This window comes from Engystomops pustulosus, chromosome 6 (genome assembly GCF_040894005.1).
Source record: "Engystomops pustulosus chromosome 6, aEngPut4.maternal, whole genome shotgun sequence".
Lineage (NCBI taxonomy): Eukaryota > Metazoa > Chordata > Amphibia > Anura > Leptodactylidae > Engystomops > Engystomops pustulosus.
The window spans coordinates 18791930-18936108 of NC_092416.1; the positions used below are offsets into that span (position 1 = coordinate 18791930).

The following is a 144179-nucleotide window of genomic DNA, read 5'->3' on the forward strand; positions in this document are numbered from 1 at the left end:
TTAAATTCCTGAAAACGGCCAGTGCCAATTAGCGTTGCGCTTTAAATCTTTTGAACTGCGGCGCACACGCGTCCTAGAAGTCAGGAACGCATGCGCACGGCCGATGAAGACGGAGCAGGAGCCGGGACATATAACAAGCGCGGGGCATGGGGCAACGTTAATTTTTTTAAATGGGAACCACCCGCTTTTATTTCAGATTCAGATTCTCCAGGAAAAAATACATTTTGATTAAGATTCAAGTCATTTTCTTTGACAGATGGCGCTTAGTGGCCGCAAATCAAATTGGGTAAAAAATTGTTAAACAATGGGGATTTCTAAAGAAATACAAAAACCAAAAAAATGTGAGAGATATTTTTTTTAAATCTCTCCCATGATAGATTTTGGATCTGATGTTTATTAAAAAATCCTCCTTCAATGTTTTTGCACACAAAAAAGTGGGGGTTTTTGATTCCCCCCTTCCCCTGCCCCACCCCCAGGAGAAGGAGTATATATTTTTTGTTCTTCTATCGGATGTGTATTTCTCAAGATATTCCACCGTCCCAACATTTTTGTTATAACCAGTATAAGCCCTTCCCAACGCGCGCCGTACTAGTACGGCACCCGCCGGGTCCCGGTGCATGGAGAGGACTCATGGACCGAGCCCTCTCCATAGCCGGGAAGTCTTTGTTGCATATTGCACCGATCACAGGTGTTTTCAAAAGATGGCGGCGCATGGGCGCGGATCGTCGCTACCCGATGACGTCACAGGGAGCGGCTATCCATTGCCATTACAGCTTCAGGTCTCACGAAGGCCTGAAGCAGTCTTGTTTTAACCCATTCATTACAACGTGCTATCAGCACATTGTAATGAATGAAGAGTAAAATCCCCATATACTACCATATTACAGTATGGCAGGTTATGATAGGATCAATCAGACAACCTAAGGTTAAAGTACCCTAGGGAGTCTGAAAAATAGTAAAAGTAAAAAAAAAAAGTAAAAAAATAAAATTATAATTAAAAAACCTAAAAATTCAAATCAACCCCCTTTCCCTAGAACTGATATAAATATTAATAAACAGTAAAAATTATAAACACATTAGGTATCGCCGCATCCGAAAATGCCTGATCTATCAAAATACAATAACGTTTTTTCACTGTGTTTAAGCCCGTAGCAGAAAATAGCGCCCAAAGTCGAAAATGGCACTTTTTTGACATTTTGAAAAAATTAATAAAAAGTGATCAAAAGGCCTTACAGTCCTAAAAATTATAGCAATTAAAACGCCATCTAAAGTCGCAAAAAATTACACCACTAACAACTCCGTATACCAAAGTTTGAAAAAGTTATTGGCGCCAGAAGATGGCAAAATCCCCCCCACAAACTTTGTAGGTTTACATTTTTGTGCAATTAATTTGTTACGCGGAAAATAAGCCATCACACAGCTCTTTATGTGGAAAAATAAAAAAGTTATAGATTTTTGAAGGTGGTGAGTGAAAAATGCAAGTGAAAAAATTAAAAAGGCCAAGTCGTTAAGGGGTTAAAGATGGTATAAAGTAGGTGGATTGTTCATCTGCCTTTCTATTCTACGTTGTCACTTACCTTTCACCCTGACAGAATCCTCTGTTTAGTCCCAGGGGTTGGGCTTTGGTTTGGATGCATTTCAAAAAACAACATGTGACTGGTCTGTTCTGCAGACTCCTCAGCTCTCAGCCCACATCTTTGTGCTCCTATACAGCTCCTCCCTCACCCACTGGTCTCACCTCACCAAGCTGAGAGGAGAAGAAGGGAGGAACTGTACACAAACACAAAGGTGGGGGTTGAGAGCTGAGGAGTTTGCAGCACAGACAAGTCACATGTTGTTTTTCGAAATGCATACAAACCTAAGCCCAAGATGATTCTGTCAGGGTGCAAGGTAAGTTATAAAACACAATTATATTGTAATGCAAATGCTTAGAGAAAGCAGAAAGACATATTTGCAATTCAGCTGTTACACGTTTTTTGGGTCCCTGGTGACAGCTTCCCTTTAAGTTTTCATTGACACCAGAGACCACTAAATGTATCAATTTGTACCATATTTACAACTCCCTTGACACCGTAGTAACAGTATTGTGACACAATGGTTATGGCAATTAGCAGCAAGGGGCAAAAATACTGTAAATATGTAAATACTAAAAAAAACTAAAACAGTGAAAAAAACATTTATTACATCGACGTAGAACTGCAAAAACACAATCAGCAGAGAGTCCTACATTTACTGACATTTCTTTTTGCAATAAAAAAAGAATAAAAATTTGAAGCGGAAAACAATTTGTTTCTCTTTATAGGAGGCTGTTGTTATTCGGAAACCTGTAACTGTGGCAGTAAAAATGAATTCATTGTGAACCAATAGTATAAATTCCAGGAGCTCTTATTTATTATACAAAAACATCTCAATGAAATCTACAATGGTTCTATTATCATCACGTCTTATGTAAGCTGATAGCTAGAATCACCGGGATCGTTCCACACCGATATAATCTCAACATAAGCTCCACTTCCAAACCTCACAAATATATCTCCAAAATTCATTACACTGCATGCCAACAATAGGTGTCTCCAATAGTATGTGCCTGCCAAGAGTACCCCCTAGCTTACATAATTGTGCCACTTACTGTGCCCCTGGAAACCTTGCTGTCTCTAAAAACTACTGGCCCATTAACTGGATTGACTGTTTTATTAATACTGTATATACTCGAGTATAAGCCAACCGAGGCCCCTAATTTACCGCCAAAAACTGGGAAAACCTATTGACTTGGGTATAAGCCCCCTGTAGCGTATAGCCAGCCAACCCCCTGTAGTGTATAGCCAGCCTCCTGTAGTATATAGCCAGCCAACCCCCTGTAGTGTATAGCCAGGCCCCTGTAGTATATATCCAGCGAACCCCCTGTAGTGTATAGCCAGCCAACCCCCTGTAGTGTATAGCCAGCCAGCCCCCTGCAGTATATAGCCAGCCAACCCCTGTAGTGTGTAGCCAGCCAGCTCCCAGTAGTATACAGCCAGCCATCCCCCTGTAGCATATAGCCAGCCAGCCCCCTGTAGTATATAGCAAGCCAGCCCCCTGTAGTATATAGCGAGCCCCATGTAGTATATAGCCAGTCAGGTGATAGAAGCTATCGTGCACCAGCATATGATAGCCCCATGAGGATGACCTTATTCATAGTGACCATGAATAAGGACGACATGAAAGTCAATGTCCGAAACGCGTAGGTCTGTTACATATTTTTAACAGTGAGCACCTATTTATTTGGTATCATCTGGCTTTAATTGGATTAAAATAAATATTGACTTTTAATTCATCCCAAACTAGTGCATGTTCAACTGTTTTTTCTAGCAGTATGAGAGCACCTACTCTCGGGTGCAGGCTCTGGCCTCTTTTATAACCTGTCGTAGAAAAAAAAGAGCAGATAATGACTTTTCCCAAGTTAGCTGGCCACGCCCCCTTTCACACCTCTCCACGCCCCCCTTTCACACCTCTCCACGCCCCCCTTTCACACCTCTCCACGCCCCCCTTTCACACCTCTCCACGCCCCCCTTTCACACCTCTCCACGCCCCCCTTTCACACCTCTCCACGACCCACTGATGTGGAGGTGGCGGAAAGGGGAAAATAATTGCAAGTGCTAACAATTGCGATTCAGGGCTTCTGATAAGTCCTGATTAATACCCCCAATAGCTTTAAGTAAAATGAACCCAAAATACTCAATGAGTTGATTTTTCATATAATGCTTTTTTATTATCATTGTTGTAAACATAATCACATTCTGTATTTTTTAGATGTATAAGCACTCGTTTTCCCAGATAAAAGAACACTGGGGCAGATTTTGTCAAGCCGTCTAAAAGTAAGAATGTTCTTAGTTGCCCTTGGCAACCAGTAACATCTCCCCCTTTAAAATATTCGTAAGCACTGGAAAAATGAAAGCTGAGCTGTAATTGGTTGCCATGGGCAACTAAGAACATTCTTACTTTTAGACAGCATGATAAATGTGTCCCAATGTGTGCATCAAAAATGATTACAAATTGAGAATTTTCTTTGGACCTCTAGGGCTTGGGCCGGATACATTCATCCTTCTGTACACACTTACTTCCAGATAGAATATACCCCTCATTACACACACATTGTGGAGATTTTTTCTTATCACAGATTTCGGGGACAGTAGGATGGTCACATGTTGGTTGGCAGCCGGAGGCACGGGGCTCATAGTGCTTGTTAGGACGGCAGGTTACATTGCATTCTTCAGCTTTGATACATTCTACAGGTCCGAAATGAAGCCCATGCTTAGCTATGAATCCTTCATTACATGCGCAAAAGATCTCATCCAGGATGCAAGTCTTTGTGTCAGAATCCAAATTGTCACAAGCTGATTGACACCATTGTATACTTTCATATGTGCTGTTCGGAGGGCATTGAGGAGCTGATAAAAAGAACACAATTTTTGGTTTAACTTATTATGAATTTATAGACTATTATAAATATAGAAATAGCAAGTGCCCAGTATATAAAGTTACCACGTTAGTAATCTGAGGTCTTTATGTATCATTGCAGTTTCTCCTGCTCCTGCGCTGGTGGGTAAAGAAGTGAGTCAGTTGGTTGCCAGCTGTCATATACAGCCGGAGACTCTACAGTGAAGACTGAAGAGCTTTATTCACAGTTTCTTTCTTCTCCCATAGAGATGGACATTGGAACTATTGGACTTGGACCCCACATGATCTCTGGACCTCTGTTGATGTTTAGAGTTGTTATATCTTATGAGAACCATAACCATAACATGTCCCCCTGTAACCTAGGTTACTATACTGGTCCAAGCTACAATGGAAAACTTGGAAAAAAATGTGTCCCTTTTACAGACTCATGGGGGACAAAGACAAACAGATGACTAAAATATTCTGAGCAGTAGTGCTCTGGAAATTGCTGAACATGGCACTGGGTGATCTCCACCACTCCCATTTACTGTATATGAGAGTGCCAGGAATAGTCAGTCACTGCACTCTGCAATTTCTCATGCTCCCACAGAATTGAATAGTACAGCACGGGTCACAATCTTGTTATCGGTGGGGGTCCCAGCAGGCGGGCTCTCACTGAACAGATTATTGTCCCCTAGGCAGTGGATATCTGTCTATCTATCTCATATCTATCTATCTATCTATCTATCTATCTATCTATCTATCTATCTATCTATCTATCTATCTAATATCTATCTATCTATCTCCTATCTATCTATCTATCTATCTATCTATCTCCTATCTATCTATCTATCTATCTATCTATCTATCTATCTATCTATCTCCTATCTATCTATATCTCATATCTATCTATCTATCTATCTATCTATCTATCTCATATCTATCTATCTATCTATCTATCTATCTATCTATCTATCTCATATCTATCTATCTATATATCCCATATCTATCTATCTATCTATCTATCTATCTATCTATCTATCTATCTCCTATCTATCTATCTATCTATCTATCTATCTATCTATCTATCTATCTATCTATCTCATATCTATCTATCTATCTATCTATCTATCTCATATCTATCTATCTATCTCATACCTATCTATCCAGGGCCGGATTATAGGCGGGGCTCCCGGGGCTCTAGCCCCGGGGCCCCCACCATCTTGCCCCCCCTAGGGGCCCCCACCAGATCGCACCTCCCGTGCCCCCCCTCATGAGCCGAACGCCGCCCTCCGCCTCCGGGCTCCCCGGCGATTCAGCCCCTGCATAAAGTGCCCGCCCACTCATCCTGCTGCATGGGGAGCCGCCCCCCGCCACTCCGCCCCCCCCCCCTCCGGCACAGGTGACAAGCAACCCTGCTCGCTCCCTGCTCTGCTCAATCCCGGGTTAACCCCGCCCCCTGCTCCGCTCACTCACTCCCCGCTCCGCTCAATCCCGGCTTAACGCTCCGCTCGCTCACCACCCCCCGCTCCCTGCTCCGCTCGCTCACCACCCCCCGCTCCGCTCGCTCAGCTCACCACCCCCCGCTCCGCTCGTTTAGCTCACCACCCCCCGCTCCGCTCGCTCACCTCACCACCCCCCGCTCCCCTCGCTCACCACCCCCCGCTCCGCTCGCTCAGCTCACCACCCCCCGCTCCGCTCGCTCAGCTCACCACCCCCCGCTCCCCTCGCTCACCACCCCCCGCTCCCCGCTCAGCTCGCTCACCACCCCCCGCTCCCCTCTCTCACCCCCGCTCCCCGCTCTCACCCCCCCCCCCCCCGCTCAGCTCGCTCACTCCCCGCTCAACACCCCGTCCCCCTCACGAAACATGCACCCGCCAACCCCCCCCCCCCCCTTCCCGGCCGAATAAGCAACCGACCGACTACCCCCCCCCCCTGGCGAACAAGCACTGGCAAAAAACCCCACCCGCCCGAACAAACAGGCACCTGGTCAACCCTAACAGGTAAGTATATACATATGTGTTTTTCTGTGTGTGTATATATGTATATACAGTGTATATACAGTGTATATGTGTAAATACAGTGTATATGTGTATATACAGTGTATATGTGTATATATGTATATACAGTGTATATATTCATCTACTGTGTATATATGTATATACTGTGTATTTATGCATCTACTGTGTATATATGTATATACTGTGTATTTATGCATCTACTGAGTATATATGTATATACTGTATATACATTCATCTACTGTGTAAATGTGTATATATGTATATGCTGTGCATATATGCATCTACTGTGTATATGTGTATATATGCATCTACTGTGTATATATGTATATACTGTGTATATATTCATCTACTGTGTATATATGTATATACTGTGTATTTATGCATCTACTGTGTATATATGTATATACTGTGTATTTATGCATCTACTGTGTATATATGTATATACTGTGTATAGATGTATATACTGTGTATAGATGTATAAACTGTGTATATATGTATATACTGTGTATAGATGCATCTACTGTGTATAGATGCATCTACTGTGTATAGATGCATATACTGTGTATAGATGCATATACTGTGTATAGATGCATATACTGTGTTTATACACGCATATATTTATATAAGCATATATGTGTGTACATTTATATATATGTGAATGATGTGGTTTTTGTATATACTGTGTATATGGAATATATGTATATACTCTATATATATATACATATGTACATATATATATGTTTTGTGCTGTCGCCGCTGTATGTAGCAGTGTTACTGGGGATGAGGCGGCTGTATGTAGCGGTGTTACTGGGGATGAGGCGGCTGTATGTAGCGGTGTTACTGGGGATGAGGCGGCTGTATGTAGCGGTGTTACTGGGGTGAGGCGGCTGTATGTAGCAGTGTTACTGGGGTGAGGCGGCTGTATGTAGCAGTGTTACTGGGGTGAGGCGGCTGTATGTATCAGTGTTACTGGGGTGAGGCGTCTGTATGTAGCAGTGTTACTGGGGTGAGGCGTCTGTATGTAGCAGTGTTACTGGGGTGAGGCGGCTGTATGTAGCTGTGTTACTGGGGTGAGGCGGCTGTATGTAGCTGTGTTACTGGGGTGAGGCGGCTGTATGTAGCAGTGTTACTGGGGTGAGGCGGCTGTATGTAGCAGTGTTACTGGGGTGAGGCGTCTGTATGTAGCAGTGTTACTGGGGTGAGGCGGCTGTATGTAGCAGTGTTACTGGGGTGAGGTGGCTGTATGTAGCAGTGTTACTGGAGAGGCGGCTGTATGTAGCTGTGTTACTGGAGAGGCGGCTGTATGTAGCTGTGTTACTGGGGTGAGGCGGCTGTATGTAGCAGTGTTACTGGGGTGAGGCGGCTGTATGTAGCTGTGTTACTGGGGTGAGGCGGCTGTATGTAGCTGTGTTACTGGGGTGAGGCGGCTGTATGTAGCAGTGTTACTGGGGTGAGGCGGCTGTATGTAGCTGTGTTACTGGGGTGAGGCGGCTGTATGTAGCTGTGTTACTGGGGTGAGGCGTCTGTATGTAGCAGTGTTACTGGGGTGAGGCGGCTGTATGTAGCTGTGTTACTGGGGGTGAGGCGGCTGTATGTAGCTGTGTTACTGGGGGTGAGGCAGCTGTATGTAGCTGTGTTACTGGGGGGTGAGGCCGCTGTATGTAGCTGTGTTATAGGGGATGAGGCGGCTGTATGTAGCTGTGTTACTGGGGTGAGGCGGCTGTATGTAGCTGTGTTACTGGGGGCGAGGCGGCTGTATGTAGCTGTGTTACTGGGGGTGAGGTGGCTGTATGTAGCTGTGTTACTGGGGATGAGGCGGCTGTATGTAGCTGTGTTACTGGGGGTGAGGCGGCTGTATGTAGCTGTGTTACTGGGGGTGAGGCGGCTGTATGTAGCTGTGTTACTGGGGGTGAGGCGGCTGTATGTAGCTGTGTTACTGGGGGTGAGGCGGCTGTATGTAGCTGTGTTACTGGGGGTGAGGTGGCTGTATGTAGCTGTGTTACAGGGGATGAGGCGGCTGTATGTAGCTGTGTTACTGGGGGTGAGGCGGCTGTATGTAGCTGTGTTACTGGGGGTGAGGCGGCTGTATGTAGCTGTGTTACTGGGGGTGAGGCAGCTGTATGTAGCTGTGTTACTGGGGGGTGAGGCCGCTGTATGTAGCTGTGTTATAGGGGATGAGGCGGCTGTATGTAGCTGTGTTACTGGGGTGAGGCGGCTGTATGTAGCTGTGTTACTGGGGGCGAGGCGGCTGTATGTAGCTGTGTTACTAGGGGTGAGGTGGCTGTATGTAGCTGTGTAACTGTGGTGAGGCGTCTGTATGTAGCAGTGTTACTGGGATGAGGCGGCTGTATGTAGCTGTGTTACTGCTGGGATAGTGGAAAGGAAGCAGGAGAAGGTGTGTGTACGCTACACTTAGTGGGGGCCTCCACCAGATTTTGCGCCCAAGGGCCCCCACCAACCTTAATCCGGCCCTGTATCTATCTATCTTCTATCTATCTATCTATCTATCTATCTATCTCCTATCTATCTATCTATCTCATATCTATCTATCTATATATCCCATATCTATCTATCTATCTATCTATCTATCTATCTATCTATCTATCTCCTATCCATCTATCTATCTATCTATCTATCTATCTATCTATCTCATATCTATCTATCTATCTCATATCTATCTATCTATCTCATACCTATCTATCTATCTATCTATCTCCTATCTATCTATCTATCTATCTATCTCATATCTATCTATCTATATATCCCATATCTATCTATCTATCTATCTATCTATCTATCTATCTCCTATCTATCTCCTATCTATCTATCTATCTATCTATCTATCTATCTATCTATCTATCTATCTCATATCTATCTATCTATCTATCTATTGTTAAGGAGGTTGCACTGGATCTATCTCATATCTCCTATCTATCTATCTATCTATCTATCTATCTATCTATCTATCTATCTATCTCATATCTATCTATCTATCTATCTATCTATCTCATATCTATCTATCTATATATCTATCTATCTATCTATCTATCTATCTATCTCCTATCTCATATCTATCTATCTATCTATCTATCTATCTATCTATCTATCTATCTCATATCTATCTATCTATCTATCTATCTATCTATCTATCTATCTATCTATCTATCTATCTATCTTATATCTATCTATCTATCTATCTATCTCCTATCTCATATCTATCTATCTATCTATCTATCTATCTATCTCATATCTATCTATCTATCTATCTATCTCATATCTATCTATCTATCTAGAACAAAGAAAGTCCAAGGCAGCACAACACAACGACCTGGGTGCAGAAATCTGGATATCCGTGGCGCGGACCAAATGATATATACAAGGAAGGCAGCAGCACTCCAGTAGGTAGAATAAATCAGGGTGATCTTTTATTTCAGATGCGACGTTTCGGTGTATCCACCTTTTTCAAGCATCTATCTATCTATCTATCTATCTATTTGGATCTAGTTCTCTACACATTATACTTATCATTATAAATAAAAGTTCTCAAAAAAAAACCGCCTTTACCTGTGATACTGGCACTGTCCGACTGCCACTTCAAGACTAAAGGAGGAAAATAATTTATATTAATAATGCAAGAGAAAAAAAAATATTTTCAAATTAATTGATGAGGAACCTTAGGTAACACTTATTTCAACCTTTATTGTCAGGATTCTACTGGGTCATCTCCACATAGAGAAGACCAACCGGATGTCACCTGTTCAAAATGATCAAATATGAACCAAGACAAGGTCCGGGAAATAGACAACTGGCAGGGCCGGGGCCAGCACTGGGCATAAATGGGCAAGTGTCGGGGCCCAGAGCTGCTGGGAGGGGGGGGGGGCACATAAGGCTGTACATAAGGAATCCATGGGGCTTGGGGGGCTGTATGTAATGAATCCATAAAGGGACTTATATAAAATAACCATAACAAATATAAGAGTTGCACCTTACTGTAAAAAGTTGCAAACACCTTAACTTTTTGTAAAAGAAAGGCAAAACTCCTGGTCCCATCTGACCAGCAGAAAATGAAAAAAGCTGGAGCACAAATCTAACAAAAAGGTACATGGGCCCCAAGAAGGGGTTAAGAAGGTGACTACTATCACCTGTGCAGTTTGTCTTTATTTTTCATCTTTTGACAATTTCTCACATAGGAACAACAAGCATTTCAGACGAAACCCATGGAGCTTCACTATAAGGTGTGTCTTTATTGAGGTTCTACAGGCCGTTCCTGGGTTACATACAGGATAAGTTCTTTAGGTTTGTACTTAAAGGACACCTGTCATCAGGTCTCTGCCACTAGTCCTGTCACCTCTACCTGTATGTAGCTGTGTTACTGGGGTGAGGCGGCTGTATGTAGCAGTGTTACTGGGGTGAGGCGGCTGTATGTAGCAGTGTTACTGGGGTGAGGCGTCTGTATGTAGCAGTGTTACTGGGGTGAGGCGTCTGTATGTAGCAGTGTTACTGGGGTGAGGCGGCTGTATGTAGCAGTGTTACTGGGGTGAGGCGGCTGTATGTAGCAGTGTTACTGGAGAGGCGGCTGTATGTAGCTGTGTTACTGGAGAGGCGGCTGTATGTAGCTGTGTTACTGGGGTGAGGCGGCTGTATGTAGCAGTGTTACTGGGGTGAGGCGGCTGTATGTAGCTGTGTTACTGGGGTGAGGCGGCTGTATGTAGCTGTGTTACTGGGGTGAGGCGGCTGTATGTAGCAGTGTTACTGGGGTGAGGCGGCTGTATGTAGCTGTGTTACTGGGGTGAGGCGGCTGTATGTAGCTGTGTTACTGGGGTGAGGCGTCTGTATGTAGCAGTGTTACTACAGATGAGGCGGCTGTATGTAGCTGTGTTACTGGGGTGAGGCGGCTGTATGTAGCTGTGTTACTGGGGGTGAGGCGGCTGTATGTAGCTGTGTTACTGGGGGTGAGGCAGCTGTATGTAGCTGTGTTACTGGGGGGTGAGGCCGCTGTATGTAGCTGTGTTATAGGGGATGAGGCGGCTGTATGTAGCTGTGTTACTGGGGTGAGGCGGCTGTATGTAGCTGTGTTACTGGGGGCGAGGCGGCTGTATGTAGCTGTGTTACTGGGGGTGAGGTGGCTGTATGTAGCTGTGTAACTGTGGTGAGGCGTCTGTATGTAGCAGTGTTACTGGGATGAGGCGGCTGTATGTAGCTGTGTTACTGGGGATGAGGCGGCTGTATGTAGCTGTGTTACTGGGGGCGAGGCGGCTGTATGTAGCTGTGTTACTGGGGGTGAGGTGGCTGTATGTAGCTGTGTAACTGTGGTGAGGCGTCTGTATGTAGCAGTGTTACTGGGATGAGGCGGCTGTATGTAGCTGTGTTACTGCTGGGATAGTGGAAAGGAAGCAGGAGAAGGTGTGTGTACGCTACCAAGACAAGGTCCGGGAAATAGACAACTGGCAGGGCCGGGGCCAGCACTGGGCATAAATGGGCAAGTGTCGGGGCCCAGAGCTGCTGGGAGGGGGGGGGGGGCACATAAGGCTGTACATAAGGAATCCATGGGGCTTGGGGGGCTGTATGTAATGAATCCATAAAGGGACTTATATAAAATAACCATAACAAATATAAGAGTTGCACCTTACTGTAAAAAGTTGCAAACACCTTAACTTTTTGTAAAAGAAAGGCAAAACTCCTGGTCCCATCTGACCAGCAGAAAATGAAAAAAGCTGGAGCACAAATCTAACAAAAAGGTACATGGGCCCCAAGAAGGGGTTAAGAAGGTGACTACTATCACCTGTGCAGTTTGTCTTTATTTTTCATCTTTTGACAATTTCTCACATAGGAACAACAAGCATTTCAGACGAAACCCATGGAGCTTCACTATAAGGTGTGTCTTTATTGAGGTTCTACAGGCCGTTCCTGGGTTACATACAGGATAAGTTCTTTAGGTTTGTACTTAAAGGACACCTGTCATCAGGTCTCTGCCACTAGTCCTGTCACCTCTACCTGTTGGAGCAGCTCACAAGGATCCATCCCAGCCTTTATCTAGTTATTTCATACATTAATCATTGTAAAATCATCTTTTCTTCATCTTTTTCTTTATTATGTAAATGAGGCTGGTCACATGGTGAGAGGCAGTGATGTCACCCCTGTTACCCCTCCCCTCTCCTCCCCCTGCTCATGTCTGTGTGTAATGTATAGTAAAGCATGGCTAGTGTGTGTGCTGCATCTGCTGACATGCTGCATCCTCCTAATATACATGTGAGAGACACAGACATCAGCTACACATGAATCTGACATGTTCTGCTGTAACATGGCTGCCTGGAGCTGCTGTATCTCTCCTATACACACACACATGCACACACAGGCTGCAGGGGGCGTGGCCACCAGCACCAGGAATCACATCATTATACAGCCTCACATCATTATACAGGCTGTCAGTCAAGCACTGGGGGTGTGGCTGTGCCTCCCACTCATGAATAGAGTGGACAGCTTGAATATGCTGATGCTTCATTGGACATTTCACAGGTCATTTGCATACAGCTTTAGGACCTCATTGCTTAGGTTTACAGGCCTGTAGAGGGACAATGAAGGGATACAGGCAATGCTCTCTAATGGCAGTTTATGAAAATATATTTAGTTTAGGGGGGTTATTTTGCATGACGGGTTCTCTTTAAAGGGCATCTACCACCAGGATGAAAGTCTATATGTAAATGAGCCTAAGGAGCTCCAGATTCCATTAACACCTATAAAACCCGGAGCCTCTCAGGCTCATTTGCATACAGTCCTTCATCCTGATGGAAGATGCCCTTTACGTTGAATTTGTATGCAAGTCAGAACTAGTATAGTCATGTAATGTATAACTCTATATTTCTGTACATGTGACCTTACCTTTAAAAAAAAAAAATCTAGAAAATACATGATTGATAATAATACTTACCGGCAACCAAGAACATTGCTAAGATTTTGACGAAGGCCATGACGGGAGGACTTAGTCTTACACAAGTCACTGATAAAGAAAAGACACATAACAGAGGATAAAACAAATCTACATAATTGTTCAAAAAATAATACAAATCCCATAGGAGACGCTCTCCTGTCTTCTGCGTTACCTGCTGGGATCTCGCTTACTCTGTGAGTACCATCTGTGCTCTGACTACTGGATGTTCTAGACCTGGTGGTGGGACCTTTATAAGAGCCCGGGCTGTAATCTTCTGATATGGTGTAATGTTTGTTGATATGGTAATGAGTGTAATAAACTTTACTCTCGGTACTTACCGGTAAGGAAGTGATGGGTTTGGCTTACTGGTAAGTGATGGGGCATCGTTCTATTTAGGTTGATGAGTGTTTCCCAGCAGCATCGTGTCCTGTAATCAGTCTATTATTATGAAATTATGTAACAAAAAATCAACTGACTCCATTATGGGGCAACATGTAAAGGTGTAGAATATGTTTGCTCCTTGTCCACATGGACTTTGTTGAGCCAGGGCCACCATCAGGACTTTAATAGCCCCATATAGGCATCTTTTGAGGACTTTCTTCCCCTCCCCCCAGCACCATCCCACTGATATATGATATATTACAGACAATACTTACAATGGTTTAATCAAATGTATCTGCTACTTCCTTATTGTACTAATGTGTTCCATCTAGGTTTTTTTCCTTGTGGACTCGTCACAGAATCTCCGGGTGACCTACAGGCCATGAGTTATCCCAGCATAAAATGACCCACAATGTCTTCAGGCGGCTCCCTCTAGTGGCCTCAGTGTCCTTCCATACATCATTACGCCATCACCACCACCACCAAAGGGAAATTCCATGTCTGGATCTGTCTGGATCTGTCTGTCTGTCTGGATCTATTAATGTCCCCCGTGTCCTATCAATGTTGAGCAATTCTTCTGTTATCTGTATGTATGGTAAGTGATGGATCAATCAAGTCTATGACTGACCACTCTTTCTTGACTAGGATTGTTAAGGGTTTATACTGTACATTGTGGTATCAGGTTCTCAAACCCAGGCTTTACTTCAGGTTTTGGTCACCATTTGGGTTTGGATACCTGAACCAAATTTTTGTTCATAGTTCGTCCAAACTCGTCTGCTCGTCACTAGTCCTGTCATTCCCTTATCTGCCGGCCCCAACCAATTGTATTTATCTTGAATTCTGTCTTCCTACTGAACAAACCTACAGCTTATATTTTGGCTAGATCGTGCCTGCAGGCCTGCTGTAAATGGCAGCAGAGAGGCACAATGAAGATGTAGATAGTTCACAGCTCTCTGCATCATCACTGATTTAACCCTTCCCGCCGCAGCCCTTTTTCGTTTTTGCGTTTTCATTTTTCACTCCCCACGTTCAAAAATCTAAAACTTTTTTATTTTTCCATGTACAGAGCTGTGTTATGACTTATTTTCTGGGTAACAAATTACACTCCAAAATGTTGGTATTTAATATTCCATGCCGTGTACTGGGAAGCGGGAAAAAAATTCCAAAAGCAGTGAAATTGGTGAAAAAACGCATTGGTGCCGTATTCTTGTGGGCTTGGAACTTACGGATTTCTCTGTACGCCCCAAATGACACGTCTCCTTTATTCTTTGGGTCGGTACAATGACGGGGATACCAAATTTGTATAGGTTTTATAAAGTTTTCATACATTTACAAAAATTAAAACCTCTTATACCAAAAAAAATACCTAATGTGTTTATGATTTTTACTGTTTATATTTATATCAGTTCTAGGGAAAGGGGGGGTGAGTTGAATTTTCATGTTTTTTTATACTTTTTTTTTTGTATTTTTACTATTTTTCAGACTAAATAGGGTACTTCAACCCTAGGTTGTCTGTACGATCCTATCATATAGTGCCATATTACAGTATGGCAATATATGGGGATTTTCCTCCTCATTCATTACAATGTGCTGATAGCACATTGTAATGAATGGGTTAACACAAAGCAGCCTCGGTCTTCAGAAGACCCGAGGCTGTCATGGCGACGGATCGCCACTCCCCGATGACGTCACGGGGACCCACAATCCTCTGCAAGATCCCGGCACCCATCTTCCTTCTGAAGAAGCCGGCGTCTTCACCGGCGCCGATGGGCAGGTGTTACCGGTCAGCCTTGCAATATGCAGCAAAGACTTACCGCTATGGAGAGGGCTCAGTTTTATTGCTGTTTTAGCTCCTATCACTCAGAAGTTTCCAATAAATTATGGCGTTGGGTCCAGGAGGACTGTGATACAGACACAGACAATTAGAGGAGCCCGGGCTGTAATTGTTGATATGATGTAATGTTCATTTTGCAACACAATTTTTTTTATTTCTCGAATGAGTTTAACAAACAATTATCTCTGTACATACAGGTACGGGGGTGATATGACTGTCTACCGGGAAAGTACTTGGAACCGTAATTAGCATAGACAAGTGATTCCCAGCAGAATCGTATCATGACGGAATCTTATATATATACTATTGTACAATCGTGGGGCAACATATGGAGGTGTATAATGTACCTTCTCCCTGTCATAACCTCCCAAAATGTGTAAAACTTTTTCTCCCGAGTGTAGAAGTACATGTGTATATAAGATGCTGTATGGGTAGACAGTAAAGAAGGATGCTTGCTCCCCCTTATTAGATACAGCACCCCTGACTTTATGTACAACCCCTTATTATATATTATATATAGCCTAATAATAATAAGGCAGTTACTCGTGCCCTGTGCATCTTCCCTGCTCTTCTGCTCGTTATCCCACGCTGCCTAGGTCCTCCATAGCATCAATTGTGTCAGTATCTAAAAGATAGAGGTCCGATTGATTTTTCAATGGCTACACAAATCACCCACGTTATGGTCCCATATTTTGCCGCCTCCTTTAGGGCTCAGACTTCGGCCACCTGAGGTGAGATTCTCACCTCGCCTCATGACAGATATGGCCCTGGCTGGGACTTTAGTGGGGACACAAATTTGGTGACAGTTTGTCTTTATGTTTTATACACCATCTGTTAAAAGTAGCATCCGGGAACCCTCACATCATATGACATCACCTATCACATCACCTCCACACTCATAATAGGAAAGAACCCCCTCCCAACATATATTTGGGGCAACAACCAAACCCCAGGACTATAAAGTAAAGAAAAGCAAAATAATAAAGTTGATACTTAACTGCAACGTCCTGGAATTCTAGTGGCTCTGGGCTTGTAATTACAGTGTAACTAAACCTTTGAAGCTATTTTTTTCATTTCAGAAATGCAGGTGATAATAGTCAACTGTACATAAGCTTCATTAAGGAAATCGGTCATCAATGTCCATCAGGGACATTACTCATAGATCTAGGCACCGTGACTGTGGTATCTTCTTATAGTTGTTATTCATGGACTCCTTCCTTCTAAAATCAACTTCTATAATTATTATGCAAATTATTATGCAAAGGAGCATGATGAGCTCTGGGGTGTTACCTGTGTGCTATAGCTTTACAGGCTCTTACACTGTATAATGTACTGTCTAAGATTGGATAACAAATATAAGATTACCACAGTCCCGGTGCCTGGATCTATGAGTGATGTCCCTGGTTTATCATGATGGATATTGATGGTAGATTTCCTTTAAGGAAAGCAGCTTCTATGTGCCTATTTCTTCAGTAGGGATCAATCTCCCTCTACCTCAGTGTGATAAGCAGGGTAGTGATTGATTCTTTCCAACTCAAAGTTTCAGCTATTTTATGTGCCTTAAAAGCGAAAGTAGCAATGACCACCAAAATACTGCTTGCTTTTTCATAAGGTAATGGCATATGTATATATTAGGGCACATTTACTTACCCGGGCCCTGCCCGATCCCCGATCCGGACTGTCCGACGAGAATGAACTCTGCCGCAATTCAGGGAAGTCACTATATAGGGAGGGGGAGGAGATAAGCTGTGACATCATCTATTGTCAGTAGTGATGTAATGATGGGTCAGTGTTATCTATATAGAGGTCATTGTACAGGGAGAGATAGGAGATAAGCTGTGACATCATCTATTGTCAGTAGTGATGTAATGATGGGTCAGTGTTATCTATATAGAGGTCATTGTACAGGGAGGGGGAGGAGATAAGCTGTGACATCATCTATTGTCAGTAGTGATGTAATGATGGGTCAGTGTTATCTATATAGAGGTCATTGTACAGGGAGGAGGAGGAGATAAGCTGTGACATCATGTATTGTCAGTAGTGATGTAATGATGGGTCAGTGTTATCTATATAGAGGTCATTGTACAGGGAGGGGGAGGGGATAAGCTGTGACATCATCTATTGTCAGTAGTGATGTAATGATGGGTCAGTGTTATCTATATAGAGGTCATTGTACAGGGAGGAGGAGGAGATAAGCTGTGACATCATCTATTGTCAGTAGTGATGTAATGATGGGTCAGTGTTATCTATATAGAGGTCATTGTACAGGGAGGGAGGGGATAAGCTGTGACATCATCTATTGTCAGTAGTGATGTAATGATGGGTCAGTGTTATCTATATAGAGGTCATTGTACAGGGAGGAGGAGGAGATAAGCTGTGACATCATGTATTGTCAGTAGTGATGTAATGATGGGTCAGTGTTATCTATATAGAGGTCATTGTACAGGGAGGGGGAGGGGATAAGCTGTGACATCATCTATTGTCAGTAGTGATGTAATGATGGGTCAGTGTTATCTATATAGAGGTCATTGTACAGGGAGGAGGAGGAGATAAGCTGTGACATCATCTATTGTCAGTAGTGATGTAATGATGGGTCAGTGTTATATATATAGAGGTCATTGTACTGGGAGGGGGAGGAGATAAGCTGTGACATCATCTATTGTCAGTAGTGATGTAATGATGGGTCAGTGTTATCTATATAGAGGTCATTGTACAGGGAGGGGAGGAGATAAGCTGTGACATCATCTATTGTCAGTAGTGATGTAATGATGGGTCAGTGTTATCTATATAGAGGTCATTGTACAGGGAGGGGGAGGACATAAGCTGTGACATCATCTATTGTCAGTAGTGATGTAATGATGGGTCAGTGTTATCTATATAGAGGTCATTGTACAGGGAGGGGAGGAGATAAGCTGTGACATCATCTATTGTCAGTAGTGATGTAATGATGGGTCAGTGTTATCTATATAGAGGTTATTGTACAGGGAGGAGGAGGGGATAAGCTGTGACATCATCAATTGTCAGTAGTGATGTAATGATGGGTCAGTGTTATCTATATAGAGGTCATTGTACAGGGAGGGGGAGGAGATAAGCTGTGACATCATCTATTGTCAGTAGTGATGTAATGATGGGTCAGTGTTATCTATATAGAGGTCATTGTACAGGGAGGGGAGGAGATAAGCTGTGACATCATCTATTGTCAGTAGTGATGTAATGATGGGTCAGTGTTATCTATATAGAGGTCATTGTACAGGGAGGGGGAGGAGATAAGCTGTGACATTATCTATTGTCAGTAGTGAAGTAATGATGGGTCAGTGTTATCTATATAGAGGTTATTGTACAGGGAGGAGGAGGGGATAAGCTGTGACATCATCAATTGTCAGTAGTGATGTAATGATGGGTCAGTGTTATCTATATAGAGGTCATTGTACAGGGAGGGGGAGGAGATAAGCTGTGACATCATCTATTGTCAGTAGTGATGTAATGATGGGTCAGTGTTATCTATATAGAGGTCATTGTACAGGGAGGGGAGGAGATAAGCTGTGACATCATCTATTGTCAGCAGTGATGTAATGATGGGTCAGTGTTATCTATATAGAGGTCATTGTACAGGGAGGAGGAGGAGATAAGCTGTGACATCATCTATTGTCAGTAGTGATGTAATGGTGGGTCAGTGTTATCTATATAGAGGTCATTGTACAGGAAGGGGGAGGAGATAAGCTGTGACATCATCTATTGTCAGTAGTGATGTAGTGATGGGTCAGTGTTATCTACATAGAGGTCATTGTACAGGGAGGGAGGGGATAAGCTGTGACATCATCTATTGTCAGTAGTGATGTAGTGATGGGTCAGTATTATCTATATAGAGGTCATTGTACAGGGAGGAGGAGATAAGCTGTGACATCATCTATTGTCAGTAGTGATGTAATGATGGGTCAGTGTTATCTATATAGAGGTCATTGTACAGGGAGGAGGAGGAGATAAGTTGTGACATCATCTATTGTCAGTAGTGATGTAATGATAGGTCAGTGGTGTAATCTTACTCTCTCATAAATATTTTATTTCTGTCTATCTTTCTATAATTGTATTTTTCCTCTACAATATTTTGATTTATCTTTATTTTAATGTCTATGTGATACAATATACATTACAATAGTAAAGAGACATCCACATCTTCTCTCTGCGTGGTAGGTACTTTCCTGGTCATAGTTACTCTGCGGTTGTAGTCCCTGATACAATGACTTCCTGTGACTACATTGTGGTTAGGAGGTGATAGATCCTGTGTGCAGCGCTGAGCGTCTGGTGACTTATTAGTAATAATGCAGGTAGGTGGCTCTGTCATGTAATGTCCTTTCTAAAGGAAGTTGGGGGATATGAATATAATAACCTGGTGATGTATGTGATATCAGTGTCACATGTTACATGTTATTCCAACCACAAGTAAAAACCCAAGCAGTTCAGTTCAGGCGTTTATTACATATTAATATACATTATCATATACAGACATGGATATAACATTCTGCTGAAGCAGTGGCACCTCCTCAGGAACACATCTACCATATATATATTTTGTTGTAGATCTCTGCTTGCTGTCAGTGAAAGAGAATATGGTTGTTTGTATCCATACAGAGGCAGAAATCCTTTATATTTCTAGCCCTGCTCTTAGCTGAGAAGTATACACAATTTTATCACATATCGTGGTTATGCAGCTCACAGAGCATTGTTTAGACTGGATACAATTGTATCCACTGATTGAGAACACTGTATAGGCAGTCCCCTACTTAAGGACGACCGACTTACAGGACGACCCCTAGTTACAGACGGACCCGTCTGCTCACTGTGACCTCTGGTGAAGTCTTGGTCCCATTACAGCAAACAATATTGAAACTCCGACTGTCACTGGGGCAAAAAAAAATTTGTCTGGATCTACAATATTATTATAAAATATACTGTTCTGATTTACAGACAAATTCAACTTAGGAACAAACCGATGGACCCTATCTTGTATGTAACCCAGGGACTGCCTGTATATAGCTAGTCCTGCTCTTTGGGGATAAATGTTCTAATATTATAAGGCTAGACAATGCTCTGTGAGCGGAACTTTTAGCTCACAGGGGGACATTAATCATAGGGGGTCTCAGGTTCACCTATTTTTGCGCCTGGTTTGTTCTCTTTTTGGCTCCTGATCTATGATGGATCTGGTTCTGCCTTAGTAAATGCACTTTGGAATTGTCGCATGTCCCATTCATTTGCGCCTAAATTAGCGCCTTATTTGGCGCAAATTGTTAGATCTCATTTGTGAGCAATAATGAAAGGAGACTGAGAAAATGTGAACGTTCAGGGCTTCATCTCTGCACCAAAACCTATCATTGTGATGTAACTGCAGGGACTGAAAGTTACAGAGATGGAAAAAAAAAAATTCTTGCTGAAATGAGTCTTTGCCTTTTTTATTATAATGTACAGTAAATGGAGCCTGATAATATTCTCAGATCTGTACAATAAGACAATAATCACTCCCAGAGATGATCCCATAGACAATAATCACTCCCAGAGATGATCCCATAGACAATAATCACTCCCAGAGATGATCCCATAGACAATAATCACTCCCAGAGATGATCCCATAGACAATAATCACTCACAAAGATGATCCCATAGACAATAATCACTCCCAGAGATGATCCCATAGACAATAATCACTCCCAGAGATGATCCCATAGACAATAATCACTCCCAGAGATGATCCCATAGACAATAATCACTCCCAGAGATGATCCCATAGACAATAATCACTCCCAGAGATGATCCCATAGACAATAATCACTCCCAGAGATGATCCTATAGACAATAATCACTCCCAGAGATGATCCCATAGACAATAATCACTCCCAGAGATGATCCCATAGACAATAATCACTCCCAGAGATGATCCCATAGACAATAATCACTCCCAGAGATGATCCCATAGACAATAATCACTCCCAGAGATGATCCCATAGACAATAATCACTCACAGAGATGATCCTATAGACAATAATCACTCCCAGAGATGGTCCCATAGACAATAATCACTCCCAGAGATGATCCCATAGACAATAATCACTCCCAGAGATGATCCCATAGACAATGATGAAGTCGTTACTGGAGAAACTTTACATTATAAAACTGCTCCGAAGTATTTTCCATGTTGCATAGAGGGAATTCTTCATTTGGGAACCTAAAATTTATGTTTTTAGTAATGAAAAGGGAAGTTTTTTGGAAGTGCAGCTGCTCAGAGTAGATGCATTTTCTGTGCCAGTTTTGTGCCTTTTTAGGTGCAAAATAGTGATAGATCCCGTGCAAACATCTGTATAGGACGCACTCACTATGTCAGATAAGGCGCAGGGACTCAGAACCACTAAGTGCCGAACTTTGCTGTGCGCCAGAAAATGGCGAATAAATGCGCCTAATTAACGAGATGCGCCAGATTTTTGCGCTAAAAGACGCTCAAAACAGTCTAACAGACTATGATTAATGTCCCCCACATTGTTTAGTCTAAACTGATACATTGTAGCAGTTTTCAGCTCTTAGAGCAGGGCTAGCTATATTCAGGGGTTTAATGCACCGATAGGCTTCAGACAATGCTTGACATAGAACTTCACACTGATACATTGTAGAAAACGCTTTATCTAGCCTGGATTCCAGGCCTAAGAAGTTCAGATACATCCCCAGAATCACCCTATTTTTCCCTGGTGGGGCCAGGAGGTCATGGAAGCCCTATCTGACCTCCTGGGGCCCCTTCCAACATGGCCTGATGCATGAAGACCGTGAGGTTCTCAAACAGTATCTGTCCTCCAGGAGGCACTCACCTGGTAGGACACTTCCTAGAGAACTGACCCCTCGGAACTGAAGGTAGGACTCCGCAGGGTAAGCTGGGGCTCCAGGAGGAGGGCTACTTCACAGAAATTCTGGCGAGACACCAGGCCACCATTTTGGAAAAGGTTCCGGGAGGTTGGTAACTGCTTCACGACCTTCTAGTTCAGACCGATCCGATTCAGATCAGACCACAAAAAAAATTTTGCTGAATTTGGCAAAACAAGTTTTTGAGAAGTTCGCTCATCTCTACAGATCACCACTGTGGAACTCCAATGGAAGTGAATGGAGCAATGGCCACCAATGACCACAATGGCTCCAGTTACATGGGACACTCAGTGATCCTCGTGATTGTGATCTCTGAATAGCCGGATCCCTACTGAAAACCCTCATTTATACATAAATGTTGTTCTTATACATCAAAACACTTTCCAATATTGATTAATCCTGAAATGTTAGTGAAAGGTCTATTAATGGAATCATCATACGGTCTATCTCACGTACCAACTCTCTGGACTAGGAATCTGTCTTGTTTATGTAGTAGCAGCCTGGTATAGAGAAAGATAGTTTTCAGAATTTTTCTGCATCTCTGCATGTTGCTACGTCAACCACTTACATTCTGTAGCTATTGGATATAGACCTGCGCTAGGACCAGTCATGGCTTTGGGTAAAGACTCAAATCTCAGCACAAATTATGTAAATAACTGTATAAAGTGGTGATGCCGCCTCCAGTCTTACTTTTGAAAATGTTATTTATTAAAAAAGAACATTAAATACATTTATTGACAAAAAAATTATGCGTCCAGATAGAAATTTTGGAAGTTTGGTACCAACTTTGCGGTTCGGGCCCGTTCAATACTATCAGTCACCCATGTAAATGACAGGAAGACACTGCCCCCTCCTGGTATGATGATATGGGGGGGGGGGGGGGTATGATATAGGACATTCATCATCTCTAGTAGTGATAGGAGGACACACTGCCCCCTGCTGGTGTGATGATGTGGGGGCTATGGCATAGGACAGTGAGTCACCCCTAATAGTGCTAGGAGGACACACTGCCCCCTGCTGGTGTGATGATGTGGGGGCTATGGTATAGGATATATACCCCTGGAAGTGATAGGAGGACACACTGCCCCCTGCTGGTGTGATGATGTGGGGGCTATGGTATAGGATATATACCCCTGGAAGTGATAGGAGGACACACTGCCCCCTGCTGGTGTGATGATGTGGGGGCTATGGTATAGGACAGTCACCCCTAGCAGTGATAGGAGGACACACTGCCCCCTGCTGGTGTGATGATGTGGGGGCTATGGCATAGGACAGTAAGCCACACCTAGAAGTGATAGGAGGACACACTGCCCCCTGCTGGTGTGATGATGTGGGGGCTATGGCATAGGACAGTAAGCCACACCTAGAAGTGATAGGAGGACACACTGCCCCCTGCTGGTGTGCTTGTGAGATGATGTTGTGATGTAACGAAGGGGAGAGGATGGGAACATACAAGTATGGAGTGAAAGTACAGCACCCGTAGAAGTGATAGGAGGATACACTGCCTCCTACTGGTATCATGATGTAAGGACCATGTCAAAGGTCAGTACATCACCATGCCATGCCCCCTGCTGGTGTGATGATGTGGGGAGCCATGGCTTAGGACAGTCAACCCCATAAGTGATAGGAGGACACACTGCCCCCTGCTGGTGTGATGATGTGGGGAGCCATGGCTTAGGACAGTCACCCCCATTAGTGATAGGAGGACACACTGCCCCCTGCTGGTGTGATGATGTTTGGAGCCATGGCATAGGACAGTCACCCCTAGTAGTGATAGGAGGACACACTGCCCCCTGCTGGTGTGATGTGGGGTACATTTGGGGTCCACTGCAGGATTATGCTCTCCAGGAATATCCCCTCCAGGTCACTCTTCCCTGGCAGCCGGGTCCCTTCCAGCATTTTTTGGACCAACGGTGACACCACCTTCCCCAATCTGTGAGTGCGCAGTATCTACGGCCCGGCTGTGACATCTATGGGCACATACAATGCAGGATCTTATACAGAACCTGCATCCTTTGTGCCCAACCGTATCTCATCTTACATCCAGACTAGAGGCGACACCAGGGTCCTAGAGCCTCTGCTCTATTACACAGTTTTCCCTCCAAACTTCTCCTTTTACTCTACTATTAAAATCACTTTCATAAATTATTACAGTCACTGATAGGAAATGTCTTTTCATTCCAACAATTCCTTCTTGGTGCAGGATTTTTTTTTTGTGGAGGAGCAACAAGATGCAGATATATTCAAACATTATGATTTGTCCTAGAGATTGAGGAGAATTTAGCATAAGGAGCCACGATCCGGACCCTTCTATTCCGCTTCTTCTTTTTCACCCAAAAAAATACAATAATAATACAAAGCAGAATAAAGAGCGTATTACTCAGAAACAGGGTGTAGAGGAGGGTGGGGTGCGGCCGAGACGCCTCTAGGTCACCTAAATAATAGAGAAGAATTTCTGTAAGACAGAATCCTACATCAAGTTTCTTGGTCAAACTTCCCTAAATTCTCTGAATGTATGGCTGTTGTCACAATTGTCTGCAAAATACTGCAAAACTACAAATGGATGAGATAAAGGACCTTTGATGATGCATCAAAGGTCCCTTTTTACAGAAAAAAAAATCAATATGTATTGATTTTATTTGTGGTTTATTTTCAATTAAACAAATAATAAGAAAGTTGAGACATGTTTACACATTTGTAAAACTGAGACTAAAACAGATGATGGACCTTTGGCTGTGTGACAAAGGTCCTTCGCTCAGGACCTGAAAGCTATTTTTTTTTCTTTTTGGGAGATGGCTATAAGTAAAATGGTGCCTTATTGCCACAATTGTGTGAGTATCACTGTAAAACTGCACTTAGAAGAGGTGAAGGACCTGTGGTCACTCGGAAAAGGGCATTCACTCAGATTCAGGAAGCACATTTTGTTTACTTTTATTCGGGACAAGGCTGAAATATATAAAATAATTTGGTTTTATGGAAATTTAAATAAAATTATGGCACAACTTGAGGCACGACAGAGGGCAAATCACTTTGAAGAGGTGAAGGACCTTTGGTCATGGGACAATAGCTCTTTACTCAGCACCGATACAATTTAATTTGGGAAGTGATTGGAATATAAGGAATAATAAGGCGTTCTGTAGATAAAACTGAGATAGTAGAAGAGGTAAACGGCTTTCAGTTGCATGACTCACTCACACAAATCCAGTATTGCTCTATAAATTATATATTTATGGTGGAAATATTACGCAAACATTACTAATACTTTATGAAAAGAGATTGACGACAAACAGGAACTGGAAGGGTAACCAACATTTAAGGGGCTGAGAGCAGGATAGATAGATGATAGATAGATAGACATACAAATAGATGCCAGTATGTAGATAGATAGATGCCGTGACAAAGTTAGCAGGACATGGAGGCTCCACACCGCGCTCCACCATACTGTTTTGCTTATACTGGAGCCAGTAGAATACAGATATATGGATGGATGGATAGATAGATAGATAGATAGATAGATATACTGTAGATAGATAGAGAGACAGACAGATAGATACATAGATAGATGTCATGACAGAGTTACCAGGACATGGAAGCTCCACACCGCGCTCCACCATACTGTTTTGCTTATACTGGAGCCAGTAGAATACAGATATATGGATGGATGGATGTATAGATAGATAGATAGACTGTAGATAGATCAGTAGGTAGGTAGACTGTAGATAGATAGAGAGACAGACAGATAGATACATAGATAGATGTCATGACAGAGTTAGCAGGATATGGAAGCTCCACACCGCGCTCCACCATACTGTTTTGCTTATACTGGAGCCAGCAGATAACAGATGGATGGTGGATAGATGGATATACTGTAGATAGATCAGTAGATAGATAAATAGATATATGATAGATAGATATATACATATATAGATATCATGACAGAGTTACCAGGACATGGAAGCTCCACACCGCGCTCCACCATACTGCTTTACTTGTACTGGAGCCAGCAGATAACAGACTGATAGATGGATAGATAAATAGAAAGACTGTAGATAGATTAGTAGGTAAATAGACTGTAAATAGATAATAGAGTGACAGACAGATAGATACATAGATAAATGTTATGACAGAGTTACCAGGACATGGAAGCTCCACACCGCGCTCCACCATATTCTTCTGTTTGTACTGGAGCCAGCAGATAACAGATGTAGTGTGTTTGGTTTCACACATCTGACTCCAATTACTGAGGACACTGATGACCCAAGATGTATTATTTGGAGCTGGAATCACACTGGACGTTATATTGTTGTACTCCTGACCCTGGAATTCCCAGGATAGACCCACGTTCTCTGGTGATCGCACTTTAGCTTTACAGATGATGTCACTGTGGTTCAGATATGCATTAAGTTCATCTGTAAATTATTAAAAGTTAGAAATTACTACATGGCTGACCCCAATATATAGATGAGGGGATGTATCATATGCTGACGTAAAACTGGGCTATAGCCTTTGCCCGAACAAAAAGATTCCTTGTTTTATAAGGAACTTTCCCCCAGAGGAGGCCTGAGCAGTAAAGGTTTCAAGATCTAGTTCAGTTCCTGTGGAGGTTGTGCTGTTATATTGAGGATTGATCTTTGACCTCAAATCTGTGCCGGCTGCCCAGACCTGTTGCTTGGATTTCCTCCTGCCCTGACCTTGGCCTTTATCTAGACTGTGCACATCTTTGTCCCATCAAAGGGCACTGACAGCCATGTATTACTCCTTATGTAACAGATAGATAGGAGATAGATATATATATATATGGTAATATACATGCACCTTTGTATACAATAATACATACAGATAACATACACTCCTGAATAATATCATATCAGTCTTACCTGGACAGAGCAGCTCCACACTGCACTCCACCAAATTCTGCTGCTTGTATCGTAGCCTACAGATAGCAGATACCTTCTCTTTAATATGACACATCTGAGCCCAATTACTGAGGATACTGATGACCCAAGATGTATTATGTGGAGCTGGAATCACACTGGACGTTATATTGTTGTATTCCTGACCCTGGAATTCCCAGGATAGATCCACATTCTCTGGGGATCGCACTTTGGCTTTACAGATGACGTCACTGCGGTTCGTAAATGTATCAAATTCATCTGTAAATCATTAAATGTTCTACATTAGAGATGAGCGAACACTAAAATGCTCGGGTACTCGTTATTCGAGACGAACTTTTCCCGATGCTCGAGTGCTCGTCTCGAATAACGAACCCCATTGAAGTCAATGGGAGACTCGAGCATTTTTCAAGGGGACCAAGGCTCTGCACAGGGAAGCTTGGCCAAACACCTGGGAACCTCAGAAAAGGATGGAAACACCACGGAAATGGACAGGAAACAGCAGGGGCAGCATGCATGGATGCCTCTGAGGCTGCCTAATCGCACCATTATGCCAAAATTATGGGCAACAGCATGGCCATGACAGAGTGACAGAATGAAGCTAGATAGCATCTAAAACATCCAATAATTGACCCTGACACTATAGGGGACGGCATGCAGAGGCAGCGGCAGCAGGCTAGAGAGTGGCATGGCGACATACCCTAATTGGACTCAGGCTTCAAACCAATGGGTGTCAGAGAGGAACCAAAGGAGGTGAGCAAGAAGCGCTCAAATAATATCGGTACATGATAAAAGTTTGCCAGTATATTTTGTGGATTACACAGCAGGGTGGCGACAAAGTTAACATGGAAGCCATGAAAACAACCCAAAATTCTGCCTGACACAGCTCGTTTGATAAGGGGACCATGTATGCTTACAGTTCATGCCAGTCGCTGCACTGGCTGCCAGTCTCCTTTCGAATACAGTTTAAAATAATAATAACCCTCATCCATAAAGCTCTGTATAATGCTGCACCCCCCTACCTCTCCTCTCTTATCTCAGTCTATCGCCCAACCCGTGCTCTTAGATCCGCCAGTGATCTTAGATTAACCTCTACCCTAGTGCGGACCTCCCACTCGCGTCTCCAAGACTTCTCTAGAGCTGCACCAATTCTATGGAATGCTCTGCCCCGGACTATCAGACTAATACCTAACCTCCAAAGTTTCAAACGTGCTCTTAAAACCCATTTCTTTAGGCAAGCCTATAACACTCATTAACTGCATGAAGTTTTAACTCTTCTACTAACCCGTCCTGTGTCGTCCTCCCATCTGTTATCCAGCAACCAACAGGCACCAGACTTCTCTGCAGTCCCATTCACCCTGGACCTGGTATATAAGATGACGGCTGAGTGGTTCAAGCGACAGCAATTCCATTTATTATATTTTTTTCTATTCCCTAAGAAGAATGGCTTGACCATTAAATATTCTTTTACCTCGTGTTACCCCATCATCTTCATAAACCGTAAGCTCTGGCGAGCAGGGACCTCACTCCTGTTGTTCCATGCAAATGTTGTGCTCTGTTACATTACATTTGTATTTGTTTCCTATGATTTGTAAAGCGCTACAGAATATGATGACGCTATATAAATAAAGATTATTATTATTATTATTATGGAGGCAGTGAACTAGTAGTAGATTAAAGGTGCTGCAACTATGTTAGTTGGATCTTGGGATGGAGCTGGCGTTCCGCTGCCAGGCGAGCTTTCGCCAATCCAAGCCCCTGTCTCTAGGCTACTCCCCAAACAGCACTTCTAAGAACCTTTTGTATAAGATCAAGTGTAGTAGCGTTCTTATAAGTTTAGGATATGGCGGGTGAGGGGAATGTAAACAGATGCGCAAGAAGCGCTGAAATAATATCCCTAAATGGTAAAAGTTTGCAAGTATATTTTGTGGATTACACAGCAGGGTGGCGACAAAGTTAACAACTTTGATGTGGAATGCCCTGTAATAGCTCTTGGGCGGTGTGCCTTTTATCGCCTAGGCTCAGCAGTTTCAGCACCGCCTGCTGTCGCTTAGCGACGGCACTGCTGCTGTGCCTAGAGCTACCGACTGATGGCGCCATGCCCACGGATGGTAATTCGGAGGAGGAGGAGGTGGAGGAGGGGTGGGAGGAGGTATAGTAGGCCTTTGAGACCTGGACCGAGGTAGGCCCCGCAATTCTCTGCGTCGGCAGTATATGACCAGCCCCAGGGTCAGACTCGGTCCCAGCCTGCACCAAGTTAAGTGTAGTAGCGTTCTTATAAGTTTGGGATATGGCGGGTGAGGGGAATGTAAACAGATGCGCAAGAAGCGCATGATGCGCATGGAGCTGGCGCTCCGCTGCCAGGCGAGCTTTCGCCAATCCAAGCCCCTGTCTCTAGGCTACTCCCCAAACAGCACTTCTAAGAACCTTTTGTATAAGATCAAGTGTAGTAGCGTTCTTATAAGTTTAGGATATGGCGGGTGAGGGGAATGTAAACAGATGCGCAAGAAGCGCTGAAATAATATCCCTAAATGGTAAAAGTTTGCAAGTATATTTTGTGGATAACACAGCAGGGTGGCGACAAAGTTAACAACTTTGATGTGGAATCCATGAAAACAACCCAAATTTCTGCCTGACACACCTCGTTTGATAAGGGGACGATGTATGGAGGCAGCTATATGGACGACTTTTGGAGGTAGCAATGGAGACAACGTGTGGAGGCTGCTATGGAGACAATTTAATTTGGAAAGTGCCTGTATGTGGCAGTCCCAAACATTTTTCAAACCAGAGGAGCAGGTAGGTGGCCCTCCAGTAAAATGGAATAGATTGAGTGCCTGTATGTGGCAGTCCCAAAAATGTTTCAAACCAGAGGAGCAGGTAGGTGGCCCTGCAGTAAAATGGAATAGATTGAGTGCCTGTATGTGGCAGTCCCAAAAATTTTTCAAACCAGAGGAGCAGGTAGGTGGCCCTCCAGTAAAATGGAATAGATTGAGTGCCTGTATGTGGCAGTCCCAAACATTTTTCAAACCAGAGGAGAAGGTAGGTGGCCCTCCAGTAAAATGGAATAGATTGAGTGCCTGTATGTGGCAGTCCCAAAAATGTTTCAAACCAGAGGAGCAGGTAGGTGGCCCTGCAGTAAAATGGAATAGATTGAGTGCCTGTATGTGGCAGTCCCAAACATTTTTCAAACCAGAGGAGCAGGTAGGTGGCCCTCCAGTAAAATGGAATAGATTGAGTGCCTGTATGTGGCAGTCCCAAACATTTTTCAAACCAGAGGAGCAGGTAGGTGGCCCTCCAGTAAAATGGAATAGATTGAGTGCCTGTATGTGGCAGTCCCAAAAATTTTTTAAAACAGAGGACCGGGTAGGTGGCCCTCCAGAAAAATGGAATAGATTGAGTGCCTGTATGTGGCACTCACAAAAATTGTTTCAAACAGAGGACCGGGTAGGTGGCCCTCCAGAAAAATTAAATGCATGAAGTACTATAGCAAGAGCCAGTGGGCCCTGTCAAAAAATAGCCATTTTCCTCTGCTTTACTGTACAAAGAGGAGGAGAAGGAGGAAAATGAGGAGGAGGAGGAGTGGATCAATTATTCAGGTTGAGCTTCCTTCACCTGGTGGAGATTGGAAATTCTGAGAAATCCAGCCTTTATTCATTTTAATAAGCGTCAGCCTGTCAGCGCTGTCAGTCGACAGGCGTGTACGCTTATCGGTGATGATGCCACCAGCTGCACTGAAAACCCGCTCGGACAAGACGCTAGCGGCAGGGCAGGCAAGAACCTCCAAGGCGTACAGCGCCAGTTCGTGCCACATGTCCAGCTTTGAAACCCAGTAGTTGTAGGGAGCTGTGTGATCATTTAGGACGATGGTATGGTCAGCTACGTACTCCCTCACCATCTTTCTGTAAAGATCAGCCCTACTCTGCCGAGACTGGGGACAGGTGACAGTGTCTTGCTGGGGTGACATAAAGCTGGCAAAAGCCTTGTAAAGCGTACCCTTGCCAGTGCTGGACAAGCTGCCTGCTCGCCTACTCTCCCTCGCTACTTGTCCCGCAGAACTACGCACTCTGCCGCTAGCGCTGTCAGAAGGGAAATACTGTTTCAGCTTGTGCACCAGGGCCTGCTGGTATTCATGCATTCTCACACTCCTTTCCTCTGCAGGGATGAGAGTGGGAAGATTTTGCTTGTACCGTGGGTCCAGGAGAGTGAACACCCAGTAATCGGTGCTGGAATAAATTCTTTGAACGCGAGGGTCACGGGATAGGCAGCCTAGCATGAAATCTGCCATATGCGCCAGAGTACCAACGCGTAAGAATTCACTCCCCTCACTGGCCTGACTGTCCATTTCCTCCTCCTCCAACTCCTCCAACTCCTCTTCTTCTGCCCATACACGCTGAACAGTGAAGGACTCAACAATGGTCCCCTCTTGTGTCTCGCCAACATTCTCCTCCTCTTCCTCCTCATCCTCCTCCACCTCCACCTCCTCCGATATGCGCTGAGAAACAGACCTGAGGGTGCTTTGGCTATCAACAAGGGAATATTCTTCCCCTGTCTCTTGTGACGAGCGCAAAGCTTCCGACTTCATGCTGACCAGAGAGTTTTTCAACAGGCCAAGCAGCGGGATGGTGAGGCTGATGATGGCGGCATCGCCACTGACCATCTGTGTTGACTCCTCAAAGTTACTCAGCACCTGACAGATATCAGACATCCACGTCCACTCCTCATTGTAGACTTGAGGAAGCTGACTGACCTGACTACCAGTTCTGGTGGAAGTTGACATCTGGCAGTCTACAATCGCTCTGCGCTGCTGGTAAACTCTGGATAACATGGTCAGTGTTGAATTCCACCTCGTGGGCACGTCGCACAACAGTCGGTGAGCGGGCAGTTGGAGGCGGCGCTGCGCTGCCCTGAGAGTGGCAGCATCTGGGCTGGACTTCCTGAAATGCGCACAGATGCGGCGCACCTTCGTGAGCAAATCAGACAGATTGGGGTATGTCTTGAGGAAACGCTGAACTATCAGATTTAACACATGGGCCAGGCATGGCACATGTGTCAGTCTGCCGAGTTGCAGAGCCACCACCAGGTTACGACCGTTGTCACACACAACCATTCCCGGCTTGAGGTTCAGCGGTGCCAGCCACAGATCAGTCTGCGCCGTGATGCCCTGTAATAGCTCTTGGGCGGTGTGCCTTTTGTCGCCTAGGCTCAGCAGTTTGAGCACCGCCTGCTGTCGCTCAGCGACGGCACTGCTGCTGTGCCTAGAGCTACCGACTGATGGCGCCGTGCCCACGGATGGTAGTTCGGAGGAGGAGGTGGAGGAGGGGTGGGAGGAGGAGGAGGCATAGTAGGGCTGAAACACCTGGACCGAGGTAGGCCCCGCAATCCTCGGCGTCGGCAGTATATGAGCAGCCCCAGGGTCAGACTCGGTCCCAGCCTCCACCAAGTTAACCCAATGTGCCGTCAGCGATATATAGTGGCCCTGCCCGGCAGCACTCGTCCACGTGTCCGTGGTCAGGTGGACCTTGTCAGAAACGGCGTTGGTCAGGGCACGGATGATGTTGTCTGACACGTGCTGGTGCAGGGCTGGGACGGCACATCGGGAAAAGTAGTGGCGGCTGGGGACCGAATACCGAGGGGCGGCCGCCGCCATGAGGTTGCGAAAGGCCTCGGTCTCTACTAGCCTATAGGGCAGCATCTCCAGGCTAAGCAATCTGGAGATGTGCACATTAAGGGCTTGGGCGTGCGGGTGGGTTGCACTATATTTGCGTTTCCGCTCCAGCGTCTGGGGTATGGAGAGCTGAACGCTGGTGGATGCTGTGGAGGATCGTGGAGGCGACGATGGGGTTTTTGTGCCAGGGTCCTGGGCAGGGGGCTGACTAGCAGCTGACACAGGGGAAGGAGCAGTGGTGTGCACGGCCGGAGGTGAACGGGCTTGTTGCCACTGAGTGGGGTGTTTAGCATTCATATGCCTGCGCATACTGGTGGTAGTTAAGCTAGTAGTGGTGGAACCCCTGCTGAGCCTGGTTTGGCAAATGTTGCACACCACAGTCCGTCGGTCATCCGGTGTTTCCTTAAAGAACCTCCAGACTTCTGAAGATCTAGCCCTCGCCGCAAGAGCCCTCGCCACGGGAGCTTCACTAGTTGACACATTTGGCGCTGATGCACCAGCTCTGGCCCTGCCTCTCCGTCTGGCCCCACCACTGCCTCTTCCAACCTGTTCTGGTCGAGGACTCTCCTCCGTCTCAGAAGCACTGTGTTCACCCGGCCTCTCAACCCAGCTTGGGTCTGTCACCTCATCATCCTCCGAGCCCTCAGTCTGCTCCCCCCTCGGACTTCCTGCCCTGACAACAACTTCCCCACTGTCTGACAACCGTGTCTCCTCATCGTCGGACACCTCTTTACACACTTCCACTACGTCAAGAAGGTCATCATCACCCACAGACTGTGACTGGTGGAAAACCTGGGCATCGGAAAATTGCTCAGCAGCAACCGGACAAGTGGTTTGTGACTGTGGGAAGGGTCCAGAAAACAGTTCCTCAGAGTATGCCGGTTCAAATGCCAAATTTTCCTGGGAGGGGGCAGACTGGGGGGGAGGAGGCTGAGGTGCAGGAGCTGGAGGAGTGGCGATTTCGGTGACATGGGTGGACTGCGTGGAAGACTGACTGGTGGTGGACAAATTGCTCGAAGCATTGTCAGCAATCCACGACATCACCTGTTCGCACTGTTCTGGCCTCAACAGTGCTCTACCACGAGTCCCAGTAACTTCAGACATGAACCTAGGGAGTGTAGCTCTGCGGCGTTCCCCTGCTCCCTCATCAGCAGGTGGTGTCTCACCCCGCCCAGGACCACGGCCTCTGACCCCTGCAGTAGTTGGACGCCCACGTCCCCGCCCTCGTCCTCTACCCCTAGCCCTCGGGTTAAACATTTTTAAAATGAGAGTTATAACTTTTTTTTTTTTTAACTTTTTTTGTTTTTTTTTTGTGTTTTTTGTTTTTTTTTGTGTTTGTGTTTTTTGTTTTTTTTTGAGTTTTTAAAACCAAACAATGCTATCCTATTGCTATGGCTATTTTCTAGCCAAGTATCAAAGCACACTACTATGCCAGATGAGATGACACTGAGTTAGTGCCTAATTGAAATCCAACCCCTACTAAATTTTCCCACTTCGGTCTTTGCTATGGATATGTGCGTCACTAAGCGCAGAACACAGCAGTCGCAAGTCTCACTACAAATTGCTCAGAATTGGCTAGTACATGCACTGCAGAAAGTACAGCCACCAGCAGATCAACCAGAAATCAAATATATAGAACGCTACTGTAGGCGTAAGTAAGCTCTTTGTATTCTCCTATGGCTATTTTCTAGCCAAGTATCAAAGCACACTACTATGCCAGATGAGATGACACTGAGTTAGTGCCTAATTGAAATCCAACCCCTACTAAATTTTCCCACTTCGGTCTTTGCTATGGATATGTGTGCCACTAAGAGCTAAACACAACGGTAGCAAGTCCCCCTGCTAATTCCTCACAAAATGGTACTAGATGCAAATTAAAATAAAAAAAGTATAACGTTATTGTAGCCCTAAGAAGGGCTGTTGGGTTCTTGTAGAATCACTCCTGCCTAACAGTAAGCTAATAGAACACCCTAACGCTTTCCCTGACCAGCAGCAGCTCTCTCCCTAGCGGCATCCAGACACAGAATGATCCGAGCAGCGCGGCCAGCGGCTAGTCTATCCCAGGGTCACCTGATCTGGCCAGCCAACCACTGCTATCGACGTGTAAGGGTACCACGTCATGCTGGGTGGAGTGCAGAGTCTCCTGGCTTGTGATTGGCTCTGTTTCTGGCCGCCAAAAAGCAAAACGGCGGGAGCTGCCATTTTCTCGAGCGGGCGAAGTATTCGTCCGAGCAACGAGCAGTTTCGAGTACCCTAATGCTCGACCGAGCATCAAGCTCGGACGAGCATGTTCGCTCATCTCTATTCTACATCAATACAGGACTGACATCTTAGATGAGAAATAATGGGGGGGGGGCATTGGTTATCATTTTTTATGGACAATTTTTTTTGGCGTAGTTATTAAATTTGTCTCTAATTTGCAACGTTTGGCTGCAGACAAAAGTTCGGCACTTAGTGGTTTTGAGTCCCTGCTCCATATCTGACATAGTGAGCGGCTTTTATAAAGATGTTTGCACGGGGTCTATCACCATTTTACGGTTAAAAAGTCACAAAAATGCTCCTACTCCGAGCAGCTGCACTTGAAAAAAATCTCCATTTTCAAAGGTCTTCGCTTTCCAAATATAAAGTTAACTGAATGCAGCATGAAAAATACTTTGGAGCAGTTTTAAAATGTAAAATTTCTCCAGTGACGACTTCATAATTGTCTATGGGATCATCTCTGGGAGTGATTATTGTCTTATTGTACAGATCTGAGAATATTATCAGACTCCATTTCCTGTACATTATAATAAAAAAGGCAAAAGACTCATTTCAGCAAGAATGTGCTCCGGACGTTGTACAAGCTCAGACTTTTTTGTGCAAAAATGAAGCTCGGAATGTTCTGTAACAGTTTGTCTCAATTTTGCTTTCTTATTGGTCACAAATGAGATTTACTTTGTAGGGGAATAATTTGAGACAAATTGCAAAGTGCAAAATTAGGCGCATTAGGTGCATAGCATAAAGTACAGGACAAGAAAAGGGACATAGAAACACGGCAAGATAAATGTCCCCCTATGTTCCTAATTGTTTCACAGTGTAAATAGATAAAGGGGGACATTAATCATAGGGGGGTCTCCGGTTCGCCTATTTTTGCGCCTGGTTTGCCCTTTTTTTTGGCTCCTGATCTATGATGGATCTGGTTCTGCCTTAGTAAATGCACTTTGGAATTGTCTCATGTCCCATTCATTTGCGCCTAAATTTGCGCCAAATTTGTCTCAAATTGTTAGATCTCATTTGTGAGCAATAATGAAAGGAGACTGAGAAAATGTGACAGAACGTTCAGGGCTTCATCTCTGCACCAAGAAACTATCATTGTGATGTAACTGCAGGGACTAAAAGTGACAGAGATGTAAAAAAAAAATTCTTGCTGAAATGAGTCTTTGCCTTTTTTTTTTATAATTTACATGAAATGGAGACTGATAATATTCTCAGATCTGTACAATAAGACAATAATCACTCCCAGAGATGATCCCATAGACAATAATCACTCCCAGAGATGATCCCATAGACAATAATCACTCCCAGAGATGATCCCATAGACAATAATCACTCCCAGAGATGATCCCATAGACAATAATCACTCCCAGAGATGATCCCATAGACAATAATCACTCCCAGAGATGATCCCATAGACAATAATCACTCCCAGAGATGATCCCATAGACAATAATCACTCCCAGAGATGATCCCATAGACAATAATCACTCCCAGAGATGATCCCATAGACAATAATCACTCCCAGAGATGATCCCATAGACAATAATCACTCCCAGAGATGATCCCATAGACAATAATCACTCCCAGAGATGATCCCATAGACAATAATCACTCCCAGAGATGATCCTATAGACAATAATCACTCCCAGAGATGATCCCATAGACAATAATCACTCCCAGAGATGATCCTATAGACAATAATCACTCCCAGAGATGATCCTATAGACAATAATCACTCCCAGAGATGATCCCATAGACAATAATCACTCCCAGAGATGATCCCATAGACCAGTGATGGCAAACCTTTTAGAGACCGAGTGCCCAAACTACAACAAAGACCCGCTTATTTATCGCAAAGTGCCATCACAGAAATGTAATTTGTGATTTATACTTCCTTCTCTGTCACAGTTTTCATTGATACCAGCCCTGAGGACACAAATAAAGCAGAAAATAGTCCCATGTACAGCTGTCACTTTAAAATAGCTCTGTGCACAGCAAGTCCTGGGCTGTCTGTGACTGCAGGAAGATACCTGGAGTCATCTTTGGTGATGGCTGAGTGCCCACAGAAAGGGCTCGGAGTGCCACCTCTGGCACCAGTGCCATAGGTTAGCCATCACTGCCATAGACAATGATCACTCCCAGAGATGATCCCATAGACAATAATCACTCCCAGAGATGATCCCATAGACAATAATCACTCCCAGAGATGATCCCATAGACAATAATCACTCCCAGAGATGATCCCATAGACAATAATCACTCCCAGAGATGATCCCATAGACAATAATCACTCCCAGAGATTATCCCTTAGACAATAATCACTCCCAGAGATGATCCCATAGACAATAATCACTCCCAGAGATGATCCCATAGACAATGATGAAGTCGTTACTGGAGAAATGTTACATTATAAAACTGCTCCGAAGTATTTTCCATGTTGCATAGAGGTGATTCTTCATTTGGGAACCTAAAATGTATGTTTTTATTAGTGATAGACCCCGTGCAAACATCTCTATAGCAGCCGCTCACTATGTCAGATAAGGCGCAGGGACTCAAAACCACTAAGTGCCGAACTTTGCCGTGCGCCAGAAAATGGCACATAAATGCGCCAAATTAACGAGATGCGCCAGATTTTTGCGCTAAAAAACGCTCAAAACAGTCTAACAGACTATGATTGATGTCCCCCAAAAAGATAGATAAGAGATAGATAGATAGATAGATATGAGATAGATAGATAGATAGGAGATAGATAGGAGATAGATAGATAGATAGATAGATAGATAGATAGATAGATAGATAGATAGATATGAGATAGATAGATAGATAGGAGATAGATAGATAGATAGATAGATAGATAGATAGATAGATAGATAGATAGATAGATAGATAGACTTACCATATACAAGTAGATAAGTCCCGGTCCCTGTAGATTTGCTGTTCTCCGTCCCAATCAGCAGGGATGTTTCACACACATAGGTGTCAGTGTATGAATGTTCTACATCATCTATGGTTAGGGACAGATCATTTTGGAATTTTGGGTAGATCAGCCATGACTTGATACTTGTATTCTTCGACCTGGGGTACAGATACTCCTTTGCTTTGTCTTTGGTGGCTGGAATTAACCAGTATGGATTCACTCGAGTCACTTTTACTTCATTTAACTGCAAGATGCAACTCAGATTAACGGAGGAGCCGACCACAGCAGCTACAACGGGGGGCTGGTACAATGTGGCCGCACAATGGCCGAAACCTGAAAAGACAAGATAGGGACATTTGAATATATCATCTTGGCAAGACAGGTAGAGGAGGATAGCTAGAGGATACATGACAAAGGTCATAAGACACAGAAAGATAATCAAAATGAGCTCCTATGCTGGTCAGTAGCGAATTGGATCTCTAAGGAGCCCAAATCAGTAACTTGTATTATGCAACATCCAGGACCCTCAAATCAAAATGAGACTTTAGGAACTCTTTTATACATATATTACCGATATAGGTTAAATCCATATATTGTGATCCTAGGTCATGTGATCAACAGTATGACCATTGGACAAGAGCTAGGTCTCCTCTATGGACAGGAAGTCAGTTTTCTGGCATGGAGGACTTCCTGTGATCCTGAGAATTACATCATCACCCAACAGATCCCATCTGGCAGCTCTAGGACAGGATTTAACTGGGGAGAAGATCCATCAATGGACTCTTTAAAGATAGTTTATCCAAATACCTTCAGGAAAAGGAACAAAGAGTGGAAAGAGAGGAATGGAAAGGAAGGGGGGTCAGAAAGGAAGGAGATAAAAAGAAAGGAAGAGAAGAAAATGGAAAAGGGATAAAGGAAATACAGAAGGAAAGGGATATAATGAAGGGGGGGAAAGGAAGGAGGGATGAAAGGAAGGAGGGAGAGAGAGAGAAAGGAAATACAGAAATTGATATAAGGGAAAAGGGAACAGAAAGGAATTATGTAGGAAGAAAGGAATACCAGATGGAAGTATGGAGAGAGGGAAGAGGAAGAAATAAGGAAGGAAGGGTGCATGGGGATAGAAGGAAGGAAGGAAGAGACAAAGGGAAGAGAAAAGACAAGAAGAGGATAGAGGGAAGGAGGGAAGAGGAAGAAAAGAAGGAAGAAGAGGGTAGATGAAAAAATGGAGCGAAGAGGAAGACTGGAAGAGGAACTAAGGGTTGAAGGAAGGAACATCAGACATGGCAGATACTTACCAAGTTTTAGAAATATGAGAAGGATGGTTGAATAAAGATTCATTCTTCTCCTTGAAGGACTATGGCCTGGAATGAGACAACAATGGAGATGAATTCTGGAACAATATATGTAATTACTAAGGTTAGAACCAGAACACAATTTGCCTGTTCCCCACCACCAGATATGACTTGTAGGGTAATGGAGTCAGTGCCTACAAGAATACTCTTTTGTCCCCAGCCGGAGCGCAAGAATCAACAACCAGACTCCACCAATTTCAGGGATAGGCCCCTCAGCAATCTGAATAATATTTTATCAGTATAATAATTCCAGAGAACCCTAAAAAAACCATAATAATTGCACTAAAGAAGGTGCCAGTATCTCTTTATACCAGGATAGACTATAGCGCCCTCTACTGAGATGGAGCTGCCCGCACACTAGTGATACAGTATATTCAAGCAACTAATGAAACTGATTCAACCTTTTTTATGAGGCACAAAAGGCTGCTAAAAACACCGACCACAAGGCAGATTTATGACAGATCTGATGTGACATGGCAGGGCTGAGACTGTCACAAAGTCCTCATTTAAATAGTGTTGAAAGACATGTTGGGGTTTCCTCCATTGGGCACTTTCATCTCCAGATCCTCAAACAAATTTACAAAACTCAAAAATTACACAAAAAAAACAAAACAGAACAGGATATTGTTGTGGTTACTTCTACAGAGAATAAAAAAGGTGTTTCTGTAGCTTCCTGTAGAGAAGTTTCTAGTTTTATTTCCCCTCACACACGACACTTGTCTTCTGTCTCTCTCATGGTTGTTGTTATTTTTGCTTCTTCATCAGTCCATATCTATTCTTTTAAGTTCTTCCCTAATCCTTCTTCCAGGCATCAAAACTGACCAGGGGTAGATATATTGTCTGTATGTACGCCCAATATGTTTCTAATGTGCATATATCTATGAGTTACAGAGACTTTACTTTATTGATTCATGGAGTCCAGAACCACCATTTATGGTGGCACAAGTTCTGCACTTCTCCATAGCTACTGAATGGGCTGCCTCTATGCCTCTTTATCGCTCTGAGTGCGCCACTCTCCAAAAATGTCTCCTATACTGCACATATCTTGTCCAGTGTGGCTACTGAATGTAAATGACCACTACCCGGAAGGCAGCACCAGTAGGCATCTATCAAATGCACCTAATAGCTTTGTGCCTATCCTAGCACAACCTTACACAGTGAGCATATCTTCACCCTCTCGAAATAATAAGAGCTGCTATGGTATTTGTCAGGGCTTGGGGGTCGATGAACCCCCTGGACCACCGCGGACGATGACGCAAGTTGAGACCTGGGACCGGAATCCAAGTGGCACCTGGTCTTGACTTGTCTACGATGGTAGCCAAGGTCGAAGTACCAACTCACCAGGCAGTCACGGGGTCTGGAACAGGCAGGTAGTCAGGGCAGGAAGCAGAGATGCAAGGTCAGTGTCAGGTCCGGGGTCACAACAGAACAGGAACACAAGGAACGCAGGGAGGAAGCTGGAAGCTGAGACATATAACACAAAGATCTGGCGGGGGTTGATGGGAGCAGGCGGCTTATGTAGAAAACCCGGAAGTGGCCAGCACCAATCAGCGGCGTGCTGGCCCTTTAAAACTGCCAACTGGATGAGGAGGAAGCAAGAGCGTGGAGAGATAAGTGAGGGTCGGGAAGGGTGCCGCCACGGAGAGGGACATGGGTGTGCCTGCGATCTGAGACATGGATCTCAGGGACACCCGTGACAGCATTACACTATTAGCTCTTCCCTTTGCCCTTCTCTCCTGCCACCTCCTACTCCAAACATGTACATAGATATGGGCAATAATCATTACTTTAATTTAGAAATAACTTATACATTAAGGGGAGCTATTGACATATAGATGTGGTGGGGTTTGCTTTCTGAAATATTGACGTTTTCTGTCATACAAGAACTGAAATAACCGCAATTACCACCACGAACAACCAGTAATTCTGATTATTCATAGGTTATAGCGCAATTCTACACCAGGCGCAAGCTGTGCGGCAGGGGGAAGGGTCTTCATCATACGTTGGGGCACAGAGAGGTAATTGTAATATTGTCTCCAGCACACATCTGTCATCTCCTTAGTTCCCTGGAGTTTAAAGTATTACAAGAGTTAATTCTAACATTGACCAGTGGTCTATGTTTAGGGACACTTACATCATAAAGGGATCAATTCTGACATTGTTTGTCGTCTAATAATAATAATAATAATAATAATAATAATTCTTTATTTATATAGCGCACACAGATTACGCAGCGCTGCACAAAGCATGTCAAAACAGTCTCTGTCCCCATGGAGCTCAAAATCTAATCAACCTACCAGTATGATTTGGAGTGTGGGAGGAAACCGGAGGACCTGGAGAAAACCCACGTAAACACTGAGAGAACATACAAACTCTTTGCAGATGTTGACCTTGATGGGACATGAACCCAGGATCCCAGCACTGAGTCGTCTGAGCCACCCAGCGTCATCTAGTGTAGTGATGTAGTTATTGTCAGCATCTCAGTTAAGAAGCGGGAAAGTCTTTGTCAGCCTCTCTGATAGTCCGGGAGCATCAAGTAGTATAAGTTGCCCTAGTAGTCTAGTAATAGGTAGTAATTATTAGTGCAACTGGAGGTTTCATGTGGTCTAGGACTAGAAAATTATAAATATTATCATCTCTGGTGGTTACGATGAAAAAACAGCCATGACATGTGTGAATTAGCTGTCTCACCTGATTACCGTGTATGTATCTGATCACAGCAATCAGATAGATTTTTTTTAGACAAACTGGGATGATGTGCCTTCAGGACTGCTTTTAGACAAAGTGGGGCCCTGGGAAAAACTGAAAGTGGGGCCCCAGAATAAAAACAATTTTATGAGCAGTCACAGTCAGTAAGAGGCTCCTTTAGCCCTGCACTTTGTAGTTACAGACAGTAGTAGGTAAGTATCTGTAATAAGGGACTGTAGGAGAATGTTATAGGAGACAGATGAAAGGGAGATGGATGGTAGAAGATAAACATGAAAGATGATAGATAAATAATTTAGATGATATATAGATGATAGAAGATAAATATGAGACATAGATACAGTAGAAGTGAGATAGAAGATCGAGCTAGAAATATAAATGGTTAAATATATAGAAATGGAAATTATAGGAGATAACTAGACAGATAGATGATAGATATATAGACAGGAGATAGATGATCAGCATCTTCACCAGGCATTCAACCCAGGGGTATTAAAGAGCAATACATCCACAAAAGTCCAGATGCAAGGGGCCCCCATAGGACAGGGGGCCCTGGGCAAATGCCCAGTTTGCCGCAGCCTAATGACAGCCCTGCTTCACACAAAAATCTTCCATTACCAAATATACCTGGAGTCAAAAGTAATAAAATGGATAATTCCAATATCAGGGCATTTCACATGTTTACATAAACTTCTTTATTGATTTAGAAAGATATGGTGGTTATGGGTCTTGGAGGTAGTCAGTGCACCAATCCCTTTGATAATGCACAGTTAGTATTCTCAGCATCCCTGGTGGTCTAGAGCAGGGAAGGGTTAATGTTATTATTCATGGAGCTTTGAGATAGTTAAAGGGGTCAATCAGTAACTTCCACTTTCTAGAGTAGAAAAAGGGAGTAATATAATCACCCCAGGTGGTCACCGTGACCCCATTCTCAGATAACATTTATCCATTTTAGTTTCCTGATATTACTTAATGGGATTTTATTACCGGGTAATTTCTAGGGGCAAAAGTGAGCTTCCAGTCAAAGTTTCAGGTTATCAGCGATAACATCCTGATAGTTTACAAATCTAGACAATATAACAATATATAAAGTGATGGAAATACATATAATACATTTACCTGAAGCTGACATGATGCAGGGGCTGCAAACTCTTCTTCAGTCCGTATGAAAATGAAACCTGAGTGAGTGGGCAGGTTACAGGTTTCCAGCAGTCAAAAGACAACGCAAGACGTCAAGTAAAGTTCCTGTTTAAAAAAAAAACAAAAAACAATTATTAAATCTTTCCAGCCTCTGACCTACACATAATTTTTCTTGTGCATAAAGGTAATAACATGGGTGGAATTCATTAGTCATCTGCACCAGATTTCTGGCTGATATGAGCCAAAGAACCGTCTAATACACATTCAGACATATTTGTGAAGGCTTTTAGACCATTTTTAGGTAGTTTCCCAACTTGTACGACAAAGAGGCATGGCCTCGAGAAAGGGGCTGCAGTCTCTGGGAAAGGGGGCAGGAAATGTGTTGGGTAGATAGTGGGCACCACATTGTGCACAGTTTAGACCACCTACAGCAGATCTAAGAGTAGAACTCAACAGTCCTAAACTGCGACAGAGTCATCATAACAATGACGAATTGTTGGCAAGCTCTACACTGTAGGAGCCAGACACATATTAATGAATACCGCGCACTGTGTCATCTCCAGCTGTCCCAGAGGACAAACTCAGCCGCACTGCATCAATCTCGGCACTGCTGATCCAGAGCCTGGACTCTACTACATTGATTCTAGTTAAAGGCCTTTGTACATGGTATTATAAAAAGGGTTTTTTGAGAATCAATAAACCCCATGGTTGCACTTACCCTTCTCAGGCTCTCAGGTCTAGGATCATTGTGGTGCTGCCCCCTTGTGGACGCCTTCAGCTAGTGGTACCTGATGGACCTCAACAGGTCCAATGGCTGCCAACATCTCCGATCCAGGGAAGGGACAGATACTGAAACTCTGAAGGAGAAGCCGGATGAGAACACTTTACTTTGTTGTGGTTCTTGCACTGGACCCTGTGGGGATTTCCAAGGTTCTTGGAAAATCTCTTTAAATATTTTTATGGTTTAGTAACATGTTACTAATTATAAAAAACCTTTATCCATTTGGAGTCTTGAGTTTAAATCCCCCATAATGACCTTCCTCAAGGCTTCCTATAACATTATAATCAATTATATTTAAAGCCAAACAAATCTGTGCTGATGTTCAAATTTTGGGGAACATTCCGTTGCGTCCGCCGATCTGGAATGTCCGACGAGACTTTGGAGCTGCCGCGATTGAATGTGTCGCTTCCCCGCTCATGTCCACCGGAGTTCCCCATCTTCTTCCCAGTGTATGTGAGTGCTGATCTTGCGACACAATTTGAATTTTAAATTCCGTGGTTAGTCCGAATCAGTTGTGTTGTCCGACGGCCGCGCCCCCCAATTTGTGTCGCATGCAAGCCGGCGCCGATGTGCCACAATCCGATTGCATGCACCAAAAACCCGGGGCAATTCAAGGCAAATCGGAAATATTCGGGAAACTCGACGGAAAAGCATCTGACGGACCCTTAGTAAATGTCCCCCAATCTGTTGTAGTCATGCATGTATACCGGAACATGACATTCTGGTGGGTTTCTATGGTATCATAGGAAAGAAGATTATCATTCGAAACATGAACTTGAAAGGGTTAATTAACATAAACCAATATTGTAATATATCAAAATTTAGAGCAATAATCCAACAATAGTTAATATTAGAATGGGCTAAAAAATATTTCTAGGTTACCAACCTCTCAAATAAGATTCATGAAACCACCAAATTAAGAGAGGACTCGCGAATACCACAATTTTTTTTTTTTTTTATTAATTACATTACAAAGTTCATCAGTAAAAACATGTCCAAAGGGGATTCTAAATATACAACACGGCATCGCTCATCGAGGAACGGTCTAGACTTCGCCCTGCCCAAAAAATCCAAAATATTCATGTCATAGTGATTGCAAATACCAATAACCATTGTCATCATGTGCAACCTATTAAAATATACAAAAGGTGAAATAGGTAAGAAATAGGATGTGTAAGATGCTGTCAGTTGAAATGAAAACATGAAACAGAAATAAAACAATAAAAAAAATATAAAATGGTTTGCAAAAATGTGCTATACAGAAACACATAAATGTTGGTGTGCAGTAAGGTGTAAAAGTGAGGGCAAAGTGCCGGTGCCTAAGCAAAATCAAAAAAAAATCATGGTGAAAATATTGAAAACCACAAAGAATATGTATAATAAATTGACGAGCTGCAATTATGGGGGTTATCTATCATGAGGCGACTCCTTGGGACAATTCTATGTCTATTTTTGGAGATCCGCTGCCCATTAGCTTCATTAAAGTGACTTTGGCCCTTTAATAAATGTAATTATGGTCTATTTTCTGTGTGAATTTTTTTTTTTTCAAAAAGTCCCAAAAAAGTCTCAAATGCATAAAAAGTCTCAGTACATAGACCAGCAGGGACTGGAGTAAGTCTGAGACTTTTTATGAGACTTTTTGCACTGCTTTGCATGGCTTTGCACTAGCTGTAGTTCTATGTTTACACCAGATTAATGAAGAGTTAGAAATAGTCCTGTGAGACATTTTAGCAGTGAAAAAATCACAAAAACCCACAATGTGACTACTTTGTGACTTTTTACACCAAAAATGTCCAGGAAAACCAATGATAAATGCCGTATATACTTGTGTATAAGCCAAGTTGAAAAACCTCACCTCGGCTTATACACGAGTCAATAAGAACTTACATACTTACCTACAGCGTCCCCGATGCCCAGCGCGGCTCCCCAAAGCTTGTTGCGGCTCTTCTTCTGTCTTCATTCCGCTGTTACAGTATGATGTGGACGCTGGTGACGTCATAGTATGCGCCAGCTCGCACATCGCAAGGACGTATCTCTGCCGGCTGTTACAGCGGAAAGAAAACAGAAGAGAAGCCGCAACGAGCATCCAGGACACCTCGATGACTATCCAGGACGCCAGAAGGCTATATACTAAAGGGGGCTGGGTGACTGTATACTAAATGGGGCTGGCTGGCTGTATACTAAAGGGGGGCTGTCTGGCTGTATACTTAAGGGGGCTGGCTCTACTCTAAATGGGGCTGGATGGCTGTATACTAAAGGGGGCTGTCTGGCTGTATACTAAAGGGGGGCTGTCTGGCTGTATACTTAAGGGGGCTGGCTGTATACTAAAGGGGGCTGGCTGGCTGTATACTACATGGGACTGGCTATATAATACAGGGTGCTGGCAGGTTATATAATACAGGGGACTTGCTGGCTATATACTGGGGATTCTGTGACCATTGCATTTCCCACCCTAGGCTTATACCCGAGTCAATAGTTTTTCCCAGTTTTTGGTGGTAAAATTAGGGTCATCGGCTTATACTCGGGCCGGCTTATACACGAGTATATACGTTAACCCCCTATGTGAGTATTTGCACTTGCGTACACAAGCATAAATGAAAAAACATATATATTTAAATATTGCTGATAATAATAATAATAATAATAATAATAAAAGTGAAAACTCACCAAAGCAGCACATAGTTGAGGTAAAAAAGTCACATTTGAAAAAAATCTGCAAATTAAAAGAAAATAACAAATGTTAAAATAATTTGAAATACAAAATAGACTCCCTGTTAGCACAAATATTCCACATACAATAATTGAAAGCCGGAAAACCCAAAAATTTTCATACAAACCCTCTGGTTGGAACATTTGGACTCAAGCTAATGTGTCCTGTGTTTTAAAGCCCCCGCACTTAAGTCCAAATTCACATGACCCATCCCTCTCACCTTAAAAACTGAACAGTTAGATTGATGAAATGGACAAATAATATTTGGATCGGGTCTCTGATTTGGAAATTTCTTCTGCCAAATAGTTGCTGGCGTCATAACGCGACAGATACTGGAGATACAATGGCGTATACATAAGTATTGGGCAAAATTTGCAGTAGGGACAATAAAATAAAACAAATAATAGACTTCAGTCATAAGAGAGGAAATACCAAACCATGTGCCATGGAGGGATTAGGACTTCATTGTATTCACTTGGCTCGTCCTGGATCCGTTATTGCAGTCGCTACCAGACACGTCTGAGATCATGAATGGGAATATACAGAACGACCTTGACTCTTGCCCTGACATCTTTATTCTTGATGTCTTCTCCCAGGTTGTTCTACATAACAGAAGGTGAGAATTATTCATCCAGGACACAAGTGATGTCCATGACCAGAACTTCCTAAACCTTCATGTATGGGACCTTCATGATTATAACCCATCCGGATTTGGCCAGATATAGAGTAAAACCTTTGGAAGTATTTCCCATACAGGACCATAGTATAAGGTGGTGGTGGGGTATAGCATCTCCCCAATACATAGTGTGGGGGGCACTGAAACTTACATACTGATCCATGTACAAGTCTTATAATCTATAGATGACAATGTATACCATGGCCTCTAGACTTATACTAATGGCCCTCACTGCAGGCACTTTACATGGCACCAGACTCTTGTAGGATCTGTGCAGGTCCATTCTTCCACCTTCTGTGCTCAATATACTTTAGAATCAAGTATCTCCATGTTTTCCAGAAAAGATTATAAAAGATCTCCGATGCGGTGCCCTGGGTTCTGGTGCTGTATTTATATACTGCGAACAAGAGAACTTGGTTCTGGTGCTGTATTTGTGCAACTAGATTTATATTAAAGCGATATTCATAGTCTGAGCCCAGGTCTGTATTTCTGTACTTTTTTTCTTGCGCTGTGTTTAAGTATTTAGCTTAGTTCTGGTTGGCTTTGATGCTTCTGGGAAAGCAATATGTATAACAACACAGATGATGCATATAATACCCCATTTTAGGGGTTGTGGATGCTGTTTATGTTTAACTTCTCCTGTCCTGTATATATATGGACAGTGCACAGTACTACTTCTCCTGTCCTGTATATATATGGACAGTGCACAGTACCACTTCTCCTGTCCTGTATATTGTTAAGGAGGTCACACTTGTTTCGGACGCCATCTTGACTACTGTCCGCCATCTTAGATACAGCGGCCATGTTCCCTGACCATTGTCAAGTTAATGTCATGATTCAAACTTCATTTTATGTAACATGTTTGCTGCCTGTCAGCTAATACCCTTTGACATTTAATGAGAAGCCAGTCTGTCCTTGATAATAATATGATTCTGGAGCCACTTATCTTCTTCTTAGTATAAACAATATCTGTGTACAAGGTCTCTGAGAACTGAGCACAATTAATTCACTTTTTTTTTCCTAGAATATGCTGATGTCCAATAGCTTTGCAGTATACTATTCACACCCCTTTGATGACTCTTCTGTCTGATATATATTATGCATTTTGATTATTAAAGGGAGAAGATCCTGACTAAGAGATTGACATGTCTTGGTCTCTATGTTCAATCAAGGGTTAATTAGGACTCACCTTACAAAAGTCAAGAGGGCTGTTGGGGCCCTGCATAAAAATCCCTAACAATATTTGGCGTCCATCTGGGTGGGTTTAGGAGTAAACAACAACAACACCGAGACAGCCTCCGTGAAGAGTCCCCGCCGGCTTGGTGAACAGAACTGACCAGAGAGCTCTCAGGGTAAGATATTAATTTTTCTTGTCTACCTTGATATGTCACTTCTGGTTCACTGGTTGGACGGACCGGGTAAGACTGTCTCTGTGTTATGTATTTGCCACTGTTGTTCACTGTAACCTAAGCTCATAGTTTTTGGCAAAGAACCACTTTGTAAGGTGATGGACAGAGACTGAACAGTGATGGATGGTCAGACAGTCTGTGGTGTTAGCTGAAACTGTGGGACGGGAGGGAGTAGCCCTTAGAGGTCCGCACTGCTAAAGTAGGAGATACTTTGTTGTGATTGTCAGATTATCATAGTGTCTATAGTACTGTTTGACTAGTGTCAATAGGGTTGCCCATAGAGGTAGAGAGCTCAATTTGTGCACGTGCAGCGGAGACCCACTCTGATCAAGTGTGCGTTTAGCTTCATTTTGGAGTCTGAACGACTTTGTGGATGACTGTAAGAACTAGTAGTGACTTGGTAAAGAGTCAGTAAGAGAGTTGACTTGGTAAAGAGTCAAGGAGAGAGTAGTTCAGTAAAGAGAGTTGATTTGGTTAAGAGTCAATAAGGGAGACTTGGTAAAGAGTCCTCTGTGGAAGTCTGGTATCTAGTTTCTTTGGGGTCGGTCACACAAGGTGTCGGATTCGTTGTATCTGTGGGGGACAGGTTTGGCAGTGTTGCAGTTGTAGACATTTGTGATGGGAAGTAAGCAAAGTAAAGTAAGCCAAGGGTGCGGACCTAGAAAAGCTACTCAGATTGTGTCCCACATGGAGGGGAAAGATGATGTAAGTAGACAAAAGGTTGTTGAGTTAAGTAGGACTGATGGAAAAGTGTAAGTTGACATGATCGGACATAAGGGCTGGTAGTTTTGTGTTTGAAGTGAGAAGTAGTATTGAAGGATTTGGGATGTGTCAGATGATCTGATGATTGTACAAGTGAGAAAACTTGATCAGATTAGGAAACAGACACTTATAGCCTCTGACTTTGACGGACGGACTAGGACAGAGTGACTGGGATTCTTCTGCGTGCCCAATGAAGAAAGAGACAGGCAATAAGGGACATTTCAAAGTTTTTGATGTGGAAAGAATTTGAGAAAAAGAGATTTAATTATATTTTCCTTGGAGTGAAAAATGGCCCCTGTAATCCAGACTCCACCCCTGTATCTGGTGGTTAGAGAAGATGACACGCCCTACCATTCTTCAGTGGCGGCCATCTTAAGTCAGTTTATTTTTCAGTGGCGGCCATTTTTAAGTTATATTCCCTTCAAGTCGATGAAAGTTGATTGCTGTTGGCAGCCATAAAAGCTGTTGTGGGGCTTTGTAGGAAAACAGCTGACCATGCTTGGGGCGTCTGCTAGGGGTCTTGGAGTGAGGGATGGAGGTTGTTTGAGTATTATTCAAATTTATTGATCCCGACAATTAGAGAAAAATTGCTATAAAAAGTGTTAAAATGTCTCCGGTACCTGCTTTCTGGCATTTAAGGGGTTAACAAAAGGGTGGGGGCTGTTGGAGCTGCGTTTTGTTTTGTGAAGAACTGACATGTGCTGTGTCTGTCAGTGACCTTGATGTTCACGGAAAACTGAATTTCTCCATATTGAGTTGCTTGGAATCTGTGTTCTGTTATCTCGTGGTTTACAGGCTAGTGAGAACATTTACATTTGGGAGGGGTAGATCGCTGCGTTTAGACTTCTCCCTGACAACAAGAATACAGTATGATGTGATGTCCTCCTGTGTACCCCATGAACAGACTAAGCAAGAATGAGCCCCCCAACTGTATTACAGAGCCTATGACTGACTTTTGTTCCTTTTTGATTAAAAACCATCTTAAGTGTACCTGGATTTTATTGAGACGTTGGAGTCTGGCCAGAACTTTATAGGAAGGACAGAACACTGGGCTGGAGATGTGGTGGAGGGACTCTGACATTGACGTAAAGAGGGAATAGAGGATGTTTCACAGACCACGCCAAAGTGAGACTGACAACATCTCCGGAAGTCTCAACCGACCAACCCAAGTGGGCGTTGCGGGGAGGAGACATTACTGTAGTGATTGGCAGAGACGGCCCTCACAGGGCAAGACAAGGGGGGGTGGTTACGGACAAGGGATGTCAGCGAGAACAGCCCCCCCCAAACAGAGTTAGTGCCTTTCATTGTAGAACTGATGTGTGACTCTCCCCTGCTAGCCCGATGGTTTTAGCCCATTCCCGGTTAAGAAAAGACCCAGAAAGAACAGCCGGACGCATGTAGGATGGTCCATGACCTCTAAGCTGCCAATGAGTGCACTGAAGCCCAGTGGTCCCTAGCCCAAACTGGCAGCAGTCCCTGAGAGTGACATATTATTCACTGTTATTGATTTGGCAAATGTTTTCCTCTCTGGGCCCCTACATGAGGATTGCCAGTACCTATTTGCCTTTACCAGTTCAGTATTCCAGTATACCTGATGTAGATTCCCACAAGGGGGGTAAAACTCACCCAGCCAATACCCCACGGCCCTACACGGAGTAGACTGACAGACTGGCCCCTTACTGGATGTTCTCCTTTTCAGTATGCGGAGGACCTACTGTTTTTGTTTGCCAGGATGCATTTATTGACCTTATGTGTTTTCTGTTCCAGAAGGGTTGCAAAGTTTCCTGAGACAAACTCCAGTACTGCCAGGAGAAGGTGGTCTTCCTAGGCCACTGCTTCTCAGCCACAGGCAGATACCTGACAGAGGAAAGAAAGCTGGTGGTCCAGAATGTGCCCCTGCCCTGAGGCCCTAAGCCTCTTCACATGTTTCTAGGACTGGCCAGCTCCTGCAGGCCTGGGATAAGGTCTGCTGCCCCCAGCCTGATGCTGCCCCTTTCTGACTGAATTGCCTCTTCCCCATTTGCCCTTAGTCAGGAGGCAATTGATGCATTCCATAGCCCTAAGCTGGCAAATCCTGTCTGCCCCGGCCCTAGGCACATGCCACTGAACCATACCTTTTATTTTATTTTGCACGGAGTATGTAGGAGACAGGTGTCTTAGCCCAGGAACGTGGTGGCCTTGCCAGTGACCCACTATTAGGCCCGGTTAGACTCAGTCGTGAGGGGAGCCCCTCAGGTGTCAGTAGCTGCAGCCAGCAATCTGCTCAGCAAGGCCAGTGAGCTGATCCTAGACCCTAGATCACTCAGTTACAGTGCAAACCCCACATACCTTGCACAGTGTCCTCACCCAAGTACAGCCCAAGCATGTGAGCAAAGGCCAGACAGCTCAGACTCCAGTGTGCACTCCTGATGCCCCAGGATACACTGATAAGGTGCACAGCTCTGAATCCTTCGTTCTATCGCCAGTCTTCCAGGATTCAGAGGGGGGGAGAGAAGGGTGATTAACCCAGATGTTGAGTTTTTTCTCATAGATGGCTCCAGGTCTGCAGGAGAAGACAGACGGTTCTACACTGGATATACAGTGGTCAGTGGCGCACATGAGGTAGTACAAGCAGAACCACTCCCTCCACACAGGTCAGCGCAGGAGGTGAAGTGATGGCACTCAGGGAAGTGCTACAGCTGGTGGAAGGTAAAAGGGCGAACATCTATACTCAAGGTATAGTTCTGGGGTCTAAACACGACTATGAACCCTTATGGAAGGCTAGAGATTTCCTCACCTCTGCAGGGACCCCCTCTAAGCATGGCACGCTGGTTAAAGAGCTCATGGATGCTCTCTTACTTCCATAAGAGGTGGGGATAGTACAACTAAAAGCACACACAATTTGGTAACTCCACAAGCCAAGGGCAAGTATGTGGCTGATGGGATGGCGAAGGCAGCTGCACAGATGGAGCCCAGAGACTGTCCTGAAGTCTCAGCTGTGATTTCTGAGCTAAAAGTTTGATCCACAGGTGTTCCAGTCCCTGGTGGCCCGAGTGTCATCAGAAGTGAAGGAAGAGTGGAGGAAAGCTGGAGCCCAGATGCCGATGAGACCTGGATGCTGGGAGAGAGGGTGTGCCTGCCCAGAGCCCTGCACCCGACAGTAAGTCAAGTAGCCCACGGACACACACACATATTCCAAATGGCCATGCTAGTGCTCATAAACCACCAGTGGTTTGCCCCGGCATTACTACCCCTGTCAATAGACTAGTGAAAGCCTGTATAGTCTGTGCCCGCCACAGCCCGGGTAAGGTGGTAAAGACCCCACAGAAGGTGACACCCAAGCTGCTGTAACCCTTCCAGAGACTGCAGATGGATTTTATCCAGCTACCAAAAAGTGGTATGTAGGAATACGTGCTTGTGTGCATTGATCTCTTTCCAGGGTGGCCAGAAGCTTCTCCCATGACCAAGGCTACTGCTGGAGCCGCAGCCAAGAAGTTGATCCAGACAGAGACCTCACGACGTATAACCTGAAACCTGGAGACTACGTGGTGGTAAAGAGAGACACCAGAGAGAGAGAGTGAGAGTGAGAGTCTGGAGCCTCGCTACGACGGTCCTTTCCAAGTCCTGCTGACCAGTGCCACGTCTGAAGCTAGAGGGAAGTCAGCACGCTTCCACGCTTTCTATTGCAAACTTACTTATTGTTCTTGCTAGCTGGTCTCTTCTGACTGACTGTAAGCTTAGGGACACCCCAACCATGACTATCACTGTAACTATAGGATGCCCCCAGGGTAGGAGACTTTACCTACGGTTGGTGCAACAAGACAATGACCTTCTTTAACATTGACAGCACAGGTAACCCTGTATTAGCAGTGTCTGATGTGTACTGGATTTGTGGGGATAGGAGAGTCAGGTCAGGCCTAGAGGCTGGGAAGGTGAGAGTACGGTGATAACACTTGTGCATTCCTTCCTCGTGATCCCCAGGGATAAGGTTGATCAGACACATAAGAAAAGGTAGAGAATCCCAAAGGATTCTGGAGGTCTGAGAGAGAAGCACCTAGATGACAACGTTTATATGGATACAGTGGGAGCACCAAGGGGGGTCCCAGATGAGTACAAGGCCCACAATCAGATATGGGCAGGTCTAGAGTCCATTATTCCCCAGAGAGCTATGAGCAAAGATGTTGGTTGGGTAACTGTTTTTTTATTGTAATCAACAGAGATTTGTGAATTATATCGGAGATGCTTCCCAGAACCGTATGGCTTTGGACATGACCCTTGCTGAGAAAGGAGGAGTCTGTAAGATGGTGGGAGTGGCTTGTTGCATGTACATCCCAGATGACATCGCCCTCTATGGATCCATTACCCATGCTCGTGAAAAGATTGAAGGACTGTCCAGGGAACTCAAGAGAAACTCTGGGGTGGACACTTTGTCCTTCACTTTGTGGGTGGGGGATTGGAAGGGTTTCCTTTAAGTGGGGGTAATATTGGGGATTGTGATTTTGCTCTTGTCACTTATTGCGCGTTGTGTAGTCCCCCTCATCAAGTCCACCATGTCCCAGATGGCCGTCCAAGCGGTAAGAACCACGGCAGGAGAAGAGCCCGGAGCGGAGGATGATGCTGCCTGTTTACAAACCTATGGACTATGGGGACTCAGTGATGTGATTTGAGTGTGCGGGCCTGTAACCCCTGAGTGACTGGCCTCCAGGGGATCTGGTGAAGAGTTAACAAGTCCAGCAGGTACAGGCTTAGCCTACCTGTGGGTACCTGGAGCTTGAGGAGGTCGCTCAGGATGGAGTTACAGGCCAGCAAAGCTCAAAGGGGGGAATTGTTAAGGAGGTCACACTTGTTTCGGACGCCATCTTGACTACTGTCCGCCATCTTAGATACAGCGGCCATGTTCCCTGACCATTGTCAAGTTAATGTCATGATTCAAACTTCATTTTATGTAACATGTTTGCTGCCTGTCAGCTAATACCCTTTGACATTTAATGAGAAGCCAGTCTGTCCTTGATAATAATATGATTCTGGAGCCACTTATCATCTCCTTCTCAGCAAACTAGTATAAACAATATCTGTGTACAAGGTCTCTGAGAACTGAGCACAATTAATTCACTTTTTTTTTCCTAGAATATGCTGATGTCCAATAGCTTTGCAGTATACTATTCACACCCCTTTGATGACTCTTCTGTCTGATATATATTATGCATTTTGATTATTAAAGGGAGAAGATCCTGACTAAGAGATTGACATGTCTTGGTCTCTATGTTCAATCAAGGGTTAATTAGGACTCACCTTACAAAAGTCAAGAGGGCTGTTGGGGCCCTGCATAAAAATCCCTAACAATATATATGGACAGTGCACAGTACCACTTCTCCTGTCCTGTATATATATGGACAGTGCACAGTACCACTTCTCCTGTCCTGTATATATATGGGCAGTGCACAGTACCACTTCTCCTGTCCTGTATATATATGGACAGTGCACAGTACCACTTCTCCTGTCCTGTATATATATGGACAGTGCACGGTACCACTTCTCCTGTCCTGTATATATATGGACAGTGCACAGTACCACTTCTCCTGTCCTGTATATATATGGGCAGTGCACAGTACCACTTCTCCTGTCCTGTATATATATGGACAGTGCACAGTACAACTTCTCCTGTCCTGTATATATGGGCAGTGCACAGTACCACTTCTCCTGTCCTGTATATATATGGACAGTGCACAGTACCACTTCTCCTGTCCTGTATATATATGGACAGTGCACAGTACCACTTCTCCTGTCCTGTATATATATGGACAGTGCACAGTACCACTTCTCCTGTCCTGTATATATATGGGCACTGCACAGTACTTCTTCTCCTGTCCTGTATATATATGGACAGTGCACAGTACCACTTCTCCTGTCCTGTATATATATGGACAGTGCACAGTACCACTTCTCCTGTCCTGTATATATATGGGCAGTGCACAGTACCACTTCTCCTGTCCTGTATATATATGGACAGTGCACAGTACCACTTCTCCTGTCCTGTATATATATGGACAGTGCACAGTACCACTTCTCTTGTCCTGTATATATATGGACAGTGCACAGTACCACTTCTCCTGTCCTGTATATATGGACAGTGCACAGTACCACTTCTCCTGTCCTGTATATATATGGACAATGCACAGTACCACTTCTCCTGTCCTGTATATATATGGACAGTGCACAGTACCACTTCTCCTGTCCTGTATATATATGGACAGTGCACAGTACCACTTCTCCTGTCCTGTATATATATATGGACAGTGCACAGTACCACTTCTCCTGTCCTGTATATATATGGACAGTGCACAGTACCACTTCTCCTGTCCTGTATATATATGGACAGTGCACAGTACTACTTCTCCTGTCCTGTATATATATGGATAGTGCACAGTACCACTTCTCCTGTCCTGTATATATACGGACAGTGCACAGTACCACTTCTCCTGTCCTGTATATATATGGACAGTGCACAGTACCATTTCTCCTGTCCTGTATATATATGGACAGTGCACAGTACCACTTCTCCTGTCCTGTATATATATGGACAGTGCACAGTACCACTTCTCCTGACCTGTATATATATGGGCAGTGCACAGTACAACTTCTCCTGTCCTGTATATATATATATGGACAGTGCACAGTACCATTTCTCCTGTCCTGTATATATATGGACAGTGCACAGTACCACTTCTCCTGTCCTGTATATATATGGACAGTGCACAGTACCACTTCTCCTGTCCTGTATATATATGGACAGTGCACAGTACAACTTCTCCTGTCCTGTATATATATATGGACAGTGCACAGTACCATTTCTCCTGTCCTGTATATATATGGGCAGTGCACAGTACAACTTCTCCTGTCCTGTATATATATATGGACAGTGCACAGTACCACTTCTCCTGTCCTGTATATATATGGACAGTGCACAGTACCACTTCTCCTGTCCTGTATATATATGGACAGTGCACAGTACTACTTCTCCAGTCCTGTATATATATGGACAGTGCACAGTACCACTTCTCCTGTCCTGTATATATATGGACAGTGCACAGTACCACTTCTGCTGTCCTGTATATATATGGACAGTGCACAGTACCACTTCTCCTGTCCTGTATATATATGGACACTGCACAGTACTACTTCTCCTGTCCTGTATATATATGGACAGTGCACAGTACCACTTCTCCTGTCCTGTATATATATAGACAGTGCACAGTACCACTTCTCCTGTCGTGTATATATATGGACAGTGCACAGTACCACTTCTCCTGTCCTGTATATATGGACAGTGCACAGTACCACTTCTCCTGTCCTGTATATATATGGACAATGCACAGTACCACTTCTCCTGTCCTGTATATATATGGACAGTGCACAGTACCACTTCTCCTGTCCTGTATATATATGGACAGTGCACAGTACTACTTCTCCTGTCCTGTATATATGGGCAGTGCACAGTACCACTTCTCCTGTCCTGTATATATACGGACAGTGCACAGTACCACTTCTCCTGTCCTGTATATATATGGGCAGTGCACAGTACCACTTCTCCTGTCCTGTATATATATGGACAGTGCACAGTACCACTTCTTCTGTCCTGTATATATATGGACAGTGCAAAGTACCACTTCTCCTGTCCTGTATATATACGGACAGTGCACAGTACCACTTCTCCTGTCCTGTATATATATGGGCAGTGCACAGTACCACTTCTCCTGTCCTGTATATATATGGACAGTGCACAGTACCACTTCTTCTGTCCTGTATATATATGGACAGTGCACAGTACCACTTCTCCTGTCCTGTATATATATGGGCAGTGCACAGTACCACTTCTCCTGTCCTTTATATATATTGACAGTGCACACTACCACTTCTCCTGTCCTGTATATATATGGACAGTGCACAGTACCACTTCTCCTGTCGTGTATATATATGGACAGTGCACAGTACCACTTCTCCTGTCCTGTATATATATGGACAGTGCACAGTACCACTTCTCCTGTCCTGTATATATATGGACAGTGCACAGTACCACTTCTCCTGTCCTGTATATATATGGGCAGTGCACAGTACCACTTCTCCTGTCCTTTATATATATTGACAGTGCACACTACCACTTCTCCTGTCCTGTATATATATGGACAGTGCACAGTACCACTTCTCCTGACCTGTATATATATATGGACAGTACACAGTACCACTTCTCCTGTCCTGTATATATATATGGACAGTGCACAGTACCACTTCTCCTGTCCTGTATATATATGGACAGTGCACAGTACCACTTCTCCTGTCCTGTATATATATGGACAGTGCACAGTACTACTTCTCCTGTCCTGTATATATATGGACAGTGCACAGTACCACTTCTCCTGTCCTGTATATATACGGACAGTGCACAGTACCACTTCTCCTGTCCTGTATATATATGGACAGTGCACAGTACCACTTCTCCTGTCCTGTATATATATGGACAGTGCACAGTACCACTTCTCCTGTCCTGTATATATATGGACTGTGCACAGTACCACTTCTCCTGTCCTGTATATATATGGGCAGTGCACAGTACCACTTCTCCTGTCCTGTATATATATGGACAGTGCACAGTACCACTTCTCCTGTCCTGTATATATGGACAGTGCACAGTACCACTTCTCCTGTCCTGTATATATATGGACAGTGCACAGTACCACTTCTCCTGTCCTGTATATATATGGACAGTGCACAGTACCACTTCTCCTGTCCTGTATATATGGACAGTGCACAGTACCACTTCTCCTGTCCTGTATATATATGGACAGTGCACAGTACCACTTCTCCTGTCCTGTATATATGGACAGTGCACAGTACCACTTCTCCTGTCCTGTATATATATGGACAGTGCACAGTACCACTTCTCCTGTCCTGTATATATATGGACAATGCACAGTACCACTTCTCCTGTCCTGTATATATATGGACAGTGCACAGTACCACTTCTCCTGTCCTGTATATAAATATGGACAGTACACAGTACCACTTCTCCTGTCCTGTATATATATGGACAGTGCACAGTACCACTTCTCCTGTCCTGTATATATATGGACAGTGCACAGTACTACTTCTCCTGTCCTGTATATATAGGCAGTGCACAGTACCACTTCTCCTGTCCTGTATATATACGGACAGTGCACAGTACCACTTCTCCTGTCCTGTATATATATGGACAGTGCACAGTACCACTTCTCCTGTCCTGTATATATATGGGCAGTGCACAGTACCACTTCTCCTGTCCTTTATATATGGACAGTGCACACTACCACTTCTCCTGTCCTGTATATATATGGACAGTGCACAGTACCACTTCTCCTGACCTGTATATATATATGGACAGTACACAGTACCACTTCTCCTGTCCTGTATATATATATGGACAGTGCACAGTACCACTTCTCCTGTCCTGTATATATATATGGACAGTGCACAGTACCACTTCTCCTGTCCTGTATATATATATGGACAGTGCACAGTACCACTTCTCCTGTCCTGTATATATATGGACAGAGCACAGTACCACTTCTCCTGTCCTGTATATATATGGACAGTGCACAGTACCACTTCTCCTGTCCTGTATATATATGGACAGTGCACAGTACTACTTCTCCTGTCCTGTATATATATGGACAGTGCACAGTACCACTTCTCCTGTCCTGTATATATACGGACAGTGCACAGTACCACTTCTCCTGTCCTGTATATATATGGACAGTGCACAGTACCACTTCTCCTGTCCTGTATATATATGGACAGTGCACAGTACCACTTCTCCTGTCCTGTATATATATGGACAGTGCACAGTACCACTTCTCCTGTCCTGTATATATATGGACAGTGCACAGTACCACTTCTCCTGTCCGGTATATATATGGACAGTGCACAGTACCACTTCTCCTGTCTTGTATATATATGGACAGTGCACAGTACCACTTCTCCTGTCCTGTATATATATGGACAGTGCACAGTACCACTTCTCCTGTCCTGTATATATATGGACAGTGCACAGTACCACTTCTCCTGTCCTGTATATATATGGGCAGTGCACAGTACCACTTCTCCTGTCCTGTATATATATGGGCAGTGCACAGTACCACTTCTCCTGTCCTGTATATATATGGACAGTGCACAGTACCACTTCTCCTGTCCTGTATATATATGGACAGTGCACAGTACCATTTCTCCTGTCCTGTATATATATGGACAGTGCACAGTACCACTTCTCCTGTCCTGTATATATATGGGCAGTGCACAGTACCACTTCTCCTGTCTTGTATATATATGGACAGTGCACAGTACCACTTCTCCTGTCCTGTATATATATGGGCAGTGCACAGTACCACTTCTCCTGTCTTGTATATATATGGACAGTGCACAGTACCACTTCTCCTGTCCTGTATATATGGACAGTGCACAGTACCACTTCTCCTGTCCTGTATATATATGGACAGTGCACAGTACCACTTCTCCTGTCCTGTATATATATGGACACTGCACAGTACCACTTCTCCTGTCCTGTATATATATGGACAGTGCACAGTACCACTTCTCCTGTCCTGTATATATATGGACAGTGCACAGTACCACTTCTACTGTCCTGTATATATATGGACAGTGCACAGTTCCACTTCTCCTGTCCTGTATATATATGGACAGTGCACAGTACCACTTCTCCTGTCCTGTATATATATGGACAGTGCACAGTACCACTTCTCCTGTCCTGTATATATATGGACAGTGCACAGTACCACTTCTACTGTCCTGTATATATATGGACAGTGCACAGTACCACTTCTCCTGTCCTGTATATATATGGACAGTGCACAGTACCACTTCTCCTGTCCTGTATATATATGGACAGTGCACAGTACCACTTCTCCTGTCCTGTATATATATGTGGACAGTGCACAGTACCACTTCTCCTGTCCTGTATATATATGGACAGTGCACAGTACTACTTCTCCAGTCCTGTATATATATGGACAGTGCACAGTACCACTTCTCCTGTCCTGTATATATATGGACAGTGCACAGTACCACTTCTCCTGTCCTGTATATATATGGACAGTGCACAGTACCACTTCTCTTGTCCTGTATATATATGGACAGTGCACAGTACCACTTCTCCTGTCCTGTATATAAGGACAGTGCACAGTACCACTTCTCCTTTCCTGTGTATATATGGACAATGCACAGTACCACTTCTCCTGTCCTGTATATATATGGACAGTGCACAGTACCACTTCTCCTGTCCTGTATATATATGGACAGTGCACAGTACTACTTCTCCTGTCCTGTATATATATGGACAGTGCACAGTACCACTTCTCCTGTCCTGTATATATACGGACAGTGCACAGTACCACTTCTCCTGTCCTGTATATATATGTACAGTGCACAGTACCACTTCTCCTGTCCTGTGTATATATGGACAGTGCACAGTACCACTTCTCCTGTCCTGTATATATACGGACAGTGCACAGTACCACTTCTCCTGTGCTGTATATATATGGACAGTGCACAGTACCACTTCTCCTATCCTGTATATATATGGACAGTGCACAGTACCACTTCTCCTGTCCTGTATATATATGGGCACTGCACAGTACTTCTTCTCCTGTCCTGTATATATATGGACAGTGCACAGTACCACTTCTCCTGTCCTGTATATATATGGACAGTGCACAGTACCACTTCTCCTGTCCTGTATATATATGGACACTGCACAGTACTACTTCTCCTGTCCTGTATATATATGGACAGTGCACAGTACCACTTCTCCTGTCCTGTATATATATGGGCAGTGCACAGTACCACTTCTCCTGTCCTGTATATATATGGACAGTGCACAGTACTACTTCTCCTGTCCTGTATATATATGGACAGTGCACAGTACCACTTCTCCTGTCCTGTATATATATGGACAGTGCACAGTACCACTTCTCCTGTCCTGTATATATATGGGCACTGCACAGTACTACTTCTCCTGTCCTGTATATATATGGACAGTGCACAGTACCACTTCTCCTGTCCTGTATATATATGGACAGTGCACAGTACTACTTCTCCTGTCCTGTATATATATGGGCAGTGCACAGTACTACTTCTCCTGTCCTGTATATATATGGGCAGTGCACAGTACCACTTCTCCTGTCCTGTATATATATGGACAGTGCACAGTACCACTTCTCCTGTCCTGTATATATATGGAAAGTACACAGTACCACTTATCCTGTCCTGTATATATATGGACAGTGCACAGTACCACTTCTCCTGTCCTGTATATATATATGGACAGTGCACAGTACCACTTCTCCTGTCCTGTGTATATATGGACGGTGCACAGTACCAATTCTCCTGTCCTGTATATATATGGACAGTGCACAGTACCACTTCTCCTGTCCTGTGTATATATGGACGGTGCACAGTACCAATTCTCCTGTCCTGTATATATATGGACAGTGCACAGTACCACTTCTCCTGTCCTGTATATATATGGGCAGTGCACAGTACCACTTCTCCTGTCCTGTATATATATGGACAGTGCACAGTACCACTTCTCCTGTCCTGTATATATATATGGACAGTGCACAGTACCACTTCTCCTGTCCTGTGTATATATGGACGGTGCACAGTACCAATTCTCCTGTCCTGTATATATATGGACAGTGCACAGTACCACTTCTCCTGTCCTGTGTATATATGGACGGTGCACAGTACCAATTCTCCTGTCCTGTATATATATGGACAGTGCACAGTACCACTTCTCCTGTCCTGTATATATATGGACAGTGCACAGTACCACTTCTCCTGTCCTGTATATATATGGACAGTGCACAGTACCACTTCTCCTGTCCTGTATATATATGTGGACAGTGCACAGTACCACTTCTCCTGTCCTGTATATATATGGACAGTGCACAGTACCACTTCTCCTGTCCTGTATATATATGGACAGTGCACAGTACCACTTCTCCTGTCCTGTATATATATGGGCACTGCACAGTACTTCTTCTCCTGTCCTGTATATATATATGGACAGTGCACAGTACCACTTCCCCGGTCCTGTATATATATGGACAGTGCACAGTACCACTTCTCCTGTCCTGTATATATATGGACAGTGCACAGTACCACTTCTCCTGTCCTGTATATATATGGACACTGCACAGTACTACTTCTCCTGTCCTGTATATATATGGACAGTGCACAGTACCACTTCTCCTGTCCTGTATATATATGGACAGTGCACAGTACCACTTCTCCTGTCCTGTATATATATGGACAGTGCACAGTACCACTTCTCCTGTCCTGTATATATATGGACACTGCACAGTACTACTTCTCCTGTCCTGTATATATATGGACAGTGCACAGTACCACTTCTCCTGTGCTGTATATATATGGACAGTGCACAGTACTACTTCTCCTGTCCTATATATATATATGGACAGTGCACAGTACCACTTCTCCTGTCCTGTATATATATGGACAGTGCACAGTACCACTTCTCCTGTCCTGTATATATATGGACAGTGCACAGTACCACTTCCCCGGTCCTGTATATATATGGACAGTGCACAGTACCACTTCTCCTGTCCTGTATATATATGGACAGTGCACAGTACCACTTCTCCTGTCCTGTATATATATGGACAGTGCACAGTACCACTTCTCCTGTCCTGTATATATATGGGCACTGCACAGTACTACTTCTCCTGTCCTGTATATATATGGACAGTGCACAGTACCACTTCTCCTGTCCTGTATATATATGGGCACTGCACAGTACTTCTTCTCCTGTCCTGTATATATATATGGACAGTGCACAGTACCACTTCCCCGGTCCTGTATATATATGGACAGTGCACAGTACCACTTCTCCTGTCCTGTATATATATGGACAGTGCACAGTACTACTTCTCCTGTCCTGTATATATATGGACAGTGCACAGTACCACTTCTCCTGTCCTGTATATATATGGACAGTGCACAGTACCACTTCTCCTGTCCTGTATATATATGGACAGTGCACAGTACCACTTCTCCTGTCCTGTATATATATGGACACTGCACAGTACTACTTCTCCTGTCCTGTATATATATGGACAGTGCACAGTACCACTTCTCCTGTCCTGTATATATATGGACAGTGCACAGTACTACTTCTCCTGTCCTGTATATATATGGACAGTGCACAGTACCACTTCTCCTGTCCTGTATATATATGGGCACTGCACAGTACTACTTCTCCTGTCCTGTATATATATGGACAGTGCACAGTACCACTTCTCCTGTCCTGTATATATATGGACAGTGCACAGTACTACTTCTCCTGTCCTGTATATATATGGACAGTGCACAGTACTACTTCTCCTGTCCTGTATATATATGGGCAGTGCACAGTACCACTTCTCCTGTCCTGTATATATATGGACAGTGCACAGTACCACTTCTCCTGTCCTGTGTATATATGGACGGTGCACAGTACCACTTCTCCTGTCCTGTATATATATATGGGCAGTGCACAGTACCACTTCTCCTGTATATATGGACAGTGCACAGTACCACTTCTCCTGTCCTGTATATATATGGACAGTGCACAGTACCACTTCTCCTGTCCTGTATATATATGGACAGTGCACAGTACCACTTCTCCTGTCCTGTATATATATGGACAGTGCACAGTACCACTTCTCCTGTCCTGTATATATATGGACAGTGCACAGTATCACTTCTCCTCTCCTGTATATATATGGACAGTGCACAGTACCACTTCTCCTGTCCTGTATATATATGGACAGTACACAGTACCACTTCTCCTGTCCTGTATATATATGGACAGTGCACAGTACCACTTCTCCTGTCCTGTATATATATATATGGACAGTGCACAGTACTACTACTCCTGTCCTGTATATATATGGACAGTGCACAGTACCACTTCTCCTGTCCTGTATATATATGGACAGTGCACAGTATCACTTCTCCTCTCCTGTATATATATGGGCAGTGCACAGTACCACTTCTCCTGTCCTGTATATATATGGACAGTGCACAGTACCACTTCTCCTGTCCTGTATATATATGGACAGTGCACAGTACCACTTCTCCTGTCCTGTATATATATGGACAGTGCACAGTACCACTTCTCCTGTCCTGTATACATATGGACAGTGCACAGTACCACTTCTCCTGTCCTGTATATATATGGACAGTGCACAGTACTACTTCTCCTGTCCTGTATATATATGGACAGTGCACAGTACCACTTCTCCTGTCCTGTATATATACGGACAGTGCACAGTACCACTTCTCCTGTCCTGTATATATATGTACAGTGCACAGTACCACTTCTCCTGTCCTGTGTATATATGGACAGTGCACAGTACCACTTCTCCTGTCCTGTATATATACGGACAGTGCACAGTACCACTTCTCCTGTGCTGTATATATATGGACAGTGCACAGTACCACTTCTCCTATCCTGTATATATATGGACAGTGCACAGTACCACTTCTCCTGTCCTGTATATATATGGGCACTGCACAGTACTTCTTCTCCTGTCCTGTATATATATGGACAGTGCACAGTACCACTTCTCCTGTCCTGTATATATATGGACAGTGCACAGTACCACTTCTCCTGTCCTGTATATATATGGACACTGCACAGTACTACTTCTCCTGTCCTGTATATATATGGACAGTGCACAGTACCACTTCTCCTGTCCTGTATATATATGGGCAGTGCACAGTACCACTTCTCCTGTCCTGTATATATATGGACAGTGCACAGTACTACTTCTCCTGTCCTGTATATATATGGACAGTGCACAGTACCACTTCTCCTGTCCTGTATATATATGGACAGTGCACAGTACCACTTCTCCTGTCCTGTATATATATGGGCACTGCACAGTACTACTTCTCCTGTCCTGTATATATATGGACAGTGCACAGTACCACTTCTCCTGTCCTGTATATATATGGACAGTGCACAGTACTACTTCTCCTGTCCTGTATATATATGGGCAGTGCACAGTACTACTTCTCCTGTCCTGTATATATATGGGCAGTGCACAGTACCACTTCTCCTGTCCTGTATATATATGGACAGTGCACAGTACCACTTCTCCTGTCCTGTATATATATGGAAAGTACACAGTACCACTTATCCTGTCCTGTATATATATGGACAGTGCACAGTACCACTTCTCCTGTCCTGTATATATATATGGACAGTGCACAGTACCACTTCTCCTGTCCTGTGTATATATGGACGGTGCACAGTACCAATTCTCCTGTCCTGTATATATATGGACAGTGCACAGTACCACTTCTCCTGTCCTGTGTATATATGGACGGTGCACAGTACCAATTCTCCTGTCCTGTATATATATGGACAGTGCACAGTACCACTTCTCCTGTCCTGTATATATATGGGCAGTGCACAGTACCACTTCTCCTGTCCTGTATATATATGGACAGTGCACAGTACCACTTCTCCTGTCCTGTATATATATATGGACAGTGCACAGTACCACTTCTCCTGTCCTGTGTATATATGGACGGTGCACAGTACCAATTCTCCTGTCCTGTATATATATGGACAGTGCACAGTACCACTTCTCCTGTCCTGTGTATATATGGACGGTGCACAGTACCAATTCTCCTGTCCTGTATATATATGGACAGTGCACAGTACCACTTCTCCTGTCCTGTATATATATGGACAGTGCACAGTACCACTTCTCCTGTCCTGTATATATATGGACAGTGCACAGTACCACTTCTCCTGTCCTGTATATATATGTGGACAGTGCACAGTACCACTTCTCCTGTCCTGTATATATATGGACAGTGCACAGTACCACTTCTCCTGTCCTGTATATATATGGACAGTGCACAGTACCACTTCTCCTGTCCTGTATATATATGGGCACTGCACAGTACTTCTTCTCCTGTCCTGTATATATATATGGACAGTGCACAGTACCACTTCCCCGGTCCTGTATATATATGGACAGTGCACAGTACCACTTCTCCTGTCCTGTATATATATGGACAGTGCACAGTACCACTTCTCCTGTCCTGTATATATATGGACACTGCACAGTACTACTTCTCCTGTCCTGTATATATATGGACAGTGCACAGTACCACTTCTCCTGTCCTGTATATATATGGACAGTGCACAGTACCACTTCTCCTGTCCTGTATATATATGGACAGTGCACAGTACCACTTCTCCTGTCCTGTATATATATGGACACTGCACAGTACTACTTCTCCTGTCCTGTATATATATGGACAGTGCACAGTACCACTTCTCCTGTCCTGTATATATATGGACAGTGCACAGTACTACTTCTCCTGTCCTATATATATATATGGACAGTGCACAGTACCACTTCTCCTGTCCTGTATATATATGGACAGTGCACAGTACCACTTCTCCTGTCCTGTATATATATGGACAGTGCACAGTACCACTTCCCCGGTCCTGTATATATATGGACAGTGCACAGTACCACTTCTCCTGTCCTGTATATATATGGACAGTGCACAGTACCACTTCTCCTGTCCTGTATATATATGGACAGTGCACAGTACCACTTCTCCTGTCCTGTATATATATGGGCACTGCACAGTACTACTTCTCCTGTCCTGTATATATATGGACAGTGCACAGTACCACTTCTCCTGTCCTGTATATATATGGGCACTGCACAGTACTTCTTCTCCTGTCCTGTATATATATATGGACAGTGCACAGTACCACTTCCCCGGTCCTGTATATATATGGACAGTGCACAGTACCACTTCTCCTGTCCTGTATATATATGGACAGTGCACAGTACTTCTTCTCCTGTCCTGTATATATATATGGACAGTGCACAGTACCACTTCCCCGGTCCTGTATATATATGGACAGTGCACAGTACCACTTCTCCTGTCCTGTATATATATGGACAGTGCACAGTACCACTTCTCCTGTCCTGTATATATATGGACAGTGCACAGTACCACTTCTCCTGTCCTGTATATATATGGGCACTGCACAGTACTACTTCTCCTGTCCTGTATATATATGGACAGTGCACAGTACCACTTCTCCTGTCCTGTATATATATGGGCACTGCACAGTACTTCTTCTCCTGTCCTGTATATATATATGGACAGTGCACAGTACCACTTCCCCGGTCCTGTATATATATGGACAGTGCACAGTACCACTTCTCCTGTCCTGTATATATATGGACAGTGCACAGTACTACTTCTCCTGTCCTGTATATATATGGACAGTGCACAGTACCACTTCTCCTGTCCTGTATATATATGGACAGTGCACAGTACCACTTCTCCTGTCCTGTATATATATGGACAGTGCACAGTACCACTTCTCCTGTCCTGTATATATATGGACACTGCACAGTACTACTTCTCCTGTCCTGTATATATATGGACAGTGCACAGTACCACTTCTCCTGTCCTGTATATATATGGACAGTGCACAGTACTACTTCTCCTGTCCTGTATATATATGGACAGTGCACAGTACCACTTCTCCTGTCCTGTATATATATGGGCACTGCACAGTACTACTTCTCCTGTCCTGTATATATATGGACAGTGCACAGTACCACTTCTCCTGTCCTGTATATATATGGACAGTGCACAGTACTACTTCTCCTGTCCTGTATATATATGGACAGTGCACAGTACTACTTCTCCTGTCCTGTATATATATGGGCAGTGCACAGTACCACTTCTCCTGTCCTGTATATATATGGACAGTGCACAGTACCACTTCTCCTGTCCTGTGTATATATGGACGGTGCACAGTACCACTTCTCCTGTCCTGTATATATATATGGGCAGTGCACAGTACCACTTCTCCTGTATATATGGACAGTGCACAGTACCACTTCTCCTGTCCTGTATATATATGGACAGTGCACAGTACCACTTCTCCTGTCCTGTATATATATGGACAGTGCACAGTACCACTTCTCCTGTCCTGTATATATATGGACAGTGCACAGTACCACTTCTCCTGTCCTGTATATATATGGACAGTGCACAGTATCACTTCTCCTCTCCTGTATATATATGGACAGTGCACAGTACCACTTCTCCTGTCCTGTATATATATGGACAGTACACAGTACCACTTCTCCTGTCCTGTATATATATGGACAGTGCACAGTACCACTTCTCCTGTCCTGTATATATATATATGGACAGTGCACAGTACTACTACTCCTGTCCTGTATATATATGGACAGTGCACAGTACCACTTCTCCTGTCCTGTATATATATGGACAGTGCACAGTATCACTTCTCCTCTCCTGTATATATATGGGCAGTGCACAGTACCACTTCTCCTGTCCTGTATATATATGGACAGTGCACAGTACCACTTCTCCTGTCCTGTATATATATGGACAGTGCACAGTACCACTTCTCCTGTCCTGTATATATATGGACAGTGCACAGTACCACTTCTCCTGTCCTGTATACATATGGACAGTGCACAGTACCACTTCTCCTGTCCTGTATATATATGGACAGTGCACAGTACCACTTCTCCTGTCCTGTATATATATGGACAGTGCACAGTACCACTTCTCCTGTCCTGTATATATATGGACAGTGCACAGTACCACTTCTCCTGTCCTGTATATATATGGACATTGCACAGTACCACTTCTCCTGTATATATGGACAGTGCACAGTACCACTTCTCCTGTATATATGGACAGTGCACAGTACCACTTCTCCTGTATATATGGACAGTGCACAGTACCACTTCTCCTGTATATATGGACAGTGCACAGTACCACTTCTCCTGTATATATGGACAGTGCACAGTACCACTTCTCCTGTATATATGGACAGTGCACAGTACCACTTCTCCTGTATATATGGACAGTGCACAGTACCACTTATCCTGTATATATATGGACAGTGCACAGTACCACTTCTCCTGTCCTGTATATATATGGGCAGTGCACAGTACCACTTCTCCTGTATATATGGACAGTGCACAGTACCACTTCTCCTGTATATATGGACATATAATCTCTCTAACACAGTAGGCAGAAGTTGTTGCGCAGCCGTCAAACTGTCACATGACAAGGTCCAGGCTTTGGTTATTCCGGCACCATGCAGGACCTGGCATAGAGATAAGCGCTGCACAGGACCCTGACAGACACATCTAGAGGCCAGAGCCTCCTGAAGCATCCGGCTGCACCAGAGCACTGGCGGACCTCTTATATGTGGGCTCACGAGCGCCGGAGTATGATAGGTACCGGTAACCCCCATTGTAACTGCCATGAGACTTTTTTTATTCCAAAATAGCCCTGGGAAACAATTGATAAATAACCCTCTATGTGAGTCCAAATCCACCTAGACACCAGTTATTGTGTCCTGTGTTTTAAAGCCCCGCACGTAAGTCCAAGGTCACATGACCCATCCCTCTCACCTTAACACCTGAACAGTTATATTGATGAAATGGACAAATAATATTTGGATCGGGTCTCTGATTTGGAAATTTCTTCTGCCAAATAGTTGCTGGCGTCATAACGCGACAGATACTGGAGATACAATGGCGTATACATAAGTATTGGGCAAAATTTGCAGTAGGGACAATAAAATAAAACAAATAATAGACTTCAGTCATAAGAGAGGAAATACCAAACCATGTGCCATGGAGGGATTAGGACTTCATTGTATTCACTTGGCTCGTCCTGGATCCGTTATTGCAGTCGCTACCAGACACGTCTGAGATCATGAATGGGAATATACAGAACGACCTTGACTCTTGCCCTGACATCTTGATTCTTGATGTCTTCTCCCAGGTTGTTCTACATAACAGAAGGTGAGAATTATTCATCCAGGACACAAGTGATGTCCATGACCAGAACTTCCTAAACCTTCATGTATGGGACCTTCATGATTATAACCCATCCGGATTTGGCCAGATATACAGGAAAACCTTTGGAAGTATTTCCCATACAGGACCATAGTATATGGTGGGGTTGGGGTATAGCGTCTCCCCAATACATAGTGTGGGGGGCACTGAAACTTACTGATCCATGTACAAGTCTTATAATCTATAGATAACAATGTATACCATGGCCTCTAGACTTATACTAATGGCCCTCACTGCAGGCACTTTACATGGCACCAGACTCTTGTAGGATCTGTGCAGGTCCATTCTTCCACCTTCTGTGCTCAATATACTTTAGAATCAAGTATCTCCATGTTTTGAAACTTACATACTGATCCATGTACAAGTCTTATAATCTATAGATGACAATGTATACCATGGCCTCTAGACTTTGGGTGGTTTAGTATGATAACACTAATTATACTAATGGCCCTCACTGCAGGCTTTGTGCAGGTCCATTCTTCCACCTTCTGTGCTCAATATACTTTAGAATCAAGTATCTTGTATCTGTCCTGTATATATATGGATAGAATGATCTTACTAGGAGCCGATTTCATCCGGAGCAGCGGGGGAGGGGTTTCCCCGGAGCCTTACAGGGAGACAGAGGTAAGAAATGACACATATGTAAGAATTTCTCTTATATTTTATTGTCTCATTTGCTTCTTTACATTCTATGACGATTCAGCCTTCCGTAGCGATGGGACACAGATTGTCACACACATTCCCCAGAGTCAGGCCATAAGGACCGAAACACTCGATGGGAACACATCGGGAGCTGAGCTGAAGAGCAGCACAAGCGCAGCTGAGAATGGCGTCAGGCGATGGACCCGGCTCAGGAAGTGATACTGGTAATGTATCAGGAAATATTACATCCGGGCAAAATTTATTGGGGCATCCGCAGAATTTCACACAATTTCCATCCGGAAACAGGTCACATGGGAGAACCGGATCTAGAAATAAATGAGTAAATAAATAATAAATAAATAATAATAAATAAATAAATAAATACATAATAAATAACTCGGTCAGTTACATAATTCTTTTGTTACGGAATTTAGAAATATCAATAATACAGAACCCCCAGCGATCATGTGATCTCAGCAGATCATACACAGGAAGCAGATGGCTCTTTCTAATCTTCTCTGCCTAGTGGTCAGACCAGGTTACTGCAGTTTCTATCCATTTGAATGGGAGCTGAGCTGCAGTGACTCATTCTAACCACTACACAAAGTATCTGCTTCCTACTGGACTCTCTAATCATCTATTAGATCTTCATATTTTAAAGGGGTTTTCCAACGTCAATCTTTAGAGACTGAGATGATTATAGCCCTGACACCGGTTAAGCTCAGATGTTTGGAGATGCAAAGAACAACCATGTTTGACTCTTTCCACAAACCTAGCACAAGGCTGAGATGGTAACACTACTGTATGGGCAACCAGCAGCGCCTCACCGAGGAAGTCCTGACACAACTGCATAGCAAGACCTTACAGGGATTCATATGTGACAGTGTAATACTTCATTTCACCTGCGGAGGTGCTGTAGTGTAAGTGATCACTTCCTGCTGTGTGCCCTGACACATTATTCATCAAACAATTTATTCTGTGTAATTTTCTTTTTTTTTGTTTCTTTAATATTTTTTTTAACCAAAATTAACCAAAGTTTAAAGTGGAGACCTGTGAAGTAGAGCGATCAGTCCTACCTATTATTATTCCTGGTTTTTCTTGAGGTGCAAGAATAGCTCCCGGTATGAAGAAACTCAGACACTGAAGAACTGAAGGGAAGAAGGAGGTTAGAAAAGATAATAAAAAACAGACTACAACTGGGTTTATTTGTAGTCTGTAACCATGGAGACACAGAAGAGCTACAGATACAATATGGATTTCTTATTGATTAAACATTTAGTGGATGGACAGGTAACGACATCCACACTGCGCGCCTGCTGATATAGGGATCGTTACCCATCGTTGAGTAGGAGGAACAAGGATTTTATTGTATATATGACCACAACACTACGGATGTATCTGCTCAGCTCCTCCTGCTCTATAACATGCTGCCTGTAGATAGGACCCTGTGTACAATCCGCTCAGCTCCTCCTGCTCTGTAACATGCTTCCTGCAGATAGGACACTTTGTACAATCTGCTCAGCTCTTCCTGCTCTATAACATGCTGCCTGCAGATAGGACACTATGTACAATCTGCTTAGCTCCTCCTGCTCTATAACATGCTGCCTGCAGATAGGACACTATGTACAATCTGCTTAGCTCCTCCTGCTCTATAACATGCTGCCTGCAGATAGGACACTATGTATAGCCTATTCAGCTCCTCCTGCTCTATAACATGCTGCCTGCAGATAGGACACTATGTACAATCTGCTTAGCTCCTCCTGCTCTATAACATGCTGCCTGCAGATAGGACACTATGTATAGTCTATTCAGCTCCTCCTGCTCTATAGCATGCTGCCTGCAGATAGAACACACTGGCGCAGATTTACTTACCCGGTCCAGTCGCGATCCAGCAGCGCATTCTCCGAAGCTGATTCGGGTTCTGGCTGGATTCACTAAGGTCGTGCGCCCGATGTCCACTAGGTGTCGCTGCTGCGCTGAAGTAAGCCAGAATTCACCTTCTAAGTCTCGGTGTATGTGAGTGCTATTTTTGCGACACAAATTTATTTTTAAATTCCACGTTTTTCCGAATCCGTCGGGTTTTCCGACGGCCACACCCCCGATTTCTGTTGCGTTAAAGCCGGCGCCGATGTGCCACAATCTGATCGCATGCGCCAAAATCCCAGAGCAATTTGGCGCAAAACGGAAAGATTCGGGAAACCCGGTGGAAAAACGTGATTCGGACCCTTAGTAAATGTGCCCCTATGTGCAATCTTCTCAGCTCCTCTTGCTCTATAACTTGCTGATTGTAGAGACCACTTGGTATTTCCATCCAAAGTAATAAAACCCCTGATAAGAATAATGTCCCGTTAATCTTGTCTCCTGCCTTTCTTGTCTCTCTGTACATTGTAGCATCCATCTGTACCTGTCACCATCACAGGGAGACGTCTCAGCAGATCCATCCTGGAGCAAGTCCTCAAGTCTGGAAAATACACAATACAAGCATGAGAAGCGACATCCATCCTGTAACGTGTTCTGTCATCTACTACAGGAAAATACATAAGTGTTACATGAATTCCTTTCAGTAGTGAGTCCCCCAGTGGCCTCTCGACCCTTTGTCTCCAACCAAGTCGCTGCCACTGCCCCCTTCTGCCCCCTGAACCCAAGTTACTAGATGATCTAGATCAAATGAATTCACATTTCTGAACATAGCAGCAACAATATGACCTAGAGAGGTTTAGGCAGTTACAAGAAAAATAAAAGAAAGTACTGTATATACTCGAGTATAAGCCGACCAGAGCGCAAACCAGGGCACTAATTTACCACAAAAAACTGGGAAAGCTTATTGACTTGAGTATAAGCCGAGGGTGGGAAATACATTGGTCACAGCTTCCACCAGGTATATACTGCAAACTAGCCAGCCCCAAGTATATGGCTAGCCACTAGTAGTATGTAGCCAGCCCCCAGTATATGTCTAGCCAGCCCCAGTATGTGGCTAGCCACTAGTAGTATGTAGCCAGCCCCCAGTATATGTCTAGCCAGCCCCAGTATATGGCTAGCCACTAGTAGTATGTAGCCAGCCCCCGGTATATGTCTAGCCAGCCCCAGTATATGGCTAGCCACTAGTAGTATGTAGCCAGCCCCCAGTATATGTCTAGCCAGCCCCAGTATATGGCTAGCCACTAGTAGTATGTAGCCAGCCCCCAGTATATGTCTAGCCAGCCCCAGTATTTGGCTAGCCACTAGAAGTATGTAGCCAGCCCCCAGTATATGTCTAGCCAGCCCCAGTATGTGGCTAGCCACTAGTAGTATGTAGCCAGCCCCCAGTAGTATATAGACAGCCCCAAGTAGTATATAGACAGCTATCCTGCAGTAGTGAATAGCCAGTGTGCCCCAGTAGTATATAAATAGGCCTGCCCCCAGGAGTATATAGCCAGCCTCCAGTAGATTAGAGCTAACCAGCTCCCCAACATATGGCAAGCCAATAGTAGTATATAATCAGCCTGCCCAAAGTAGTATATAGCCAACCAGCCCCCAGTAGAATAGAGCCAGCCAGCTCCCCACTAATAGTAGTATGTACCCAGCCCCCGTAGCATATAGACAGCCACCCCCCAGTAGAATATAGCTAGCCCCCAGTAGAATATAGCCATCCCCCAGTAGACTATAGCAAGCCCCCAGTATATGGCTAGCCACTAGTGGTATGTAGCCAGCCCCCAGTAGAATAGAGCAAGCCAGAACCCCACTATATGGCTAGCCACCAGTAGTATGTAGGCAGCCCCCAGTAGCATAAAGCCAGCCAGCCCCCAGTAGTATATATCCAGTCTTCCTCAGTAATATATAATTAGTCTGCCCCAGTAGTATATATCCAGCCGCCAGTATTATAGATGGCTTGCCCTTAGAGGTATATACCCTTCCCCAGTATTATATAAACAGCCCTCAGTATATAGACAGCCTGACCCCAGTAGTATATAGACAGCCAGACCCCAGTACATAGCCAGCCTTTCCCCTCATAGCATATAGCTAGCCCCCCGTAGTATATAGCCAACTCCCTGTAGCATAAAGCCAGTCTGCCCCCAGTATGAAGCCAGACCACAGTATATAGCCTGCCCCCAGTAGTATATAGACAGCCCCCAATAAAAATCCAGCCCCCAGTAGTATATAGCCAGCCAACCCCCAGTAGCATATAGCTAGCCCCTAACCAGCAGTATATAGTCAGCCAAGCCGCAGTAGTATATAATCAGCCCCGTAGTATATAGCCAGCCCATGCCCCCAGTAGTTTATAGCCAGCCTCAGTAGTATATAGTCTGCCCCCAGTAGTATATAGCCAGCCAACCTTAAGTAGTATATAGACAGCATTACCCTAGTAGTATATAGCCGGCCCTTAGTAGTATTTAGCCTGTCCCCAGTAGTATATAGGCAGCCCCAGTAGTATATCGCCAGTCAGCCGCTAGTAGTATAGAGCCAGCCATTCCCCAGTAGTATATAGCAGGCAAGCCCTCAGTAGTATATATATGGCAAGCCCTCAGTAGTATATAGCCAGCCGCCAGTAGTATATATCCAGCCCCCATGTAGTATACAGCCAGTCAGCCACTCGTAGTATATAGCCAGCCCCCTGTAGTATATAGCCAGCCTGCCCCCTGTAGTATATAGCCAGCCACCTGTAGTATATAGCCAGCCAGCTAATTGTAGTATATAGCTAGCCATCAGTAGTGGATTCTAATACAGGTGGTTTGGCCAGTAGCTCAGGGCCCAAGCCTATGTAATTGACAGGCAGATCGGTGCAGCACACCGCGCCTGTGTGCACCGCTCTACAGGACGCAGGCTGGTGCGTATGATGACATCATCACGCACCGGCCTGTGCCACTATACATGATGTGTAGCGGAGCTGGAGGTAAGTACAAACGTTATTTTTTTTTATAGGTGTCAGCTGTATATACTATTAATGGAAGGAGTCTGTGTATACTGATGGGGGGAAGGCTATGAATACAGGGGGGGCAGGCTGTGTATACTGATAAGGGGCAGGCTGTGTATACTATGGGGGCAGGTTGCATGTACAGAGGGAGGCAGGCTGTGTATACAGAGGGAGGCTGGCTGTGTATACAGTGGAAGGCAGGCTGTGTATACTGAGGGGGGCATCATATGTATACTGTGGGGGAGAGGCTGTGTATACAGTCGGGCAGGCTTTTATATGGGGGACAGGGCGTGTGTAATGAGGGTGGGGCTGTTTGTACTGGGAAGGCAGGCTGTGTATACTGAGGGTGGGCAGGCTGTGAATGCATGGGGGGCAGGCTGTGTATAAAGAGGGGGGGGGGCAGGCTGTGCATACTGAGAGGGTGGCAGGCCATGTAGTCTGCGGGAGCAGGCTCTTCGTACTGCGGGGTAGGCTGGGTAATACTGGAGGGAGGCTGTGTAAAACTGTGGGTTGGATGTGTATGCTGAGGGGAGGCTGTGTATACTGGGGGGGAAGCTGTGTATACTGGGGGGGAGCTGTGTATACTGGGGGGAGGCTGTTTATACTGGTGGGATACTGTGTGGTACTCAGGTTGGCGTAGCTCTACATACTGTCTATGGGGAATCTGTATATAGGGGCTGGATTTTAGTTAAATTGGGTGGCCGAGGCCCCCAGTATATAGCCATACCCTGCATGCCCAATACACAAAAAAAACACAAACTCAGTACTCACCTTTCCGACGCCCCCTGCAGGTCTCTTCTTGCCTCCTGTGCGCCGGCAGAGACAGGTACATGCACACTTTATGACGATAGCCACATGCTGACATCATAATGTGTGTGTGGTCAGCAAACACGGATCTGACATTTCTGGTGCACAGTAAGCAAAAAGAGGACCTGCGGGGGGCATAGAAAAGGTAAGTACTGAGTTTAATTTTTTTTTATCTACCCAAGTATAAGCCTGTTGCTCATACTCCAGTATATACAGTAATAAAAATGGAAATAGAAATACGGTAGTTTATGAACCGCCCCAATGTCTGAGTCTCTGTTTCATCGGAAATGTCGCAATCCCTCGGCCAAATCTCTGATAAACTGAAGAATTATGAAATAGTCTAAAGCCGAGAGGGGAATGATTAAGGCAATGGAGAGAGGACCAACGGGTGGAGGGACAACGGCTCCAGTCAATAATAACAGAAATAATAACTCACCGATAAGATCTCAGGATTCAGCTCTGACAATCACAAAGCTCCAATGTGACGCTGTGTGTCCTGCAGATGTCATATATAGGGCGGCCGATCCCCGGGATACAATGGGCTGCACAGAGGGATCGGCCGCTGGATAGAGGACAATGTTCTTTTATCATCTCACATAATAATCTCTAGTGATATAAGAGGAAATAATCATTTCCTTATAGTGACTTATCATGGAGAATATTGGAGTCTTTGTCATTTCTTGGCTCCCGGGATCTATACGTACATCACCTGGCACATGTGTCATTGTGGATATGAGACTGTGACCTTCACTCCTGTCCTTTGTACCTGTTCCTCTGTCTTGTCCCATAACATTCAGGGTTACAAATGTTGTTTCAAGATCCAAGACACGTCCATGGTCTTAACCTCAATATTCCAAAAACCTGCAGTAACAGTATGGGACCGTCATGTATAGGACACAATTTCAACAGGCTACAGAGATTCTACATAATATGACATTTAACAAAAGCAAGGTCCGGCCCTCGTAGGGATCTTAAAAAAATCCAGTAAATTTTACTATCTGATATAAAAGCCATACAGAAATGTAAACAACATGTTGACGCTTTTCAGACAAAAGTATTTACCTTATATACTCAAGTAAAACCCCGCCTTAGTATAAGCCGAGGTTCCTAATTTTACCACGAAAAAAATGGAAAAAGCTATAGACTCGAGTATAAGCCGAGGGTGAGAAATGTATTGATCACAGCCTCACAGTATATAGCCAGCAGCCCCCCAGTATATAGCCAGCCCTGTGTAGTATATAGCCACCAGCCCCCTGTAGCATATAGCCCGAAACTCTCCAGTAGTATATAGCTAGCCAGCTCCCTGTAGTATGTAACCAGCCAGCCCCCTGAAGAATATAGCCAGACAGCCCCCAGTAGTATATAGCTAGCGAGCCCACTGTAGTATATAGCCAGCAGCCCCCCAGTACATAGCCACCAGTGTAGTATATATCCTCCAGTCCCCTGTAGTATATAGCCAGCCAGCCCCCTGTATTATATAGCCAGCCCCCTTTAGTATACAGCCATCCAGCCCCCTTAGGGAGATAGCCAGCGCAGTGTAGTATATAGCGAGCCAGCCACCTTTAGTATATAGCGAGCCCAGTGTAGTATATAGCCAGCCCTCAATTTGCCCAGGACATAAAAAAAATAAACTTACATACTCACCTTCTAGCACCCCCAAACTCGGTGTGAAACACCCCACGCTCCGTGTGACTTTTTTCTTCTCTCTACTGTAACAGATGGCAGAGACATGTCCATGCGATCTGCCACACTATGAAGCGGATGATGTCATAGTGTGCACCGGCTGTTACAGCAGAGACAAGAAAGAAGAGGAGCCGCACGGTGCATGGGGCGCGCCACGCTGAGTATGGGGGCGCCTGAAGGTAAGTATGTAAGTTTTTTTTTTTTAATACACTTGTGTGTAAGCCGAGGTGGGGGTTTTCAGCACATTTTTTTTGCTTATACACGAGTATATATGGTAAACATATCAAACACTATCACAAGACACATGTTATATCATAGACCCTGAATAATCAAATAGGCAGATTTTTTACATGTGATATTCAACAGAATGTCCCTGATATATGTATGTACATAACACGTATCTAGTTATATAAATAATAAACAATGAATAAAACATGTAACAAAATAAGAACTAGCAGTACACAGGATAACAACATAAATGATTGCACCACTATTTACGATATACCTTGTATCTTAGTGGAAACTGCAAGATTAGAGATGTCTTGCAGTTTACGCTGAGGTTCGCTACAAGTTTTATTGGAAATACTGGAGCGACATCTAGTGGAACAACCAAACAGCACAATTTATATTGTTATCTTGTTGTTTTCTCCAAATATGTTTTATTCACTGTTCAGGGGAAGGGAGGAGGCGGCAGAAATGCCAAATGCAGGTGTGAATAATCAGCAACCACTGAGCCAGAAGTTTCATCTGTGACCGATCCAGGAGCTTCTGGCCGAAATCACGGAAATCATTTTTGAAGACCTTTCACTTATCTCTTAGGCCCGTTCCACACTTGCGAGTGTGATGCGATGAACTCGCATCACACTCGCAACGCAAGCTGACGGTAACGCACGGCCCGAACGCTGCACACCGGGAGTGAACTGACATGCTGAGTTCACTCCCGCGGTGCAGCGTTCGGGCCGTGAGTTCATTGCATCACACTCGCAAGTGTGGAACGGGCCTTACTTTGTCAATGTGGAACATGACCGCTGGATCCTCAGCAGCCCCTCCCAGAAATAGGTCAACCAGATCCGCAACATGGCGAACCCGAGCACCCAAAAACCATCACAGTGTTTGGTATTATCCTGTCTGTTCCCATCATTGAGGAATCTTACAAAACCAGCACCTGTCTGACATTGTGCATATAAAGAGCACACAGTACTACTTCTACTTTCCTGAATTCTGTATATATGGACAGTGCACAGTACTACTTCTACTGTCCTGAATTCTGTATATATGGACAGTGCACAGTACTACTTCTACTGTCCTGTATATATATATATATATGGACAGTGCACAGTACCACTTCTCCTGTCCTGTATATATATATGGACAGTGCACAGTACTACTTCTCCTGTCCTGTATATATATGGACAGTGCACAGTACCACTTCTCCTGTCCTGTATATATATGGACACTGCACAGTACCACTTCTCCTGTCCTGAATTCTGTATATATGGACAGTGCACAGTACCACTTCTCCTGTCCTGTATATATATGGACAGTGCACAGTACCACTTCTCCTGTCCTGTATATATATGGACAGTGCACAGTACCACTTCTCCTGTCCTGTATATATATGGACAGTGCACAGTACCACTTCTCCTGTCCTGTAAATATGGACAGTGCACAGTACCACTTCTCCTGTCCTGTATATATATGGACAGTGCACAATACCACTTCTCCTGTCCTGTATATATATGGACAGTGCACAGTACCACTTCTCCTGTCCTGTATTTACATGGACAGTGCACAGTACCACTTCTCCTGTCCTGTATATATATGGACAGTGCACAGTACCACTTCTCCTGTCCTGTATATATGGACAGTGCACAGTACCACTTCTCCTGTCCTGTATATATATGGACAGTGCACAGTACCACTTCTCCTGTCCTGTATATATATGGGCAGTGCACAGTACCACTTCTCCTGTCCTGTATATATATGTACAGTGCACAGTACCACTTCTCCTGTCCTGTATATATATGGGCAGTGCACAGTACCACTTCTCCTGTCCTGTATATATATGGACAGAGCACAGTACCACTTCTCCTGTCCTGTATATATATGGGCAGTGCACAGTACCACTTCTCCTGTCCTGTATATATATGTACAGTGCACAGTACCACTTCTCCTGTCCTGTATATATATGGGCAGTGCACAGTACCACTTCTCCTGTCCTGTATATATATGGACAGAGCACAGTACCACTTCTCCTGTCCTGTATATATATGGACAATGCACAGTACCACTTCTCCTGTCCTGTATATATATGGACAGTGCACAGTACCACTTCTCCTGTCCTGTATTTATATGGACAGTGCACAGTACTACTTCTCCTCTCCTGTATATATATAGACAGTGCACAGTACCACTTCTCCTGTCCTGTATATATATGGACAGTGCACAGTACCACTTCTCCTGTCCTGTATATATATGGACAGTGCACAGTACCACTTCTCCTGTCCTGTATATATATTTATATATATGGGCAATGCACAGTACCACTTCTCCTGTCCTGTATATATATGGGCAGTGCACAGTACCACTTCTCCTGTCCTGAATATATATGGGCAGTACACAGTACCACTTCTCCTGTCCTGTATATATATATGGGAAGTGCACAGTACCACTTCTCCTGTCCTGTATATATATGGGCAGTACACAGTACCACTTCTCCTGTCCTGTATATATATATGGGCAGTGCACAGTACCACTTCTCCTGTCCTGTATTTATATATGGACAGTGCACAGTACCACTTCTCCTGTCCTGTATATATATGGGCAGTGCACAGTACCACTTCTCCTGTCCTGTATATATATGTACAGTGCACAGTACCACTTCTCCTGTCCTGTATATATATGGACAGTGCACAGTACCACTTCTCCTGTTCTGTATATATATTTATATATATGGGCAGTGCACAGTACCACTTCTCCTGTCCTGTATATATATGGACAGTGCACAGTACTACTTCTCCTGTCCTGTAAATATATGGGCAGTGCACAGTACCACTTCTCCTGTCCTGTATATATATGGGCAGTGCACAGTACCACTTCTCCTGTCCTGTATATATATGGGCAGTGCACAGTACCACTTCTCCTGTCCTGTATATATATGGACAGTGCACAGTACCACTTCTCCTGTCCTGTATATATATATGGACAATGCACAGTACCACTTCTCCTGTCCTGTATATATATGGATAGTGCACAGTACCACTTCTCCTGTCCTGTATATATATGGGCAGTGCACAGTACCACTTCTCCTGTCCTGTATATATATGGGCAGTGCCAATCCCTGGCTGCCACTAACATCACAGGCCTCCCCTTCACAGTCTTCCCTGGGATCTATGACCATACACACAGTAGAAGCGCCCCGCATGGATCCAATAGCTACATTGCAGCCTCCCCCTCTTCTTACTTTTCATGTGGACCTTGCCGTGTGACACTTTTCTGGTGCTAGGGCCACACAACATCTTGGGAGACCAGCGGCCCCCACATTGCCTTCATGCCCCAGTGTGGTATTATTGTAAAAAAGGGATTTTATAAAAGGGTAAAAAATATGTAGAATGTCTCTTTTCTGAAATTTGTGTAATTGTAGGTGTGAATAGAAGGATATTACTATGAGCCGTGAGGGAGGCTCCGGCCTCTTCTATCTGCTTTACAGGAAATGACACATATGTAAGAATTTCTCTTATACATTTTATTGTTTTATTGTCTCATTTGCTGCTTTGCTGTTTTATGACAATTCAGCCTTTCTGAATGACGGTGGGACACAGATCCTTACAAGCACCTTGCAAAGTCAGGTCGTAAGAGCCGAAGCACTCGATAGGAACACATCGGGAACTCAACTGAAGCGCATCACACATGCAGCGGATAATGGAGTCAAGTGATAGATCTGGGTCAGGCAGGGTACTGAAAAATGGATCTGTAAAAAACGCGTCCATGCAAAAGCCACTGGGGCATCCACAGAATTTCACGCAATTTCCATCCGGTAAGAAGCCACAGGGGTAAACTGGATCTAGAAATAAAAGAGTAAATTAATAACTTGATCACTTAAATTTTTTTTTTTTGTGTGTGTGGGGATTAGAAATACAGAACCCCCACCGATCATGTGGTGTCAGCAGATCATACACACTAAATAGAACAGGAAGCAGATAGCGATGTCTAATCTTCTCTGCCTAGTGGTCAGACCAGGTTACTGCAGTTTCTATCCATTTTAACCACTACACAACGGGGCAGATTTACTTACCCGGTCCATTCGCGATCCAGCGGCGCGTTCTCCGTTGAGGATTCGGGTCTTCCGGCGATTCACTAAGGTAGTTCCCCCGATGTCCACCAGGTGTTGCTGCTGCGCTGAAGTTCGTCGGAGTGCACTGAAGTTCACCGTCCTATCCCGGGTGCAGGTAAGCGCAGTTTTTCGTAATCCGTCGGGTTTTCTTACGGCCACGCTCCCGATTTCCGTTGCGTGCATGCCGGCCGATGCGTCAAAATCCCGGGGCAATTCAGGGAAAATCGGCGCAAATTGAAAATATTCGGATAACCCAGCGGAAAAACGCGATTCGGGCCCTTAGTAAATGACCCCCAAAGTATCCTATCCTATTGGACTCTCTAATCATCTATTAGATCTTCATATTTTAAAGGGGTTTTCCAAAGTCAATCTTTAGAGACTGAGATGATTATAGCCCTGACATCGGTTAAGCTCAGATGTTTGGAGATGCAAAGAACAACCATGTTTGACTGTTTCCACAAACCTAGGACAAGGCTGAGCTGGTAACACTACTGTATGGGCAACCAGCAGCGCCTCACCGAGGAAGTCCTGACACAACTGCATAGCAAGACCTTACAGGGATTCATATGTGACAGTGTAATACTTCATTTCACCTGCGGAGGTGCTGTAGTGTAAGTGATCTCTTCCTGCTGTGTTCTCTGACAGGTCACATTATTCATCAAACAATTTACTTTGTGTAATTTTCTTTTTTTTTTGTTTCTTCAATTTTTTTTTTTAACCAAAATTAACTGAGATGCGTAAAGTGGAGACCTCTGAAGTAGAGCGATCAGTCCTACCTATTATTATTTCTGTATCTTCTTGAGGTGCAAGAATAGCTCCCGGTATGAAGAAACTCAGACACTGAAGAACTGAAGGGAAGAAGGAGGTTAGAAAATAAAGTAAGAGCAGACTACACCGGGTTTATTTGTAGTCTGTAACCATGGAGACACAGAAGAGCTACAGATACAAAATGTTCAGATTTATCAAAACTTTGGTTTTGTACTTTAGATGCTTTGGAGCAGATTGTAAAACTGTTCATGATCTTACAAGGAAATAGATTTGAAAGTGCAGGCAGCGGGTTGTAAGGCAAGAACAAAGATGTCTGGAACATTTACATATTTTCTAGGAAAACATTTGTGTGTCTTTTTAGGAATCTATATTTTTCTCTATTTCTTATTGATTAAACATTTAGTGGATGGACAGGTAACGACATATACACTGTGCGCCTGCTGATATAGGGATTCTTACCCATCGTTGGGTAGATGGAACAAGGATATTATGGAATATATGACCACAACACTACGGATGTATCTGCTCAGCACCTCCTGCAGATAGGACACTGGGGGGACATTTACTAAGGGCCCGATTTGCGTTTTCCCGACGTGTTACCCGAATATTTCCGATTTGTGCCGATTTCCCCTGAATTGCCCCGGGATTTTGGCGCACACAATCGGATTGTGGCGCATCGGCGCTGGCATGCACGCGACGGAAATCGGGGGGCGTGGCCGAACGAAAACCCGACGAATTCGGAAAAACCGCCGCATTTATGAAAAAAAAGTGTCGCGAGACTCGCACTTACCTTCACCAGGAATAGGCCGGTGAACTTGAGTGCATTTCGGCGGGCCTCGGGGAAATTCAGCGCAGCAGCGCCACCTGGTGGACGTCGGACTACCTTTGTGAATCCCGGCCTGACCCGAATCCTCCGCAGAGAATGCGCCGCTGGATCGCGAATGGGCCGGGTAAGTAAATCTGCCCCACTATGTACAATCTGCTCAGCTCCTCCTGCTGTATAACATACTGCCTGCAGATAGGACACTATGTACAATATGCTCAACTCCTCCTGCATATAGGACACTATGTACAATCTCCTCATCTCCTCCTGCTCTATAACATGCTGCCTGCAGATAGTTCACTATGAACAATCTCCTTTGCTCCTCCTGCTCTATAACATGCTGCCTGCAGATACCATATGGTATTTCCATCCAAAGTAATTAAACCCCTGATAAGAATAATGTCCCGTTAATCTTATCTCCTGCCTTTCTTGTCTCTCTGTACATTGTAGAATCCATCTGTACCTGTCACCATCACAGGGAGACGTCTCAGCAGATCCATCCTGGAGCAAGTCCTCAAGTCTGGAAAATACACAATACAAACATGAGAAGTGACATCCATCCTGTAACGTGTTCTGTCATCTACTACAGGAAAATACATAAGTGTTACATGAATTTTGGTCAATTGCAGATTTACCAGTTCAGCAGTGAGTCCCCCGGTGGCCTTTACACCCTTTGGCTCCGCCTCCTATCGAGCCGCTGTCTCTACCCCGTTTCCCCCTCAAACCAAGTTACTACATAATAAATTGGAAGATGAACTAGAAGTCGCCTTTTTAATGGACATGTTAATTTCCACCCATTAAGATCTACCTGACTGAGGTGAGGGATGAGAAGATCTCATATCAAATATTAAGAGACTGAAAGGGAGGATGAGGGTGAATGATCAAATGAATTCCCATTTCTGTACATTACAGAAACAATATGAACTAGAGCGGAAGCTTCATGTTTAGGCAGTTACCAGAAAAATTTAAGAAAGTACTGTATATACTCGAGTATAAGCCGACCAGAGTACAAACTGAGGCACTAATTTACCACAAAAAAAATGGGTAAACTTACTGACTCGAGTATAAGCCGAGGGTGGGAAATACATTGGTCACAGCTTTAACCAAATATATATAGCCAGCCCGCCCACCAGTATATGGCTAGCCAGCCACCAATAGTATATAGACAGCCACCAATAGTATATTGCAGCCACTAATAGTAAATAGCCAGCCCCCAATATATGGTTAGCCAGACACCAATTGTATGTAACCAGCCCCCAGTAGTATATATCCACCCAGACCTTAGTATGTAGCCAGCCGGCCTTCAGTGGTATATAGCCTGCCCTCAGAATATTGCCAACCTGACCCCAGTAGTATATAGACAGCCTGACCCCAGTAGTGTATAGCCAACCAGCCCCCAGTATGTTGCCAGCCATTCCTGTATAGCATGTATCGAGCCCCCACTAGTATATAGCCAGCTCCCAGTAGCACAGTCAGCCTGCCCACATTATAAACCCAGCCCCCAGTATATAGATAACTTCTAGTAGTATATAGGAAGCCCTCCAAATGAAGCAAACCCCCAGTATATAGCCAACACCTCACAGTATATATAGACAGCTAGCCCCCATTAGCATATAGCCAGCCCCAGTAGTAAATATCCAACCAACCCACAGTAGTATATAGCCTTCCACCAGTAGTATATATCCAGCCCCAGTAGTATATAGTAAGCCAGCCCCAGTAGTACATAGCCAGGCAGCTGCAGTTGTATATAGCCAGGCAGTCCCCAGTAGTATATGGCCAGGCAGCCCCCAGTAGTATATGGCCAGGCAGCCCCCATTAATATATAGCCAGCCTGCCCCAAGTAGTATACAGCCAAACTTCCACTAGTAGTATATAGTCACCCTGCCCCCAGTAGTAAATAGCCAGCCAGGCCCCAGTAGTATATAGCCTGCCAGCTCCATCTAGAATATAGCCAGTCTATAGTATATAGTCATCCCCCAGTAGTATATAGCCTGCCCCCAGAAGTACATAGCCAGCCAGCACCCAGTAGCATATAGCCATCCCCCAATAGTATATACCCAGCCCGCAGTAGCATATAGCCAGCACCCAGTAACATATAGCCAGCCCCCAGTAGTATATAGTAGTCCCAGCCCCAGTAGTAAAAAGCCAGTCTTCACACCCAGTAGCATATATTCAGGCAGCCCCATTAGTATATAGCCATCCCCTAGTAGTATATAGCCAGGCAGATGAGCGTATCAAATGGCCAGTCAGCCCCCATTAGTATATGGCCAGACCCCAGGAGTATATGGCCAATCAGCCAGTTTTTCCCTAATAGTATATAGCCAGCCTGCACCCAGTAGTATATGGCCAGTCACCCCCCAGTAGTATATAGGCAGCCTGCTTCAAGTAGTATGTAGCCAGCCTTCCCCTAGTAGTATATAGTCAACCTGCCCCCAGGAGTATATAGCCAGCTGCTAGTAGTATATAGCCAGCCAGCTCCATCTAGTATACAGCCTGCCCTCAGTAGTATATAGCCAGCCCCCAGTAGTACATAGCTAGCCCGCAGTAGAATATAGCCAGCAACCAGTAGCATATAGCCAGCCCCCTGCAGTATACAGCCAGACGGCCCTCAGTAGTATATAGCCAGCCCCCAGTCGTATATAGTCAGACATCTGTAGTATATAGGCAGCCCCATGTAATATATAGCCATCCCCGTGTAGTATATAGCCAGCCCACAGTAGTATACATAAAATACCAAAAGAAGAAGCAAAAGAGGAAAAGAAACACAAGGCTACAAAATGAGTAATGGAAAAGTGATAATCTTTATTACATATCAAAAGACATAAAACCTATATAAAAATAAAAGATAAATGCATCACAGGACGAGATACATAATGCACGCCAGGTAATCCCTTGACAAAGACCTGCTGTGGTTGAAACGTGCGTCAGGGTTGCACGCCAGGTAATAGTCTGTCCTGTTATTGTCTCTCCAACGCTATTTTCGCCACTTTTTGGCGTTTACTTATCTATCACTTATCATGTTATGCCTCTTGTCACGTTGGACGTACATCTGTTGGTAGCTATGGTACACTCCTCACATTATTGCTTTTTGTAAGCATGTACAGTATACGTATACTAGTGTCTATGGTCTATTACCTCTTGCTATATTATATGTGCTTTTGTGACTTTATATTACTTATTATCTGTACTACTCTGTTGATACTTTACTTTATCAGGACCTGTTACCTGGCGTGCATTATGTATCTCGTCCTGTGATGCATTTATCTTTTTTTTTTATATAGTTTTTATGTCTTTTGATATATAATAAACATTATCACTTTTCCTTTACTCATTTTGTAGCCTTGTGTTCCTTTTTGCTTCTTCTTTTGGTATTTTATGTGATTATTCAAAGAGGCTTTTGGCTCTTCTGGTACATATTATTGTTAGATGTTCTACACTATTTATTTATGTTTGACGTATTGTTTTTGGTTTACACAGTAGTATACAGCCAGGCAGCCCTCAACAGTATATAGCCAGCCACCAGTAGTATATAGCCAGACCCCTGTAGTACATAGCAAGCTCCGTGAGATATATAGCCAGCCCTGTGTAGTATATAGCCAGCCCCCAGTAGTATATAGCCAGCCAGCCCTGCGTAATATATAGCCAGCCTGCAGTAGCATATAGCCAGCCAGTCCCCCACAGCATATAGACAGACCCCACTAGTATATAGCCAGCCCCCAGTAGCATATAGCCAGGAAGCCCTCAGCAGTATATAGCCTGCCACCAGTAGTATATAGCCAGCCCCGTATAGTACATAGGCAGCCTGAAGTAGCATTTAGCCAGCAGCCCCCAGTAGTATATAGACAGCATCAAAAGTGTATAGCCAGCCCCCAGTAGTATATAGCCAGCCAGCCCTGCGTAATATATAGCCCCAGCCTGCAGTAGTATATAGCCAGCCAGTCCCCCATAGCGTATAGCCAGCCCCCAGTAGCATATAGACAGCACCCAGTAGCATTTAGTCAACCCCCTGTAGTTTATAGCCAGGCAGCCCCCAGTAGCATAGTCAGCCTGCCCCCATTATGAAGCCAGCCCCCAGTATATAGCTATACCCCAGTATATAGCCAGACACCTTCCAGAAGTATATATTCAGCCAACCCCAAGTAGCATATAGCCAGCTGCCAATAGTTTATATCCAACTGGCTTCCAGTAGTATATAGCCAGCCCCAGTAGTATTTTGGCTTCTGGCGCCAGGGAAACAAAAAGTGGACCTGCAGGGGGTGGTGGAAAGTTAAGTACTGAGTTTAAATTTTTATCTACTCGAGTATAAGCCTGTGGCTCATACTAAAGTTTATACAGTAATTAAAATTTTAATAGCTGAAGAACTGCCCCCTTGTCTGAGTCTCTTTTCTCATTGGAGAAGTCAGTATACCATGGCTAAATCTATAATAAACTGAAGAATTAAAAAATAGTCCTGGAGGAGTCTGAAGCTGAGAGGGGAAAGCTTATGGCAATAGGGACAGGACCATCCGATGGAGGGACAACGGCTCCAGTCACTAATAACAGAAATAATAACTCACCGATAAGATCTCAGGATTCAGCTCCGACAATCACAAAGCTCCAATGTGACACTGTGTGTCCTGCAGATGTCATATATAGGGCGGCCGATCCCCGGGATACAATGGGCTGCACAGAGGGATCGGCCGCTGTATAGAGGACAATGTTCTTTTATCATCTCACATAATAATCTCTAGTGATATAAGAGGAAATAATCATTTCCTTATAGTGACTTATCACGGAGAATATTGGAGTCTTTGTCATTTCTTGGCTCCCGGGATCTATACGTACATCACCTGGCACATGTGTCATTGTGGATATGTGACTGTGACCTTCACTCCTGTCCTCTGTCTTGTCCTTAAACTTTCAGGATTACAAATGTTGTTTCAAGATCCAAGACACGTCCATGGTCTAAACCTCAATATTCCAAAACCTTCTGTAACTCTATGGGACCGTCATGTATAGGACACAACTTCAACTGACTTAACTTTACTATCTGATATAAAAGCCATACAGAAATAAAAATAACATGTTGTCACGTTTTAGACAAAAGCAGTTAATGTATATAGTCAAGTATAAGCCGGCCTGATTATAAGTAAAGGCCTGAAATTTTACCATGAAAAACTGGGAAAAACTATTGCCTCAAGTATAAGCTGAGGGTGGGAAATGCATTGGCCACAGCCTCCCAGTACATAGCCAGCAACCCCCCAGTATATAGTATATATATATCAGCCCCCATTAGTATATAACCAGCACAGTGTAGTATATAGCCAGCCCAGTGTAGTATACAGCCAGCCCCCATTAGTATATAGCCAGCTACCCCCTTCAGTATATAGCCAGCCCAGTCCAGTATATAGCCAGCCCCCATTAGTATATAGCCAGTCCAGTGTAGCATATAGCCAGCCCAGTGTAGTATATAGCCAGCCCAGTGTAGTATATAGTCAGCCCCCTTTAGTATATAGCCAGCACAGTGTAGTATATAGCCAGCCCAGCGTAGCATATAGTCAACCCCATTTAGTATATAGCCAACCCAGTGTAGTATATAGCCAGCCCAGTGTAGTATATAGTCAGCCCCCTTTAGTATATAGCCAGCCCAGTGTAATATACAGTCAGCCCCCATTAGTATATAGCCAGCACAGTGTAGTATATAGCCAGCTTAGTGTAGTATATAGCCAGCCCAGTGTAGTATATAGTCAACCCCATTTAGTATATAGCCAGCCCAGTGTAGTATACAGCCAGCCCCCATTAGTATATAGCCAGCTAGCCCCCTTCAGTATATAGCCAGCCCAGTGTAGTATACAGTCAGCCACCATCAGTATACAGCCAGCCAGCCCCTTCAGTGTATAGCCTGCCCAGTGTAGTATATAGCCAGCCCAGTGTAGCATATAGCCAGCCCATTGTAGTATACAGCCAGCCCCCTTTAGTATATATCCTGCCAGCCCCCTTTAGTATATAGCCTGCCCAGTGTAGTATATAGCCAGCCCAGTGTAGCATATAGCCAACCCCCAGTTTGCCCAGCACATAAAAAAAAATAAACTGAAATACTGAATACTGACTTATCAAATGGGCAGACTTTTTACATGTGATATCCAACACTTGGAACTCAGTGGAAATTGGATAAATTAGAGATGTCTTGCAGTTTACACTGTGGTTCGCTACAAGTTTTATTGGAAATACTGGAGCGCCATCTAGTGGAACAACCTAACAGCACAATTTATATTGTTATGTATAGTTATAGTTTGTTCCAAATATGTTTTATTCATTGTTTAGGGGAAGGGAGGAGCCGGGCAGAAATGCCAAATGAGCCAGAAGTTTCTTCTGTGACACAGCCAGGAGCGTAAGTCCAGGAAATCAATTTTGAGGACCTTCCAATTATCTCTTACTTTGTCAATGTTGACCATGACTGCTGCAGCCCGTTCCAGTAATCAGTCAAAATGGCGAAGACCATCACACTGCCTGGTATTGCCCTGTCTGTTCCCATAATTTAGGACTCTCCCACTACCAGCACCTGTCTGACCATGTGCATTTAACCCGTTCACGACCCGTGACGTAATGGCACGTCACGGGTCGGCCGCGGGTGCATGGAGTTATATTGCATATTGCATTTTGCAAAGGCTTACCAGTAACACCCGCGATCGGTGCCAGCACCGATCGCGGGTGTTTTCCCGCTGATCGCGGCTTCAAAAAGGCTGCGGCTTCAAAAGGATAGCGGCGCATGGGCGCCGCCATCTTTTCGAGGATCGCCGCTCCCCGTGACGTCATTGGGGAGCGGCGATCCGTCGCCATGGTAGCCTCGGGTCTCACGAAGACCCGAGGCTACTTCGGGTTAACCCATGCATTACAATGTGCTATCAGCACATTGTAATGTATGAGTAGTAAAATCCCCATATACTGCCATACTGTAGTATGGCAGTATATGATAGGATCGTACAGACACCCTAGGGTTAAAGTACCCTAGGGAGTCTGAAAAATAGTAAAAATAAAAATTAAAAAAAGTAAAAAAAAAAAAAATATATAATAAAAACCCCTAAAAACTCAAATCACCCCCCTTTCCCTAGAACTGATATAAATATAAATAAACAGTAAAAATCATAAACACATTAGGTATTGCCGCATCCGAAAATGCCCGATCTATCAAAATATGATAAAGTTTTTTCACTGCATCTAATCCCGTAACGGAAAATCGCGCCCGAAGTTGAAAATGGCACTTTTTTGTCATTTAAAAAAAAATAAAAAATTCTATAAAAAGTGATCACAAGGTCGAACAGTCCTAAAATTGATAAAATTGTAAACGTCATCCAAATCCGCAAAAAACGACACCACCCACAGCTCTGTACACCAAAGTATAAAAAAGTTATTAGCGCCAGAAGATGGCAAAATCCCCCCAAAGATTTTTGTACAGAAGGTTTTAATTTTTTTAAATGTATGAAAACATTATAAAACCTATATAAATTTGGTATCCCCGTAATCGCACCGACCCAAAGAATAAAGTAGACCTGTCATTTGGAGCGTACAGTGAAATCCGTAAGATCCAAGCCCACAAGAAAACGGCACAAATGCGTTTTTCTACCAATTTCACTGCATTCAGAATTTTTTTCCCACTTCCCAGTACATGGCATGGAACAATAAATACCATCACTATGAAGTGTAATTTGTAACGCAGAAAACAAGCCGTCACACAGCTCTGGACATGGAAAAATAAAAAAGTTATGGATTTTTGATCATGGGGAGTGCAAAATGAAAAAAACAAAAAAGGGCCAGTTCCTGAAAGGGTTAAAGAGCACACAGTACTACTTCTCCTGTCCTGTATATATATGGACAGTGCACAGTACCACTTCTCCTGTCCTGTATATATATGGACAGTGCACAGTACCACTTCTCCTGTCCTGTATATATATGGGCAGTGCACAGTACCACTTCTCCTGTCCTGTATATATATGGACAGTGCACAGTACCACTTCTCCTGTCCTGTATACATATGGACGGTGTACAGTACTACTACTCCTGTCCTGTATATATATGGGCAGTGCACAGTACCACTTCTCCTGTCCTGTATATATATGGGCAGTGCACAGTACCACTTCTCCTGTCCTGTATATATATGGACAGTGCACAGTACCACTTCTCCTGTCCTGTATATATATGGGCAGTGCACAGTACCACTTCTCCTGTCCTGTATATATATGGACAGTGCACAGTACCACTTCTCCTGTCCTGTATATATATGGACAGAGCACAGTACCACTTCTCCTGTCCTGTATATATATGGACAGTGCACAGTACCACTTCTCCTGTCCTGTATATATATATGGACAGTGCACAGTACCACTTCTCCTGTCCTGTATATATATGGACAGTGCACAGTACCACTTCTTCTGTCCTGTATATATATGGACAGTGCAAAGTACCACTTCTCCTGTCCTGTATATATATGGACAGTGCACAGTACCACTTCTCCTGTCCTGTATATATATGGACAGTGCACAGTACCACTTCTCCTGTCCTGTATATATATGGACAGTGCACAGTACCACTTCTCCTGTCCTGTATATATATGGACAGTGCACAGTACCACTTCTCCTGTCCTGTATATATGGACAGTGCACAGTACCACTTCTCCTGTGTATATATGGACAGTGCACAGTACCACTTCTCCTGTCCTGTATATATATGGACAGTGCACGGTACCACTTCTCCTGTCCTGTATATATATATATGGACAGTGCACAGTACCACTTCTCCTGTCCTGTATATATGGACAGTGCACAGTACCACTTCTCCTGTCCTGTATATATATGGACAGTGCACAGTACCACTTCTCCTGTGTATATATGGACAGTGCACATTACCACTTCTCCTGTACTGTATATATATGGACAGTGCACAGTACCACTTCTCCTGTACTGTATATATATGGACAGTGCACAGTACCACTTCTCCTGTCCTGTATATATATGGACAGTGCACAGTACCACTTCTTCTGTCCTGTATATATATGGACAGTGCACAGTACCACTTCTCCTGTCCTGTATATATATGGACAGTGCACAGTACCACTTCTCCTGTACTGTATATATATGGACAGTGCACAGTATCACTTCTCCTGTACTGTATATATATGGACAGTGCACAGTACCACTTCTCCTGTACTGTATATATATGGACAGTGCACAGTACCACTTCTCCTGTACTGTATATATATGGACAGTGCACAGTACCACTTCTCCTGTACTGTATATATATGGACAGTGCACAGTATCACTTCTCCTGTCCAGTATATATATGGACAGTGCACAGTACCACTTCTCCTGTCCTGTATATATATGGACAGTGCACAGTACCACTTCTCCTGTCCTGTATATATATATGGACAGTGCACAGTACCACTTCTCCTGTCCTGTATATATGGACAGTGCACAGTACCACTTCTCCTGTACTGTATATATATGGACAATGCACAGTACCACTTCTCCTGTCCTGTATATATATATGGACAGTGCACATTACCACTTCTCCTGTCCTGTATATATGGACAGTGCACAGTACCACTTCTCCTGTCCTGTATATATATGGACAGTGCACAGTACCACTTCTCCTGTCCTGTATATATATGGACAGTGCACAGTACCACTTCTCCTGTCCTGTATATATATGGACAGTGCACAGTACCACTTCTCCTGTTCTGTATATATGGACAGTGCACAGTGCCACTTCTCCTGTCCTGTATATATATGGACAGTGCACAGTACCACTTCTCCTGTACTGTATATATATGGACAGTGCACAGTACCACTTCTCCTGTATATATATGGACAGCGCACAGTACCACTTCTCCTGTACTGTATATATATGGACAGTGCACAGTACCACTTCTCCTGTATATATATGGGCAGTGCACAGTACCACTTCTCCTGTCCTGTATATATATGGGCAGTGCACAGTACCACTTCTCCTGTCCTGTATATATATGGACAGTGCACAGTACTACTTCTCCTGTCCTGTATATATATGGACAGTGCACAGTACCACTTCTCCTGTCCTGTATATATATGGACAGTGCACAGTACTACTTCTCCTGTCCTGTATATATATGGACAGTGCACAGTACCACTTCTCCTGTCCTGTATATATATGGACAGTGCACAGTACCGCTTCTCCTGTCCTGTATATATATGGACAGTGCACAGTACCACTTCTCCTGTGTTGTATATATATGGACAGTGCACAGTACCACTTCTCCTGTATATATATGGACAGTGCACAGTACCACTTCTCCTGTCCTGTATATATATGGACAGTGTACAGTACCACTTCTCCTGTCCTGTATATATATGGGCAGTGCACAGTACCACTTCTCCTGTCCTGTATATATATGGACAGTGTACAGTACCACTTCTCCTGTCCTGTATATATATGGGCAGTGCACAGTACCACTTCTCCTGTCCTGTATATATATGGACAGTGCACAGTACTACTTCTCCTGTCCTGTATACATATGGACAGTGCACAGTACCACTTCTCCTGTCCTGTATATATGGACGGTGCACAGTACCACTTCTCCTGTCCTGTATATATATGGGCAGTGCACAGTACCACTTCTCATGTCCTGTATATATATATGGGCAGTGCACAGTACCACTTCTCCTGTCCTGTGTATATATACGGACAGTGCACAGTACCACTTCTCCTGTACTGTATATATATGGACAGTGCACAGTACCACTTCTCCTGTATATATATGGGCAGTGCACAGTACCACTTCTCCTGTCCTGTATATATATGGGCAGTGCACAGTACCACTTCTCCTGTCCTGTATATATATGGGCAGTGCACAGTACTACTTCTCCTGTCCTGTATATATATGGACAGTGCACAGTATCACTTCTCCTGTCCTGTATATATGGACAGTGCACAGTATCACTTCTCCTGTCCTGTATATATATGGACAGTGCACAGTACCACTTCTCCTATCCTGTATATATATGGACAGTGCACAGTACCACTTCTCCTGTCCTGTATATATATGGGGAGTGCACAGTACCACTTCTCCTATCCTGTATATATATGGACAGTGCACAGTACCACTTCTCCTGTCCTGTATATATATGGACAGTGCACAGTACCACTTCTCCTGTCCTGTATATATATGGGGAGTGCACAGTACCACTTCTCCTGTCCTGTATATATATGGACAGTGCACAGTACCACTTCTCCTGTCCTGTATATATATGGACAGTGCACAGTACCACTTCTCCTGTCCTGTATATATATGGACAGTGCACAGTACCACTTCTCCTGTCCTGTATATATATGGACAGTGCACAGTACCACTTCTCCTGTCCTGTATATATATGGGCAGTGCACAGTACCACTTCTCCTGTCCTGTATATATATATGGACAGTGCACAGTACCACTTCTCCTGTCCTGTATATATATGGGCAGTGCACAGTACCACTTCTCCTGTCCTCAGGGCCCGATTATAGGCGGGGCTCCCGGGGCTCGAGCATTGCCAGGCATCCCCACCCACTTGGAATCCCGCTCGCGCTCCCCCTCCCCCCCCCGCCAGAACAAGCAGCCTTACCCCTCATCCACCCGCCGCCAGCCATCCTCCGCTTAAAACTTCCAACCCCCCCGAACAAGCAGCCATCCGCAGCATTCCACCACCGATACCGCCCCCCGGAACATGCGGTTGACCACTGTCCCCAGTACCCCCGCTGGAGCAAGAAGCCGTCCTCCGCCCCCCCCCCCCCCCGAACAAGCAGTCATCCTCCGCAAGGCCCCCGACGCCAGCCCCAGACTCCCCCGCTGGAAGAAGCAGCCGTCCTCCGCTCCCCCTCCCCGGCCTAACAAACGACCCCCCCCTCTCGTCCCAAGAAGCAACCAACCGACCAGCCCCCCCCCCAAAAAAGCACCCCCTGAACACCCTCCTGATGGGACAGCCGACCACCCTAAAAGGGTAAGTATACATTACATATGTATTTATCTGTGTGTATATATGATGTATATTATGTGTATTTATGTATATACTGTGTATATGTGTATATATGCATCTACTGTCTATATATTTATATACTGTGTAAATATGAATCTACATTTATGTAATTTTGAAATAAAGATAATAAGGACAGGACATGTCTGCAGGCTACACCCCCCTTCACTAGTGTCTAATAACAGAGATAATAACTCACAAGATGTTAGGAGTCAGCAAAGGTCTGACAATCAGAAAGTTCCACACTGTGATGCTCCATGTGTCCTGTCGTTTATAGGGAAGCAGATTCCAGGGATAAAATGAAGGACATTGGGGCAGATTTACTTACCCGGCCCATTCGCGATCCAGCGGCGCGTTCTCTGCGGTGGATTCGGGTCAGGCCGGGATTCACTAAGGCAGTTCCTCCGCCGTCCACCAGGTGGCGCTGCTGCGCTGAAGAGCATCGGAACGCACTGGAATTCACAGAGGCCGGCTGAGTGAAGGTAAGAGCGAGTCCAGCGACACATTTTCCGTTTTTAAATGCCGCGTTTTTTTAGAATACGTCGGGTTTTCGTGCGGCCACGCCCCCCGATTTCTGCCGCGCGCATGCCGGCGTCGATGCGCCACAATCCGATCGCGTGCGCCAAATTCCCGGGGCAATTCAGGGGAATTCGGCGCAAATCGGAAATTATTCGGGTAACACGTCGGGAAAACGCGAATTGGGCCCTTAGTAAATGACCCCCATTGTGTAGAATACAATATTCTTTTATCATCTCATATATAATAGTCTCTAGTGATATAAGAGGAAAGGAGAGGAGAGGATATTGACATCTTTGTAATTTCTTGGCTCCCCTGGATCTATTTGTGCATCACGTGGCACATCTGTGCTGACCTCACAGCTTTTGGGCTAGAGAAAGAGCGACCAAATGTCCCTCCCAATTTTCATAAACCCTGCCTATTGCCTCGTTCCTAGTCCCTCCCCCAAACATAGTATAATATTGACTTTAATGGCCCCATATAGTATAGTGCATCCTTCTTGTGGCTACTGTCCCCCCCCCCCCCATGAACCCATATATTAATATAATTTTATAGTTTTTAATTTTATCCTCCCCTTTATTTTTAATTACATTTTTATTAAGACACCAATAAATGCAAACTGAAGATACTTAGTTGATAAGAAGTATTATCAAATAAGCAATGGGGTTATTCACACCTGAGTATTTCTGAGTGTGAGGTTATGGGACATTGATGGGTAGTTGGAGCCAAGGGTTTCACATAGCAAAGTAGATCAACATTGTCTTTTGCCTGAGAGCGAGCATTTTTTTGCACTGGCAATAATGGCCCCTCATTTTCAATTGCAGATTTAGTTAAGGGAGGGGGGGGGGGGGATTTTGACCCCCTGGCAATCGACAGTTTAGTGGCCTAAAGGATATGTCAAAGGTTTGTCCCTCCGAAATGGTAGCCCTCTATCTATCTCTGACCAGCTAGAGGCTGAAGTGTACGCCCACATTGCTCTAATTTGCCAGAGGAGGAAGGTGTGATAATAACAAATTAGGTTTAGGGATCTTCCTTTTTTTGGCCCTATATTTATAATGTTTCTCCTCCATAGCCCTCATATTATCATATTGTGGCCCCTTGTCCTCCATCGTATCTCTTCAGCACATTTAGCATATCTTTTCAACACATTTAGAGTATTGTATATCTTCAAAACATTTAGCCAGTCACTGTAATGAGGGCTGGATCTGTATGTGTGTCTTCAATGTGTAAATTTGTGTTGTGTGTCTTGTCTATGGTATTTTATATCATGATATATGTGTAACTCCTGTTAAGGAGGTCGCACTGGTTTCGGACGCCATCTTGACTACTGTCCGCCATCTTAGATACAGCGGCCACCTTGGGGGGGGGTATGCTTCCCTCTTAGAAGCTATAGAGTTAAATGTTTTAATTCAGCTATTTTTCTCATTTAAACTGTTGTTTGCCTTTTCACAATATCCTTGGCATTTCTTTCCGTCCTTCGGGCCTCTGTATTCTTGTTATTTATTTTGGTTATGAAGAAGCTTCTAGGAGCCATTGTGTAGATAAGCATGGCTGTAAACAAGGCCTAGTCATTTTTCCCAGAATGTGCTGGTACAAAAGCATAATGGCCAATAGGATCTAAGTGTCTTATCTCCATTCATACAACACCCCAAATGCTGATCTCTATGTGCTAAAATATAGCTGTATCTGTTTGAAATAAACAGTTTGATTTGAGTGCATCGGAAGACCGACTGTGGGGCACATTTACTTACCCGGTCCAGTCGCGATCCAGCGGCGCGTTCTCTGCTCTGCATTCGGGTCCGGCCGGGATTTATGAATGTAGTTCTTCCGCCGTCCACCAGGTGGCGCTGCTGCGCTGAAAGTCATCTCATCGCGCCGGAATTCACCACCTCGGACCAAGTGAAGGTAAGCGCTCCCCAAGCGACACTTTTTCGGTTTTTAAATGCGGCGGTTTTTCCGAATACGTCGGGTTTTCGTTCGGCCACGCCCCCCGATTTCCGTCGCGCGCATGCCGGCGCCGATGCGCCACAATCCGATCGCGTGCGCCACAATCCCGGGGCAATTCAGGTACAATCGGCGCAAATCGGAAATATTCGCGTAACACGTCGGGAAAACGCGAATCGGGCCCTTAGTAAATGACCCCCTGTGTCTTTCATTTACTCTGTCAGCTCGCTGCCGGCAGCTATCTCATCCTCCCTCAAAGGGTTAATTAGGACTCACCTTACAAAAGTCAAGAGGGCTGTTGGGGCCCTGCATAAAAATCCCTAACAATATTTGGCGTCCTTTCCTGGGTGGGCTTAGAAGTGAGCAACAACAGCACCAAGACAGCCTCCGTGAAGTGTCCCCGCCGGCTCGGTGAACAGAACTGACCAGAGAGCTCTCAGGGTAAGATATTAATTTTTATTGTCTACCTTGATTTGTCACTTCTGGTTCACTGGTTGGACGGACCGGGTAAGACTGTCTCTGTGTTATGTATTTGCCACTGTTGTTCACTGTAACCTAAGCTCATAGTTTTTGGCAAAGAACCACTTTGTAAGGTGATGGACAGAGACTGGACAGTGACGGATGGTCAGACAGTCTGTGGTGTTAGCTGAAGCAGTGAGACGGGAAGTAGTAACCCTTAGATGTCTGCAATGCTAGAGTGGGAGAGTGGGAGATATTCTGTTGTGATTATCATAGTGTCTATAGCACTGTTTGACTGGTGCCAATAGGGTTGCCCATAGAGGTAGAGAGCTCAATTTGTGCACGTGCAGCGGAGACCCGCTCTGATCAAGTGTGTGTTTAGCTTTCTTTTTTTGGGAGTCTGAACAGCCTCGTGGGACTGTAAGAACTAGTAGTGACTTAGTAAAGAGTCGGTAAGAGAGTGGACTTGGTGTAGTCGGTGAAAGAGTAGTGACAGGTCAGAGTTGACTTGGTGTAGAGTCCTCTGTGGAAGTCTGGTATCTAGTTTCTTTGGGGTCAGTAAATCGAGGTGTTGGCATTCGCTGTGTCTGTGGGGACAAGTTTGGTTGTGTTGCAGTAGTAGGCATTTATGATGAGTTGTGAATTGGAATTGAGCCAAGTGCATTGCAGACAAAAAGATGTAGGTAGACAGAAGATTGGCATGATGTAAGTAGATAGAAGGTTGTTGAGTTAAGTAGGACTGATGGAAAAGTGTAAGTTGACATGATCGGACATAAGGGCTGGTAGTTTTGTATTGAAATGAGAAGTAGTATTGAAGGTTTGAAGGTTTTGGGATGTGTCAGATGATCTGATGATTGTACAAGTGATCAGATTTGGAAACAGACACTTATAGCCTCTGACTTTGACGGACGGACTAGGACAGAGTGACAGGAATCCTTCAGAGTGCCCAATGAAGAAAGAGACAGGCGATAAGGGACATTTCAAAGTTTTTGATGTAGAAAGAATTTGAGAAAAAGATTTTATTCTATTTTCCTTGGAGTGAAAAATGGCCCCTGTAATCCAGACTCCACCCCTGTATCTGGTGGTTAGAGAAGATGACACGCCCTACCATCCTCCAGTGGCGGCCATCTTAAGTCAGTTTATTTTTCAGTGGCGGCCATTTTAAGTTATATTCCCTTCAAGTCCCTGAAAGTTGATTGCTGTTGGCAGCCATAAAAGCTGTTGTGGGGCTTTGTAGGATAGCAGCTGACCATGCTTGGGGCGTCTGCTAGGGGTCTTGGGAGTGAGGGATGTTGTTTGTTTGTGTATTATTAAAATTTATTGATCCCGACAATTAGAGAAAAATTACTATGAAAAAGTGTTACAATGTCTCCGGTACCTGCTTTCTGGCATTTAAGGGGTTAACAAAAGGGTGGGGGCTGTTGGAGCTGCGTTTTGTTTTGTGAAGAACTGACATGTGCTGTGTCTGTCTTATCTATGAGAGAGACGATAGTGACCTTGATGTTCACGGAAAACTGAATTTCTCCATATTGAGTTGCCTGGAATCTGTGTTCTGTTATCTCGTGGTTTACAGGCTAGTGAGAACATTCACATTTGGGAGGGGTAGATCGCTGCGTTTAGAGTTCTTCCTGACAATCTAAAAAAGACTTGAAGGAATGTATTTGGTTGTGGAACAGGGATACAGTATGATGTGATGTCCTCCTGTGTACCCCATGAACAGACTAAGCAAGAACGAGCCCCCCAACTGTATTACAGAGACTATGACTGACTTTTGTTCCTTTTTGATTAAAAACCATCTTAAGTGTACCTGGATTTTATTGAGACGTTGGAGTCTGGCCAGAACTTTATAGGTAGCACAGAACACTGGGCTGGAGATGTGGTGGAGGGACTCTGACACATTGACGTACAGAGGGAATAGAGGATGTTTCACAGACCACGCCGAAGTGAGATTGACAACATCTCCGGAAGTCTCAACCGACCAACCCAAGTGGGCGTTGCGGGGAGGCGACATTACTGTAGTGAGTGGCGGAGACGGCCCCAACAGGGCAGGACAAGGGGTGGTTACGGATAAGGATGTTAGCGAGAACAGTCCTCCTTCTGAACGGACCCCCCAAACAGAGTTATCGATCGCCTTTCATTGTAGAACTCTCCCCTGCTAGTCCGATGATGATTTTAGCCCATTCCCGGTCAAGAAAAGACTCAGAAAGAACAGCCGGATACATGTAGCATGGTCCATGACCTCCAAGCTGCCAATGAGTGTACTGAAGCCCAGTGGTCCCTAGCCCAAACTGGCAGCAGTCCCTGAGAGTGACATATTATTCACTGTTGATTTGGCAAATGTTTTCCTCTCTGTGCCCCTACATGAAGATTGCCAGTACCTATTTGCCTTTACCAGTTCAGTATTCCAGTACACCTGGTGCAGATTCCCACAAGGGGGGTAAAACTCACCCAGCCAAGAACTACACGGCCCTACAGGGAGTAGACTGGCAGACTAACCCCTTAATGGATGTTCTCCTTTTCAGTATGCGGATGACCTACTTTTTTGTTTGCCAGGATGCATTTATTGACCTTATATGTTTTCTGTTCCAGAAGGGTTGCAAAGTTTCCAAAGACAAACTCCAGTACTGCCAGGAGAAGGTGGTCTTCCTAGGCCACTACTTCTCAGCCACAGGCTGATACCTGACAGAGGAAAGAAAGCTGGCAGTCCAGAATGTGCCCCTGTCCTGAGGCCCTAAGGCTCTCCAAATGTTTCTAGGACTGGCCAGCTCCTGCAGGCCTAGGATAAGGTCTGCTGCCCCCAGCCCAATGCTGCCCCTTTCTGACTGCATTGCCTCTTCCCCATTTGCCCTTAGTCAGGAGGCAGTTGATGCATTCCATAGCCTTAAGCTGGCAAATTCTGTCTGCCCTGGCCCTGGGCACATGCCACTGAGCCAGACCTTTTATTTTATTTTGCACGGAGTATCTAGGAGACAGGTGTATTATCCCAGGAACGTGGTGGCCTCCCCAGTGGCCCACTATTAGGCCCGGTTAGACTCAGTCGTGTGGGGAGCCCCTCATGTGTTAGTAGCTGCAGCCAGCAATCTGCTCAGCAAGGCCAATGAGCTGATCCTAGACCCTAGATCACTCAGTTACAGTGCAAACCCCACATACCTTGCACAGTGTCTTCACCCAAGTACCGCCCAAGCATGTGAGCCAAGGCCAGACAGCTCAGACTCCAGTGTGCACTCCTGATGCCCCAGGACACACTCATAAGGTGCACAGCCCTGAATCCTTCATTCTATCACCAGTCTTCCAGGATTCAGAGAGGGGGGAGAGAAGGGTGATTAACCCAGATGTTGAGTTTTATTTCTCATAGATGGCTCCAGGTCTGCAGGAGAAGACAGATGGTTCTATGCTGGATATGCAGTGGTCAGTGGCGCACATGAGGTAGTACAAGCAGAACCACTCCCTCCACACAGGTCAGCGCAGGAGGTGAAGTGATGGCACTCAGGGAAGCGCTACAGCTGGTGGAAGGTAAAAGGGCGAACGTCTATACTCAAGGTATAGTCCTGGGGTCTAAACACGACTATGAACCCTTATGGAAGGCTAGAGATTTCCTCACCTCTGCAGGGACACCCTTTAAGCATGGCACGCTGGTTAAAGAGTTCATGGATGCTCTCCTACTTCCACAAGAGGTGAGGATAATAAAAGTTAAACCACACACAATTTGGTAACTCCACAAGCCAAAGGCAAGTATGTGGCCGACGGGATGGCGAAGGCAGCTGCACAGATGGAGCCCGGAGACTGTCCTGAAGTCTCAGCGGTGAGTTCTGAGCTAAAAGTTTGATCCACAGGTGTTCCAGTCCCTGGTGGCCCGAGAGTCATCAGAAGTGAAGGAAGTGTGGAGGAAAGCTGGAGGCCAGAAGCCGATGGGACCTGGATGCTGGGAGAGAGGGTGTGCCTGCCCGGAGCCCTGCACCCGAAAGTAAGTCAAGTAGCCCACGGACACATACACATCCAAAATGGCCATGCTAGTGCTCATAAACCGCAAGTGGTTTGCCCGGGCATTACTACCCCTGTCACTAGACTAGTGAAAGCCTTTATAGTCTGTGCCCGCCACAGCCCGGGTAAGGTGGTAAAGACCCCACAGAAGGTGACACCCAAGCTGCTGTATCCCTTCCAGAGACTGCAGATGGATTTTATCCAGCTACCAAAAAGTGGTGCGTATTTTTCTGCAGGTTTGGACTTCCAGAGACCATAGAGTCCGGTCGCAGAACCCACTTCACTGGACAGGTAAAGACCTTAAACCTTGTCCCTCCTGGGTATAGAACACGCCCTGCACACCCCTTGCCCTTCCCAAGTTGGTGGTGCGTTTGAGATACTTTATATGGCACTCTTAAGTTAGAGATCCGGGAGGCCATGGAAGTAACAGAGAAACCATGGTGCGAGTGCCTTCCTGCTGCCCACCATTCAGTTAGGACCACCCCCAACAGAAAGATGGGATTGTCCTCCTTTGAAGTACTTTTTGGCTGTGCACCCAGACTAGGCCCCTACTTCCCACCGACCCTAGAGATGATGGCAGGAAACCAGGTGGAACATGCCACACAATTGAGCCAGGCCTTGAAAAAGGTCGGCAAAAGTGTTTCTGATTCCTTTTTCAGATGCAGACAGAGACCTCAGGACGCATAACCTGAAGCCTGGAGACTACGGGTGGTGAAGACACACCAGAGAGAGAGTCTGGAGCCTCGCTAAGATGGTCCTTTCCAAGTCCTGCTGACCAGTGCCACGTCTGAAGCTAGAGGGAAGTCAGCACGCTTCCACGCTTTCTATTGTAAACTTACTTCTTGCTAGCTAGTCTCTTCTGACTGACTGTATGCTCAGGAACACCCCAACCATGACTATCACTGTAACTATAGGGCTGACCAGGATGCCCCCAGGGTAGGAGACTTTACCTACGGTTGGTGCAACAAGACAATGACCTTCTTTAACATTGACAGCACAGGTAACCCTGTATTAGCAGTGTCTGATGTGTACAGGATTTGTGGGGATAGGAGAGTCAGGTCAGGCCTAGAGGCTGGGAAGGTGAGTGTGCTGTGATAAGATTTGTGCATTCCTTCCTCGTGATCCCCAGGTTGATCAGACACATAAGAAAAGGTAGAGAATCCCAAAGGATTCTGGAGGTCTGAGAAAGAAGCACCTAGATGACAACGTTTATATGGATACAATGGGAGCACCAAGGGGGGGGTCCCAGATGAGTACAAGGCCCACAATCAGATATGGGCAGGTCTAGAGTCCATTATTCCCCAGAGAGCTATGAGCATGTTGGTTGGGTAACTGTTTTTTATTGTAATCAACAGAGATTTGTGAATTATACCGGAGATGCTTCCCAGAACCACATGGCTTTGACCCCACATGACCCTTGCTGAGAAGGGAGGAGTCTGTAAGATGGTGGGAGTGGCTTGTCGCATATACATCCCAGATGACATCGCCCCCTATGGATCCATTACCCATGCACTTGAAGAGATTAAAGGACTGTCCAGGAAACTCAAGAGAAACTCTGGGGTGGACACTTTGTCCTTCACTTTGTGGTTGGGGGATTGGAAGGGTTTCCTTTAAGTGGGGGTGATATTGGGGATTGTGATTTTGCTCTTGTCACTTATGGCGTGCTGTGTGGTCCACCTCATCAAGTTCACCATGTCCCAGATGGCCGTCCAAGCGGTAAGAACCACGACAGGAGAAGTGCCCGGAGCGGAGGATGATGCTGCCTGTTTACAAACCTATGGACTAGGGCAGTGATGGCGAACCTTTTAGAGGCCGAGTGCCCAAACTACAACAAAGACCCGCTTATTTATTGCAAAGTGCCAACACAGAAATTTAATTTGTGATTTATACTCCCTTCTCTGTCAGTTTTCATTGATACCAGCACCTGAGGATATCAATAAAGCAGAAAATAGTCCCAGGTAGAGCTGTCACTTTAAAATACATCTGTGCACAGCAAGTTCTGGGCTGTCTGGGACTGCAGGAAGATACCTGGAGTCATCTCTGGTGATGGCCAGAGTGCCCACAGAAAGGGCTCTGAGTGCCACCTCTGGCACCAGTGCCATAGGTTAGCCACCACTGGACTAGGGGAACTCAGTGATGTGATTTGAGTGTGCGGGCCTGTAACCCCTGAGTGACCAGCCTCCAGGGGATCTGGTGAAGAGTTAACAAGTCCAGCAGGTACGGGCTTAGCCTACCTGTGGGTACCTGGAGCTTGAGGAGGTCGCTCAGGATGGAGTTACAGGCCAGCAAAGCTCAAAAGGGGGGAATTGTTAAGGAGGTCGCACTGGTTTCGGACGCCATCTTGACTACTGTCCGCCATCTTAGATACAGCGGCCACCTTGGGGGGGGGGGTATGCTTCCCTCTTAGAAGCTATAGGGTTAAATGTTTTAATTCAGCTATTTTTCTCATTTAAACTGTTGTTTGCCTTTTCACAATATCCTTGGCATTTCTTACTGTCCTTCGGGCCTCTGTATTCTTGTTATTTATTTTGGTTATGAAGAAGCTTCTAGGAGCCATTGTGTAGATAAGCATGGCTGTAAACAAGGCCTAGTCATTTTTCCCAGAATGTGCTGGGACAAAAACATAATGGCCAATAGAATCTAAGTGTCTTATCAACACCCCAAATGCTGATCTCTATGTGTTAAAATATAGCGGTATTTGTTTGAAATAAACAGTGTGATTTGAGTGCATCGGAAGACCGACTGTGGGGGTCATTTACTAAGGGCCCGATTCGCGTTTTCCCGACGTGTAACCCGAATATTTCCGATTTGCGCCGCTTGTACATGAATTGCCCCGGGTTTTTGGCGCACGCGATCGGATTGTGGCGCATCGGGGCCGGCATGCGCGCGACAGAAATCGGGGGGGCGTGGCCGAACGAAAACCCGACGTATTCGGAAAAACCGCCGCATTTAAAAACCGAAAATGTGTCGCTTGGGGAGCGCTCACCTTCACCTTCTATGGGATGGTGCATTCCGGGGCGTTAAGATTATTTTCGGCGCTGCAGCGCCACCTGGTGGACGGCGGAGGAACTACCATCTTAAATCCCAGCCGGACCCGAATCCTGTGCAGAGAACGCGCCGCTGGATCGCGAATGGGCCGGGTAAGTAAATGTGCCCCTGTGTCTTTTCATTTACTCTGTCAGCTCGCTGCCGGCAGCTATCTCATCCTCCCTCAAAGGGTTAATTAGGACTCACCTTACAAAAGTCAAGAGGGCTGTTGGGGCCCTGCATAAAAATCCCTAACACTCCCAACTGTATTCAACCTTACTTTCGGTACTATTCAGGAAACTTGGAACAAATCCTGTACTCCTGCACCAGTACTCCTGCACCTGCGCTGGCTACCTACAGTGGGTACAGTGGCGTACCTATCGCGGTCGTGGGGGGTGCAGTTGAGACCCCCCTGTCATGCATCGGCTGCATCGGCAACTGACACCTTCCTCCCCCACTGCCCAGCGGCACAGCCGGCCACTCTCCCTCGTGCCCAATAACAACACTGGCCGCTCTTCCCCCAGCACTCTACCTCCCCCCGACACCGCCGACAGCCTCCTGGATGCCCCGTCCACCAAATGACACGGACTCCGCCCCTCCAATCCTCAGCTCCTCCAGTCCTCAGATGTAAGTCCCTCTATGTATGTACTGTGTGTGTTGTGTATGTGCTGTGTGTGTGAGTTCATGTGCTGTGTTGTGTATATGGTGTGTGTGTGTGCCCTGTGAGTATATGTGCTGTGTGAGTGTACGTGCTGTGTGAGTGTATGTTGTGTATGCAGGGATGCACCTAGCCTTTCTGCTGCCTGAGGCGAGCTATAGAATGACGCCCCCCCCCTCCATATATGTAATATATCAAGGAGCGTCAGGACCAGACCCAATCATATTGGTTTAATTTGAAAATAAAGCAATGCAAAATACATAGAGTGTGCCACCATGTACTATATTAAAACACAGCGAGCTACCACAAAGCACAAAATACATACAACAATCCGCCATATAATATAAAATCAATCCATCATGCCACCATATATTATAAAATACATCAGGCCCCCCCATGTAATATATAATAGGTCCAGCGTGCCGCCATATGCCATATAATACATACAGCGTGCCCCCATATACCATATAATACATACAGCGTGCCCCCATATACCATATAATACATACAGCGTGCTGCCATATACCATATAATACATACAGCGTGCCGCCACATACCATATAATACATACAGCGTGCTGCCATATACCATATAATACATACAGCGTGCTGCCATATACCATATAATACATACAGCGTGCCGCCACATACCATATAATACATACAGCGTGCTGCCATATACCATATAATACATACAGCGTGCCCCCATATACCATATAATACATACAGCGTTCCCCCATATACCATATAATACATACAGCGTGCCACCATATACCATATAATACATACAGCGTGCCGCCATATACCATATAATACATACAGCGTGCCGCCATATACCATATAATACATACAGCGTGCCGCCATATACCATATAATACATACAGTGTGCCCCTATATACCATATAATACATACAGCGTGGCGCCATATACCATATAATACATACAGCGTGTCCCCATATACCATATAATACATACAGCGTGCCCCCATATACCATATAATACATACAGCGTGCCGCCATATACCATATAATACATACAGCGTGCCACCATATACCATATAATACATACAGCGTGCCACCATATACCATATAATACATACAGCGTGCCCCCATATACTATGTAATACATACAGCATGCCGATATGTAAAATATACTATATGGAGGCACGCCGTGTGTATTATATACTATATGGAGGCACGCCGTGTGTATTATATACTATATGGAGGCACGCCGTGTGTATTATATACTATATGGAGGCACGCCGTGTGTATTATATACTATATGGAGGCACGCCGCGTGTATTATATACTATATGGAGGCACGCCGCGTGTATTATATACTATATGGAGGCACGCCGTGTGTATAATATGGTATATGGCGTATGCTGTATGTATTATATGGTATATGGCGGCACGCTGTATGTATTATATGGTATATGGTGGTATGCTGTGTGTATTTTATATTGAATACAGCGTGCATAAAGTATACAATACATACAGCGTGCCTCCATATATATATATATATACAGTATACACACTCATACAGCAGGTACATATATATACAGCATATACACTCATATAGCATGCATATACCCACACACTCACCACACACATACAGTATACACAGACTTATATACAGTCATACAGTATACATACACACACACACACTGTAGAGTATATACATGCATACAGAGATGCATCTAAATATATAGTAGCTACATACTTACCATAATCGTTGAGGCAGGCCGAGGACGGGTGAGTCGGGCGGCCGGGAGGGGATCGGAGCCGGGAGCGAGACCCGGGGGGGGGGGGGGGTGTTTAGGAACTTCTGAGTCGAGTGCCGTGGTTGGAGCTGGGGGGGGGGGGGCTCAGTGTTCGGAGCCAGGAGCCGAGGGGATGGGTGGTTTGGTTGGTCGGTGGTCGGAGCCGGGGCGAGGGTTGGGGGGGAGAGCTGGGAACGCGGGGGCGGGAGGGATCGGCGCCGACAATTTTCGGAACGGAGAGCGGCAAGCGGTGGTGTGGGGTGAGCTGAGGTATACGGAGGGAGGGAGTGTCGGCCGGCGGCCGGAACTAGGTGCTGGACGGAGCTCTGGAGTGCTTCTGGGCCGGAAGCATGGTGCCACAGGGAGGGCTGCAACAGCCCCTTCGGCGGGCGGGAGATCCATGCAGGCGGGGGTCGGGTGCACGGTGCATGCGTCGGCGGGAAACTCGATGTCAGCAGGCGGGGAGCGGAAGCACGGTGCCGCCCCTTTGTCGAGCAGGAGGCGTGCCACCTGAGGTGAGATGCTCAACTCGCCTCATGGCAGGTGCGCCCCTGGGTGTATGAGCTGTGTATGTGCTGTGTGAGTGTATGTACTGTGTGAGTGTATATGGTGTATGAGCTGTGTATGTGCTGTATGAGTGTATGTGCTGTGTGAGTGTATGTGCTGTTTGTGTATTGTATGTGCGCCCTGTGAGTGTGTGAATGTGGCATGTGCCAGTGCGCTGTGAGTGTATATGGTGTGTGTGCACTGTGAGTGTATGAATATGCTCTGTGAGTGTATGTGCTTGTGTGTGTTTATGTTGTATATACTGTATGTGTGTATATGCTGTATGTACGTGTCTACATAAATGTGTGTATAAGTGTATACATGTACGTGTGTAAAAGTATCATGGGCGGGCATCACGAGCGGGCATCACGGAGCGAGCCTCACAGAGCGGAGAGGGGGCTGAAGCGGGCATCACGGAGCGGGCATCACGGAGCGGAGTGGGCGCTGGAGCGGGCTACACGGAGCCGGCATGGAGGAGAGGAGCGGGGGCTGAAGTGGAGGCTGGAGCGGAGCGGGCTGGAGCAGGACCAACAGTCCGACCCAGTGAAGAACACATTGCACATTATTGCAACATGTATGGAAACATCTGCAATGTATTCTTCACACATAGGGGGTCATTTACTAAGGGCCCGATTCGCGTTTTCCCGACGTGTTACCCGAATATTTCCGATTTGCGCCGATTTTCCCTGAATTGCCCCGGGTTTTTGGCTCACGCGATCGGATTTTGGCGCATCGGCGTTTGCATGCACGCGACGGAAATCGGGGGCGTGGCCGAACAAAAACCTGATGGATTCGGAAAAACCGCCGCATTTAAAACAAAAAATCTGTTGCGGAGCTTGCACTTACCTTCACTCAGCCCGAGCCGGTGAACTCCAGCGCGTTCCGATGCTTTTCAGCGCAGCAGCGCCACCTGGTGGACGGCAGAGGAACTACCTTAATAAATCCTGGCCGGACCCAAATCCAGCGCAGATAACGCGCCGCTGGATCGCGAATGGACCAGGTAAGTAAATCTGCCCCATAGTGTTCTTCATATACTATTGTGAAGAACACTGTTCGGCGCGCATGTCTTCCGATAAGTTAGCAGATCTTTGGAACATCTGCAATGTGTTCTTCACTGTGATCTTTCAATGTGTTCTTTCAGTGAAAACATCTGCAATGTGTTCTACAGTGTTCTTTCAGTGAAAAATGCTCAAGTCTCCCATTCACTTCAATGGGGTTCGTTATTCATTACGAGCACTCGAGCATCGGGAAAAGTTCGACCCAAGTAACGAGCACACAAGCATTTTAGTGCTCGCTAATCTCTAGCGTACTTGAACTGGCTCGTTTCTTGGACGAGTATTTCGCCTGCTCGAGAACGAGCTTTCACTTAAGGAAACACAGTAAAGAACAGTGAAGAATACAATGAACACAGTGAACACATGATCATTTAAGTGAAGAACATAGTGAAGAACACAGTGAAGAACACATTGCAGATGTTTCCGTACATCTGCTAACTTATCAGACGACATGAGTACAGAAAGGTGTTCTTCACAATAGTATGTGAAGAACAATATGTGTGAAGAACACATTGCAGATGTATAACACGGGTCATTCTCCTTTTTGAAGTTCCATGAATATTCCATTGAATAAAAATAACGAAGAAACAGGACTGACTTCCTTATTTCTCAATAAAATGACACATTTTATTGGTCCCCTTGAAAAATGCTCGGGTCTCCCATTGACTTCAATGGGGCTCGTTATTCGAGACGAGCACTCGAGCATCGGAAAAAGTTTGACTCGAGTAACGAGCACCCGAGCATTTTAGTGCTCGCTCATCTCTAATCATGTACAGTGGGGCTCAGGCACAGTGTGTGGCAGCAATCTCTGATGTCAGAGTATGTAATGTGTGGTGCCACTCTCCAAGGCAGGTAATGTAGGATGTGATTCTCTCTTAAGGCACTGGGCCCAGTGTTATTTCCGTAAGCCACTCTCTGACCAGCAACAAGTGTGGGGAGGATTTTCCAGCAGGTATTCAAAGGTATTAGCTGTTGAAATAATTACAATAGTGCAACATCATTCACAATTTTTTCTATTTTTATTTTCTTCCAAGGACTTAGCAGAAATGGTTTTTGGATTATATGATCCTTCCTTCACTTGATCAGATGTCTCTTTCCATCTGTGAAATTTCCTGTGATAACTGACTGTAAGATAAGGGGACAAATGAAGACAATGCAACAACACCAACTACCACAACTAGTACTACAGTACTAGAACTACAACTACTACGACTACTGCTTATACAACTACAACACTAGAACTACAACTACTACTACAACTATTACTACAGTACTAGAACTACAACTACTACTACAACTACTACTACAGTACTAGAACTACAACTACTACTACAACTACTACTACAGTACTAGAACTACAACTATTACTACAGTACTAGAACTACAACTACTACTACAACTACAACTACTACTACAGTACTAGAACTACAACTACTACTACAACTACAACTACTACTACAGTACTAGAACTACAACTACTACTACAGTACTAGAACTACAACTACTACTACAACTACTACTACAGTACTAGAACTACAACTACTACTACAACTACAACTACTACTACAGTACTAGAACTACAACTACTACTACAACTACTACTACAGTACTAGAACTACTACTACAACTACAACTATTACTACAGTACTAGAACTACAACTACAACTACTACTACAGTACTAGAACTACAACTACTACTACAACTACAACTACTACTACAGTACTACAACTACAACTACTACTACAGTACTAGAACTACTACTACAGTACTAGAACTACTACGACTACTACTACAACTACTGCTTGTACAACTACAACACTAGAACTACAACTACTTCTATAAAAATAATAATCTTTATTTATATTGTGCCATCAAATTTCTCAGTGCTTTTCAAATACTGCTACTACAACTACTAGAACTAAAGCTCTACTACCAGTGTGAAAACATGTCAGCAGAGCAAGAAGTGACTCCAAATAGATACATTTCAATATTCTGCCTCTTCCAGCAATCAAGTTACGAAGTGGGGAACAGAGACCGGGGGACTGGGGTCAGCAGCGCTCAGTGGAACCAGCCTTGTACATGCAGCAACATAGAGATAGGGGAGGAGGAAGCAGAAGGTGGAAGAATTAAGAAAGACAATAAAGAGGATGGGAAGATGATGGAGAAGACACTTTGGGATCAAACTTTTACACCTTCTTGCGCTCTACTATGGACCAGCTGCATATACCATTTTCCTCTGTTCCTCTGCAACTTGATCATATAGTTTCTGTAGTGACATCTCATCTACATGATCTTTCTCAGTCTGCAGCCTCTGAAGACTCCAAACCCCCTTATCTCCTCCCATGGCAGACACCACACCCCCTTTTCTCCTTCTTCTGAAGACACCACACCCCCTTTTGTCCTCCTTCTGCAGACACCACACCCCCTTTTCTCCTCCTTCTGCAGACACCACACCCCCTTTTCTCCTTCTTCTGCAGACACCAAACCCCCTTTTCTCCTCCTTCTGCAGACACCACACCCCTTTTCTCCTTTTTCTGGAGACACCACACCCCCTTTTATCCTCCTTCTGCAGACACCACACCCCCTTTTCTCCTTCTTCTGCAGACACCACACCCCCTTTTCTCCTCCTTCTGCAGACACCACACCCATTTTCTCCTTTTTCTGCAGACACCACACCCCCTTTTCTCCTTCTTCTGAAGACACCACACCCCCTTTTCTCCTCCTTCTGCAGACACCACACCCCCTTTTCTCCTTCTTCTGCAGACACCACTTCCCCTTTCCTCCTTTTTCTGCAGACACCACTTCCCCTTTCCTCCTTCTTCTGTAGACATCACCCTTATCCCCTCCTTGTGCAGAAACTACATACCCTTATCTCTAGTGAGTTTTTGTAGCAAATTAAAAAAATAAAAGTTTGAACCTTTTTTAGGCGCAAATCAAGAGGAAACATCTACAAGCAGGTGAAATACAAAGACACATAAAGTGCACACCAGGCAAGACATTAATCATAGTTTTTTTGCGTTTTTTGGTGCAAAAACCTGGCACAGTTAGTTAATTTGGCACATTTTTGTGACTTTTTCTGGTGCACATCAAAGTTCGGCACTTAGTGGTTCTGAGTCCCTGCTCCATATCTGACATAGTGAGCGGCTGTTATACAGATGTTTGCACGGGATCTATCACTAATTTGAGCCTAAAAAGTTGCAAAAAAGTCACAAAATTGGACCTACTCTGAGCAGCTGCACTTCAAAAAACCTTCACATTTCATTACTGAAAACAAAGGTTTTCTCTTCCCAAATGAAAAAAAATTACATCTATGCAAGATGAAAAATACTTCAGAAAAGTTTTAAAATTAAAATTTCTCCAGTAACGACTTCGTCATTGTCTATGGGATCATCTCTGGGAGTGATTATTGTCTATGGGATCATCTCTGGGAGTGATTATTGTCTATGGGATCATCTCTGGGAGTGATTATTGTCTATGGGATCATCTCTGGGAGTGATTATTGTCTTATTGTACAGATCTGAGAATATTATCAGTCTCCATTTACTGTACATTATAATATAAAAGGCATTTTTCTTTCCATCTCTGTAACTTTTAGTCCCTGCAGTTACATCACAATGCGGTGCGGACATTGTACAAGCTGAGACTGTATGTGCAGAGATGAAGCCCTGAACGTTCTGCCACATTTTTTCAATCTCGTTCCATTATTAGCCAAAAATGAGATCTACTTTGTAGGGTAAAAATTAGAGACAAATTTGGTGCAAATTAATTGAACATGCGACAATTCAAAAAACGCATTTACTAAGGCAGAACTAGATCCATCATAAATCACAAGCCAGAGGCAAATATAGGCGAACCTGAGACCCGCTATGATTAATGTCCCCCATTGTGCACTGGTAGAGGGCAGACTCCTGCCAAAAAAAACAAAAAAACTTGAATCCAATGAACTTAAAGGGAACCTGTCTCCAGGAGACCCATTTTTAGCACTCCCCCAGTCCCCACAGAGCATAGTACATACACTGCCAAAGTGTTTTTGTATGAAAAATAGGTTTTACAGAAAAAAAGATATGTTATATTGTACATTTCATTAGCATCTGCTGTGTGACTAGGCAGTTGCCCAATGGGAGGGGCTGGAAAGGAGCAGCTCCCCTTCCCCCACCCCCGGGAAACATGTGACCTTTTCAAATATATGAATAACTCCCCACACTAGGGATTGGCTGTAGAGGAGCAGGGGGCGTCGCTAAGCCAAGTGATGGGTGTTTTCATATATTTGAAAAGGTCACATGGTTCCCAAGGGTGGGGGGGAACTGCTCCTTTCCAGCCCCTCCTAATTGGCAACTGCCTAGTCACACAGCAGACGCTAATGAAAGGTAAAATATAACATATCTTTTTTTCTGTAAAACCTATTTTTAATACAAAACACTTTGGCAGTGTATGTACTATGCTCTGTGGGGACTGGGGGAGTGCTAAAAATGGGTCTCCTGGTGACAGGTTCCCTTTAAATCCCCCCACCTCCTAAGTGCGGTAAAGAAACAGGAATATGAGGCTTTCCAATGGAATTAAAAGATAAGATTTACACAGAATTTTAGGGAGAGGAAAAGAAGATCATTTGGACCTTAATAACTTGTTACAAACATAAAAAAGACAAAAATGGTCTAAAGAAAACATAAAGAGAGAAGCAAAGAAGGAGAAGAAGAAGCAGAAGCAGAATCCATTATTTGCCTTGTCTGCTTGTTCATAGTTCGGGACCCTAATGACGTTTCGTGTAGATATGACTTATAGATCTGGTGCCGACTTACCTTTATGGACATTCTTTAATGGGAATACATGTCCCCTTAGGACTTATGACGTATCCATCCTGTTTACATTTACATCCTTTGTGACAATCTTCCCTACAGACCATATCTGGTACTGGACAGTAGGACTTACACCCAGCACAGTCTGCTATCTCAGCGCCTACAGGGCAATGCTCAGGGTCGGAGAGGAACGATGGACATTGTTTCTGGGGAATACATTTCTGATCGGGACCTATGAGATATCCTTTCTGTGTACATCTACATCCACTTCTACAAGTTTTATAACAACCGCTGTAGGGCACCGGGCAGCGAGCCATACAACCGCCACAGGAATGAGGGGCCGCGCCTTCCGGGCAAGATTGTTCTGTAGAAGAGAAATGTTCAGAAATGTTCATTCATTATGGAAAACATTTGCAAATCACTTGACTGGTGGATTCATACACAACTAATGTTATGTAAAAAAGAGACACATTTGCCCAGATTTCTCAAAAGTAGTGAAAACTGATGCGCAGGGTACGGTAGATTCATCAATTGTAGCGCACGGTTTTCATGAATCTGGCGCCTCCTGCACTGCTCCTATAGAGGGTACCAACTTTTTTTTTGGAGCAACATAGAGTGTGCAGCACAATTCAGTTGAGTCCCTATAATAAATATGGCACCGGAACGCCAATTTAGGTGCAGAATTTTGTGGTGTGGTGGACACAGAGCAGCCCCAACGCAAAAGTGGTGCAGACACTTTATAAATACATGTGCAAAAAGTTTGCACTTTCTTTTCAGTGCGAAATCAGACAGAAAACTGATGCAAACACTTTAATAAATGTGGGCCAATGTATATATAAGAACTTCTTTAGATCCATTCTGCACACCTTATTTTGTGCTGATCTATTCTGAAACAAAGCTCCAAATCCCATGCAGAGGTTTCTATAAAATCTAAAACTAAACTTAAAAACTAAAACTACCAATAGATGGAATAGCACAAATTAGAACTCAGTATACAGTACATGCCCTCTAGTGGGGATTTAAGGCAGCAGAATTATTCATCTTTGCTTATGGCAGGGGATTTGGAGCTCTGTGTCATAAAATCCTCTCCCCTGATACAATATATAAAACGTTAACTTCCTATTAGGAAAGAACATTAAGAATATTCAGACTATGGAAAGTTACCTAGCGAATAACACCAGGAAGACTGCAGGAAATCACTATATATCTGAGCTACCTTGCTCTTTGACCTTATCAGCGCAGCTCATATATATACATCAAAATGTTCATATATAAGAAACCTGCCACAAATAGATTTTAAGGATGGATGCCTATAGAATGGTAGCTTAGATACAGTGGCTCAGCTCTATGTTAGATTAAATCTTAGACTGTGCAGACGCACTTCCCTCCTCCCACTCTCTGAGATTATAGAAGGTAGAGGAAGGGAAGTGGAAAAGAAGCATGGGGGAGGAGATAGGGTACCAGCCTGTGAAGCTGCAGCACAGAGGGCCTGTGGTAACACCCCAAGACTTTGCAAAAGTCCCAAGTCATGACTCTGGCTTTGCACAGTGTCGTACTAGCAGTAGTTCTATGTTTACACAAGATTTATGAAGAGGAGAAATGGTCCTGTGTGACTTTTTAGCAGTGAAATGTTCCAAAAAACCTCAATACAACTGCTACGCCAAAATATCCCAGGAAAACTAATGATAAATAACCCCCATTAGCGAGAAACTTTTAGAATATTGTACGTATATAAATTGTACAAAGTTTACAGACCCCATACATTCCTGCGTCACATGCTGAACACACTGCCTGGGATGGGATTCCTTGCAGCTTATGGATCTTAAATGGAAGTAATCTGCGATTCCTTCTGTAAACATCAGCACCAACACTGAAATTGATTCATCGGTTTAGTTGCTATTAACCCCTATGCGCACCTGGATGTAATAGTACATCCCTGCGGGAAGATACTTCCCACACCGGGACGTTCTATGAAGTCCCATTTCTGGCACCAGCTCACGAATGCGATCTGAGCCAGCTCCAAACGTGAGTGTTAACCCCTTAGATGCGGCGGTCAAGCAAGACCGCAGCGTGTAAAGGTCTTCCCCTATGGACGGATCTCCTGTGCCGCTTACCGGGGGATCCGATCCACTTCTCGGCAGCCACGAGGTCTGCCAAATGCCCCGGGGCTGCCCGATCTATTCTGCAGTCAGACCCCTTCCGGCTCTGACTGTAAACTGTCTGCGCATGCGTCTGCAGGCCAGACAGTTTACACTGCTCTACAATGAATTAGTATTGTAGAGCAGTGCATTGGACTTTGACCAGCCATCAGAGACCCAAAATTATGTACCACATTAAAAACATTTAAAAAAATGTAGCCTGTATAATTTGACAATGCAAATCTGCTCTGGATGACGCTCCATCTATTCATCATCCAGCATTCTATTGCGTATCAAACTTTGTGGAGCTTTTTTCTCATTTAATCCATTGCAAATGTTTAATTTTCCAGCGAAAATGAATGTATTGTTAAAAAATGTTACAATTTGCAGACCGCACCTCCATTTTATTTTAACCCCTATAAAACACCTAAAGGGTTAACAAACATCTTAAAGGCCTCTCACAGTCAATTGAAAGTTGAGCAGGTCCATCTAAAAACGGGTTTTGGTGATTTTCCATAAAATGTGAAAAATGGCCCCCAAATTCTAAGCCTCATAACATTCTAGTAAAATATGTGGAATATAAAACAATCTCAAAATCCCCTGGATATCTCATACCGTTCCAAAGCTATAACCACTTATAGTGACACAGGTCAGATTTGAAAAATCGGTCCCAAAGGGGTTAACTCACCTGTTGTAGGTAGAGAATTAGTAAGGTTCAGAAATACCAAAGAGATAACTAAAAAAAAAAAAAAAACAAAGTAATTCAAATATCATAATTTATGTTTTGATAAAAAAAAAATAACAATTTCAATATAAATATAAATTATACTTATTATAAATCTATTATAGTAATGTTCATTTACTATCAAGTCTAATAACAAATACACTAAAATTTCACCACAACTAATAATAAAAATACTATCAATGATAACAATAGTAATAATACTACTACTAATAGTAATAATGATACTTAGATACTTAATATTATTTTTAATTTCCTCCCATACCTGATAAACAGAGAAGAATCTTCATTGTATCCATCGATGACAAAATTGTAAAATTGCTGAAAATGATGTAAAATGTTACTAGAGACCAATGTATTACAGAACTTGAGCTCCACTGATCTTCACATCCCTTTACGTCCCAGACTTTATAGCTTTCGCGAGACTCTTTTTTGGAACCCTCCAGGATGAAATATTTGTTAGTGTAATAATAAAGTTGCTTAACACTGTCTACTGGACCGCGGCCAAAAGTAACACTGTCAGGTATTACATCTCCGAAACTGTGAAGCACACCCTCACAGCTCAGTTTCGCAATTTATTACCTAACAGGAATAATTCGTGTGTGATATTGGCTAATACAGAATGTGCACATTACATTTCTTCCTTACGCAACACGGGATGGTCGAATAACATCAGGCGAGGAGAACGCAGTGGAATCCGAACATGGAACGTTAAGGACCCTTAAATATTTCTGACTCTACTCAAGAGAAACAGAGCTATGAAATGATGTGAGATAATAATATTGGGGAACAGTGCTGTACACATCTGGGGGGATTTCTCTTCTGTCCGGGCTTCTAGGGAGAGAGGCAGGGGCATGTAATGCTGTCTGTCATCACAAATGCCTTGGTCACAGGCAGGCCATATGCAGAGACATCCCTTCTGGTGGCTTCTCTTACATTCAATCTTATATGTTTCAGCACCTCCTTAAAATCAACCACTTAAAAAAAACCCTGCATATACTCGCCCCCGCTCCTCTTCATCTTGATCCCGTTGCTGTATGTCGCTAGTCTTGACCCACCGAGGTCACCTAGAAAAAAAAATTATAATTAGCAGCCTAAAACACTGGGACAAGATGTCCGGCACTCCGGACTGCTAATTATGTACACCCCCTGAACCTCTCTCATATGCTGGGAGAGGGAGGTGACATCATGTGAGCCTGGGAGAGGAAGGTGGTGCTAAGTATAAGTTCCTTTTCCCAGCGTGTCAAGACTAGCAGAAGACAGCACTGGGATCTAGATGAAAAGGAATGGAGGTGAATATTTGTAGGGTTTTTTTCTGTTTTTTAAGTGGTAGATTTCCTTTAAAGGATATCTTCTATTTGTTTTTTATGCATTGTGAACCGAACTGAGTGTTTTTGCTCTAAAAACAATTATAAAATTCAGGACCTTGGGAAAGCTGGGTGAAGACTGGCTGCTTAACATAAACATATTGGGGGTCATTTACTAAGGGCCCGAATCACGTTTTTTCGTCGGGTTTCCTGAATATTACCGTTTTGCGCCAAATTACCCCGGGATTTTGGCGCACGTGATCGGATTGTGGCACATCGGCGCCGGCATGCATGCGACGGAAATCGGGGGACGTGGCCGACGGAAAACCCGATGGATTCGGAAAAACCGCCGTATTTAAAAACAAAAAAAGTGTTGCTTGACACGCACTTACCTGCACCCAGCATAGGGTAGTGAACTTGGGTGAACTCCAGCGGAAATCAGCGCAGCAGCGACACCTGGTGGACATCGTACGCACTACCTTAGTGAATCCCGTCCGGACCCGAATCAGCGTCGGAGAACCCGCCGCTGGATCGCGAATGGACTGGGCAAGTAAATCTGCCCCATTATACGAAACTTCCTGAACTATCCAGACAGGTCAAATTAACCTGAGCTGGATGTCTCATACACAGTAGCTGGGGGATGGTGCAGCAATTCATTACTTCTCCCTGTCAGGGACAACACAGTGATTACACCGTGTGCAGTGCGTAATTAGAATAAGAGGAGAAGCACTGGGGCAGCCACAGAGTCTCATTATTATAATTTTATAATTGTTTTTTCAGGAAAACCACTTAGTTCAGGGATTAAACAAGATATGTTTCTGCATCGGTGTAGCTACAGCATTCTCAAGGTATGTTTGGTTCATAATGTATCAAATCAAAGGGTGGATTTCCTTTAAGTGCCTGCACCCATCTCAGGCAGTGCTGGGCCCCCTTTATCTCCAGGCCCGGTCACATTCACACAACCTACAACGACGATTGTTAATCCCCTGCTGTAACTGCTTTAATACTTGACTATTTTATAATGACCTTATGTTTTTGTCAAAAAATCTGCAAACAACAAGTAGAATTTCAAGGCGACAGTTTCTGTAAGTGCTTGGAGATTCTCCAGAGGAGCGGCATGCTTATTTTATAGAGATAGGGAGACCTAAGAGATACCTCGGACACTTCTTGGGGGACGTAGGTGACTGGTTTCTAAATCTGCATAGGAACAAAAGTCACAAACTTTTTAGGCCAAGATGACTGTTCCTGTTTATTGTTTGACAAAAATCATCACCTTAGTCATATAAACCACATTAGCAAAGCCTCCAGATATAAATAGCAGGCGCCTCAGTGACTCCTCTGACTCAATGGGCGGTCATGTATATGACAGAGGTGAAAGCTGAGGTGTGACATATGATATTATACAAACATCTCTAAAGTTACATAATATATAAGGTAGAATTGTGCCATGAAACATCTTCTATCCATCTATCCATAGTATCTCACAGCTGCTTACCCTGAGTAGTATACTGTACTACTTCCCACTGCAACCATGTGCATCAATGTCAGTCTGCTGCGCGAAAGCCTCTTTCTGTTTTTATGAAACCTAAGGGTTTTTTTTTCCAAGTTTATAAGGTGATCAGTGAGTCTTTTAGCACCCCAATTGATCACGAGAACGGGACCCCCACGATCTGGGGATTTTACTGTTGGCTCTCGGCATCATCACTGTACCTCTGCTCTGTACCATATGATAATTCAGTTTTTTGGCTTTTGAGCGGTTCAGAGCAGCAGAGGAGAGGAACTGATGCATATTGGGAGAGGGGGGGGGGGGGTTGTAGTAATATTACAGAAATCAATGCATCTTCTATTGTAATTCTACCTTTTATAGTGCAAACCACTTTTGCAAATGTTAATTGCACTGTTGGACCCAGGCAGAACCTGTCAGAAGGAAACTTTGGTTTGGTGTCCACAGGCCCAGGGGATCCTTGTTTATGCAGGCAGCGTGGCCACTGTCACCTCTGTGTCCTATGGATGGGTTCAAAGGAAAATCTAATTAGCAATTTGGAAAGAGTTTGGTTTAGCTTCACACCCGCCAGAAAGAAAATGGGAAATCATATCTATTGAATAACTCGGACATCATTTTTAATTACGAGTCTCCACTAACAGGGGCTTTATTTCACATGCATTTAGATTTTAACCATTTGGGAGCATGGAAAGATCACCTGACACCCCCAATCCTGAACATACACCCCACTTACCTGATATGAGATGAAAGTTAACAATAGGGAACATTTACTTATCCGGTCACTGCAGTTCACAGAAAGTGCATTGTCTGTCTAGAATGACTAATCACTATCACTATAATCACTAAGATCCTGCGCCCGATATCCTGCATGTGTCGCTTCCCCGCTCAGGTCCGCCGGAGTTCACCTCCTTCTTCCTGGTGTATGTAAGTGCTTGATCTTGCGACACAATTTGAAAGTTAAATCCCGCGCTCAGTCCGAATCAGTTGGCACGCACCCTAATTTGTGTCATATAGATTACGACAAAACCTGTTCTGTTAAACGCGGATACATGTAGAAACGCCCTAAAAGAGTGGAGCAGGTGTCGGCAGTAATTCTGCATTGTCGTCACAGATCATTTTGCCCTTCATTTCATCCCTCAGTGTCCACTTTCAATCGGTCAATAATCCATCAGTATTGCTAAAGCCAAAAACAAACAGGAGTGGATCCAAAACAGAGATGACCAGTAAATGGGATATGTGCATGTCCTCTGTGTTCTGTATCCACTCCTGCTTTTGGCTATCAATCCTGAAGCTTTTCATCCTTCGGACAGATGAAAGGGGAGAACCAAACATAGTGGCAATGTCATAGAGTGATGGAGGGAGAAAACAGCATTATGGAAATCACAGGGTGTTCCAGGGAGACAGCGGTCAGTTGGCAGCAGCATGAGTAGGCTGCAGAGTGGCACAATGACAAATTGTGGAGGTGGCTGAAACATGGGAGGCCACAAAGTGGAGTGTGGAGGGGGTGGCAGATGCCTGCGGGCCATCTGCACAAGTGACTCTGAGGGACACCTGGCCTCTTTCTCCACAGTATACTGCCACGGTGCTTCTGGGTCATCTGCCTCATCTTCTACCTCCTCCGGATGCTCCTGCTCCTCCTCTCCTGTCACCTGAGTGGAAAATCACTGATTTCACTGCACTTATTTGTGTTCCAATGTCCTCCTCCTCCTCCTCCTCCAGTTCAGCCCACACCGGACTCATGTCTCCATGAGATTTAGTCTCCACTTCTCCAGTGCCCTGACCAGACAGATTTTGCAGCATGAGTTCCAGGACATGAAGCAGTGGAATGACGTTATTCATCCCGCAGTCCTGGTGACTGACAAATAACGTGGCCTCTTCTAAGGGCCTGAGCAAACGTCAGGTGTCACGTATGAGCTGCCAGTGGCTGACATCAAAGTTACACAGGGGAGTACTCTGTTCCGCTTGCATCATCAAAAAATCATTAATGGCTTTTCTCTGTTCATACAGGCGGTCTAACATATGGAGGCTGGAATTCTCATGGGTGGAAACATCGCATATCAGACTATGTTGGGGTAGACGGTCTGCTGCTGCAACTCGAGGAGGGTGTGCTTGGCCTTGTAAGAATGGCTGAAGTGCGTGCACAGTGTCCTGGCTTTTTTTAGAATGTCTTGCAGATGGGTGGAAGACTTGAGGAATCTGTTGACTGTCAGATGGAACACGTGTACTATGCCACCATACCGGCCATGGCCAACCTGGGGTAGGAGCAGAAATCACCACAGCAACTATGTGGATTTTGTATGTACTAGGGGGGGGGGGGGGGGAGGGGAGCAGGCTTTGTATACTGGTGGAGAGGCTTGTATATACTGGGGGGGGGCAGGCTTTGTATACTGGTGGAGAGGCTTGTATATACCGGGGGGGAAGGGGAGAGCAGGCTTTGTATACTGGTGGAGAGGCTTGTATATACTGGGGGGGGGGCAGGCTTTGTATACTGGTGGAGAGGCTTGTATATACCGGGGGGGAAGGGGAGAGCAGGCTTTGTATACTGGTGGAGAGGCTTGTATATACTGGGGGGGGGGGCAGGCTTTGTATACTGGTGGAGAGGCTTGTATATACCGGGGGGGAAGGGGGGAGCAGGCTTTGTATACTGGTGGAGAGGTTTGTATATACCTGGGGGGGGGGGGGGGGGGGGAGGGGAGCAGGCTTTGTATAGTGGGGGATGCTGTGTATATTGGGGGGACAACCTGTGTATACTGGGGGGGGGGGTATATACTGGGGTGGGGGGATAGACTGTATTTACAGGGGGGACAGGCTTTGTATACTGGGGGGATGCTGTGTATATTGGGGGGGCAACCAGTGTATACTGAGGGGGGTTATATACTGGGGTGGGGGGAGGGGATGCTGTGTATATTGGGGGGCAGGCTGTGTATTCTGGGGTGGGGTGGGAGAAGCTTGTATATACTGGGGGGGCAGGCTTTGTATACTGGGGGGATGCTGTGTATATTGGGGGGGACAAGCTGTGTATACTGGGGGGAAGCCTGTGTATGCTGGGGGGGGGGAGCTTGTATATACTGTGGGGGGGCAGGCTTTGTATACTGGGGGGATGCTGTGTATATTGGGGGGACAACCTGTGTATACTGGGGAGGGGCTTGTATTTACTGGGGGGGGGGCTTGTATATACTGGGGGGGGGCTTGTATATACTGGGGAGGGGGGGATTGTATATACTGGGGTGGGGGGAGAGGCTGTGTAAACTGGTGGGGGGTTTAGTCAGGAAATTTATTTTTAAAAATATGAGGCGTTCCATGTGCAGCCGTGCTTCCAATCTTTTAGACCAAGGAGACAATTCAATCAAAATTCTGGCCAATTAAATTTTATTTTACATTAAAATGTTTCACAATAAAAGGAAATTGTAAAAGGTTTTCATAGAATCTTACAGCTCCGCATTTAGAGGTCAGAAACACGAACCTCTTCATCAAGCTTATTGGAAGATAAAAAACTGTTCTGGCCTCCTCCTGCTCCTATGAAGGACAAAAAGGCGCCAAAAACATTTCTCATTACTCCGATTTGTTTATTGTCGTCCCATTCATAAATTTGTGATGTTGTTCCTATTGTCTTCTATGGAGACTTCTTCAATCCATGGGAGAAAGGGTCTCTGTCGCCATCGTGTGGTGCGATACGTGTATTACATGGAAAATTCTTGCATAGTCAGATCCAGACATCTGTGGACTTTGCCGCTCTCGTGTGGTGGAATTTGGGTATTACATGGAATATTCTTGTATAGTCAGATCCAGACAACTGTGGACTTTGCCGCCCTCGTGTGGTAGAATTTGGGTATTACATGGAATATTCTTGACAGTCAGATCCAGACAACTGTTGACTTTGCTGCCCTCGTGTGGTGGAATATGGATATTACATGGGATATCCTTGCATAGTCAGATACAACAAAATTCTGTACTTTACTGCCCTCGTGTGGTGAAATTTGGGTATTACATGGAATATTCTTGTATATTCAGATCCAGACAACTGTGTACTTTGCCGCCCTCGTGTGTTGGAATTTGGGTATTACATGGAAAATTCTTGTATATTCAGGACCCAGACAACTGTGTACTTTGCTGCCCTTGTGTGGTGAAATTTGGGTATTACATGGAATATTCTAGTGTAGTCAGATCCAGACAACTGTGGACTTTGTCGCCCTCGTGTGGTGGAATTTGGGTATTACATGGAATATTCTTGTATTGTCAGATCTTAACAACTGTTGACTTTGCTGCCCTCGTGTGGTGGAATTTGGGTATTACATGGAATATTCTTGTACAGTCAGATCCAGACAACTGTGGACTTTGTCGCCCTCGTGTGGTGGAATTTGGGTATTACATGGAATATTCTTGTATTGTCAGATCTTAACAACTGTGGACTTTGCTGCCCTCGTGCGGTTAAATTTGGGTATTACATGGAATATTTTAGTGTAGTCAGATCCAGACAACTGTGGACTTTGTCGCCCTCGTGTGGTGGAATTTGGATATTACATGGAATATTCTTGTACAGTCAGATCCAGACAACTGTGGACTTTGTCGCCCTCGTGTGGTGGAATTTGGATATTACATGGAATATTCTTGTACAGTCAGATCCAGACAACTGTTGACTTTGCTGCCCTCGTGTGGTGGAGTTTGGATATTACATGGAATATTCTTGTATTGTCAGATCCAGACAACTGTGCACTTTGCTGCCCTCGTGTGGTGGAATTTGGGTATTACATGGAATATTCTTGTACAGTCAGATCCAGACAACTGTTGACTTTGCTGCCCTCGTGCGGTTAAATTTGGGTATTACATTGAATATTCTAGTGTAGTCAGATCCAAACAACTGTGGACTTTGCTGCCCTTGTGTGGTGAAATTTGGGTATTACATTGAATATTCTAGTGTAGTCAGATCCAGACAACTGTGGACTTTGTCGCCCTCGTGTGGTGGAATTTGGATATTACATGGAATATTCTTGTATTGTCAGATCTTTACAACTGTGCACATTGCTGCCCTCGTGTGGTGGAATTTGGGTATTACATGGAGTATTCTTGCATAGTCAGATCCATACAATTGTGCACTTTGCTGCCCTCGTGTGGTTAAATTTGGGTATTACATGGAATATTCTTGTATAGTCAGATCCAGACAACTGTGCACTTTCCCACCCTCGTGCGGTTAAATTTGGGTATTACATGGAATATTCTTGTACATTCAGATACAGACAACTGTGTACTTTCCCGCCCTCGTGTGGTGTAATTTGGATATTACATGGAATATTCTTGTATATTCAGATCCAGACAACTGTTTACTTTGCCGCCCTTGTGTGGTGAAATTTGGGTATTACATTGAATATTCTAGTGTGGTCAGATCCAGACAACTCTGGACTTTGTCGCCCTCGTGTGGTGGAATTTGGATATTACATGGAATATTCTTGTATATTCAGATCCAGACAACTGTGGACTTTGCCGCCCTCGTGTGGTGGAATTTGGGTATTACATGGAATATTCTTGTACAGTCAGATCCAGACAACTGTGGACTTTCCCGCCCTCGTGTGTTGGAATTTGTATATTACATGGAATATTCTTGTATATTCAGGACCCAGACAACTGTGTACTTTGCTGCCCTCGTGTGGTGGAATTTGGATATTACATGGAATATTCTTGTATATTCAGATCCAGACAACTGTGGACTTTGCCGCCCTCGTGTGGTGGAATTTGGGTATTACATGGAATATTCTTGTACAGTCAGATCCAGACAACTGTGGACTTTCCCGCCCTCGTGTGTTGGAATTTGTATATTACATGGAATATTCTTGTATATTCAGGACCCAGACAACTGTGTACTTTGCTGCCCTTGTGTGGTGGAATTTGGGTATAACATTTAATATTCTAGTGTAGTCAGACCCAGACAATTGTGGACTTTACTGCTCTCGTGTGATGGAATTTGGATATTACATGGAATATTCTTGTATAGTCAGATCCAGACAACAGTGGACTTTGTCGCCCTCGTGTGGTGGAATTTGGGTATTACATGGAATATTCTTGTATAGTCAGATCCAGACAACTGTGGACTTTGTCGCCCTCGTGTGGTGGAATTTGGGTATTACAGGGAATATTCTTGTACAGTCAGATCAAGACAACTGTTGACTTTGCTGCCCTCGTGCGGTTAAATTTGGGTATTACATGGAATATTCTTGTATATTCAGATCCAGACAACTGTTTACTTTGCTGCCCTTGTGTGGTGAAATTTGGGTATTACATTGAATATTCTAGTGTGGTCAGATCCAGACAACTGTGGACTTTGTCGCCCTCGTGTGGTGGAATTTGGATATTACATGGAATATTCTTGTATATTCAGATCCAGACAACTGTGGACTTTGCCGCCCTCGTGTGGTGGAATTTGGGTATTACATGGAATATTCTTGTATATTCAGATCCAGACAACTGTGTACTTTGCTGCCCTTGTGTGGTGGAATTTGGGTATTACATTGAATATTCTAGTGTAGTCAGATCCAGACAACTGTGGACTTTGTCGCCCTCGTGTGGTGGAATTTGGGTATTACATGGAATATTCTTGCATAGTCAGATCCATACAATTGTGTACTTTGCCGCCCTCGTGCGGTTGAATTTGGGTATTACATGGAATATTCTTGTACAGTCAGATCCAGACAACTGTGCACTTTCCCGCCCTAGTGTGGTGGAATTTGGATATTACATGGAATATTCTTGTATAGTCAGATCCAGACAACTGTGCACTTTCCCACCCTCATTTGGTGGAATTTGGATATTACATGGAATATTCTTGTACAGTCAGATCAGGACAACTGTGTACTTTCCCGCCCTCGTGCGGTTAAATTTGGGTATTACATGGAATATTCTTGTACATTCAGATACAGACAACTGTTTACTTTGCCGCCCTTGTGTGGTGAAATTTGGGTATTACATTGAATATTCTAGTGTGGTCAGATCCAGACAACTGTGGACTTTGTCGCCCTCGTGTGGTGGAATTTGGATATTACATTGAATATTCTAGTGTGGTCAGATCCAGACAACTGTGGACTTTGTCGCCCTCGTGTGGTGGAATTTGGATATTACATGGAATATTCTTGTATATTCAGATCCAGACAACTGTGTACTTTCCCGCCCTCGTGTGGTGTAATTTGGATATTACATGGAATATTCTTGTATATTCAGATCCAGACAACTGTTTACTTTGCCGCCCTTGTGTGGTGAAATTTGGGTATTACATTGAATATTCTAGTGTGGTCAGATCCAGACAACTGTGGACTTTGTCGCCCTCGTGTGGTGGAATTTGGATATTACATGGAATATTCTTGTATATTCAGATCCAGACAACTGTGGACTTTGCCGCCCTCGTGTGGTGGAATTTGGGTATTACATGGAATATTCTTGTACAGTTGGATCCAGACAACTGTGCACTTTGCCGCCCTCGTGTGGTGGAATTTGGGTATTACATGGAATATTCTTGTATATTCAGATCCAGACAACTGTGTACTTTGCCGCCCTCGTGTGGTGGAATTTGGGTATTACATGGAATATTCTTGTACAGTCAGATCCAGACAACTGTGCACTTTGCAGCCCTCGTGTGGTGAAATTTGCGTATTACATGGAATATTCTTGTACAATTAGATCCAGACAACTGTGTACTCCACTATTAGGAACATAATGGGGACAACACAATAGAATAAATAACAACTCCCCTTAAAATTGCGATTTACTCCTCTCCTTTAAGTTTCTTTGTGCACCATAAATGTTTACAATGATGTTTACAGGGATGTTTACAGGGATGTTTACAGGGATGTTTACAGGGATGTTTACAAAACGTTTACAGTATAATACCTTAGACCCCAATATTATATAAACGCCCTCCTTGCCCTCCCATAATCATAGCATGTAACCCCACATTAAGATATTCTCATCTTGGGTCGTTCAAATGATAGTTAAAGCTAATATAACAGATTAGAACTGATTAATAACCATCACCACATTGTGCTGGACCATAGAATAAACTTACCCAAACGGAGTTGATAATAAGTAGAACACAAGTTATAGAGGTAATGTCTCCCTGTTTAAAAACGAATAGCACCGAAGCGGTGCCGTTTTGAAAACATAGTAACCTGCACTTGTTTTTAATTGTCTGTTTCCTGCACGCACCCGCCAAAGAATAGTTTATATATGGCATCACACTTTATTATAGGTGCATTCATTTTTAGAACCATACAAATCGGACAATATTTAGCACCACGCATGCCAAGGAATCCATGTCGGATTTTCTCTTTCTTTGCAAGAAATCCATGCCAGATTCTCTTTCTCTCTCTGTTGTTTCAGAGAGAGGTTTCTGGTTCACTTGCATTTATTGCCTCCTTGGCGTCCGTGACACTAGCCATGAATAAGAGTGTCTGCGGACACTAGAAACGCGTAGGCGAAGCCAGGTTACCACCATCTGTCATAGCTCGCTGATGACTCAAGATACAGGCGGTTCGTGCATTTTAAGCTGTATTACCACAAGCATTTTTTCAATAAAAGAAGAAGTTTTACTACTTACCTGGGTCAAGCGCTGGATTCATTTCCTGTTTTACAATTCTGTACTTTACTGCCCTCGTGTGGTGTAATTTGGATATTACATGGAACATTCTTGTACAGTCAGATCCAGACAACTGTGTACTTTGCCGCCCTCGTGTGTTGGAATTTGTATATTACATGGAATATTCTTGTATATTCAGGACCCAGACAACTGTGTACTTTGCTGCCCTTGTGTGGTGGAATTTGGGTATTACATTGAATATTCTAGTGTAGTCAGATCCAGACAACTGTGGACTTTGTCGCCCTCGTGTGGTGGAATTTGGGTATTACATGGAATATTCTTGTATTGTCAGATCCAGACAACTGTTGACTTTGCTGCCCTCGTGTGGTGGAATTTGGGTATTACATGGAATATTCTTGCATAGTCAGATCCATACAATTGTGCACTTTGCTGCCCTCGTGCGGTTAAATTTGGGTATTACATGGAATATTCTTGTACAGTCAGATCCAGACAACTGTTGACTTTGCTGCCCTCGTGCGGTTAAATTTGGGTATTACATTGAATATTCTAGTGTAGTCAGACCCAAACAACTGTGTACTTTGCTGCCCTTGCGTGGTGAAATTTGGGTATTACATTGAATATTCTAGTGTAGTCAGATCCAGACAACTGTGGACTTTGTCGCCCTCGTGTGGTGGAATTTGGATATTACATGGAATATTCTTGTATATTCAGATCCAGACAACTGTGGACTTTGCAGCCCTCGTGTGGTGGAATTTGGATATTACATGGAATATTCTTGTATATTCAGATCCAGACAACTGTGGACTTTGCTGCCCTCGTGTGGTGGAATTTGGGTATTACATGGAGTATTCTTGCATAGTCAGATCCATACAATTGTGCACTTTGCTGCCTTCGTGTGGTTAAATTTGGGTATTACATGGAATATTTTTGTACAGTCAGATCCAGACAACTGTTGACTTTGCTGCCCTCGTGTGGTGAAATTTGCGTATTACATGGAATATTCTTGTACAATTAGATCCAGACAACTGTGTACTTTACTGCCCTCGTGTGGTGTAAATTACATGGAATATTCTTGTATATTCAGGACCCAGACAACTGTGGACTTTGTCGCCCTCGTGTGGTGGAATTTGGGTATTACATGGAATATTCTTGCATAGTCAGATCCATACAATTGTGCACTTTGCTGCCCTCGTGCGGTTAAATTTGGGTATTACATTGAATATTCTAGTGTAGTCAGATCCAAACAACTGTGTACTTTGCTGCCCTTGCGTGGTGAAATTTGGGTATTACATTGAATATTCTAGTGTAGTCAGACCCAGACAACTGTGGACTTTGTCGCCCTCGTGTGGTGGAATTTGGATATTACATGGAATATTCTTGTATTGTCAGATCTTGACAACTGTGCACTTTGCTGCCTTCGTGTGGTTAAATTTGGGTATTACATGGAATATTTTTGTACAGTCAGATCCAGACAACTGTGCACTTTGCCGCTCTCGTGTGGTGGAATTTGGATATTACATGGAATATTCTTGTATAGTCAGATCCAGACAACTGTGCACTTTCCCACCCTCATGTGGTGGAATTTGGATATTACATGGAATATTCTTGTACAGTCAGATCAAGACAACTGTTGACTTTGCTGCCCTCGTGCGGTTAAATTTGGGTATTACATGGAATATTCTTGTACATTCAGATACAGACAACTGTGTACTTTCACGCCCTCGTGTGGTGTAATTTGGATATTACATGGAATATTCTTGTATATTCAGATCCAGACAACTGTTTACTTTGCCGCCCTCGTGTGGTGGAATTTGGATATTACATGGAATATTCTAGTGTATTCAGATCCAGACAACTGTGGACTTTGTCGCCCCCGTGTGGTGGAATTTGGATATTACATGGAATATTCTTGTATATTCAGATCCAGACAACTGTGGACTTTCCCGCCCTCGTGTGGTGTAATTTGGATATTACATGGAATATTCTTGTATATTCAGATCCAGACAACTGTTTACTTTGCCGCCCTTGTGTGGTGGAATTTGGATATTACATGGAATATTCTAGTGTAGTCAGACCCAGACAACTGTGGACTTTGTCGCCCTCGTGTGGTGGAATTTGGATATTACATGGAATATTCTTGTATATTCAGATCCAGACAACTGTGCACTTTGCTGCCCTCGTGTGGTGGAATTTGGGTATTACATGGAGTATTCTTGCATAGTCAGATCCATACAATTGTGCACTTTGCTGCCTTCGTGTGGTTAAATTTGGGTATTACATGGAATATTTTTGTACAGTCAGATCCAGACAACTGTTGACTTTGCTGCCCTCGTGTGGTGAAATTTGCGTATTACATGGAATATTCTTGTACAATTAGATCCAGACAACTGTGTACTTTACTGCCCTCGTGTGGTGTAAATTACATGGAATATTCTTGTATATTCAGGACCCAGACAACTGTGGACTTTGTCGCCCTCGTGTGGTGGAATTTGGGTATTACATGGAATATTCTTGCATAGTCAGATCCATACAATTGTGCACTTTGCTGCCCTCGTGCGGTTAAATTTGGGTATTACATTGAATATTCTAGTGTAGTCAGATCCAAACAACTGTGTACTTTGCTGCCCTTGCGTGGTGAAATTTGGGTATTACATTGAATATTCTAGTGTAGTCAGACCCAGACAACTGTGGACTTTGTCGCCCTCGTGTGGTGGAATTTGGATATTACATGGAATATTTTTGTACAGTCAGATCCAGACAACTGTGCACTTTGCCGCTCTCGTGTGGTGGAATTTGGATATTACATGGAATATTCTTGTATAGTCAGATCCAGACAACTGTGCACTTTCCCACCCTCATGTGGTGGAATTTGGATATTACATGGAATATTCTTGTACAGTCAGATCAAGACAACTGTTGACTTTGCTGCCCTCGTGCGGTTAAATTTGGGTATTACATGGAATATTCTTGTACATTCAGATACAGACAACTGTGTACTTTCACGCCCTCGTGTGGTGTAATTTGGATATTACATGGAATATTCTTGTATATTCAGATCCAGACAACTGTTTACTTTGCCGCCCTCGTGTGGTGGAATTTGGATATTACATGGAATATTCTAGTGTATTCAGATCCAGACAACTGTGGACTTTGTCGCCCCCGTGTGGTGGAATTTGGATATTACATGGAATATTCTTGTATATTCAGATCCAGACAACTGTGGACTTTCCCGCCCTCGTGTGGTGTAATTTGGATATTACATGGAATATTCTTGTATATTCAGATCCAGACAACTGTTTACTTTGCCGCCCTTGTGTGGTGGAATTTGGATATTACATGGAATATTCTAGTGTAGTCAGACCCAGACAACTGTGGACTTTGTCGCCCTCGTGTGGTGGAATTTGGATATTACATGGAATATTCTTGTATATTCAGATCCAGACAACTGTGTACTTTGCAGCCCTCGTGTGGTGGAATTTGGGTATTACATGGAATATTCTTGTATTGTCAGATCTTGACAACTGTGCACTTTGCTGCCTTCGTGTGGTTAAATTTGGGTATTACATGGAATATTTTTGTACAGTCAGATCCAGACAACTGTGCACTTTGCTGCCCTCGTGTGGTGGAATTTGGATATTACATGGAATATTCTTGTATAGTCAGATCCAGACAACTGTGCACTTTCCCACCCTCATGTGGTGGAATTTGGATATTACATGGAATATTCTTGTACAGTCAGATCAAGACAACTGTTGACTTTGCTGCCCTCGTGCGGTTAAATTTGGGTATTACATGGAATATTCTTGTACAGTCAGATCAAGACAACTGTTGACTTTCCCGCCCTCGTGTGGTGTAATTTGGATATTACATGGAATATTCTTGTGTATTCAGATCCAGACAACTGTGCACTTTGCCGCCCTCGTGTGGTGGAATTTGGGTATTACATGGAATATTCTTCTACAGTTGGATCCATACAACTGTGCACTTTGCTGCCCTTGTGTGGTGGCATTTGGGTATTAGATGGAATATTCTTGAATAGTCAGATCGATACAATTGTGCACTTTGCTGCCCTTGTGTGGTGAAATTTGGGTATTACATGGAATATTCTTGTACAGTCAGATCCAGACAATTGTGGACTTTACTGCCCTCGTGTGGTGGAATTTGGGTATTACATGGAATATTCTTGTACATTCAGATCCAGACAACTGTGTACTTTGCCGCCCTCGTGTGTTGTAATTTGGGTATTACATGGAATATTCTTGTATATTCAGGACCCAGACAACTGTGTACTTTGCTGCCCTTGCGTGGTGAAATTTGGGTATTACATTGAATATTCTAGTGTAGTCAGATCCAGACAACTGTGGACTTTGCTGCCCTTGTGTGGTGAAATTTTGGTATTACATGGAATATTCTTGTATTGTCAGATCTTGACAACTGTTGACTTTGCTGCCCTCGTGTGGTGGAATTTGGGTATTACATGGAATATTCTTGCATAGTCAGATCCATACAATTGTGCACTTTGCTGCCCTCGTGTGGTTAAATTTGGGTATTACATGGAATATTTTTGTACAGTCAGATCCGGACAACTGTGGACTTTCCCGCCCTCGTGTGGTGGAATTTGGGTATTACATGGAATATTCTTGTACAGTCAGATCCAGACAACTGTGCACTTTCCCGCCCTCGTGTTGTGGAATTTGGATTATACATGGAATATTCTTGTATTGTCAGATCTTGACAACTGTGCACTTTGCTGCCCTCGTGTGGTGGAATTTGGGTATTACACGAAATATTCTTGTACAGTCAGATCCAGACAACTGTGTACTTTCCCGCCCTCGTGTGGTGTAATTTGGATATTACATGGAATATTCTTGTATATTCAGATGCAGACAACTGTTTACTTTGCCGCCCTCGTGTGGTGAAATTTGGGTATTACATTGAATATTCTAGTGTAGTCAGATCCAGACAACTGTGGACTTTGTCGCCCTCGTGTGGTGGAATTTGGATATTACATGGAATATTCTTGTATATTCAGATCCAGACAACTGTCTACTTTGCCGCCCTCGTGTGGTGGAATTTGGGTATTACATGGAATATTCTTGTACAGTTGGATCCATACAACTGTGCACTTTGCTGCCCTCGTGTGGTGGAATTTGGGTATTACATGGAATATTCTTGTATAGTCAGATCCAGACAAATGTGGACTTTGCTGCCCTCGTGTGGTGGAATTTGGATATTACATGGAATATTCTTGAATAGTCAGATCGATACAATTGTGCACTTTGCTGCCCTCGTGTGGTGGAATTTGGGTATTACATGGAATATTCTTGTACAGTCAGATCCAGACAACTGTGCACTTTCCCGCCCTCGTGTGGTGGAATTTGGATATTACATGGAATATTCTTGTACAGTCAGATCCAGACAACTGTGCACTTTCCCGCCCTCGTGTGGTGGAATTTGGATATTACATGGAATATTCTTGTATTGTCAGATTTTGACAACTGTTGACTTTGCTGCCCTCATGTGGTGGAATTTGGGTATTACATGGAATATTCTTGTATTGTCAGATCCAGACAACTGTTGACTTTGCTGCCCTCGTGTGGTGGAATTTGGGTAATACATGGAATATTCTTGTACAGTCAGATCCAGACAACTGTGCACTTTGCTGCCCTCGTGCGGTTAAATTTGGGTATTACATGGAATATTCTTGTACAGTCAGATCCAGACAACTGTGTACTTTCCCGCCCTCGTGTGGTGTAATTTGGATATTACATGGAATATTCTTGTATATTCAGATGCAGACAACTGTTTACTTTGCCGCCCTCGTGTGGTAAAATTTGGGTATTACATTGAATATTCTAGTGTAGTCAGATCCAGACAACTGTGGACTTTGTCGCCCTCGTGTGGTGGAATTTGGATATTACATGGAATATTCTTGTATATTCAGATCCAGACAACTGTCTACTTTGCCGCCCTCGTGTGGTGGAATTTGGGTATTACATGGAATATTCTTGTATAGTCAGATCCAGACAAATGTGGTCTTTGCTGCCCTCGTGTGGTGGAATTTGGATATTACATGGAATATTCTTGAATAGTCAGATCGATACAATTGTGCACTTTACTGCCCTTGTGTGATGGAATTTGGGTATTACATGGAATATTCTTGTACATTCAGATCCAGACAACTGTGTACTTTACTTCCCTCGTGTGATGGAATTTGGGTATTACATGGAATATTCTTGTATATTCAGGACCCAGACAACTGTGTACTTTGCTGCCCTTGCGTGGTGAAATTTGGGTATTACATTGAATATTCTAGTGTAGTCAGATCCAGACAACTGTGGACTTTGTCACCCTCGTGTGGTGGAATTTGGATATTACATGGAATATTCTTGTACAGTCAGATCCAGACAACTGTGCACTTTCCCGCCCTCGTGTGGTGGAATTTGGATATTACATGGAATATTCTTGTATTGTCAGATTTTGACAACTGTTGACTTTGCTGCCCTCATGTGGTGGAATTTGGGTATTACATGGAATATTCTTGTATTGTCAGATCCAGACAACTGTTGACTTTGCTGCCCTCATGTGGTGGAATTTGGGTATTACATGGAATATTCTTGTATAGTCAGATCCAGACAACTGTGTACTTTGCTGCCCTCGTGTGGTGGAATTTGGGTAATACATGGAATATTCTTGTATAGTCAGATCAGGACACCTGTGGACTTTGCCGCCCTCATGTGGTCGAATTTGGATATTACATGGAATATTCTTGTATTTTCAGATCCAGACAACTGTGGACTTTGCTGCCCTTGTGTGGTTGAATTTGGGTATTACATGGAATATTCTTGACAGTCAGATCCAGAAAATTGTGGACTTTGCTGCCCTTGTGTGGTGGAATTAGGATATTACATGGGATATCCTTTTATAGTTAGATCCACAAAATTCTGTACTTTGTGGCCCTTGTGTGGTGGAATTTGGGTATTACATGGAATATTCTTGTATTTTCAGATCCAGACAACTGTGGACTTTGCTGCCCTTGTGTGGTGGAATTTGGATATTACATGGAATATTCTTGTATTTTCAGATCCAGACAACTGTGGACTTTGCTGCCCTCGTGTGGTGGAATTTGGGTATTACATGGAATATTCTTGTATAGTCAGATCCAGACAACTGTGCAATTTGCCGCACTTGTGTGGTGAAATTTGGGTATTACATGGAATGTTCTCGTACAGTCAGATCCATACAACTGTGCACTTTGCCGCCCTCGTGTGGTGGAATTTGGGTATTACATGGAATATTCTTGACAGTCAGATCCAGACAATGGTGGACTTTGCTGCCCTTGTGTGGTGGAATTTGGATATTACATGGGATATCCTTGCATAGTCAGATCCACAAAATTCTGCACTTTGTGGCCCTCGTGTGGTGAAATTTGGGTATTACATGGAATATTCTTGTATAGTCAGATCAGGACAACTGTGGACTTTGCCGCCCTCGTGTGGTGGAATTTGGATATTACATGGAATATTCTTGTATAGTCAGATCCAGACAACTGTGCACTTTGCCGCCCTCATGTGGTGGAATTTGGATATTACATGGAATTTTCTTGTATATTCAGATCCAGACAACTGTGCACTTTGCCGCCCTCGTGTGGTGGAATTTGGGTATTACATGGAATATTCTTGTATTGTCAGATCCAGACAACTGTTGACTTTGCTGCCCTCGTGTGGTGGAATTTGGGTAATACATGGAATATTCTTGTATAGTCAGATCAGGACACCTGTGGACTTTGCCGCCCTCATGTGGTCGAATTTGGATATTACATGGAATATTCTTGTATTTTCAGATCCAGACAACTGTGGACTTTGCTGCCCTTGTGTGGTTGAATTTGGGTATTACATGGAATATTCTTGTATAGTCAGATCAGGACAACTGTGGACTTTGCTGCCCTTGTGTGGTTGAATTTGGGTATTACATGGAATATTCTTGACAGTCAGATCCAGAAAATTGTGGACTTTGCTGCCCTTGTGTGGTGGAATAAGGATATTACATGGGATATCCTTTTATAGTTAGATCCACAAAATTCTGTACTTTGTGGCCCTTGTGTGGTGGAATTTGGGTATTACATGGAATATTCTTGTATTTTCAGATCCAGACAACTGTGGACTTTGCTGCCCTTGTGTGGTGGAATTTGGATATTACATGGAATATTCTTGTATTTTCAGATCCAGACAACTGTGTACTTTGCTGCCCTCGTGTGGTGGAATTTGGGTATTACATGGAATATTCTTGTATAGTCAGATCCAGACAACTGTGCAATTTGCCGCACTTGTGTGGTGAAATTTGGGTATTACATGGAATGTTCTCGTACAGTCAGATCCATACAACTGTGCACTTTGCCGCCCTCGTGTGGTGGAATTTGGGTATTACATGGAATATTCTTGACAGTCAGATCCAGACAATGGTGGACTTTGCTGCCCTTGTGTGGTGGAATTTGGATATTACATGGGATATCCTTGCATAGTCAGATCCACAAAATTCTGCACTTTGTGGCCCTCGTGTGGTGAAATTTGGGTATTACATGGAATATTCTTGTATAGTCAGATCAGGACAACTGTGGACTTTGCCGCCCTCGTGTGGTGGAATTTGGATATTACATGGAATATTCTTGTATAGTCAGATCCAGACAACTGTGCACTTTGCCGCCCTCATGTGGTGGAATTTGGATATTACATGGAATTTTCTTGTATATTCAGATCCAGACAACTGTGCACTTTGCCGCCCTCGTGTGGTGGAATTTGGGTATTACATGGAATATTCTTGTATAGTCAGATCAGGATAACTGTGCACTTTGCTGCCCTCGTGTGGTTGAATTTGGGTATTACATGGAATATTCTTGTATATTCAGATCCAGACAACTGTGTACTTTGCTGCCCTTGTGTGGTGGAATTTGGATATTACATGGGATATCCTTTTATAGTCAGATCCACAAAATTCTGTACTTTGTGGCCCTCGTGTGGTGGAATTTGGGTATTACATGGAATATTCTTGTATATTCAGATCCAGACAACTGTGGACTTTGCTGCCCTTGTGTGGTGGATTTTGGGTATCACATAGAATATTCTCGTACAGTCGGATCCATACAACTGTGCACTTTGCTGCACTCGTGTGGTTGAATTTGGGTATTACATGGAATATTCTTGACAGTCAAATCCATACAACTGTGGACTTTGCTGCCCTTGTGTGGTGGAATTTGGATATTACATGGGATATCCTTTTATAGTCAGATCCACAAAATTCTGTACTTTGCTGCCCTTGTGTGGTGAAATTTGGATATTACATGGAATATCCTTGCATAGTCAAATCCAAACAATTTTGCACTTTGCCACCCTCGTGTGGTGGAAATTGGATATTACATGGAATATTATATTCAGATCCAGATAACTGTGCACTTTGCTGCCCTCGTGTGGTGGAATTTGGATATTACATGGAATATTCTTGTATATTCAGATCCAGACAACTGTGGACTTTTTCCCCCGTGTCTGGTGGAATTTGGATATTACATGGAATATTCTTTTATAGTCAGATCCATACAACTTAGCATTTTGCTGCCCTCATGTGGTAGAATTTGGGTATTACATGGAATATTCTTGTATATTCCGATCTAGACAACTGGACTTTGCCGCCCTCGTGTGGTGGAATTTGGATATTACATGGAATATTCTTGTATAGTCAGATTCAGACAACTGTTGACTTTGCCGCCCTCGTGTGGTGGAATTTGGATATCACATGGAATATTCTTGTATAGTCAGATTCAGACAACTGTTGACTTTGCCGCCCTCGTGTGGTGGAATTTGGGTATTACATGGAATATTCTTGTATATTCCGATCTAGACAACTGTGGACTTTGCCGCCCTCGTGTGGTGGAATTTGGATATCACATGGAATATTCTTGTATAGTCAGATTCAGACAACTGTTGACTTTGCCGCCCTCGTGTGGTGGAATTTGGATATTACATGGAATATTCTTGTATAGTCAGATTCAGACAACTGTGGACTTTGCCGCCCTCGTGTGGTGGAATTTGGATATTACATGGAATATTCTTGTACAGTCAGATCCAGACAACTGTGGACTTTGCCGCCCTCGTGTGGGGGAGTTTGGATATTACATGGAATATGCTTGTATTGTTAGATCAGGACAACTGTGCACTTTGCCGCCCTCGTGTAGTTGAGTTTTAGTATTACATGGAATATTCTTGTATTGTCAGATCCAGACAACAGTGGACTTTGCCGCCCTCTTGTGGTAAAGTTAAGTTGTTACATGAAATGTCTTCTAACTGCTCAGACTGCTCTGATCAAGCAGAGAGCGTGGAAGGTTCCGGATAAGATTTATAAATGTAGAAAATGGACTGTTCTGAAGCTGGAGAATAAAATGTGAGGAGCTACTGACTCGGTAATCTCCCAAAAAAAAAACAAAAAACAACACAGTCAGTCAGTGTCAGTGCTCAACTCTTGTCAAGGAATAGTAGTTCTGTTTGAACTACTATTCCTTGACAAGAGTTGAGCACTGACACTGACTGACTGTCTGGATAAGATTTGTTTGATTCAGTCAATATGGGGGGGGGGGGGGACTGGCTTTTTTTTTTACCTTTACAAATTCGTTAATACATTCAAAAGCAGCACAAACAAAATCTTAAGCAGCACAAACCAGCACAAATGTAGCAGAATTGATTGGCACCAGTTTTGTTTGATTTGGGTAATGAGGGGGGGGGGCTGGTTGACCTCTGGAAACTTTTATTAATATCTAAAAAACAATCGCGGCACGAACAAAAATTTCTGTTGCACAAACCAGCACAAACATTTGTTAAGGAGATTGCGCTGGTTTTGGACGACATCTTGATTACTGTCCACCATTTTAAGTATTAGCCAGGGGTCACGCTGGGGGTCAAGCACGGTCCAGTTAATGTCATGATTCAAACTTCATTTTATGTAACCTGTTTGCTGGCCTGTCAGCTAATACCCTTTAACATTTAATGAGAAGCCAGTCTGTCCTCCATTCGGAGACAGTTTATCTCTTTCTTCTCAGAAAATTAGTATAAACAATATCTGTGTACCCTGAGAACTGAGCACAATTAATAAACTTTTTGTAGAATGTATTGGAGGGCGGTTGTCGTACATTTAAACTAAGCCTATAGCATCCAAGCCCCTTATCTCCTTGTCATGCCTATCAATGCTGATTCTTCTGTCTTTTTATACATGCAGCTGTGAAAAAACGGGAGAGAAGATCTTTACATACACTAAGCGACTGACGTGCCTTGGTTTTATGTTCAAGTTCCTGGTACCAGGACAACCATGAAATATTTAATATGAAAGTCGCCTGTACAACTGATAAAAATCTCTAACACGTTTGACACCAATTTTGTTAGATTTGGTGGGGGGAGGGGCAACTTCCCTCTGGTTCACAACACCCCATAAACAGATTAGCTTGGTGCTACCCTTGCCCCCATGGCTGTGCCCAATCTTTGTTGATTGAAGTTGTTATTGTGTAAGATGAATGAATTGTTGAATTTTCGGGAGGCGTTGATCTTGTGCCAGGTAATATTCCACACATTGTATGCCCTTTTTCGTGGTTAATACTTGAATATAAGGAGACACATCACAAGTGAGGAAGATATATTCCTCCTGCCATTGTATTTCCTGTAGTTGTCTGATGAGTTGGGTGGAATCTTTTAACCCCCTTCACACTCTGCGACGTATATATCTGCCATAGAGCTATGAAGGTTGTATGAAGAAGGCTCAAGGGCTGAGCCCTCTTCATACAGAGATGGGCTTGGCTGCATATCGCAGCAAAGACCCATCGCTAACACCCGTGGTCAGTGCTCATTGTAATGAATGACATGCAAAAGTTCCATATACTGCAATACAGTTGTATTGCAGTATATGGTAGGAATGATCTGACCATCTAGGGTTAATGGACCCAAGAGGGTCTAAGAAATTGTGAAAAAAAAAAAGTAAAAAAAAAGTAAAAAAATTCATAAAATATTAAAAATTTAAATCACCCCCCTTTCCCTAGAACTGATATAAAATATTATAAACAGTAAAAATCACAAACACATTAGGTATTGCTGTGTCCCAAAATGCCCGATCTATCAAAATATAAAAACGGTTATTGATGGCAGTGATCTCCCAGATAGGAAATAGCGCCTAAATGTCCGAAACGCAACTTTTACACCTTTTTACATGACATAAAAAATGTAATGAAAAGTGATCAAAATGTTGCACAGTCCTCAAAATGATAGCAATGTAAACAGCGGCTCATATCGCAAAATATGACCCCTCCCCCAGCTCTGTACACCAAAGTATGAAAAAGTTACTAGCAGAAGAAGATTGCAACATTTTTTTTGGCCTTTTTCATACACATTCGTTTAATTTTTGAAAAGGTATTAAAACGCAATAAAACCTGTACAAATTTGGAATCACTGCGATCATGCCTAACCAAAGAAAAAAGTAGAGGTGTTATTTGGAGCACAGAGGGAAAGAAAGTGAATGTTTTCTTTCTAATTTTCCATATTTGGAATTATTTTCCTGCTTCCCAGTACGCGGCATGTTGTAATTCATACTACAGACAAGTTAAAAACTTTTAAAAGCACCAACATGTGCGAATTCATATCCTATGTAACCAAATAAATCTGTGCAAAATGATGCAATGATTACAAAAGCAGCCATATAAATATATGCAAAATAAGCAATGGTAGCTAAACCCGTTCTCCTGTGATATCCACAAGGTATAATGAACTTCCTGGTATAATATCATGAATAAGTCAATGCAGTACATGCAGTATAATGACAAAGTAAATGAAAAGATATCTCCGGGATAAAAGGAGGGGGGGCTGGCATCCCACGCGTTCCGCCACCTAGCCCTGTGGCTTTTTCAGGGGTGTATGCGGATATAACATATGTAGCTCCTATATATGGGGCTGTTCAGATTGCTCACCTGTGCTGAGTCTAGTGCAGTGGGAATGAGAGCGTCACAGGTTTCTATAGTTTGTTTTTCATGGCATATTCAATAACCTGAAGTCCAAGCAGGAACCGGACGAATGTGAAGTCATTGACACCTACACTCTATACATAGTCACCTCGGTTAACTGAAAAGTCACGGATACTCACATCCCAAGTAAAGTCACCTGTCAAGATAAGGATACGTCCACATCACAGAAGACACCTTTAAAGCTCAAGCTCATATAAGAAAACCTGAAGACTTGTCTTCAGCAAGTAGTTACATTGGATTAAAGAACTTTGAAACGTTTAAATATCTGGATCACTGTTAGAGATTGTTATCTAGGGCCTAACCGCCCTTATCAGTTGTACAGGTGACTTTCAAATTAACCCTTTCATGGTTGTCCTGGTACCAGGAACTTGAACATAAAACCAAGACACGTCAGTCTCTTAGTGTATGTAAAGATCTTCTCCCTCGTTTAATCTCTCAAATGCATAATATCACAGACAGAAGAGTCATCAAAGAGGCGTGAATAGAATACTGCAATGCTATTGGCCATAATGAATTTACCAGCACATTTCTCAGAAAAGGCTAATACACCTTGTTCACCAACATGTTTATACTAATTTCCCTGAGAAGAATAAGATAAGTGGCTCCAGAATCATATTATTATGCAGCATCGAGGACAGACTGGCTTCTCATTACATGTCACAGGGTATTAGCTGACAGGCGAGCAAACAGGTTACATAAAATGAAGCTTGAACTGAACAGTGCTTTGACCCCCAGCGTGACCCCTGGCTAATACTTAAGATGGCGGACAGTCCCTTATTCTGGGATTTCTTAAGTCAATAAGGCGTCCGAAACCAGTGCGATCTCCTTAACAATCGCCATCATATATATGGACTTCTTTCTTTTCTTCTCTTTTCCTTTTTTCATCTAAAAATTAGCTTTATGCTTCCTATAGATATCCTTTAACTATATTTGTCAGTATCTCCACACATACCTGTGAGGACTATATAGCTCATTTTTTCACATATTACAAATTGAGTCGGTACCTTTCACATGTCACTCTGTTTGCTTGAATTGATATGTTTGTTTTTGACATGTGGTACCAATATTGGCCATTAACAGCTTCTATGTAATAATAAATAACATTATGGGAAAGTAAAATTTGTTACGCACAAAATAAGCCCTCACACAGCTCTGTACATGGAAAAATGAAAACATTATGGATTTTTGAAGGTGGAGAGCGAGAAATGAGCGAAAAAACCCTGCGTCCTTAAGGGGTTAATTTAGTGACCTGTGTTTGTAGTATTGTATCGAGGCGCTGCGAGAAATTTATTCTCAAATGATGGGACGTCCGGGGGGATTTTCTATCGATTTGTGCATATTTGGAAGGTGATACCAACACGGAATTAAGGGGTTAGAAATAGTTAGAAAGCTAAGTTCATCTTTAGTTAATA

General features: G+C 44.0%; 2 protein-coding genes across 2 annotated transcripts; both read right to left on the minus strand.

Moving 5' to 3' along the window:
* Window positions 1–3991: 3991 nt before the first annotated feature.
* On the minus strand, window positions 3992–14503 carry LOC140065868 (uncharacterized). The gene is made up of 5 exons (XM_072113428.1): window positions 14466–14503; window positions 13538–13698; window positions 13366–13434; window positions 10002–10037; window positions 3992–4427 (listed from the first exon to the last, which is right to left on the minus strand). The coding sequence occupies exons 1-5, from the start codon at window positions 14501–14503 to the stop codon at window positions 4054–4056; spliced, it is 678 nt and encodes a 225-aa protein (XP_071969529.1). The 3' UTR covers window positions 3992–4053.
* A 7158-nt stretch (window positions 14504–21661) lies between these two features.
* Window positions 21662–43440, minus strand: LOC140065545 (uncharacterized). Its single transcript, XM_072113143.1, has 6 exons — window positions 43388–43440; window positions 39506–39571; window positions 38190–38543; window positions 27358–27633; window positions 26614–26889; window positions 21662–24914 (listed from the first exon to the last, which is right to left on the minus strand). Exons 1-6 carry the CDS (start codon window positions 43398–43400, stop codon window positions 24724–24726), a joined length of 1176 nt encoding a protein of 391 aa, XP_071969244.1. The 5' UTR covers window positions 43401–43440; the 3' UTR covers window positions 21662–24723.
* Window positions 43441–144179: the final 100739 nt, after the last annotated feature.

What these genes read in the sequence shown, in the direction of transcription:
- LOC140065868 (XM_072113428.1), bottom strand. Translation starts at nt 14,503, where the DNA reads ATGAACAAAAATTTGGTTCAGGTATCCAAACCCAAATG. An exon ending in CAGGTATCCAAACCCAAATG is followed by an intron (nt 13,699 to 14,465) that starts GTGACCAAAACC and finishes CTTACCGGTAAG; the next exon opens with TACCGAGAGTAAAGTTTATT. An exon ending in AGCAATGTTCTTGGTTGCCG is followed by an intron (nt 10,038 to 13,365) that starts GTAAGTATTATT and finishes TTCCTCCTTTAG; the next exon opens with TCTTGAAGTGGCAGTCGGAC.
- LOC140065545 (XM_072113143.1), bottom strand. An exon ending in TGTGGAGCTGCTCTGTCCAG is followed by an intron (nt 26,890 to 27,357) that starts GTAAGACTGATA and finishes AATAATTTACAG; the next exon opens with ATGAACTTAATGCATATCTG. An exon ending in TGTGGAGCTTCCATGTCCTG is followed by an intron (nt 24,915 to 26,613) that starts GTAACTCTGTCA and finishes TCTATTATTTAG; the next exon opens with GTGACCTAGAGGCGTCTCGG.